At 43.5% G+C, this 141070-nt stretch overlaps 9 protein-coding genes and 1 long non-coding RNA gene across 18 annotated transcripts in view; 3 read left to right on the top strand and 7 right to left on the bottom strand.

Moving 5' to 3' along the window:
• The window catches only part of LOC308407343 (IQ motif and SEC7 domain-containing protein 1-like), a gene marked incomplete at its 3' end in the record, with an annotated part of 75262 nt that extends 59145 nt beyond the window's left edge, over positions 1 to 16117 (top strand). The window contains exons 13-17 of the mRNA XM_080898908.1: positions 1252 to 1351; positions 8305 to 8466; positions 9879 to 10106; positions 13968 to 14017; positions 14873 to 16117. Coding sequence (XP_080755034.1) covers positions 1252 to 1351; positions 8305 to 8466; positions 9879 to 10106; positions 13968 to 14017; positions 14873 to 16117 — 1785 coding nt within the window. The remainder of the gene's footprint in view (positions 1 to 1251; positions 1352 to 8304; positions 8467 to 9878; positions 10107 to 13967; positions 14018 to 14872) is intronic.
• Positions 11127 to 13347, bottom strand: LOC308407222. Its single transcript, XR_013973640.1, has 3 exons — positions 13170 to 13347; positions 12625 to 12717; positions 11127 to 12327 (listed from the first exon to the last, which is right to left on the bottom strand). It is a non-coding gene; the product is annotated as an uncharacterized lncRNA (long non-coding RNA).
• A 7871-nt stretch (positions 16118 to 23988) lies between the features above and the next one.
• On the top strand, positions 23989 to 30470 carry LOC308407221 (ER membrane protein complex subunit 3). Of its 2 annotated transcripts, none has more exons than XM_080898758.1 (9): positions 23989 to 24049; positions 24791 to 24988; positions 25707 to 25764; positions 26112 to 26205; positions 27351 to 27455; positions 27624 to 27705; positions 28033 to 28112; positions 28184 to 28266; positions 29708 to 30470. In XM_080898758.1, the coding sequence occupies exons 2-9, from the start codon at positions 24834 to 24836 to the stop codon at positions 29831 to 29833; spliced, it is 783 nt and encodes a 260-aa protein (XP_080754884.1). In that variant the 5' UTR covers positions 23989 to 24049; positions 24791 to 24833; the 3' UTR covers positions 29834 to 30470. The 2 variants fall into 2 exon arrangements, with proteins under 2 accessions (XP_080754884.1, XP_080754885.1); XM_080898759.1 differs by lacking the exon at positions 23989 to 24049 and adding an exon at positions 24102 to 24376.
• Positions 30471 to 31146: 676 nt separating this feature from the next.
• usp11 (ubiquitin specific peptidase 11) lies at positions 31147 to 47770 on the bottom strand. Of its 2 annotated transcripts, XM_080898752.1 has the most exons (21): positions 47511 to 47770; positions 44265 to 44374; positions 44056 to 44186; positions 42934 to 43051; positions 41787 to 41932; positions 41527 to 41588; positions 40945 to 41044; positions 39207 to 39380; positions 38250 to 38408; positions 37882 to 38106; positions 37665 to 37748; positions 37294 to 37388; positions 37013 to 37216; positions 36606 to 36706; positions 35889 to 36383; positions 35429 to 35499; positions 34923 to 35035; positions 33900 to 34049; positions 33714 to 33829; positions 33545 to 33633; positions 31147 to 33390 (listed from the first exon to the last, which is right to left on the bottom strand). In XM_080898752.1, exons 1-21 carry the CDS (start codon positions 47618 to 47620, stop codon positions 33208 to 33210), a joined length of 3036 nt encoding a protein of 1011 aa, XP_080754878.1. In that variant the 5' UTR covers positions 47621 to 47770; the 3' UTR covers positions 31147 to 33207. The 2 variants fall into 2 exon arrangements, with proteins under 2 accessions (XP_080754878.1, XP_080754879.1); XM_080898753.1 differs by lacking the exons at positions 42934 to 43051; positions 44056 to 44186; positions 44265 to 44374; positions 47511 to 47770 and adding an exon at positions 42541 to 42923.
• A 3129-nt stretch (positions 47771 to 50899) lies between these two features.
• rfc2 (replication factor C (activator 1) 2) lies at positions 50900 to 59151 on the top strand. 3 transcript variants are annotated; one of them, XM_080898757.1, is made up of 7 exons: positions 50901 to 51183; positions 53000 to 53105; positions 53178 to 53279; positions 54389 to 54647; positions 54730 to 54990; positions 56148 to 56212; positions 58723 to 59151. In XM_080898757.1, the coding sequence occupies exons 1-6, from the start codon at positions 50952 to 50954 to the stop codon at positions 56208 to 56210; spliced, it is 1023 nt and encodes a 340-aa protein (XP_080754883.1). In that variant the 5' UTR covers positions 50901 to 50951; the 3' UTR covers positions 56211 to 56212; positions 58723 to 59151. The 3 variants fall into 3 exon arrangements, with proteins under 3 accessions (XP_080754882.1, XP_080754883.1, XP_080754881.1); XM_080898756.1 differs by lacking the exons at positions 56148 to 56212; positions 58723 to 59151 and adding an exon at positions 57141 to 58708 and having other exon boundaries at positions 50900 to 51183; XM_080898755.1 differs by lacking the exon at positions 56148 to 56212 and having other exon boundaries at positions 50905 to 51183.
• Positions 59152 to 60168: 1017 nt separating this feature from the next.
• LOC308407219 (protein NDRG3-like) lies at positions 60169 to 80712 on the bottom strand. Its single transcript, XM_080898754.1, has 16 exons — positions 80566 to 80712; positions 74104 to 74175; positions 73864 to 73896; positions 70897 to 71002; positions 70622 to 70742; positions 67888 to 67950; positions 67735 to 67795; positions 67536 to 67622; positions 66666 to 66722; positions 66477 to 66580; positions 65708 to 65773; positions 65572 to 65623; positions 65444 to 65491; positions 63621 to 63656; positions 63372 to 63423; positions 60169 to 61471 (listed from the first exon to the last, which is right to left on the bottom strand). Exons 2-16 carry the CDS (start codon positions 74161 to 74163, stop codon positions 61311 to 61313), a joined length of 1107 nt encoding a protein of 368 aa, XP_080754880.1. The 5' UTR covers positions 74164 to 74175; positions 80566 to 80712; the 3' UTR covers positions 60169 to 61310.
• A 6835-nt stretch (positions 80713 to 87547) lies between these two features.
• On the bottom strand, positions 87548 to 108860 carry LOC308407303 (PHD finger protein 20-like). 2 transcript variants are annotated; one of them, XM_080898873.1, is made up of 18 exons: positions 108784 to 108860; positions 107527 to 107606; positions 106401 to 106572; positions 101082 to 101166; positions 99945 to 100018; positions 99598 to 99838; positions 99383 to 99472; positions 98435 to 98494; positions 96844 to 97030; positions 96668 to 96759; positions 96451 to 96573; positions 95175 to 95261; positions 94953 to 95095; positions 94586 to 94685; positions 93976 to 94171; positions 93670 to 93886; positions 91808 to 92063; positions 87548 to 91215 (listed from the first exon to the last, which is right to left on the bottom strand). In XM_080898873.1, the coding sequence occupies exons 2-18, from the start codon at positions 107604 to 107606 to the stop codon at positions 91079 to 91081; spliced, it is 2340 nt and encodes a 779-aa protein (XP_080754999.1). In that variant the 5' UTR covers positions 108784 to 108860; the 3' UTR covers positions 87548 to 91078. The 2 variants fall into 2 exon arrangements, with proteins under 2 accessions (XP_080754999.1, XP_080754998.1); XM_080898872.1 differs by having other exon boundaries at positions 87549 to 91215; positions 96451 to 96576; positions 108784 to 108859.
• An 878-nt stretch (positions 108861 to 109738) lies between these two features.
• Positions 109739 to 115755, bottom strand: LOC308406906 (polymeric immunoglobulin receptor-like). Of its 3 annotated transcripts, none has more exons than XM_080898205.1 (8): positions 115230 to 115755; positions 114385 to 114456; positions 113558 to 113893; positions 112587 to 112901; positions 111928 to 112020; positions 111529 to 111624; positions 110951 to 110991; positions 109739 to 110647 (listed from the first exon to the last, which is right to left on the bottom strand). In XM_080898205.1, the coding sequence occupies exons 1-8, from the start codon at positions 115267 to 115269 to the stop codon at positions 110528 to 110530; spliced, it is 1113 nt and encodes a 370-aa protein (XP_080754331.1). In that variant the 5' UTR covers positions 115270 to 115755; the 3' UTR covers positions 109739 to 110527. The 3 variants fall into 3 exon arrangements, with proteins under 3 accessions (XP_080754331.1, XP_080754332.1, XP_080754333.1); XM_080898206.1 differs by having other exon boundaries at positions 111928 to 112017; XM_080898207.1 differs by lacking the exon at positions 114385 to 114456 and having other exon boundaries at positions 115230 to 115438.
• Positions 115756 to 120231: 4476 nt separating this feature from the next.
• Positions 120232 to 124694, bottom strand: LOC308407278 (neural cell adhesion molecule L1-like). 2 transcript variants are annotated; one of them, XM_080898842.1, is made up of 5 exons: positions 122875 to 124694; positions 122391 to 122550; positions 121633 to 121760; positions 121060 to 121100; positions 120232 to 120756 (listed from the first exon to the last, which is right to left on the bottom strand). In XM_080898842.1, exons 1-5 carry the CDS (start codon positions 122900 to 122902, stop codon positions 120637 to 120639), a joined length of 477 nt encoding a protein of 158 aa, XP_080754968.1. In that variant the 5' UTR covers positions 122903 to 124694; the 3' UTR covers positions 120232 to 120636. The 2 variants fall into 2 exon arrangements, 1 of the variants encoding a protein (XP_080754968.1); XR_013973651.1 differs by having other exon boundaries at positions 120629 to 120756; positions 120924 to 121100.
• A 139-nt stretch (positions 124695 to 124833) lies between these two features.
• ccdc135 (coiled-coil domain containing 135) lies at positions 124834 to 136146 on the bottom strand. Its single transcript, XM_080898841.1, is given in 18 exon segments — positions 124834 to 125026; positions 125029 to 125083; positions 126007 to 126153; positions 128353 to 128448; positions 128573 to 128683; positions 128795 to 129007; positions 129131 to 129345; positions 130039 to 130167; positions 130514 to 130642; positions 130793 to 130859; positions 132009 to 132143; positions 132223 to 132441; positions 132883 to 133035; positions 133127 to 133321; positions 134201 to 134326; positions 134442 to 134580; positions 135053 to 135134; positions 136080 to 136146. Coding segments are annotated over 17 exon segments (2223 nt in total). The 5' UTR covers positions 135088 to 135134; positions 136080 to 136146; the 3' UTR covers positions 124834 to 124967.
• Between the last annotated feature and the right edge of the window lie 4924 nt (positions 136147 to 141070).

Here is a 141070-nt window from a genome sequence, read left to right as displayed (position 1 = left end):
GCTGCTTGATTTTTGCTGTTATGTTTTTAGGCAGTGCTGCTAAGATTTAGTAGCTGAAGCAAAATCAGTAAGAAGTCCAGGGCCCTTTCTCAATTCTCAAGTACGCGAGTCCGGACTTGCCGAGAACGCGAGCACGGACAATTGGAAGACCAGCGTACTTGATGATGTCACAGGTCCGGAGTTTTTACTGCCGTCCCCTCTTAATTTAACTGTGAGTAATATGTTATGAAGCTGAACTTTAATCACAGCCCGATTTAATCGTGACTTATATATCATGTTTAACCTCAGCAGTGAAATCTCTATTAATAAAAATAGTGTACATGTATGTCTTAATAAAAACAAGCAGGTGAGGTGTTAGAACGCTTTTATTTTTATTGTAGTGGACACTCAATACAATAGACAGCTGCTGGGGTTTGTTTAACCTGAGTAGCGAAAAGACCGCGGGGGGGGGGGGGTTGGAAACAATGTGCCGGGAGTCCGCTGTTCTCGCCGGCTCTAGTGATCCTCGACCTCGCTGTCTGCTATGGAGCTGGCGGGTCACGGATGTCTCCGAAAACATCGGAGTGCGTTTGGAAATATATGATATCTTGATAAATCGAGCAGATATTTGAAGTTTACACGCTTGAAAATAACTTAAAAGTTTATTTTGTGACCCAGAAAGAGTAATATTTAAACGTTTTTAGCCCCGCTCGTCCGCCATTGCCGCGTTTGAGTTTTGGACGAAATGCATTCTGGGATATTTAGCTGTACTAAGTCCACACAAGTCACCACCGATGCATGCTCGATAAAACGGGCGGAGAACACATCCGGGACTTTTTTGCGTTCTCGGCTTGATGCGTACTTCGAATTGGAACAGTACTTGGTCTCCGACTGATGCCGTATCACGAGTACACGAGAACACAAGTACGCACATTGAGACAGGCCCCATGTTTATCAGCTGGGAGAGCTTGGTTTAGATTTCGACCTTTGACCTTCGTTTTTCTCCACTCGCTGATTCGTTTAGTCTTCACTCGCTGGTTATGGTTTGAACTCTCTGAGGGAAGACAGTGTTTTGTGTCTGCAGTCACCAGGAGCTTCCCACGGAGAGATTTTAATTATATTCTCTTTTCACTTGTTTCTTTTTTAAACTTTTTTACAGATGCACATCTGCTTGTTTTCGACACAGTACCTGTCGGTGTTTTGGTGTTTGTGTGTATTTTCACGCAGGACTTCTTTACCTTCTTTTCCCTTATTTTAATTCCTCCTCCTCAGGTGACAAAGATCTTCCAAAAGAAGAAGACCTCTGTGACGTACAGCTTCAGACAATCGTTTCCTCTGGTCGACATGCAGGTCCACACTTTCCAAAACACCTGTAAGTACTGCTCTCTGCTGCCTCCTCTCATCCATCTTCCTCCGCCTCTCTCGTTTTAGTCTCTATGTCTCCTTTTCTTTTTTGTACTTGCTTGACTCTATTTTTACCCAGCAGTCAGCAGGCGCACTGAAAACAGTCACACATGCATGAAACACATGGTGCTGTAAATATATGAATACCCTGATTGCTGCACACGTGTTGTCTGTATGGATTTGCCAGCTCACTTCTCAGGGCTTTGCTCGATTTAAGGATATTTCCAAGCATATTTTTGACATCCCACTGAAAAAGATGCTGCTGTTGTCGAGCTACTCAAATACTTTGTTCTTTATGAGAAACTCTGAATCTGAACATGCTGAATCTCTGTAGAATTACAACGGTTTAATTTACAAGTCCTGCAACTTCCTGCTAATTTTGTGGCAGCTTTTCACATAATTGCAGGTCTCTTTCCAAGAACGTCCTATGTAATTTGGTATCGCTGATTGCAGGGGAAATGGAGAAAGTGTTAGTTGCTTCAGTAAGCAAATACCTCCTAGTTAACTTCATGTTTTAAGAAATAAAAATAAAAGTTATGAATATGGGAACTGAAAACGTTAAAAAATGTGGAAAGTCTAAACTAATGTGCCTCCATTTCCTTATATTGGAGGTATCAGCTACAGTAAAATACCAGCTGAGTTCAAAATGAAGCTTTCTTGATTTCTTTGATCATAATGTCAGACTCTCCGTCCATGCTAACGGACGAGGCTACACGGCTGCAGGTTGTCATTGTGTTATCGCTGTACTCATGGCAGAATGTAAAGGAGGTTCACAGAGGTTTAACAGATGCAGAGTTAGTACTCAAGGGCTGTACAGCTGCTGTGTGTACAGTCTGAGGGGACGGAAAGCTGCAGCGTAGCTACGTGTAGCGATCTGGTAACAGCATATCCACAAGGAGGGTTTAAGGAGACGAGACGTCACCCTGCGAGGTGCCTGTGTCACTCAGCATGTCTGCGATGCTTCAAATAAAAACCGTCCCAAATGTCGGAGTCATGGGAATTCATCAGGATCCGTCTTTAACATTATCACAATACATCTGGTGTCTGTTGGGGCATTTCACAAGTGTTGAACCAACCAGCCACAAATGCCGTCTTTAGGTTACATCTCTCTCATCCTTTGGACTTGTGAAGGTGAGTTTTTGCAGTTTGGTGCCATAAAACATCCAGACACAGCCGTCAGGTGGGTAATACATATTATACATGTCAGCGAGTCGAAAAAGGGGAAACATTAAATACATTAACTTACCTGAAAGTTAATAATGGCTTAGATATGGCAGTCAAAACACAAAAGAACATGTTCTTATTTCTTATGCATTCAGTGGGTTAATAATTAAAACTGCAGCTCCTTTGTAAAAGCTTGACCAACATTTACACGACAGGCTGTGTTTTTCACGTCACGTGCCTTCGTTTGGTACGAGCAGGACACTTTCTCTTGGATTTCATATAAAAAACAAAAATTGGAGGTTCTGTCCTAGTTGGAAATATTCTCAACAATCTGTTAATAATCACTTGGCAAAAGATTATTTTACTTCCTTTTCCAATTACAGCCGTTTCTTTAAAAGACAGACACCGTCAGTCAGCACAGCACCAACAACACAAGCCGTGTTTGAAAGGAACGGTGGAAGCACATCACAGGATTTCCTAAATATACGTCTGTCAACCTGAAAACGAGGCTGCTTGACAACGTTTCTCAAAACATTTTTCAATAACAACGTTAACACAGTCCTATAGAGTTATGTTTGTTTGTGTGTGTGGGCGTGTGTGGTTTCCAAGCCTCTGCTTCTTCAGCAGAGATGAATTGGCTCTCAGCTCCACGCAGCAGATTGGAGTTGGAGGTGTTTCAAATCTGCCTGAGCGCCTGTTAACAGGATCTCTCACTCAGAGAGAGAGTTCGGCTCTGAAATTACATACCCACCCCTTTCTCTCAAAGAGCCTGTATGTATAAATATGTACGTGAAACGATGCAGAACCTCCCACAAAATCTCAGCTGACACAAAACTAAAGTCTCATTTGAAGCCATTAAATGGATCTTAACAGCTAAGTGATGTAGAAGCACCTAGAAGTGCCTACACCACCACCACTGCTGGGTGCAGTTAAAAGGGCACAAATCCACACCGTGTCTCACGCGCGTGCACTGGGGTTTCCTGATGTCCTCAGATTATGGAATCAACCATGTGTCTCACACTTTTTGAACATTTTGAATCCCCAGTGCTAGCATTTTGCTACCTGCCGTGTTGTTTATTTATTTATTTATTGTTGGAGCCGGCAGTTTTCATCTTTGAATTAAAAGTGTGCAAACAGTAAACGAGCTAATAGGTGACACTGTAAGCCGTATTATTTGTAAGAAAACTACATTAAACTATTTTCCAGAGGAGACCAACTGCACGAAGATGGACGGAAAGGTTCATGACAGTGAGGAAGTCTGTCAGTGTAAGCTGCTGCACCCATAACTCCAGTAACCAGATATCCGAGTTATAAAAAGTAACCCACCTCACAGCTTTTTGTGTCAGGCTTTAAATGTCTTTCTTTCTTTCTTTGTATAAGGTTGGATATTTTACAGTGTTTGGATGTATTCAGCCCCAGAGGTGTCCAGCTGCACACCGAGCATCCTTTGGTGACTCTCTCTGTCGTACAGGCTGCTACAGTATTGGTCTGAGGGACAGTAGTCCTGTTTTACAGAGAACACTGTAACATAAATCACAGCCATAACAGCTAAACCACTGTGGTCAGTCTCTTATTTCTGCTTTCAGTCAGTAGTTATGATTAGACAGTAAAAAACACTCGATTTGGTCAAGAAAAGATTGTTTGGATTAAAATGTGCCACTTTACGACATTAACCCTGTTTGACAGAGGTGGCCAAAATAAACACTCATATAAAAGTGCAGGTACTTGTCCTGACAAATATTCTGATGAAGGTTGAAGTACTGATTCAACTTTTTTACTGAACTACATGAGAAAAAGTACAGATGCTGAACTGTAATCAGAGTACAAAAGGAAAAGAGTAAAGTACTCTTCAAAGGGCATCTAACCAACTGATTTCAGCAACATCCAAACAGATATTACACAGACTCTCGTGGCTTTTATTCCACTCTGTTTTGTCCCGTTTTCCTCCATCACCCCCAACTGTCACAGATGGCTGCCAAAGGTTTCTTCCTGTCAAAAGGGAGTTTTTCCTTTCTATTGTCATCAAGTGCTTGCTCATCTGATTGCTGGGGTTTTCTCTGTGCTAATGTTGGGTCTTTACATACAATATGAAGCACCTTGAGGCGTCTATTTGTTTTGATTAGGGTAAGCATCAAAGCAGCTGTGGTGTCACTGACCATGAACACCACAGCTGCTCTGCACCAGTCCCACAGAGTGCATTACTAAACATTACCACAGTACCACCAACCGGTATAGTTAACCTGCCTAGCAATTTCATGCAACATCTAAATAAACAAAATATTAGTGTACTTTAATTTCATACCCCAGCATCACATTTGCTCAAAGACGCTAAAATAAATGAGGTCCATAACATGTAAGCTTTAACTATCCAGTCTGTCAAATGTCACTGAGCAGTCCTTCCTCCGCAGCATTAGAAGATAACTCATGCTAATGCATACCGATTGGTCCATTAAGGATTTACAAAAGGAGACGGCTGTTGTACCTTGTTAAAAATAAAAAATCTAACGAGACAGTGGGAGTGTCTGTGAAACCACAGCAGAAACATTTGTGTATAAGAAGCAGCTGCTGGTGGTGGTTGAAGGTGATGCTCTGAGGAGGCTGTATGCCTCACATCATGGAGGCTTTACCGTGGCTGTTGCCATGATGTCATCAGAAGAAAAAAAAGATTACCCCCCCCAAAATGCCATTGTGTATCCCACAGCTCCACAGAGCTTCATTCGCTCTCGGGAGCATTCCTGATATAATAGAAATCCTCCTGTGTTGCTTGGGTAAAATCAGACTGCGCCTCTGCACAGCTCACGATTATGCAATCTCCTGTCATTCCTGACACAAGTGTGCATGTTTTCCAAGACTCTACTTCTTCAGAGATGAATTGGCTCTCAGTTGCATGCAGCAGATTGGAGCTGTTGGCGTTTCAGATCTGCCTGAGCACCTGTTAACAGGAAGCCTCGCTCAGAGAGAGAGTTCAGCTCCCAAATTCAGAAAGAGGTTGTTTATTATGTAGCAGAGCCGCCCACAAACTCGTGGCTTACCTAACAGGGACATTACATACCTGTAGGGAGCCATAAGATTATCTCTGAGACTGTGCCGGCACACATGGATGAAGCCTGCTCCACACACTCACATTAACTCTGAAACAACCTCTGCAGAGTTACAGGTTTAGCCGCATTCTCAATGCTCGGCTTTCTCATCTCTTCTGCTCTCACCTGGCAGTGGTGTGGGTCTTTGCAGTGTGTTTCTTGTGGCAGACCACTGTGATGTGTCCGGCAGTGCTACTAATCATGGCACAAACAGCCATTTGTATGGTTCACAGAGGTAAAGGAGCTCTTTACACAGACAAATATTTGTGATCATGTGAGACATTTGCTTTCAAACCTGTGGTCAGCATTATGTTAGAGTCTATTTGAATCTTTTCCTTAACTTAACCAACTGTTCCATACCAGAGATGTGAAGAATAGAGTTCCAGGGTTTTCATTTTCTTTAGCTTCTGTTTTTATTTCGTTTTAATTCAGTTTAGGTTTCAGAGTGAAAGGTTCTTTAACAACAACAAGCTATCAGTTTAAAGCCGTACTAGACAAGAAGAATATCCAGGGGGAGTAATCAAACCAAAGCTGTAAGAAAGCTGATGATTCTTGGTTTGCTCTCACATCATATTTCCAGCCATAAAGCAGGACTGGACAGTCTCATGAGCTGCTGTGATGAACATTAAGGTAACTGATTCACAGCCATGACAGTCTCAATAAACACATGATATAAAGATTTCCTATTTTTATTTCTCAGCATCATCATGGCTAAAACTAAACTTTGGCAGCCTTCTGAAAAAGAAAGAAGACTGTTGGCTGTAGGTTTCGTGAGACAGAGATGATAATATTTTGAGCTGTCTTCTGTTCCTTACGCTGTATTTGACTGGATTGCATCACATTACATTGTGTCACGTATATGTCGGTTGTTCCAGTGTCGCCTCAGAGCTCGTTCACTTGGTGCTTTTTGTTGCTGACAGTTCTGGTTCTCCAGTTGGAGCTAAATGGGTCTTGGGCGCTGATGACTGAGACCAGGACAGATTGTCCCATGTGATTCATCAGCACAGTCATGCATCAGCCGCGTGGGTGCGTGTGTTTGTGTGTGCGCACGTCGCGTGGGAGGCAGGTAGGAAGGTTTGTGTGTGCGTGTACACAAATCTTATTTTCTCAATCAGATTAATGCCGCCCGTGAGGAGGGGTGAGGCTCAGAGATCAGCACACTGTTTTCTGATGAAATTGAAATAACACAGATTGCTCCAAATACCAATTCATTATTTTCAAAGTACAGGCTGTTAAATTACTTCAGTTTCATTACTGAACAAAGGGTCTGTACAACTGTCAATCCAAGCAGATAAAACAATACAACATAAAACGCGCTTTAATGCATACAGTTGCTGCACATCTGCAAGCCACTTTGGAACCCACCTCCACCCCAGCTCCTCCTTTTAATGCATGTCTGCCTCCGGCTTTCCATCCATACACGTTGAGGCGTACATTACATCTGTTTGATTTGCAGAGCTTGGAGATGTGAGGAAGGATTTGAGGGAAGGAAATCAGTGCAAAACGAGCCCTTTAAAAAAATTGAATGGATCCATCCTTCTGGATGTCCCTTAGATTAGACTCCCACTATGAACTCCTCTTTCAGGGAGCGTTACTGTGCTCTTCATCAGAGTTATATTCCTATTCTCAGCTCTGCAGGGAAACCTTATTTATGTTATACTGCAGCCACTGAGTTCTGTTCACAGCAGGCCATGTAACCTGCCTCTCCACTGTGTCTCCAAAAAATATCCACATCCAAAAAAACAAGAAAAGACACTCTGCTCCCCCTGAAGCACGCAGGCGTGCAGCAGCGTCTTTCTTGCCTCCACGATCATCACTTCAGATTTGAGTTGCAGGTATTTTCTTTTTCATTTGAATCACTCTCTCTTTTACATATTTTGACCATTTATCAACACCAGAAAAAAAATATCACAAAAAAACGTGACAAAGAGGCAGTCTGAACCCCAAACAGGTTACTGACAGTTTATTAGACACGGCAAGGAAGCTGACAAAGAGCCTGTGAGGAGCTGGGCTGGTGTTAGCTTAGCAGAGAAAATACCAAGGAGCTAGAAATGGAGGGTGGAAAACTGGGAGTTAGGCTTGGATTTGTAAGTGAGAGCCTGAGACTGAGACCAAAGCTGGGGCTCGGGTTAGAATGAAGCAGGGAAGAGCATCGAAAGGACAAAGCAGGTCTGGAAACTGGAGGTGGGTGAACCAAAAGAAGTGCAGACAAAGGGAAACATGAGCGATTAAACAGAATTCTCAGGAGCAGAGATAACAACAGACGGCCGAACCAGGACTGACTGCTGATGCAGAGATGACATTGTGCTGGTGAGCTGGGCTGAAACAGCTGCAGCTGGTGGCACTCCGTCCCAGCTCCAGGGTACGCACCACCAATCATGTAATCAAACATAAAGGAGGAGAGCGAAAATAGAGGGCGTGGCAAAATGTCCTCTTTAAATACTTTGAGACCATTTGAGCTACACTAGCATGACGCAAATCTAACCGGATGTTGCTGACAGGTGCGCCAAATGCTAACAATCATCTAGTGGCTGGTGTTTGCAAAATTTGGGGGTCCTTTTACTTTTTAGGAAACTATTATAGTTCAAGTTAATCAACAATCATCTTTCTAACCCCCAACCCTCCAGAGATCAGAGGACTAATGAGGTTGAATGTCTTTGTGTTGTGTTTCACTCAGATTATCCTCACGGTATCCGGCTGACGTCCGCGAACCCCGGAGGAGAGAGGAAGGTTCTGATCGTCTTCAACGCTCCGAGCCAGCAGGACCGGGCACGCTTCACCTCTGACCTCCGAGAGAGCATCGCAGAGGTCCAGGAAATGGAGAAGTACAGGGTGGAGTGTAAGTGTTCCTGTCACAGCAGTGGGAGGCTCAGTGGGACCTTAAATGAAGGATAATTACACAAAGCAGTACTGAAACCAGCAGTGGACACAAAGGTTGTGGTGGACGTGGTTGTAGCTGTTAATGGTGATCGTTACAGGGACAGAACCAGATACTTTACTCTGAGCGTGTCTGCTGCACAGGTACAAATAACTATTTAATTAAAGTCGCTTCATTGGACAATTCTTTTTTTTTTTTTTTTTAAATAACCATTTTTCTGCACCTCGTCTGGGCTCTGCTCACAGGCTTTAGACAAACCTTGGCCAATCACAGGTGTTTTCATACACAGCGGAGGAGTTCCAGTAGAGCTTTGAGTCTGGAGAGCGGGGTTTCACATGAGCTGATTTGGAGTATGCACTGTGGGCGGGGCTTAGGACAGGGTGTGCCGTTGGAGGAAGACTATTTTCAGAATCTGTTTTCTCATTTCTTTTCTCTTCTGGATTTGTGCTCACTGCAGCTAATAATACATCAATTGTTATACCATTAGAGTTCAGGCCGGTTGCCAGCAGTCACGGTACATGAAGAACTTCCCACACACAGACTTCACTTTGGCAGGCTGCTCACATATATTAACAGCCAAACAATTATATCTGTCAACTCATCTTAGCATTTTAGCATCCATATGTCTGCGAGTACAACACCTCCCAGTATCAGCGTGGACCGTCCTTGGGGTTTCTGAAGTTCTTTTGCTGCTGGTTTCAGCAACCAAGGAATGAGTTGCTCCCCCAGGATGAGAAAGAGCTCAAGTATCTCAATCTTGTTCACTACTGAGAGAGGAAGGGAGCAGGAAATTGACAAATTGATTGGTGTGGTGTCTGCAGCGATGCTGTACCTGCCTGTTGTGGTGAAGAGGTAGCTGAGCTATCGGTTTACCGATCGATCTACATTCAGACCTTCGTCTGTGGACTCAAGCTGCGGCTAGTGAGCAGAAGAATATGAGTGGTGTACTTCTGGGTTCTTAATTAGAGGCAGTGTGAGGAGCTCGGCTATTTAGGAAAGAGCTGCTCCTTCTACACATCGAATTCCTCCTCCACGCGTCCTAGGTGAGGGGTGTCAGGCATGTCCAGCTGAGAGCACTCTGGTGTCTGACAGGGAGAGCATCTCTGCTTAGGCCTGCCCACACCCCAAGATAAGGGGCAGAAAATAGATGGGTGAAATTTACTGCTGACACTGTGGCTCCAGCCTTATAATTCAGTTATTTATGTGCAAATTCAAATATTTCAGTGTTATAAATGCATTGTTTAGCCTGCATGTGTTGCCTTTCAAGCTTCCACGCCTGACTTCACCAGCAGTAGATTCCAAATCTGCAGTGAACAGCGATCCAGCGAGTTGTCGTTAATGACAGCTTTCCTGATTTTCTTTTTTCCTTTCAGCTGAGCTCGAGAAGCAGAAAGGCGTCATGCGTCCTGGCGTGTTGACAGGGGGAGGACCGGGAGGCATGGGCACTCAAGGAGGCGGGGCAAACAGCGGTGGAGGAACCTTAAAGAGTGAGGTGGTGAACGGTACCCTGGGAAGGCCGAGCCTCGACGACACGTACGCAACAGTGGACGGACTCAAGCGCACGGCACTCAGCTCGTCGCTCAGAGACCTCTCAGAGACAGGTGAGGACAGGTGTACGATGCGAGGCTCACCTTGTTCACATGTTACAGATGCACTCAAAAAAATGAAACGTTGACTTTAATTAAAATTTTGTCAACAGGTTCCACGAAATTGAATTATGTTAGTTTAAAGCAAAAATCTTTAGTTCATCTAATTTAAAAAAAACTACTTAAGATTAACAAGACATATTTAAGACTAACTAAATCAAGTTATGTTGTATGAACATAGATGATATATTTTCAGGTTAGATAGTTTAGTTACTTCAACACATTTCTTATTTGTGGCAGTAAAATGTTAAATTTAAGTTAGATTAATTCAAATATTATATTTTCAGCCACCTTGTGCTTTATTAATTAGTTTTACATAAATCTATTTTGTCAACAGGTTCCACACAAATGAATTAAGTACATCCAACTTATTTTTTAAAATTTCTTTTATTGCCAACACATTCAGTGAGCATTTGTGTAAATCCAGTCCAAAATAAAACACAACAGCTCATTAGGGTTAGTAATTAACAGTATGTAGACAGATGCAACATCAAGACTTTAAATTAAATGTCTGTATCTACCAGAAATAGAAGAAGAAGAAAAAACGCATTGAAGATCACATAACACATTGATAAGATGACACTTGAGTTATGCACATGTGATGCTAGTAAGGTCTGTGAGTGTTTTTTTCTTTTAGTGTCTAAAATGGATAGCAAAGTTGCTATTTGCAATGATTGCTTAGGGTCAGTCCAGTAACACAATGCCAATGAAGTGCTTTCCTTTAACAATGCAAAGTGAAGTGTCCACCTCAACAGCCACAATTAAAAAAAAATTTATGTAACAACAACAACAATAATAATAATAATAATAATAATAATAATAAATAGTCCACTGATATTAGCAATCAAAGAAAATTACATCACCATCCCAAATAAAACTTTAACAAAACATGCCAACATTATGGTCTAACAATAAAACAGCTTGTCAGCGTTCAGTTTTTTTGCAACAGCACAGCAGTAACCATTTAACACTCGCCACTGTCAACATTTATTTTACCAGTGTTTGGGCAAAAAACTTCAGATGTAAACATTTTAACATGGAAACAATTGTTCGTCTTTAAAAGTCCACAAAATATACATTCATCCTGCATTCCCAACTTGGATGATCTGATATCCTCGTGTTGGTGTTGTTCCCAGACCATCATGAAAATGTTGTTCCAGGTTCAACATTGCAAGTGACCAATCACATTGTTGTGACGTTATTCTTTTGCGCGCCAAGCCATTCGTGCATTTATGAAATTCCAATTTTGCAAGGACAATATCAATTCTGCTTACTGTTTATTAAAGGGTTAGGGTCAGGGTCAGTTGATCGGCGGACAGAGGCGGTTTCACGCAGCTTAAGTACAGTTTTTTGTTTTACGCCGGTTTTTCCCGAAGTCGCAAAAGTATGACGTCACAACATTCTGATTGGTCACTTGCAATGTTGATCCTGGAACAACATTTAGTATGATGATCTGGGAACAACACCAACACGAGGATATCAGATCAACCTCCTAACTTACCCTTATTTTTAGTATGTATTGCAATTACCTTTACAATGCACACAATGTAACACAAACTGAATATGAACATATTTCCACCTCATAACAATATGCCTTGAACGCTAATATACACACCACCCTTCAACATTTCTGGTGCAGTATCATCTCTCAATTAAATCCTTTAAATCTCAATACTTTTGATTGTCTCTTACTAGCCCCCCCACAACAGTAAAATCTCTCAAATTGTAGTAGTTTACAAACTTTTCAAAATGTTCTAAATTTCTCTTAAATGTAATTTTCCCGTTATCTGTCATTTACAAATTACCATTTTATTCCCATTCAGCTTCCGAAAAACTTCTGTCCATCTGACAGAACATTCATCATCCAAATTAAAGGTTGGCTTATTCATTCAGTGTATTCTTGAGCAACTGTACCTTGGTCAAGAGTCTGCTGACATACAGATGAAGGAAGAGCTTCTGAAGTACTTCAAAGAAAGCTTTCAGTCTTGAGGTTAACTGAGATTCAGTGCATATATCCCACCCATTAAGAGTGCACATGCAGAGGCCAGGTCTTCCAGGTCATGCAGGACACACTAGATGGTTATACCCACATCGGCTGGAGGAGTGCTGGCATCAGCTCTTTCGATGGTAAAGATAGCAAGGGTAATTTGTTCCAGCTCCCTCTGAACAGCTGTAGCTTAGACACAAAAACATAGAAAAATGGCATCCAGTTTTAAAAAAAGAAAGAAAAAGGGCCAAAGCTACCCTTTAATGACGTAAACACAATATTAGGAACATGCACCCCAGTGCGCCACTATTTCAGACTACAGATTCAACGATAAATAGAAATAGTTTGGGTATACAAGAAGATTTCCCAAAACATTTAAACAGGTTCCATGCAAATTACAACAACAACAACATTACAACATGCAACAACATTAGTTATTCAAAATTTGGTTTAATACAGATAAAAAACTAAACTAAAATTACCAACCAATTATTCTTTGAAGAGGATGCTTGGGTCTTCATTCAGGTAAAAAGGTAGTGCCCTGAGGACACACTCCCTCCCCTTTTCAATGGTTTCCTTCTGTAGAGAGTGGCAGAGATACAGGAAGAGAAAACAGATATACTTTAGGATGACACAAACTCACATTATACGCAAAATGAATGACATATCCACTGCACAGATAGACATGTACACAAGACCAACTAATCATCACATGGACATGAATAGTTAACCTGTTGGGCAGGGTTTCCACCACATTATATATGTCCATAATGGAGGTAAAGACAAACTAATACATCATCTTTTTTGCATTCAAAACATAACATAAAAACATTCACTTCTGGTTTAACCTAAATCAAGGGATCAGATTTTACATATGTTTAGGTAATTTAAATTTTCCAACGTTTTGAGTACCAAACTTTGTCTTGCTTAATATAAATGTAAGTGCACTGTGCAGCTACCATACACTAGCTGTTTAAATTTGAAAATGATCTTATTAGCCATAATATTTTGCTACCAACAGAATAACGCACCTGTGTGGCTGGGGCCAAAGTTTGTCTAATTTTCTTCCCTGCAACGCCTCCTTTTTTCTTGAAGACTTTTATGAGCTGGTCAGTGTATTGGTCAAGTTGTGTAAAAAGCCTTGGAACATGTGCAGCAGTAGTAATCCTCACATATTCTGCTTCCACCTGAAAATATGTCAACAAACACAACATACTGTACTGTAAATATACATACTATATGTACACATATACAAACTAAAACTAATGTAGTAAGACCTCATTAATATACACTGAACAATCCACCTCATTCATTTTTTTGAGTGTGTGTGTGTGGTTTTCGCTCTGCCTGTTCTGCGACAGAAGTTCTGCAGCTCCAGGTTTTTAGTATGATGTATCGAGTCAGAGCAAACCTGTGCTCTTATGCAACTGATGAAATCTAAAATGGTAAAATGCCTGTAAGATGGAAGTTTGATGTGATGCTGTGGTGCTCTGTCTCCCCCTGCTGGATAACTGTAGGAACTACAGCATGAAAATGCAAAAAGTTACTGTGGAAACTGTGTGGTTTACTGCTGTGATTTAATCAGCCAATACAAGTAATACAGCCTTCTGTTAATTAGCACTGATGCATAAGTATGTAAATATCAGGTTGGTCAGCCTCATTAATAAAAAGTTTGAACAGCAGGAAGAAGGTGTAGGTGATGACCATATAAGGGTATTCCCTTTTCATGACATCATACAGATCAAAGAGTGGAAAAAACTGTGTTTACACTGAGTGAAGAATGCATGTGCAACCACGTTTTAACCTGCCTCGTTCTGATTGGGTGACAGGGAAGCGGGGTCGTAGGAACAGTGTGGGGTCACTGGACAGTACCATCGAAGTAAGTTGGGCGGGACACGACTTCCCAGCATGCTGTCTGTCACACACCCTGCTGATGCATGTTTGTCTGATTCATAACTTGTGTTTGTGAAAATATTTATGCACGTATGACGTGAGCGCTGAAACATGGCTTCAATTGTATTCATGACCCTTTTTCATTTCAGAGTTTAGCCACCGTGTTAGCCTCAAAATAGGACGGGTCAGCCTTTCTCTAAAGTTCTCTTGAGCACTGAGGCCTTTTCTGTGAAATAAGTAAAGCATGAAGTGAAGAATAAAATGTAAAGTAACGTAAGTGTAAAGTTGCTCCTATAAGGCATATTTGAAAATGTTTAAATAATTCAATCACTTGTTGGAATCAGTCCACCTTAGTCAGCTGATTTAAGGATGACTGACAGCTTTGTGAGCCAGAATATCATGGTCAGAGCTTCGAGTTCAGGGAGCTTCCATCCTTGGGATTACAAGACTGAAGAGAAGACGCAAAACTGCTGTTCCTCTATTGGCCACTTGAGGCTCTTTAGACGCTCGTCCCTTTGGATTTTGTTACATCTTAACACTTCAATTATCTGGTGCATGGCTACTTTGATTGGCAGGCCTTCGTGATCTATCTTTCAGTCATCAATAATTACTTTCCTCTGTGGCAGAAAAGCAGGTTACAGACACGTTACCTTCAGGAGCTCAGTGTGTGCATGTCTATCATCTGTTTTTTAACCTCTTCAGTGATTCTTCTGCACGTTTGTCCTAAAATCTGCATGATTCATGTCAAGGTTTTTTTTTCCATCAGAAAGATGAGATGGTCTGTGAGAATCTGAGGTAAATGCTGACCCAGTATGTTAAACTCGTCTTCTTTTCTTCTCAGGGTTCCATTATTAGCAGCCCCCGGCCTCACCAGCAGCGCCCTCTGCCTGATGGAGGTCTTTCCTACAGCCCTATCATGGTTCCTACATCTCCAGCAGCCTACCGGCCACACCGCCCTACTCAGAGCCCCGGTACGGGGGTGGGGGGTGGGCCGGGGCTCTGTCACAACCAGGGAGGGGTCACCACCTCCCCACTCGCGAGCGGGGGAGGGGTTGGGGGCGGCGGAGGGATGCCGGCAGGGGGCGGACCGACTGGCGGAGGCCGACTAGGGAATTTCTTCGGCAGTCGCAGAGGCAAAGTTCCTGGTCCCCTGACGATGACCTCACCCCCTCCACAGGGTCCGCCGAGTCCCCTGATGATATCATCACCCCCCCACTACCCCGCCCCCGCGCCTCCCATCCCCCACCCATCCTCCCCTTCCCCATGCCCCTCCCCATCGCCCAACCTCGGGCAGTCGGACTCGGGAGGAGTTGGAGGGGGAGGCGGTACGGCAGGGGCACAATCCAAGCTCCAAGCGTTGCACGCCCAGTATTGCCACGCCAACAGTGGAGGAGGCGGAGTCAGTGTTACTGGGCACCAGCAGCAGCAGACACCGCCCCCACCTTACCATCACCATCACCGCTACCACATGCAGAGCGTCCCGCAGCACCACGTCCTCTCGCACAGGTTCTCCACACCCCGACGGCAAGGCCCGTCCGGCTGCGCTCCCTCTCATACCCAGCAGCATCAGAGGATGCAACATGTCATCATTCCGCACCCGCGCTACAACATGGCGTCAGGCTTCACCACGCCGCCGCCGCTGTCCCCGCACTCCCCTGTCACCCCCATTACCCCACACGGACTCTTCCACTCGCACCCCGCGGCGGGGAGGCCAGGTGGAGGGGCCAAGCTCCCGCTGACCATCTCGCACTCGCAGCCCCACCCCCACGCTCACACACACTCTCACAACCACGCCGTGCACACACACTCCCCGCTCAGCCCGTCCCCGTCCGCCTCCCCCTCCACCCACTTCATCTTCTCCACCCCGCCACCCCAGACTCCCTCAGCACGCCTCGTCACCCAGACGCCTCCGAAACCATATACCCCCCAGTACCCACCGCTTTCGTCCATCCCGCCTCCCCCGCCGCATTCACCCTTGCCTCCCCCGTCAACCGCCCCGCTCTCCCCGCACCCCCCGGGGGTGGGGGGAGGCCAAGGGGGCGGCCCCAAATCCAAGCCCGTCAGCCGGATCAGCACGGTCGTGTGAGGAGGCAGAAGTCTAGGACAGTGGCGCGTCACCCTGCAGTGAGCCGCCGGGGGGTGGTAGTGAGCAGGAGAGGGAGGAGGAGAGGTGGAGGAGGGGGAGGACAAATGCAGCCGTATGAAAGCGGACGCCTGGTGAGGAGGAGAACGGTGAGAGCGGGGAAGAGGAAACTTCTCAGCCTGTGTTATTTCCACATCCACTTCCCCCGCAGGTAGAAAGACGCACACACACTGACGGATGCTTCTTACAGGGAGCAGATCCTCCCAGAAAAAGCTGCTCGCGGAGCGAAAAGCATCCAGAACGTGAATCATGCCGTTTTCAGTCACGTGAAGATGAAGAAAAAACACCCACATTGTCCTGATGTCTTGGTGAAAACGTCCTCATCTTCCCCCCGTAGTGCCCTTCAGAGGTGAGCTGGGAGGACATATTTGTAGTTCTTCATCGACAGGGGAAGTGTTCGTGCCACATCGTAGGAATTTGTGTGCTGTCGTGGAAAAAAACGGTTCAGGGACCAGACGTGAAGGGAACAGTGCCTGAGAATATATATCCCAAGGATTACGCCTGACATAATGTACAGAGAGCGGAGAACGAAGCGAGTCCGGGTCGCGTTTTCCAAAAAACACAGTCGTCTTACACCACCTTGTTTTCCGCACAAAAGCACTCTTGTTTTGGTTGTTGACATATTTACAAGCCATGAGGCGTTACGGACAAGCAGAGGTGGTTAGCGTTAATATGGTGCAGTTTCTGTGTCTTAGACAGGCATGCATGACCTGTGCAATAGCTAATAAGTGTCAGTGTGACTGTGGTTAAACTTCTATATGCAGGGGGAGGGAGTTGTTGTGATTTAAAGCCCCAATCCAGCATTTATTTGGCCATAAGAAGTGAAGAATACGGAACACTTGACCGTCTAGGTGGACAATAAACTTTCTAAAACCTTTAAATAAGCCATCATAACAAACACTCCAGGTGTCTTTTTACCTTTGCAAAAATAACTAAAAGCCTTTAGCGTCTGTGGATTACAGGGTTTCAGCAGGGACTGCTACGCTGTTGTTTTGGATTGGGACTTTAAAAAAATTCCCAATTATTTCCTCATGTAACGGGGATTTATTTGATCATTTGTGCTAAACCTGTGAATGCTCTCCCTTGTTATTAAGTGTATATGAAAGCATAAGCCTGAATTTGTCACAAATTATAATATACTCAGATAATATAATACTGCAGCTTTCAGCTGTACTTCATGCTCCATGTTGTATGTGACCCTCTACGTTGCCACAGACGGAGATTGGGCCCAAAGCTGCCGGACAGGGAGATGAGAGCTGCGGTACCTAAACGAAGCGATGTAACTGTTCAGGTTAAGTTAAATAAGGTGTAACTCTCTCTCTAACTTATCATCTTAACAGAACTGGGTGGGAAATTAAAGGCTTGAATTTACTTTACGAAACCAACATTTTGACGCAAGACTCGTTTAATAATTCTGATAATCAAGCTTCATCACAACGTACCAAAAGTTTCAAATGTTTCATTTCTGTTGGTTCCTTTTTGTTTTGCTTCACAGCAGAACGTTGATCACTGATGAGGCTTCACTACATTATGTTAAACATCTTCAGATAAAGATCCTTGAAATCAGGATTAGGAGACAGAGCCGTAAAGAAAAGAAATACAAGTGATGGTCTTTAGATGCACAGACAGATATTATTTAGATTATTTCAGGAGAGTACTTTTTTTATTTTAAATTACTGACATCCCCTAAACTCATCGCGTGCAGGTGATCATAAAGTTATTGATTTGAAAAGCTGGCAGCTATGAACAGACTCATGATGTGTGATTGTGTGTTTAACTGCATGAGTGAGTGACTGAAGTCATTTGTCACAACAAACCAAAGACGACAGTTAAACGAAATTCAATAAAACTCGCCAGGTTTCATTTGTAATAAACAAGATTTAGACAATCAGACTGGATTTTTTAAACTATCAGAACTTCCTCTTGTCCCGCTCTCTTTGTTACAACTCTTTAAAGGCACGTTTAAGGGTTAAGACTTTGCTTTAGCTTTGGCACTTAGCAGAAGAGGAGGCTTGGAAGAATGTTTCAGTCACACTAGGGCAAAGACACTGTGGCACCACCACTTGTGACCTTGTTGCCTTTGAAGTGGTTGTTTCAAAGATGGGGGCCAGGTCTCTAGCTGCCATCGTCAGCGCAACTTTGGTGCATCGAGACATCGATAAAAATGCAATATGACGAGTTGGTCTGCTATCGATCTGCTGCCAGTCTGTGACTGAATGAGGCGTTTACATGCAATCTGTTTGTGATCAGTGCAAATCTGCTGCCATCGACAGACACAGAAGTTCACATGAAATCCTTACAGTCGAACCTCATTGATTTGAAACAGAAATTCAGAAATTCCTTCACAAGTAGTGACGTAGTGACGATTTAACTCCAGAATGACGCGGGTGTAGGAGCTTAACCAGAATGCAACCGCCACCAGAGATGCAGAATATGTACACCTATCAGGACAGGCTGACTCGGGCTGATTAACATGTCTCTGTACAAGCCTTCACCAGTCAGTCTGAACCGGACTGCAATTGTTTGGAGACAGGTGGCCTCCCATAAGGAGGTTGCAGTCCCAGTTTTAGTCCAGTGTGACGGAGTCATAGAATTAAATATAGCAACTCAGGTTAGTCTTTACTGAGGTTCAGACAAGTGGGTCAAAGGGTGTTTTTCCAATAAACTTGATACAGCCGGCCTTTGTTTTGTAACCAGACTAGTTGCCCTCTGACTGACTGCCGTCAGAAATAAATTGGATTTAAGGCGCTTCAGCACCTACGCCTGTTTTCATATGTAATGAGTAGAAAACACTGGTAACAAGGAGCAAGCTTTATTCAAATAAATAAGAACCTACTCATCCAGATGATCTCAGATTCACCTCTGCACTTACTTGGGTTCTCAGCAGTAGTTAGAAACTCTCTATTATTTTACTAAGATATAAAACAATTGAGAAAATATGATAAATGGAAAATAAGGGTTAATTTCCCACCCAGTCCAAACTGCGTTAGCGTGTGAAAAACTCGGAGGGTGAATCAACTTTAATCCCATTTGATGTGTGGCAAAATAGAGAATAAGGTGCCTTCAGACATAGTGATGGTACAGTATAAATAATAATGTTCACAAAAGACCTCCATGGAATACAAAGACAGTTCAGCGTCTAAATCAATAATATAATGATTTGTGTCCATTCAAAACAGCAAATCGAAGCCATTTACTGCATTTTTTAAAAGTCTGGCTGAAGGACTGAGCCGCTCGTCGCCTTGTTCATCCAACAAAGACACAAAGGAGCCTGAAACCTGGACCGAATTTCATTCGAAGGACTCGCTAACATCTCACAGGACTGAAGTGCAGAACATGTTTCCGTGTCACACCGAGTGAAATCTTCTTGAACAAACTCATTTTTACACATTTTTGCACTTTGAGTTCAAATCTACCATGCCAGTATTGAAGTGTATTTCCTTTCTTCCTTTAATCAGTCTCACCGGATGTCAGGGCAGGAGGCCCGTGATGGCTGGTAGAAAGTTCTTCCACCGCTTGAACGATTTTACCAGCCATTTGCATTTTTTGACTAGAAATGAAACTTTCAGTGTTGGTTGCTAGTCAGCCTCATATAAATATTTGCCAGAGTTTAACTGGTGGATGATGGGAAATTCCTCTGAATGCAAACATTAACGACATATTTTTAGTCTCCCCGTGATGACGTGAATGCACCAACTGTAGATATTAACTGTACAGTGTGTTCTATTTTCAGTGGGGCCAACAGCATCAATCTGTAACTGAGGTTCAGAATTGTTTGAATTAACAAAACGTGTGCTCTAAAAACCAAAGTTCATCTGGGTTCTTCGGGCTATTCGGGCTTCTTCGTGAGAACAGTAACGCCCTTAGTGTGCGAGGTTTGTGGGAATACAGTCACATATTGGAATCGTTTGACGGCGTTCCTCAGGGAACCATCTTGGGTTCCCTGTTGTTTTCAATCTGAAGAACCCCTTTGACTTTTTAGAGCGTGCTACTGATATTATTATCAATATTGTTGTGTGGCAAGCTTCTACTAACATACTGTACTCCTTGGGCTGTTTTGTATTTTTAGCATTTTTAATTTTGTTATGTGCTTATAATGTGAGATTTTATTTCTTTTCTGATTTGGGCATCTTATGGAAGTATTCAATCCTTTTTAATTTTAATATATTTAAAAAAAACAAACAATAATGATTTTCTGTAACTGACATACAAGTTCTTCTAATATTTTGATTATAGACTGTGATAATTACTTTGACTCAACCCACAGCATGCTCAAGCAAACACACGCCTGCACACTGAATCATCACAAAGCCTCTCTTCACTCTTTTAATGGAAACAAGCAACACCTCTGCTATCAAACAACATTGAAATTAACACTTCATGTTGAGCTGCTAAGAATTTTTGGACCGTAGGGCCATAGCATGCATCTACAATCACCTGCAGAAAGACTTTGTCTCTTTCTAAAGGCCTTACAGTGACCACGTCGACTCCAGACTAAAGCGGCAAACACCACAGAAACATCAAAACAAAGTTCTCGAGGAACACTGGATCAAACCTACCTCGTAAGGGAATACACAGCATTTCACTCAGTCTCAGTGCATGCCCAAGCACATCCTCAGTAAACATCCCATCTTAAAGCTCCATACCCCTCGTTTGCATGTTTATGAACTTCAAACCGTATTTACTTTGTGTTACGGCGCTACCATGTCGAGATTTCTTACCTTCCTACGTCCACTGTTCGGTTTAAGTTTCACTTGCATTGAACTTGACACTTGCTGCAGATAAATCATCCATCACTGGTAACATCTAACAAGGATCTAAGTCAGAGGTGTTAAATGTAAGGCCCAGGGGCCAGACCATTCCCACTGTAATTACATAAAAGAAACAGAGAAATGATTGTAAAGTTCCTGTTTTTTCACTTTCCGCTATAGAAATTTCAGTTGTTTGTTTGGGTTTGTTTTACAACAGGTCCACAGTAAAAAAAAAAAGAAATTTTAAAAAGTATATATATATATTTAATATATATATACACTACAGGCTGATTACTGTCTATTCGCCCCATGGCAGGCATGACTGGAAACAGCCTATAATAGTTACACTGCTGGACTGCTGTGTCAAACTTCACCTGCACGTGTCAGATTAGATTTCTCTCGTGTTTGCTAGATTTTGCCTCCACTGCCTTAAACTGTGTGCTTTCTAAATTCTTTCTAAATTGCCACTTGGTCACCCAAACTGTGAGAACCCCAGATTTAGTCTTTGTGGACCAAAACAGTAACCGGTGACATATAAACGTCCTGGCTTCCTGGCGAGCCGTTGCCCACCATGTGCCAAGTGTCTGTGGGTTAGGGTTAGGCCAAAATCTGCTTCCTCGTGTTTCAAGGCCACTTTTTTTGTTAGTTCTTGGATTGCTTTGCTGCCATCGGAGGCCGTCGGTGCAACGTTTTTGTCAGGTCGCTGTCAATTCTTACACGCAAGAGATAAGAACAAAACTCACTGTGGTTGATTAGTTATCTGCAGCAGGATTCAAGTGTCTGTGAAGACATGAACTTGCAGTCTGGGAGGACACAAATCTGCTTAAACCGCGTCGGGACTCTTGTGAAAGTAATTTACAGTATATCCAGTTTAAGAACATGCAGAAAAAAAGCAGGTATGGTCCTTTAAACGCTTAAATTAGGTCTTTTTCTCCTGCCCGGGTCTGCTCTCCACTATCGGTTTGCATGTGGTATTTATTACAGTATCTGCACTGAATGAAACTGTATTATAACATGAATGTACATAGCAGCCGTTAAATGAAAATAACATTGCGAGTACTCACTTTGCTCAGTTTGTCTGTGGCTGGGTTTACATCGGGAATGGAAGGTCTGATGTTTTTTAAACACCTGGAGAAACAGATCTGGTCTGACTGCAGCAGGCAAACAGGGAACATTTTTCAAGATTCAAAGCACATCAGATCTGCTTCAAGTACAGTTAAAAAATGTTGGATGATTCTGTTCCTGTGTAAAGACAGTCTGTGTTGTGTGCATCTATACAATGGCGTTGGACGGGGGGCGTGTCCAAGCTGCTGGACCGCTTTCTGGAGAGGACATATTTCTTGTTTATAATGTAGAGCAAAGAGAGACTGGAATAGTCCTTGTAAAATTGTACGAGTAAAGTGTCAAATATGTGTCAACAGAGACGACATTATTTTAAAAATTACGTATGGAAAATTTTAGCTGTGTATATAAATATATATTACTTGTACTTTGTTTTTGAAATTGCAGAGAAATGGAAGAAGTGGAACTATTTATTGCTCTAAAGATATAAAAATCTGTTCATGTGGATGGAAACACGTGTCCTCTTTGTTTCACTGATTTCTCATTCAAGTGCTGTTTCAGCGCAGCATTACAGCGGGTGGAAATCACAATCTTCATCAAACTTCATCATAAAACTGTAAATCTGTTGCTGCCTATATACGCAAGAAGTCACATCACATTAAGAGTCCAATCAGAAGCTGGTAAAAATAATAAAATACAGAAATTCCTACATAAATAGTGACGTAGGTGCTGTGGGACGGTGCAGAATAACATAAGTGCTCGCCAGCCTTCTATATCGGAAAATAATGAGAATGAAATTTCCTCATTGTGGGTTGTTTAGTGTCCTGTTTTTTACTCCATAAAAGAAGCATTTTAGCTCCTGCCTCCTTAAGACCAGGTGGTTGATTATACTTTTAATATTTCATAGGAACAGAGAGAAAAAGATGCATTTCAGTTTGTGGCTTTGTCAGTGTTTCTGAGCGTAATTCTTATTTATAGCTTGTAATTCTTCTTATCAAGCCAGTGACAGGAGGATCCAACCTGCGACAGTCTCCCAGGTATGGAGAGAAATTGAAGACACTAAATGTGTGGATCTACATAAGGATCTACCCCCGACATCTGCCTGCATATGGATTTGAAAACTGGTTTCCTCTCATGGTTTTACAGTTCACACATGGACAGTCCAGTTTCTTTTTGTTGTAACAACCTAACCTCCGGTCCACCCAGCATTGTGTGTATTATCATCAATATTCTCATCAGCTTTTAATGTGAAAACATAACAGCTGGTTCTCACACAGAAATTTACCAAAAAACGTGAACTGTGTGAAGCTTTTTTCAAATAACTAAATTACAGAGTCTAAATAATCTTAGCACAAAAAGTGAGGAAATTTGTGTTTGGTCAAACATTAAATCTTATACTATTGGAAAAACTCTTTATTTCCCCTTAAATGGTGACACATTTGTGGCAGAGAAGATGTGTTTTTCATGGGTGCAACCCACAAACTCAACACTGCTGCTCAACCCACACATGCACCTTCCTCACAAATATGGCGCCATTTAAGGGGAAGTAAACAGGTTTTTACATGCGGGAAGCATTGTTACAGCAAAGAAACAATCGACCGATTACAACTTTGTATCAAGCATTATGTACTGCTCAGAGAATTAAAGGAACACTTAAATCACATATCGGCTCTTGATAAATATTCAAGCGTTACAGAAATGCACTGTGTAATTTGTTGAGAACAAAAGGTTTTAACAACGCTTAGTGGAAACATCATAAAATGTTGTGTTCTCTTATTGTATTTATTTATTTTTGAGCAGTTTATATTTTTTATTCTTTCAACAACCTGCAACTTTATCTAAATATCTCAGTCTGGCCCATTTTTCCAGAATGATTCATTTATTTAACATTTTAATGAAAATTTAAAAAAAATGTTTTCAATTTTATGTGATTTATTGAATTAATTTTTTTTTAAAGTGATTTCGAAAATATAAAATAATAATCTTCCGTTTCCGGTAAACCGGAAGTTCTTCTTCTAACTCCTGCGCGTGTGCAGTTTGTTTAACAAAGTTCATAAATGTGGTGAGTTACGGTCATTTCAACATAAATTACAGATTATTTTCACGCAGTGGTGACCTGGTGGACTTATTAAACTCACCTGTGCGGCCGCAGAAGCTGTCACTTTGTACAAACGCTCATTTAAAGCTGAAGATTTAACACGAGTAACCCGCTGAGTTAGCAAGCTAGCACCTTTAGCTGTCTTTGCGTTTAGTTTACACCGGGCTAATGCTAACTGTAGCCGCTGAGCGATGAATGAGCAGAGGTCAGCGGTCAGTAACAGGTTCGTGTAGTTAGCACCTCTTAGCTCCGTTAAAGGAAACAGCAGTTATCGTGACGTTTCAGCTGCCGGTAGGTCAGCGGCGGATTTAATTCACACAATTTAATTTAGGAGTCGGAGCGATTTGTAATCATTGTCCAACAACAAGAAGGATTATTAGTGAAGTGTCGATCACGGAAGCGCGGTGATGTGCAGAAGCTTTCAGCCGCTATATCGTGCTATTGTCGGGGTAAAAATACCCTCTGCTCATTCTCTCCAGGCTCTTATTTTGAAATAAACCAGGAGAGAGCAGCTCAGCATGTGTTCACATGTGTGTCATAGTTCATGCTGATAAAATAAGAACTGTTGAGCCTTCAGATACTATGGAGAGACTTTATTTCTGCATGCTGAGGTTCAGGTTTTCATAATTTAGTAAAATGATTTAACACTGAGCATCACTTCATGTTGTACTTCCTCCTCCAAACTGTCCGGTACACCTTCCTCAGCGCCTCCCTGTCTGTCCTTGGATCGTGGGTTAAATAGAGAGCGATGGCCGGTCCGGAGCTCCTGCTGGACTCCAGCATTCGGATGTGGGTGGTCCTGCCCATCGTGTTCGTCACCTTCTTTGTTGGGGTCATCCGACACTATGTCACCCAGCTGCTCCACAGCGACAAGAAAGTCAACCTGGAGCAGGTCTCTGACAGGTGAGTCTGAGAGCACACACACACACAGAGGTTTGTTTTTTTTCTTTTTTTAGAGAACCAGCAGATTTAGTAATACAATTATATTGCAGTATCAGTCACGTAAGAGTATTATTGCGACTCGCTGAGCATCCTGATCACATATATTGGAATTTTCACCTCTTCTTCTTTTTTTCACCCCTCGGCAGTAAAAGGTTTTGGGGGTTTTGTTGTGTTGTTTTTCACAGAGGTCATGGTGAACCTGTTTCCCTTTTAGCTGGCAAATATAGCCATTACATAAGCTGCAGATCAACAATGTGTCAGGACCCAGACGCAGCTTGACCCGTGCTGCGTTCACTGGTCGAGGGAGTAACAAAGAACAGAGGGAGGGAGGGAGTCCATCGTTACCTTTTACCTCGTTTTTACGCAGTTAAGAAGCTTTGATAGAGCTGCTGTGTTTGGACTCATAAGAAAACTTAAGCTGTGTCTGTTTACAGGATCCTTTATTGTGTATTACGTCCATGTTTACTTATCAGACCAGTCGACAAGAAGAACTTCTAAAAAATGTTTGAAGTTAACACTGTTTGCCTTCAGGTGCTCAGCTCATATCTGACCTGTTATGATCCCTGACTGAGCTCTCCTCGCAGTCATGTTGTGTGTCTGAAGTGAAAGTGGCGAAGTGAAAGTGGCGCCCCGGGCAGCATCGTACCCTAACCGCTCCCATGTTCATGTTTCTGTTCAGCCAGGTGCTCATGCGCAGCCGCATCCTCAGAGAGAACGGAAAGTACATTCCCCGACAGGTGAGAGCCCCTTCGGTTTAAGGTAGAATTTGACCTTTATCCTAAAATATTACATATTAATACATTTACACCCTGTGCTTGAGGGCGTCAAATTTCCCCTCAGTACATCCTCCGTATTCTTTATTCTGTGGGTCCTTATTCCATGCATCATGTGTAAATCGTATTTACTTCTGATGAAGAGCAGCGGATGTTTGTCTGTCTGCAAAGTAACCACAGACTGTTCTGTTAGAAGTTACAGACATTAAAAAAATCATCCTTTAAATAATCAGCTGTGTTTAAATGTCACAGTCTGACTGTGAGTGCATGAAGTGTAAAACTCGCTGAGTGAAGTGTCTCCGCTGGTTTAGTCCTTCGCCATGAGGAAACATTACTTCAACGACGCCGAGACTGGCTTCTTCAAGAAGGCCAAGAGGAAGGTTGTCCCCAAGAACCCCATGACAGGTGTGTTTGAACACATGATCGTCCCTTCATTATAACCAGGTCTGCCTGTGTGAACTAACTGATGATCTGTTGGAGGGTGCAAATGTTTCTCTTTGGTTCTCGTCTTTAACGCGCCTCAGTTCTTTGTCTCGTGGTTTCTAAACAGACGCGAGTCCCTCAGAAATGGTTTAGCTGCTCTGTTCATGTTCAGTCTGTTAAATTCTCACTGTGATACTGCAGCCTGTGAACTCGCAGTGGACATTAAGCTCAGGATCGGGACGTCTGCATAGGGAGAAGCATTAACGAACCTCGTGCTATGGATGGATCACCTCAGACGTCTGTAGTTCGTTTACTTTGCTCTTAATCAGTTGACAAGTTTGTAAACGTGTAGCTTTTTTTCCATGTTTTGTTTTTTCCTTTAACCCAGATAAAAACTCAAACCTGTGAGAGCGTTCGCTCTGATTATTGGTCAGCTGTGTCTCAGACGGGAGCAGCAAAAGCAACAAGAAGAAGGTGCTAGTAGGGCAACATGTCGGGGCAACATGTGGAGGCTAGTTACCTCTACTGACCGATGCACACGTCCCAGAATGCAAAGCATACCTGGCTTTGAGAAGGTGTTTATTTGACTGAGACCACTTCCTCAGCACAGTTGTTTTGGTTCACACCTGAGTGACATCTCCAGTGAATAAAACAGTTTGATTTAAACGGACTGAACCCGCAGTTATTACATCACCGTCATCTGAAGTTCAGTCCGTCTTCTGCGTCTTCTTCCTGCCCTGTGTTTGTCTCCGCCCATCAGACCCTCAGCATGACCTGTGATTGAGGTCGGATTTAAGCTCATCATCCTTCATCTTCCCGTGCTGTGTGTTTAGGTCCATCGAACCACTGCAGGTCATTGTCTGTTAGCTACCTTTGCGGTCTTTGTTTACGTCCGTTTACAACAGATGTGTATTGTTTTAGGCTTCCTTCAGTCACAGTGTGGTTATAATCTTTGGATGGAAATCAGCCTCATAAGTCTCCTTTACGCACACCTGGACGTTAAACTTTATGGAAACACCTGCAGTGAGATGATGAGGGAACACACTCGTCATCTCACTGCAGCTGAAAGAATCTGGATGTTTTTATCCGTCAGTGGAGCCGTGCTCTGAGCCTGTTGTTTGTTGCAGACTCTAGCATGATGGTAGACATGATGAAGGGAAACCTGACCAACGTCCTGCCCATGATTGTGATTGGTGGATGGATCAACTGGGCTTTCTCTGGATTCGTCATTAGTGAGTTTGTCCACATCCTGATGTATGACACACACACAGTTTAGGAATGATCTGTGAGCGCTGTTAGATACCTGACACGTATGCGCATCACTACAATCACATCTGTAAACAAAGCGGCGCCCAGCAGGTCCGACTCGTCTCACTGGTTCCCGATGTTTTTTTTCACAGCTAAGGTGCCGTTCCCGTTAACGCTGAGGTTCAAGCCAATGTTGCAGAGAGGGATCGACCTGCTGTCGCTGGATGCCTCATGGTAAAAACTCAACTTGAACACTGAAACGCACAAGCTGCTCAGCAGACCGTGAATGCAGCACAGCAGAGATCAGAGTGCAAACATTTACCGCTGTAATCCGCAGCGTAGAAACAGTTCAGTTCATTTTTATTCAGTTTCAAAAGCATCAAACACGACATACATCTGTCTTTTATTTACAGTCTGTTGCTTTGGCCCTGATGTGTGAATGAAATGTGATGAAAGTTTATTTGTGAGTTTCATGAAGGAGTATTTTCCTTCCAGCTGAATCTGAGTCATCTTACTTCCTGACATGCAGCTTCTTTAAAGTCACGTGATTTGATGTTGCAGGGTGAGCTCGGCGTCCTGGTACTTCCTGAACGTGTTCGGGCTGAGGAGCATGTACAGCCTGATTCTGGGTCAGGATAATGGTGAGGTTTCACTTTCTCGTAAAGCTCAGCTCTGTTTCCTTTCACGGACTAACGCCGGCGTTCCCTCTCAGCTGCTGACCAGTCCCGGATCATGCAGGACCAGATGACAGGCGCTGCCATGGCGATGCCCCCTGACCCCAACAAGGCCTTCAAGGTGACATTTACACACAACTGCACAAAAATGCTGCTTTGATTGTCTGTTTCCTCTCCAAAGTGAAACATGAATTATGAAAGAATAACAGCGTTTGTTCGTGACCACACTAAACTTTGTGTGTGGGCAAAGCCTTCATCCTCCCAGTAACTCCCATTTAAAGTGAAGCCTGAGGATCAGGCCATGTCCACACTAATACGTTTTCGTTTGAAAACGCATCTTTTTCTCCCCGTTTTGGCCTCCCATCCACACTGAGACGGCGTTTTCGGTCGAGGAAAACGCAGCGTCTTGAAAACGCTCTCCAAAGCGGATACATTTGAAAATGCCTTTTTTCACGGTGCAGTGTGGACAGCGAAAACGGAGCCTTTTCAAAAACGATGACACATTTTAGTCATGTAATGCAGTCATGTGACCAATTAAACTAAGCAGAGGGCATGTTGTTTTGTTTGCTCTCAGTTTTGACAGCCCTATTAAAGATTAATATCAGTCAGCACTAGAGCTGCCACGATTAGTCGACTATCAAAATCGTCGACGACTGATTTAATAGTCGACGCGTCGTTTGAAGCTTTGTAAGATCCTGAGAGACGCAGGAATAAGTAGCAGGATTTAAGAGTGTAATAACGGACTGAAACAGAAGATGGCAGCACTGCATGTACAAGGATGCCAGCTGCCGTTAAACCCCGAAGAAGAAGAAGAAGAAGCAGTGTCCCAGAATTCATAGCGCAGCCCAGCTCAGTTTCCAACAATGGCGGCAGCTAGTTAGTTTTAATATTACTCTTATTATTCTTTCTGGGTCACAAAATAAACGTTTAACATATTTTCAGGCGAGAATGTAGCTGTGTAAACCTCAAATATCGGCTCAGTTTATCAAGACAACACATATTTTCAAAAGCGCTCCGACGTTTTCGGAGACGTCTGTTACCCACTAGCTCGTTAGCTAGCCGGGGGCTAGGCTCACTAGAGCCGTGAGAACACCGGACTCCCCGCAAATCGTTTTCAAACCCACCGCAATCTTTCCTACTCAGGTTAAACATGATATATGAGTCACTTAGATAACTTACAAATGTTATTGTTTGGCTTTTTTTAGTATTTTATTTGTTCCTGAGTAAATCGGTTTGTCTGAGATTAAAGTTATAGTTTTTACACAGCTGAATAAACGTCAAGCAGACAGCTGATTATCATAAGTGTGAGATGCTCCAGAATTTACTCCGGTGTCCTGTTATATTTTAGATAGCAAGGAGTTTATTAAACTTCACCGAAACAATCTGCAGATTTCATTAAACTTTAATAAACTATCATCTTGTCTTTATTTTTTTAAAAAAAAAAACGTAAAATGCTGCAAAAATGTTACTACAGTAAAAATATAAAGATAAGCTCTGTTGAGACAAAGTGATCGTCACTGTGGAGTTAAATGCTGCGACTCGTGTCCCTGTTGTTGATTCAGAGCGAGTGGGAGGCGCTGGAGGTCGTGGAACATAAGTGGGCGCTGGAGAACGTGGAGGAGGAGCTGATGTCCAAAGACCTAAACTTTGGGGGCTTCTTCAGCCAGGACAAGTCTGCTGTATTCTAGGACCACGAGGACGCGCTGGAATCCCGGGGGTGTTCCTGAACCGCCCTGCTCTCCCCTCAGTCTGTCCTGAAGGCTCCGGGATAGTTTTCACAGTGCAGGATTTAAACACAGAGAATTATTTTTATGGAGCTGCCTCTGAAATCGCCTCTTTGCTGCCCCGGGCGCTTCGCTCACTCTCAGCTTTTGTACGTTTCCTGGAGTTCGAGCCGGGCTCCGGATCTTCCCTGGGTTGTTGTTAGTTTATATTTGAGAAAAATCTAAAAGAAAAGATTTTATTTGTACTTGAGATTTTACTTTGAAATGATGTTTGTGTCGTGGGTGTTTAAGTTACACATTTTTACATCTAAATTCAGCGATTCAAGTCCAAATCCATTACACAGGAAGTAGTGACTTAGGACACAGATCGGAGCTTTAAAATCCTCCACACCGGCAGGCAGAGCACCTGCTGAGATCTGAAACGTTTCTCCGGAGCAACGCTGGAAACCGAAGCATCGTTTTTAAAAAAACGGCTGGAACGTTTACAACAGGACGAAGCGGGCGAAGGCTTCATGTCGTCCCGCAGGACGTTTTGGATGTACCTCTGTATGCTGTGGTGTGACGCATGGAGTGAGTGAAATAAAGGTGCCATCACAACTAACCACATTTCTCATCCTTTCATCATTCAGCTCTTCATTCCTGAGTCTGCCGGCCTTTGTTTTTCTGCTTTTACCCGGTAAGCTGAGTCTGTTTCAGTGGTGGTGGGAACACATTCAGTGTGGCTTCACACACGGGTGGAGGAAGGTAAAAGTCTGTCAGTGAAACAAAGCCTGCAAAAAGAACTGCAATTCCCCAAATGTCCACTAGAGGCTCCAGCAGTGAGTCCCTGTGTTAAAGGTTCACATGAAGCAAACATGTTGACAGTTTTTGGTGTCTGGATGTTTTGAGATCAATTTAAATTTTTAGTAAAGCTCAAATTTAGGGGCGTGGCCTATTTGAATGACAGGTGGCTGTATCTGAACGTCTGAGTCGTGCATGTCTTTGTGTTGTTTTAATAATCTGACCAATCATACGGCTGCTCTGCTGTTTACAGAAGTCTGAGCTCCAGATGTGCTGAGTGAACTTCGGGGTTTGGTGTGGTTGTTATGGAGCACTGATGAGCGTGTGTCTGTGCGCCTCGTGCTCCGTGCAGTAAGCTCGCCTTAGCTGATAACTTGGTTCTACTTCTCGTTCAGCTGTGGTCATTTTAAAAACGGATGCGTCTCCTGTACGATGTGTGAGCGCGTCCTCCTCGTCACACACGCAATTAAAGCTAAAATAACGAGACAGAAGCCAAGAGTACAGAAAAACTGGATGTCTGGTAATAATCGTGTTTTATTCATATCAAAAGATTGAAGTACAATAAAATATTCTCATCTGATATTTGACAGGAAGACCAAAGAAAGAAATCACCCCAAGCCTCCCTGCTGCTCCACCCAGGAATGATCATATTAATCTTACATTACTTACAATACAAAAATACTGTACACAGCGCTGGTTTAAAAATCAGTGAGCAGCTCGCTCTGCGCCCGCCTCTGCACGCGCACACCCGTCCTGTGTTTTCAGCCTGAATCAAAGGTTTGCGTATAAATACGAAAAATGTCCCACACCACCGTAGTCATGTGACAGCTGCAATTATTCCATTAAAACAATAAATACCCGAAACAAAACGACCAAAATATACAGAGAAAAATTCATTTCTCATCCCTGACAGCTTTGTTTGATCCTCTGATTACCCACAACCCCCTTCAGCGAGCGACTGAGGCGTGCCTGTTTAGAAAGAAGAAATAAGGAAGTGAAACTGTGCTTTATGGATTAGTATTTAATAGTTTTATCTGTCGTAGGTCGACGTTGAGCTGCAGTTCAGAGCTGGATTTTTAAACGATGTCAGATCAACAAATGTTTGCGCTTCAGGACGAATCGAAACTCGGAGGGAAAAACAAACTTCAGTCCTTTAGTTCAGAGGATGGCGTTTTTACAGGCGCTTACAATAAAAAAAATCACTGCATTAATATCATAAAGTCAGTCTGATCATCGTTAGTTCTGTTAAATCAGATTCAGCATGAACTCGCTGTGAAATCAACAACTTAAGAAAAGACTGGCCTGTTTTAGACTCGGATCAAAGCTGTAATCAGTGCATCTACGAACACTTTACAGCAAATACAAAAGGTCGTCGCAGGTTTGAGCTGCTCGCGAATTAAGGCTTTAACTGAAACCATCTCTGTGCTCGTTTCCTAAACGTGTCTTAGGAAGATGACCTTAAAAACTTTTATTATTTCATTTCTGCCTCAAACATTTGCTACGAGAAACTGGCTTTTCGAACTCGCTCAGCTTGAATAATTGTAAAAACTTTGAATGTGGAAAATGCAACAATGTGAACGTGAACTCGTCTGCACTCAGCGCGGCCTCTTCAGTCAGCTGACGCATGAGTGTCTGCGAGGTTTACCCCAGATAAACGAATGCTGGTGGGCACGTTCGCCGGTGCCCGTCGGCATCGTGTTTGTTGAGGGAAAGAGGGAAAAAACATGAACTGGAATGACCTCAGTGCAGGTGAAAGTGTGCGGTGACCTCTGACCTCTGTTAGTGGTAAATCTCGCAGACGTTGGCATGACCGCAGAAATAAAACAATGTGTGAAAGTGAAACTAATGCTGGTATTTTAAATCGGCCCTCTAACGACCACCAGGGGGCGACTTTCTGTGGCCTCACTAAACGCTGCTCGATGAGTCGCTGTTTAAGCCTCGCTCGTGATTATAATGAGACTGTCTGTCTTTTATATACAGTTTAAGGAAAAGAAAAAGTCAGCTGACTGCAGAACTGCTGCTGATTGGCCAAAGAGTCTCCCGAATGCGCGCTAATCTGGAGTTTGGTCTTCCCAACCTGGACGAGCATCAGACATCCAGAAAAATTCAAATGATTTTAATTAAACAGCTTTTCAAACGTTTGAATGTCAGATTACAAAAACTGAGTCAAGAGGAGATGAACTTATAAATGTGAACAGTCAGAGCTTAAATGCCAGAGTTCAGTTCCTCCCTGAAGCAGGAAGCAGACTGCTTTTCTGTATTCAGGTGTGAGTTTAAGCTCCGCCCTCCAGCAAACGTCACCTTCAGTCTTTGTGCACCAAACTACCTGAGTGTCGAGAGTTCACGGTGAAGGAGGAGGAGCAGAGGAGGAGCTGCGAGCTCCGCCTGCTGATTTGCTTTTTCCTGCTTTTGGAAACTTGGAATGAAGAGACGTCGTTAGAGGAAGTTCAAGTGTCGTCACCATAAAATTAAAAAAATAAATAGACTGAGAATTCTAAAAGAATAAAGACGAAAACCAAAGAAAAGGCTGCTCTGATGGAGAAAACCAAATTACTCAATCATTCTGTTTCCATAGTGATGCTGGAGGCGGCGCCCAGCTCTGCGGCATCCTCGTCGTCTTTGCAGGAAGCAGTGTCACTGGACGTCTGGCTGGAGGAGGTGGGGCCTGTGTTGGGGGCGGGCAGTGTGGGTTTTCTGATCTTGTCCTGTCGCTGGTAGAACAAAACGTAGGCAGCGTTGGTCTGTGGGAGGAGAGACGCAGACAAACATTACGTTGGTGTGATTCAAATAAAGACAACGCGCTGCTGCTTCCAACGATCATTAGTCAGGTGACAAGATCAGAGTGAAATCCGACTGAACAGGTGTGTGCGAGAGCGTGGGGGCGGGGGTACTGACCACGATCTGGTCCTCTGTGGCGTAGGTCACTTTACTGTCGTCAAAGTAATACCACTGACCGTTGTCCTTGTTCTTCGCATAGGTGGTGTCTGCAGAAACACGTGATGGTTAAAGTCATGTAGTCATGCGACAAACAAATCGCTGACCACAACATGAACGACAAACTTACAATGTCCATCTCTGAGTCCTCCGTAGTGATTGGACACGGCGATGAGGTCATAGCGGCTCGGAGGCTCCTCACTGGAGAGAGTCTTCCTCAGGAGGAAGCCGGAAAAGTCGAGGTCTCTGTAACATGAACATGTCAGCTTTCAGTGTGCGACTCCATCAGTGCGTGCGTGCGTGCGTGTGCGCGTACCTGAGGGGGAACTCCACAATGCTGTCAAGCTTCTCTCTGGTGAACTTGGTGTAGGAGAACCTCTTGAGGTGGATGATGAGAACCTCTGGCAGAGACCAGAGATCCAGCTTCTTTGTGGCCAGCTGGTGCTTCTTACACACCGGACAGTACCTGAAGCGCACACACGGAGCAGATGTGAGTATCTGCAGTAAAGCTGTGCAGTGTAAAGGTTTTTAATACAATACAAATTGTATTTGTCACATACGCAGTACAACATATACTGAACATGTAGTGAAATGCTTGTGTCCCAACTGCGGACAGGCTGCAGATGTAGCCGCGACATTCAGGGGTTGTTGTTTTTTTAAGCACGGGGCGTCTAGCCAGGACCCTTTTTCGATACCGGATGGGAATCAAACTTGCGACTCCTGAGTGTTATTTTGCTGCTTTGAATGACAGGTTTTCATCATTCAGTCAAAGAAGCAAAACAACAGCAAACAAAGAATATCTCATCATGCCGGGGACGCCGCTGCTGGGTTAATCAAGCAGGAGGCAGGAGGACGCCGGAGTAATCAGGGAGAACCCCGACTGGATTCAAGCTCAGGACCTGCTGTGAGGCAGCCTTGCTACCCGCTGCACCACCATGCTGCCCAGCATCTCAGTTCATCAGATTTTACATGTTGATGAATGTAAAACCTTGAAGCATGCCCACACTCTTTTTGTTGACTGGACTGAAAGTGTGATCTGACTCCAGGGCTACCACTAGAGGGCACTGGGCGAGGTCGATCACCCAGCACCACAGCAGCTTAAATTAACACCACTGAAATGAAAACGTGGACGGCATCTGCTTTTCAAACTCGGGACAGAAGCTCCACCCTGGATCTGGACGTTACAGACGCAGATGTTTCGTGCTGGTCTTTACCTGAAACAGGTGAAACCTTCAGAGTATTTAGTCTTTTAATCGAGCTTGTCCCCCAGTTTACTTCTCACTGGTTTCTGTGTGGTCAGCTCTCCTCAGACTCTCACTACTGTGTCTGTGTGTGTTACCATGGGTTCTCCTCCTCCAGCGTCTCCACAGTGGTGAACAGCTCGATGCACTGCTGCAGCTGAACAGTCATGTGCTGCTGAGGGACCTCCATGCTGGCATGCTTCACGTACTTCTACACAGGAGGAGGAAAGACAGATTTTAATGTCAGAGGTGCAAGAAGACAAATGAGTGTCAAACGTCTGTCATTCAGGTTTCATCGCAGTCAGAGTCCTTCTGTTTGCACCTGTGTGTTAAATTACGTCCTCAAACCACTCAGCCTGTTAAGATGTTACAGGGATGCTGTTCTTGTACCTTGGATGTTTAGAGCCTCTGTTTAAACCACTGACCAGACACCAGATAATTCAGATCAGTCTCTAAATGAACCAACAGATAAGGTCATGTTGTTTTTGTGACCCACTCAGTGCCACTTGTATTTGAACACATGACCCTCAGTTATTCAGAACACGCCCTGTGAATGTGTTACATACAGGCTGTGCTTTATCGAGGGTTAAATGTTGGCGCTGACCTCAGCCTCGTTCTCGTTGTAGAATCTCTTCTTCATGTCGGGCTCCCAGTCGATGGCCACGTAGGGCTGAGCTGCAGAGACAAAGGAAGCGTGAGCTACGTTGATACGCTGACGACAGGATGTGACATCGTCTGATAACATGGTTATTCTGCTTTCCTGCTGCACTGATCCATGTTAAGCATGGTTCAAGTTTCCAGTAACTACCAATAATCCCCATTAGCCGAAAGCTGTGCTCCGCCCATCTGCTGTTCAAACCTACTGTTTAGCAGAGGCAGCCAATCAGAAGAAAGCTTACTTGAAGGTTGAACTGAGGGGCAGCAAATGGCTCCACTCAGATGTTTTCATTTTATTCTGATTCATTCTCATCTGAGGCTCTTTCATCATCATCATCATCATCATCGCACTGATGAGTGACATCAGTGTGATGTCACAGAGGTTGTGTTTGTGCGTTCACACTCACAGCTGAAGGACACGGCGCTTCCTCCCTCTCCCATCCCCCTCTCGGTCGTCCCGTTGGAGTTGACCGCCTGGATGCTGAACAGACGCTTCCTCCTGACGTGACATGCCCTCCTCTTAGCCGGATGCTGATTGGCTGGCGGGCTGGGAGAGCAAGCCTCCTCCTGCTTGTCTTCTTCATTTTCTTCCTCGGTTGGCTCATGAGGCTGCTCCGCTGGAGGTTTTGAGCTGCGGTCGGCTCCTGCGGGACCGCTCGACTGCTCGCCGGGGTCCATGTCATCGGCGCTGTTGGCGTCTCCGCTGCAGCCGGGCTCCGTCTGGCTCTGGGAGCCGTTACTGTTCTCACCGGGGTCTCCGTGGTCCGGTAAAGGCTGAATGTGGTTCTCCTCAGCCTGTGGCTCTGTTGTGTTGCCGTCTGATTTCCTGTTGGGGGTCGCGTCACCGCAGGAGTAATCTGTCTGGGACGGGCCAGCAGGCTCCACTTCCTCCTGCTCGTCATCTGAGAAAACACAAAAGCAGCAGCTGCAGAGCTCACTCAGCCCAGATAAAACGTGTGAAAAGTGCACGAACGCGTTGTGTCGTTGTGTCGTTGTGTCAGCGTTTTTTATATTTGCTCGAGGAAAAGTTAAAAAAACACTGCAGGAGCCAAACAAATACGTGTATGACAACATGAAACGAAAGGCAGCATCAGACCTCAGAACCAGAAAGTAAAGATTTATACCATCACTGATGCCGTTGGTCTGAGTCTTGTACAGCTCCTCTTCATCATCTTCCTCCTCTTCCTCCAACTCCTCAGACGGATCAGGCAGTCGCACGTAGCGCCTGCACACACAGCGACACCGCCCAGCAAAACTCAGTATATTCAAAAACTGTGTGCGCGTGTGTGTGCGCGTGTGTGTGCGCGTGTGTGTGCGCGCGTGTGTGTGCGCGTGCGTGTGCGCGTGTGTGTGTGTGCGCGTGTGTGTGTGTGCGTGTGTGCGCGTGTGTGTGTGCGCGCGTGTGTGTGTGTGCGTGTGTGCGCGTGTGTGTGTGCGTGTGTGCGCGTGTGTGTGCGTGCGTGTGTGTGTGCGCGCGTGTGCGTGTGTGCGTGCGTGCGTGCGTGTGTGTGTGCGTGTGCGTTCTGCTCACGCCAGTCTCTGCAGGAACAGGTTGTAGAGCGCCTCCTGGCTGCAGCTGCTGCGCGGCACGTTGAGCAGCAGCGGGTGTCCGAATAGCGACGTGCCGTACGAGCCGCCGCCCGAGCCGTAGTCTCTGTAGTGCGAGCGCTCTCTCAGGTAGAGCGCCAGCAGCACCTGCTCCTCAGGCTGCTCCTCCAGCACGCTCAGCTCGTACCTGAACACGGGTTCAGCAGGTGAGTCACAGAAAGGCTTTTGTGTTTGGTCATTAGAGGACTGATTTTTTTTCCTTACACAAAGATGTCGTCTCGGTCGAGAATGGCGCTCAGACTTTCGCCCATGTTGTAGATCTTGTAGAAACGATGATTGAAGACATCAGCGACCACCATCTGGAACACAAAGTCAGGGGGAGGAGCTTTAAGGGACAGTCTGCTTCATACAGGATGAAATGAGGCCCAGTGTAAGATAAAGAAGGATTATTTTGAACTGAGTCGTGCCAAGCTGCCCTGACAGAGTTCACACGTTACAAACTGAAGCCAGAAACATACAAAGGCTGGATTAATGTGCAGCCAGTGAAACCACTTTTGATCTGCACGTGATCACAATCTTCAGTTTAGGTTAAAAGTGTGTTTAACCGAACCGAAACCTTCTGAACACACACTGACCTGAGTGGGCGGCACGCTGGTCATCTCTGACAGAGCTGAGCAGAGGTCGGACACTTTTCCTGCTTTAGGAACCACAACACGATGCTGCAGACACACACACACACACACATCACAGAAGTTAGAATTTTCCTGGATAAGAGGAGAACCAAAGACCAGAAACATTTATTCAGTGTAACTGCAGAGACGTACACGACCACGGTCAGTGATGAGCGGTTACCTGGACAGGTTTGGCGTACGGGTCCAGGGAGACGAAGAACACCTCCATGACACGCTCCTTGCTGACAGGAAGCGGGACGCTCAGGTAGCAGAATGGGTCAAAGGTCACAGAAACCTTGTGGCACTCTGGACAGACCAGCGTGGACTTGAAGAGGCCGTGAAAAGTGTCGACGATCACAGAGTCGTTCCGCCGAAGGTGGTTACGCCACGCCTCCTCCGCCACTTCCTGTCAGATTAAACAGGAGCTGAATTGATCACAGCTAAAACCAATGAAGACGCTTTCAAACATAGAAAATGACTGAAAGGTGAAATTTAAAGACAGGAAGTGAAATGAAGCCCATCACACGCCTTTGCTCTGGCACCGCTCACCTGGTCCTGACGCCCATCGGCGTCCCGCAGCTCGATGTACTCTTTGTTTTTGACTCTGTTCAGGTCTTCGTGCAGCCCGTCCAGCAGGAAGGACAGCAGCTCCTGACTGTCGTGCTGCTGGTAGCCCAGAAACTGAGAAGCAAAGTGGCCCACCTTCGTCTGCACACAAACAGGAAGCAGGGAAACGTACCACTTCAGTCAGACCGAAGCTTCTGCCACACAGACTGAGATTACTCCCTGCCCCCCAGTCTCTCACCTACGCCCAACACCACTGCATGTAAATTTACTACAATTTACTTAAGTAAATAAAAAGAAGTAAATTCAAGAAGTATTTCTACGTTTGTAGCTTTCTGCTCTTCCTTCAGTACATTTGGGATGTTAACGTTTCATTTTTCAAGTTTTAGTTTAGTTGCAGAAACATCAGCCTACTAATATGTGCACACGTCCTTTAGTATATATTTAGATATTTATGTGCTCTGTAAAACACTGAGAGTAGCAGAGAAGTTTTGGGACATGAAAATAAAGCATTTGACTTTCACTTCACTGAACTTATGCATTTACTTTTTGAGTTTTTCTGTTTTGCATTGATAGTTTAGTTTATTTGGGATTTCATGACATTTCCTTCAATTGGGAACAAAATAGAGACAAAAGTTTTCTACTAAATCTCTGATTTCACATTTCCTCCTGTTGCTTGTCCTGCTGTAATAGGTGGGATAATAAAGTCTGTGTTTATATCTGTTTTAGTTTCCTGTGTAAATGTAATCACACTTAAAATGTTCATTTAAAATGTTTTCAGGTCAGTTTGTGTCATTTCTGTCGTGCCGAGTCACAAACTCCGGCTCTTCTGGACGACGCGTCGCAGCCTCAGCTTTAGGGTACGTCAGTGTGTTTGTTTGGCTCGACGGGTGAAACACACCCGAGTGTAACGGGACACCTGTCAGGGTAATGTGCGGCTACCTTGAAGACGCGCGGCACCACAGAGTAATGCCTCCCTGACCACATCTGCTTGATGACGTCGGCGTAGGCCTCGGCGATCTCTCCCTTCATTCCCAGAGGGTTGGTGAAGTTCAGCTCATCCACATAGGAGTTCTGCAGGAAGTACTCCGTCAGGGGCGGGGTGTTACTCAGACACTGCAGAGAGACGAGGACACGAGGAGTTACTACACATCTGTTAGTGATGGGCAGCCAATCAGAACAGAGTTAGCTTAAGGGGGGAGGAGCTGAAACAGTTGCTTAAGCCCGAGGATAAACTGAGGAGTTCGAGGGCCAGAGGAAAACCGTTTGAACCGCGAGTTCTGCAAAGATCCTTTAGTCCGGGGATAAAACTACACAGAGATGGACGACTGTTTGCTTTTATTATTTTACACAAGAACGTTGCTGCTGCCGCCTGGTCAGAGCACGCTGCAGTGATGTCATCTGATTAAAACGTTAAAAAAGTGTTCTCGTGCATGAAGTGATGTTTTCAGTGAATATTAAACCGAAGCTCAGCTCCAAGTGAAATCCAAGGAGCAACACTGACACCACACAGGTGTTAATTATGCACCGAGCAGGTTTCATGACTCGCTGCGAAACAAACTGCTAAAATCCAGTTAGAGAACTTCAACGATGCACAAATGTCCTCGAGTTCTGATGAACCAGGGATTTCCTTCACAAAGCTCGCCGTCAGAGCAACATAATTACAGAGCGAGAGGGATCAGACACAGGGAGGAAGACGCTGCAGCATTTCACCTCTGCCAGGAAATGCAGAAAACCTTTATGTGACTATTTTACAAAACAACCAAAACATACAGTCTGTGCCATATTTAGACAGTTACACATGTCTGGACGAACCCTGCGCTTTATTCTGAGGTTCACACCCTGCACATGTTCAACAGTACCTGAACACTCAGCTGCCAAATGCATCATTTCAGTGTCGAGCAGCTCACACGTGTCGGCGTTCAAGCTGCAGTCAGAGTGACGAGTGAAAGAGAAGCAAACGTCTCTCACTGAAGGCGCCAAAATGAAAACAAGCTTCAGTCTAACAAAAAAGTCTTCTAATCTGGTTCTCTAGTCGAGCGGGACCGTAGCACAAACGACAAACCACAAGTTGGAAGAAGAAGAAAAGCGTCTAATGTCCAATTACAAACTAAACTAGTTCAAATCATTCTATTTATACAGCGTCAAATCACAACAACAGTCGCCTCATTGCACTGTACGGTCGACCCTACAATAACACATACAGAGAAAAACCCAACAGTCATATGACCCCCTATGAGCACTTTGGCGACAGTGGGAAGAAAAACTCCCTTTGAACAGGAAGAAACCTGCAGCCTCTGCCACGACCAACAAGTCACTGCATACTTAATAAAAACAGAACACGTCGGGACGCCGTGTAAAATCACAAAAACACATATTTGGTTACAGCAGAAGATAAAAACAAAAGGTTTGTGAATCACAGCGTCCTGTTTTCATTCATGTTCGACGCAGCAACATCGTCAGCGCTGGGTTTGCATTCATACAAATGGTGCTGATGGTCTGGACTGCACTTCCTGACTGACACTCGCAAGTATCAGGTATTTGTGTCAGTGGTCCCGGCTGGAGTCCAACCCAGGCCCCGCCCTGATGGACGTCACCTGCTCAGCCATGTGACATCTCTCTCTGTCACATGATCCATGTGTCTGGTGTAGCAACCAAAGTAAAAAAGATCAGTTTAAACCTGTAACGCTGAGTTCATGAAGCAGGTGTTGCCCAGGTTGGTGAGGCCACAGACGCCCGGCTGCCCTCTGTACGAGTCCTGCTCCTCCACAGAGTTCCTCCTGCAATCGAGAACAGAGTCAGCCGCAGACTCGCACACGGGAGCATTTACAACACCTGAGCAGCGTTACGGTGACAGAAACGCCTTTTTGCTCTTGAACAGGAAACCAAAACAAAGGGTCAGCTGACCAAATATGTGGGAAAGTCAGCTGAAACATGCTCGGACCAGCTGAATTCATTAAAGCGCACAGCTGTCCTAACATTTCATCATTCAGATCAACAGTCGAGTCAATGAAGGAAGCATTTTAACACTTTTTGTGACATCTAGTGTGTGAGAGAGCGACAGACAAACATCACGATGGTGATGGTATCACGCAACTTCTCCAAACAGGAAGAGGTGAAATCAAAGATGAGGAAATGACAAATAAAAAAAGGAACAAGAAAAAAATTCCTGCAAAAAAACTCAAAGTAAGCAGGTGAAGAAAAGCAGAGACGACGGAACGTGGAGAACGATGACAGCGACGAGAGAGGCGAGTGCGCTTACATGATCTGAGGCCTGGAGCTCGGCCAGGTGCCGTCTGCATTCCTCGTCTCCATGATCACCGTCTGACACACACACACACACACACACACACACACACACACACACACACACACACACACACACACACACACACACACACACACACACACAGGCATGTTCCAGCTTATCTCTGAGGTGGACAGCTTGTTATTTTAGAGTGGTGCTATGAGGAGAATTATTCCACACATGCAGCGACGTTAAGACTGTAGCGTCATGCTCACCATCCCCGAGCTCAAGCAGGCGTCCAGCACGCTCATGTGCACGTTCCTAAGACGCTCGCAGCTGCTGTCCGAACTCTTCATCCACAGGCGGCACTCTGAGCCCGGAGGTACCGAGAAGGCCTGACACATCGCCCTCTGGATCAAGTCTACACACACACACACACACACACACACACACACACACACACACACACACACACACACACACACACACACACACGAAGCACCGTGTTTGAAACAGCTGTTCGCGAACCCTCAGGGGAACATATTCTGCCCCTGACATCAGCTTCCTGTTAACATAAAGACGAACACGTGTTAGCACGACGCTCGTGATGAACCGCCCCCTTCCTGCTCGTGAAACAGAGAGACCACAGCACTGAAACTGATGCGAGAACTCTGCAACGCCGCGGAAGTTAAACTTCCTTTAATTAATGCTGCGACCCAACAAACTGCAGCGCAGCGTGACTTTGTATGTGGTGACGGAGGAATCTGTCCTCAGGTGAAGTTTCATGAGTGAATGTCATCAGGTTTAGTCTTTAAATCTTTCTGAGTTATTCGTTTGTAGAGAGACAACCTTTCACAGGCTTCAGTTTTCCTCAGTAATAAGTAACTAAGCAGTGACCTCTTTATCACTGTATATATGTATTTATCACACAGCTTCACAGCTGCTGCTGTCAAATTTGCTCTAAAACTGAATCTGATTCATAAAAAGAAAATGAGCTCACATGTAAAGCAGGTCCCGCCTTCTCCTTACCTAAACAGGTAACCTCTGAATGAACTGACAGCAGCTCCCCTTCACAGCTAGTTGGTTGAGAACAGGTTGGGTAGCCTGAGCTTTATCGGCTCATTGTTACCAGGCGGTTATTCACTCGTTTCCAAACTCTGTCTGCCGCCTTTGTTTGTGTTTCTGTTGCGTCACGCGGTGTGAAGCCGCTCCTGTGCATGTAATCTGCCACATGCAGTCACCTGGATGACATGGATGCACCGGCAGCTGGCAGGTTTGGACGAGTGTGGTTTAGAAAGTCTGGGAAAGTAACTAAACTACGAAGCATTTTTGTCTTTAAGGAGAGAAAAGGCCGATTAAACGTGAACCTCTCCTCTCGTTAGCATTAACCTCGCCGACACACAAAGCTACAGACGGACTCACGTATGCTGTCGGTTCGGCTGAACTTTGTGGTGACGGCGTTCTCCATGTTGCTGTGGAGGCAGAGGAAGATCTCGATGGGGTAAACCTCCACCTTCAGAGTGCTGGGCAGGTCCACCACCTGACACACACACACACACACAGACACACACAGTTGTCACTACACTAACCTGTCTGAGCCATAACCATTACTAATATTGCTTCCTACCCTTTGATCCAACATTAAACCAATGCTTCACACAAGCGAATGATTTACTTTGCTGGGACTTTCCTCCTGTCACCAGTTGAGGGTCGGCTCACCACAGCGTGGCTGCCAGCAGACTCATTATGGTAAAAGTTCACGGCTCTGCCCATAAAGCTCTCTGCTCGCTGCTGTTCCTCGCCTCCTCGTGCAGCTCTGGCTGCTGCTGCTGCTTCTCATCAGAAACACGAGTCTTCATCGTGAAGTTTTATTTCAGTCAACAGACAAATTTGCCAGATCTGTCACGTAGCGAACAAAGACGGTGATGGCGTGCAGACAAATGTTTGCCTAAGGACGGATCGGGACCATCATGATTTAAAATATCTGAATTTACGTGGAAGTTACATGAAAACGATGCGCAAACTTCACCAGGAAAAGAGAGCATGTCACGAGTCTGTTATCCCGGCCGCTTAATAAAAAAGTCAATGTTTTCATTCGCCCTCTTGTTTCTGTATCATTTCATTTTATTCCACCCGTCATATCAGTGACAAGCTCATACTAGTTTTGCTTAAAAGACTCGTCCTTTCTCACGAGATTACAGGAAAACTCGTTGACAGTCGGAGGACGAGAAACAGAGAGAGTGACGATCACGGTGACGTTCCTGCCCTGCTGCTCCGCCCTCGGGGGTCAGCACTGATCCTCAGTCTGACGGCGGCGCTCAGATGTGAGAAAGAGATGCAAAACAGGGATTCCAGGAAGTGATGTAAACACAGCAGCCAGACTACAAGCAGCGCAGAGCTGTGCGAGGAGACGCCTTGAAGACGAGAGCAGCCAGATTTACATCAGGGGAGGTTTTTCATTGTTATGTGTTTCAAACCTCACCAACAAAAACTCTCCGCTCTCATTCTGGACTCAGGGTACCGCGCGGCGCGTGGTGACGTTACCTTGCGTTCTAGCGGCGGCTGATCGTCCACCATGCCGTACCAAGACAGCAGCTTGTGCCACGCCTCTGCCGGCACCAGCACAAAGTCCTCGTCCTCCACCAGACGATCCTTCAGGTGGTACGAGTCCAGATCTGAAAGCAGGACACGACACTTCGCTCAAGGAAACAAATCATTTTGTGTCTCGCTGAAGCAAACGAAGCGTAACTGACCCTCGAACAGCTCCGCGTTGTCGATCTGACCCGGGAAAGACGTCGAGTTCTGATCTCCAGTCTCCACAAACTCCTTCCATTGGTCAAACCAGCGGCGATCTACCACATACCTACAACACACACACACACACACACACACACACATTATTACACTGCTCTTTGAGGACACATTCATAAAACACTGCTGCCTCCATCATAAACTTTACCGCTAACGAATCAGCCGAACACGAATGAATCGACATCTTACCTGAGATTACTGCCAGGAATGGGAGTAAGAATTACTTAAATAATCAGTTAATACCTGATAAACAAAACAAAGAAACAAAGTGGCTGCTGATCATTTGTTTTCTTCAACCAAAATGTGGAAACCCCCAAAATATCCTGATGAAGGCACCAAAACCTTTGAATGAGTCGTTATTTTCATTATTTTTGCCTAAAAATGAAGTGACAGGATGATGTGTCAGAGACATTATTTCTCTGTCACGGTTTTATTTTAGTGGATTTTCTTTTTAAGAACAGTCCAAACAAAAGCAGCAGGCTGGGAAATCACACTAATGTGAAATCAAGAACAGATTACATAAATCACCGTAAACAGTTCACATTGGTGTGACATCGCTGCTCCTGAGACGCCAGAAGCAGCAAATATCGGATGTTTTGCTAAAATAAATTCATGGTGATCTTAACGTTTGGCATTTCTTCTGCTTTCTTTGTGGCCAGAAGCAAAAGCCGGAGCTTAACGTAGTCATCACTTCATGATCCCACATTTCTAACCTGTTTTCATCAAACCAGAGACTTTCTGTCATATTTGAAGCTGCAGCAGAGACACGACCTGCTCCAAAATTAGATGTGAAACCAAAGCTGCTAAAACCAAAGCAGCAGAGCAGGAAGCGTCACAGTGGCAGGCGTTAATAAATCTGATGGTTTGGATTGGAATGAAAATCCACCGCAGCATCAGTCCTCAGAGGTTAGACTGCAGCGCTCGGCCTCTGTGCTGTTCTGCTTTTAAGGACTCATTATTCTTTTATTCCTGTTTGACAGAAAACCGCTTTGCCTGCCGACGCTTCATAAAAAATGTAGCTGGCACTTTCTTGTATGGATAAATAATTTTCCATCTGTGGCTGATCTCCTGCAGGAGTAAATGTGAGCAGAAGCATCAAACTGTCAGCCTGGATGGCCTCACTGTAAACCTGTGAGCAGCCGCTGGCCTGCTTTGTGATTTATTTGAATATTGAACAGAAAGTAAATCCCGGTGACGTCTGACTCTGCAGCGCCACAAACCTGCAGAGTCACGGTGCTTCTGCTTCTGAGACCCTGAAGTCGGGTTTTTTCAAGTGTGAAGGGATGAGGGGCGTGTTCTAACCAGCGTCTGGATTTTATTGTTTATTTCCTGTCGCATGTCTGATGCAGCCGTTGTCAATCAGCATTTCAGTTAATCAGCAGCTCGCTGCACCCGTAAACACACCGAGTTTCCCTTTAAAGGTACTTTCTGTGATCGCAGCAGAATTCTCACTGACCGTCATCGTCTTTTAAATGTTTTAATAAAACAATATTTCACTGAAAGCTTTTTACAAATGAAATAACTCGAAATAAAAACGTGTTTTCAAAGACTTGCCGGGTTTAATAAAGGCTGCACTCACACAGCGCTGAATCCTTCAGTGTCTGCTGAAGTTTGAAATAACTCTGAAGAGTTATCCATCCATCCAGAAAAGGTGAAAAATAAAAACGCTGTAATAACATTTAACGCTGCTTTTACTCTCTGCTCAGCTAAGTTCACTTGGCTGAAACAAGACGTTTTCATGGTGTGGACTTTGCACGCTTCTCCTGTTTGTGCAGTCAAATCTAATCTCACCGAGCAAACAAGGAAAAAACAAACTGTCGTGGATGTGTGATGATAGCCTACCCAAGTTCTTTTTGATGCCTAAAACGTAGAAATAAAGCTACTTCCAGCTGCTCCTCGTGGGCACCAGAGGGAATTGTGTTTCCTGCTGTGTGCACAAACGGTCTGAACCACTACACTGTGGAGTCGGCCCCTAACAAGGGATCGTCACAGCAGATCATCTGCCTCCTGCCCACCCCATCCCACCTCTGAGCATCCTCCTCTGTCACACCAGCCATCTGTATGTCCTGCTTCACTACATCTATCAATCTTCTCTGAGGTCTTCCCCTTTTCCTCCTGCCTGGAAGCTCTGTCTTCACCATCCTTTGTCCAGTATATCAACTATCCCTCCTCTGCACGTGTCCAAACCATCGCAACCATGCCTCTCTAACTTTGAGCTTGTGTACTCATTTCCACTCCCGCCCATCCTGCTCACTCCTTGTGAAGATCTGAGCACCTTAAGCTCAGCCACCTGTCTTTCAAATCACAATGTCTTCTGTGAACATCACAGTCCACAAAGACTCCTGCCTCGTGTCCTCACCTCACCTGGGTGTTAAAGCTAATTCACTGGAACTTTCTTTCCTTTTAAAAGGGCAAAATATTAACTGTGAGTAAGTGGACAGAGATCGGTATATATGAGACCAGACAGATGAAAACTCAGAGTCCACAAACAGGTTAATAAATTATAGATTGTCACTATTTGACGAACTAATTAGACTATTTTGAAAAGCCGGTCTGATGAAGAGCTGACTGATCAGCTGATTTACAAATATCATTCCTGCTGATAATGTTTCAATCATATTTTTCTATTTCACTTTCAGTCGTGACAGAGTGTTAAATCTTTCCTTCTTCACTGGAAAATGAAACTGAAAATATTTACTGGCGGCCCTGCTCTGCATTCCAACACCTAAATGAGCAGGAGGTCGCCCAGAGGAGAATAAACTGGGACTGAAACCGGCTCGGCTTCGGTGATAAATAAAAACACGATCCGGGGGATACGAGGCGACCCTGAACGCCTCACCGGAGACAGCTGGTCGACAGGCTAACGTTAACAGCGCATGCTAGGTCAGAGCAACGTCTGCCTGCTTAGCATAAGCTAACACGGCTAACACGTAGCATTGAGCCGTTAAACCGTCCCAGAAAAACTCCAGCAACCACACCAAAGCTGCTCCACCCCACAGTTAAAGCGGTTAATCACCGTTTAGCAGCGTTACCCGTGTGGAGATAATCGTTAGCCCTGTCACCGTATTTATCTGTGTGTGTGTGTGTGTGTGTGTGTGTGTGTGTGTGTGTGTGTGTGTGTGTGTGTGTGTGTGTGTGTGTGTGTGTGTGTGTGTGTGTGTGGAGCGGAGAGGCGGTCGGACTCTCACCAGCTCTCCCCAGCGCGGAGCTCGCACTCCCGTAGAAGAGACTCGATCTCACGTCGCTGGGTCTCCAGGCCCGGGGACTCCGCGGCGGAGCAGCGGCTGTTGGCCGTCATGACGCCGATCAATCACTCATAAATGTCAGAGGTGTCGGAAATGTTAAAGAGAGCCAGGAAATGAGAAGCAGAAGTCCGCCGCCGCATTGATCTGCCGATAAACGGGGAAGCTCGCAGCCCTCTGTTTGCGGAAGTAGGAAACGGCTCAGACCCGGACGATGACGAATTCCGGCAGGAGACGCGCGAACTACCCCGGAGTCACCAGCAGGGGAAGCAAAACACCAAAACTAATATATTAAATTAAAATAAAATATTAAATAAAACAAACAGACTACGTTTAGATAAGTAAGAAAAGATTAAAAAAAAAGAAAAATATATATTTTTTATAAAAATTTATATGGAGAGAATCATAAACAAATAGCAGCAAACGTAAATAATTCATTTAAATAAATTTATTTTTTTAAGTTAATAAAACTAAAATTGAACACAGCAAAAAATTAAGAAAATTATTTCAATGAGAAGATCGATTTAATTTGTCCCGTTCTGTGTTGTATCTTGGCTGTGAGCGGCAGTTCTCTGGGATAAAATGTGTTGTTGAGGCCAGAGGTCAGAGCCAGTGTTGGGACTAACGCGTTATTAAGTAACGCGTTACAGTAACTACGTTATTATTGTGGTAACGAGCACGGTAACTAGTTATTATGCCAAAACCGGGAACGCGTTACTCGTTACTGGGATTTAGATAGGCTCGTTATTCGTTACTTCGTGTGGTGGCTATCGCGGAGCTTCCACAGATTCAGTAACATTAGCAAGTGGTGGAGGCCAGCAGGTGGATGAAGGAAAGGGGACGCAGAAGGAAAAGAGACCCGAGGCGGCCGCCGGTCCGAGTGTGAACTGAACTTCAGGTAAGAAGTTATGACCTGCAGTCTCTCTGGGTCAGATATAAACCAAGTTTAGGTGGAGTTTATTTTCGTTATGCTGACTTTTTCTGTACTGCGTGCTAGCTAGCATGACGGAGTTTCTATACAGCTGGGTGGTGCTATGAAGTTAATGATGTTGAACTTTATTTTGTTCATAAGTTATTAGAGTTGCCAACCGTCCCGTCTGGTATTCAGAGGAAATATTACGGTTTCTTATTGAGGTGAAAAGGAACAGTTTGTCCCGTAATTCAGCTACAAAAAGGCACAAAGCTGGAGTTATTCTGTGTCTTTGCTGCACAGCTGCCTCTTCTTCTTTCATTCTCCCCCCTCCCTCTCCCGTTTCTACTTCAATCATGAAAACTGATCAGTGATCAGCTGATCATCTTTTCTCTCTTGTTTGTTTATCGCCCACTTTGCGCCGAAAGAGGAAACCAGCGGATGTCGCGCTAAACAACAGCAGCACGTTTAAGCTTGATCAGCTGTTGTTAGAATTTATTTAATATTAATTTCTAGTATCAGCTGATGTTTGATGGAGCCACAGCTGTAAAGCTGCTGGTCATGATATGGTTTGGTTATGTGGTGAGAGGGAAACATGAAGATGAAACCAGGAGATGTCCTTACTGAATCATCAGAGCTGAACAGGTGATGGAGAAACAGGTTTACCTTTTAGGTGACATGAATGAGTTGAAGGGAAGTTATGAACTGTTTCTGAGAGACAAATAACACCAGGATCCTTTTCTAAGTAGCTGACAGCTGGTAACTGTGAAGGGGCGGGTCTAGCAAAGTGTTGCCAGGGGGCAGGTAGGGCATTAACAGGGAGAGGGGGGCACAAAGAAATACTTTTCTTTCTTATTCTCATTTAAAATGTCTCGCTTTTAAAAAATAATTATCTGAGTCTTGCAACAAACGATTGATAGATTGATGCATATATACCATCAGAACAGTGCACATCACTGTCACAACAGTGTTTATTATCATTCAAAGGCTTTATGATTTTTCCTATAATGGTGGGCCGGTCTCTAGTCAAAATGCCCGGGCCAATTTTCTGTCCCAGTCCAGCCCTGTATGCAGCTCATCTGCAGTCTGGTGTTACCCACATCTTCCTATTCAGAAGGCAGAATTTCCGAGTTCTGAGTACAATCGAAAGCACCACGACTGCAGTTTTTGTGTTGGATGTAAAAGGTGCACATGACGCTGTGACGTAGGCTAGAATCATGGCAGCAGTCAATGACGGTCCAGGCGTGGGATTTCTCTCGTGGAAACGTGCACATTATCTTTTCCTTTCTATTGGTAGGTGGCACAGTGTACTGTGGCAAGTAAGCAAGCTAGAAGACTGGCAAAGTTATGGAAGCAACACATTAACAAGAGAATTCTGAGTAAAACCAAAGTTACTTTCCCTAGTAACTAGTTACTTTGAAAGTAACGAGTAACTTGAAGTAACTGAGTTACTTTTGAGAGAAGTAACTAGTAATGTAACTAAGTTACTATTTTAAAGTAACTTACCCAACACTGGTCAGAGCTGATAGGAAGGCAGCAAGTCATACAACCAGTTACGACCGAGGCATGTAAAAGAACATCTCTGAATACACAACACCTTGAAGCAGATGAGTTACAGCAGCAGAAGACCAATACTGTCAGCTAATAACACGAAACTGAGACTGAAAAATGTTACGTGCTCTGAGCCTTGATTTGTTTTTCAGACGGTTGGCTCAGGATTTGGGATAAACAACGTGGATCCAGCCTTGTGTCAACAGTTCAGACTTCTGCTGGTGGTATAATGGTGGTGGTATTGGTGTAATTTTCCTGGAACACGTTTGGCCCATTAGAACCAACTTAAACTGCAGTGTACCTAATAATTGATACTGAGCATGAGTGTGCCTGTGTGTAAGGATACAACCCATTTCAAAACTACGTGCAGCCACTGAAAACAACGTGTAAATAATCTTCATGTAAAATAGCAAGAAAACGGTGAGAAATGTGCATTACTGATGTATTTTTGTTTAAACAGAAGGAAAAAAACTTCAAGCATGACAAGAAGGTCCTAAAATGTCAATAACAAAGGAGCAGGAATGAGTAAATGTTTAGTTAAAGCTACTAAAATGATTATTTAAGTTGTGAACAGTATGTTTCTGTTCTGAAATAATCGACTAATCGTTGCATTTTTAAAGTAAATCATTCATATTGGATTTTGAAAAGACCCCCCCCAAAAAATAAAAAAAATAAAAAAATAAAAATACGATTACATGTAGTTGAAAGAGTAAATAAATTCGTTTTCACGTGAAACGTTTTTTTTTTTTTTTTATTAACATCTCGCGTTTATACTGTTGTGAATGTGAAACATCGCGAGGTTTTCCTTGGCCAATCACGACCTTCGCCCATAAACACTCAGCCAATGAGGAGTTTGTTTGCTGTGGCGCTGTTGTCAGGGAGGGAAACCTCCGTTCGCGGGCTGTCAGGGAGCAGAAACAGACATCATGGATGTGGAGATGGAGACTGAGTGTAAGCAGAAACCCACAGAAAGCGGACAAAAGGCGGACACGGAGGCCGGAGAGTCCTCGTCTAAAGGCTCCGGGAGCGCTTACGAGCTACCGTGGGTGGAGAAATACCGGCCGCTGAAGCTGAACGAGATTGTGGGAAACGAGGAGACGGTGAGCAGGCTGGAGGTCTTCGCCAGAGAGGGAAACGTCCCCAACATAATCATCGCAGGTCAGTGAGGACTTTTACACGGTTAGGACTTCTCATGCACAGGGTTGGAAGGGTTACGTGCTCCCCAGGCTGCCGCTAGGTTAGAGATTAATTTACAGGAAGCCTGTATGGAGGAGAAGAAACAGTACAGCTACTTCGAGGAAGAACTAAGTTACCAAAAAGTTTGATTACCTGCTGAGAAACTCCTAAATGACTTTTGTACCTGCAGGGGGGGGGGGGGGAAGCACATTTTCAGAGTTGAGAAGCACAACTTCTTTATGGTGGACATTTGACCATCATTTTACCAAAATGTAATGCAACATTACAGATCTCTGACACATGGTGTTATGTTCCTCATCGGTTTACTTTAAAGACCAAGATCACGCTTTCTTTGACTGAGCTCAGTCACACACAACTTAAAAAACTAGATCCCAAATACAGCTGTGCATCCAGTCATCAGAGGTATGACTATCAGGGTCATTCAGGGTTTTCATTTCTTTGACCTTTTCTTTTTCCAAGATGAAATGATTGTACAGCATACATCTTTAATAAACGTAAAAATTAAAAATATATATGCATTCATTGGATTTATGAATGTTCAGAGCCCGGTGTAGTTCTAACAAGGACAACTGTAAATTCACAAGTTGGAGAGTTGTCTTTTAGTAATTTGTAAACAACTGCAGTTTCGAGGTTGTAAGGTTGGAGATGTGTCTGGAGGAAAACCTAAACTTTTCCCCTCAGGTGCAAGGAAATTTGTTAGGATGTTCTGGAACAACTCAGGACCCGTCGTGGCACAACACTGCCATGAGCTGGAAACTGCTGGACCACCAGTGTCACAGTCCACAGTGAAGCCAGTTTTGCATCTCCGTGAACTAAGACGACCAAGGAAGAAGCCCATAATCCAAAATCAACACCTTCAAGCTCACCTGAAATTTGCAGCTGCCCAGATGAACAAGCCAAATGCCTTCTGGAGAAGCGTTTCATGGTCAGAGGAGACAAAGATTGAGCTGTTTGGACTCGATGAAAGGAGGTATATTTGTAGGAGTTAATATGATGCTTGAAAACCCAAGAACACTGCACCAACTGTCAAGCCGTTAGTAATGGCAGCATCCTGCTCTGGGACTGTTTTGCTGCCAGTGGTACTGGTACATTCCACAAAGGATGAAGGAGGATGACAATCTCCCAATTAGTCAGCTTGATCTCAAATCAAATCAATTAGATGGTTGAAACTAAGACACAGTTGTGCGTTTCAACAGGACAGTGATCCCAAACACACATCAAAAGTAGTTTTGGATAACATTAAGGAATAGTCTTTCCAAAAGTCTGATCGCAACTCTGAGAATTTTGAACTACACTTAAAAGTTGGTTGTGGGGCCGCCAGTGTAGCTCACAGTGATGAGCAGGTGACCATATGCCGTATGGCTGAGGACGGCTGGCCCAGGTTCGAATCCGAACCCTTTGCTGCCTGTCTTCCCCTCTCTCTCCTTCTGCTTTCCTGTCACTCTTCTGTGCAACAGGCTAATAAAGCCTGTATCAGGAAACTCACCAATTCACCACAGCGGTCACATATCCAGTCAGTTATAACAGAAGCTAGTTGATGGCAACTAAAAGGATCAGGTCAAAGTGCAGCTTGCTAAGGGACATTTAACCAAATATTAGTCTGGGAATATTTCTACATATGAACCCGTGTGGATTAGAAAAAATAAAATTAAAAAAAACCCCCAAGAATTGTGTTCTCACGCTTTAAAGTCATTAAAGATGTGTGCTGCATAATCACCACCTACCACCAGGCAGATAATTGGGAAACACTGGCTGAGTCATGCATGTTGTTATTCAGGTCCTCCCGGCACTGGAAAGACCACCAGCATCTTGTGTTTGGCCCGCGCTCTGCTGGGAACCTCGATGAAGGACGCCGTGCTGGAGCTGAACGCCTCCAACGACAGGTGAGGCGCCGCTCAGGACGACCTCTGGTTGTTTGGTGGACTGGGAGTTGACTGTAAGCTTTTTATCTGCAGGGGCATCGACGTGGTGAGGAACAAGATCAAGATGTTTGCTCAGCAGAAGGTCACACTGCCCAAAGGACGGCACAAGATCATCATTCTGGACGAAGCCGACAGGTAAGCAAGCCGTGCAGTGACTTTTTAAAAACAAGGAAATTCCAATACTTCGGCTAAAACTTCAAGGTAACATGAAGTACGAGGGCGCTGCCAGCAGAAAGATCTGCTGGCAGCGCCCTCGTCGGTCATGTTCACACTGAGCTTTTGTCTCTTGGTCCCCGTCTTTGTGAAAGCTCCAGAAAACATGCTTTGCTCCCACGAAAGCCACAGAACGAGTCAAGCTTCAGTAGCACTGCATTGCACACAACGGCGAAAGTCAACTGTTCTCTAAAAAAGCACAAAAAAACCAACAAATCTCTCAGCCGAGGTCCTTCGGTCGTAAAGTCCGTTTGTGCAGAGTGAAAAAGACAAGCAAGTAAAACTTTACTGACATCACACACTTCATCAGAGGTAGAGTAGATTGCAGTCAACTGAGTTCTTTTCTCATCCCTCCAAGTCTAGGGTGTGCTCCTGGCTACGGTGGCTGCTGTAGGACAAATCGGTTTTAGTCCGCCGAGATATCAAAAACATTAAATCGATATCGTCCCATAACGGTGGGGACCGGCTCCTTCTGTGTCATAATATACATTTTGCACAAACAACATTTTAACATATTTGAATAATATCAACACTAATAATTGAATGATAAATAAAAAACATAAAAAAATTTAGGCTTTTTTACATTTTATCAGAGTGAACTTAATATAAGCTGTGAATGAAAATAAAAAGTTTACATCAGTCATGGTGTAACTGATGCGTAGATGCAGCCGGACAACCTGCTCAGTTGCACCTGCCCTCCATCACATGTGACTCGGCAGCAGCTGTTTGACAGTAAAGAATAGAATAGAATTGAATAGAATAGCCCTTTATTGTCATTGTACATGTACAAAAAAATGATGGGTGCTCCACGCTGTGCAGTAATAAACAACAAATAGGAGAAAAACATAAGTAGTGCAAAGGACTTGATGCGAGTATAGAGTCTGTGTGTGTGAGTGGCCTGAGTGACGTGGGTTACCTCAGGCCGTGGGTGGGCAGGTGGGGGTGTAGGCGAAGCTGTTTGACAGTAAAATAGTCAGTCTGGCGTGAACGCTGATTTGAGAGCAGTTTCTGTGACGTTTCCATCCTCCCAGCATGACAGACGGAGCTCAGCAGGCACTGAGGAGGATCATGGAGATCTACTCGAAGACGACGCGCTTCGCTCTCGCCTGCAACGCCTCCGATAAGATCATCGAGCCGATCCAGTCCCGCTGCGCCGTGCTGCGCTACTCCAAACTGACCGACGGCCAGATCCTCGTCCGGCTGCAGGAAGTGGTGGAGAAAGAGCGCCTCTCAGTGTCCGACGATGGACTGGAAGCCATCATCTTCACTGCGCAGGGAGACATGAGACAGGTGAGGGGCGGAGCTTAGTCAGGCGCTCATCCCAGAGGTTGAACATGGATTTTCTGAACTTGTTTTGGCCTTTTCTCTCCAGGCGCTGAACAACCTGCAGTCCACTCACTCCGGCTTTGGCTACATCAACAGCGAGAACGTGTTTAAGGTGTGCGACGAGCCCCACCCCCTGATGGTGAAAAGCATGCTGGGACACTGCGTGGACGGGAACATCGACGAGGCCTACAAAGTCGTGGAGCAGCTGTGGGCGCTGGGCTACTCTCCAGTGGACATCATCGGGAACATCTTCAGGGTCTGTAAGACCTACCAGATGGCCGAGTACCTGAAGCTGGAGTTCATCAAGGTGAGTTCATCAACGGCGCCGAAAAAAAATCAGCTGATCGTGACAACTTGTAAACCTCTGGTGGTCCCAGCACATGGCAGCTGCTCTGTGAAGGCAGATTTTTATATCAGCATCAGCAGTTTATAAAAATAAATAAAGCCCTTCACTCGTACGCCGCCATTAGTGTTTTCAGAAGTGAGTTCGTAGGCAGGCGTCGTTATCTGGACTCATTTACCAAACATCGGGGAAGAGCAGGTAAGCAGTCAGTGTAGAACTACACTTATACATCACCACAGTAATTCAAGGACATTCCCGTCACAGCATGATGCACTTTTGAGATTAAATATATAAACCGAATTCAAATATAGTGTTTGTACAAGATATGAGTTGAGAGTGTAGTTGTTCTGTTTTAGTATCAGGGCGTGTCCAAATTCATGGGCTGCGTCCTCCTGAGGCCGCATTCGTAGACCGATTACGTCACAGCGACGCGCCGAAGGCTGTCCAAATTCGTCGACTCCTCCGAATGCAGCCGACGAATGCGTCCTCCTTTTCCCCGAATTTGAAGGATGGGTTGGGTGTGTCCTTCGTGGCCCACCATATCCCAGAATTCATAGCGCGGCCCAGCCAATTCCAGTTTTCAACAATGGCGGCCGCTACTAAAATTAAAATTACTCTTATTATTCTTTCTGGGTCACAAAATAAACTTTTAACATATTTTCAGGCGAGAAAGTAGCTGTGTAAACATCAAATATCTGCTCGGTTTATCAAGATATCGCATATTTGCAAAAGTGCTTCGATGTTTTCGGAGTCGTCTGTTACCCACCAGCTCGATTGCTAGTCGGGAGCTCGAGGGTCACTGAAGTCGTCGAGAACGGCACAACTCCGGCACATCATGTTCAGATCATCGCTGTCTTTCGCTACTCAGGTTAAACGTGATATATAAGTCACTTAGACAACCTACAAATGTTACTGTTTGGCTTTTTCAGTGTTTTATTCGTGAGTAAATCTGTTTGGCTGAGATTAAAGTTAGTTTTCACACAGCTGAATAACGTCAACCAGAAAACTGATTAAACAGAAGTGTGAGACATCGGGGGGCGAGCAGGTAGAACTACATTTATACACCACATTCTTGACCGAGACAGTCAAGAATTTACGCCAGTGTCCTGTTATATTTTTAGATAGCAAGGAGCAGACGGCAGAGTTCATTAAACTCCACTGAGTCAGCGGTGACACAAATCTGAAGGCGAGACCGTCCCATTTCACATCTGTTTATTTCCGGCCTACCCGACCTTCTGAGGACCCGGCCCACGTAGACAGAGAAGGCCAGGTCCTCAGGAGGATGCAGCCCATGAATTTGGACACAACCTCAGATGTTAATGCTAACAGAAAAGTGTCTGATTGTGCTGCGAACAGGAAAAAAAGAAGTAAACATTTGTTAGTGATCAGGCAAACACAAATTCCTCAGACGCTCCTGCTCTCCCAGCAGAGAATCGTCCAGGAGTGATGACAGTCTTTTTCTGGAGAATTGATTGGTCAGTAGACGATAATTTCATACCTGTTGGTCTGCAGTATAAGTTGCCATGGCGATTTACCCCATTAGGAAGTGAACCACCTTCGGAGTACAGAAACCCGAGAGTTAACCCTAATGTTACTTGGATACGGTGAAATCCTGCCGCGTGGAACAGATGCTGCTGCTGACCCTGAGCGCGTCCTTCTGTGGCCGCTTCCTCTTTTGGTGTAACTTCTGACTCAGCTTTCACTTAAACGCTCACGTTAAATCACTGAAATCTTTTACAGTTGAGTTCCTTTATTTCATCACGTTCATCGTGGAGCGTCAGCAGGTTGCTCAGGACTCTGCGAGTTACTCGCGTGTCAGTTACTAATTCACTGCACCAGCTCCTTGTTAACTTCAGAGTGGAACTCCAGATTCTGGAAGGTCCTGCACAGATGAGGATCAGCATACATCTGAGAACTTTTACATGCAAACGTGCCCAGCGGGTCTATGAGATCATGTGATCAGGGTCTGAGCCCTTTGCTCAGAATAGTAGCAGAGGTCAGATTTATTAGTGTGCATCTGACGGTGAGGTCATGTTTTTCTGTTTACCCACGCTCACTCAGAGGAAACGCCTCACTCATTGCTTTTTCTTCCTCCTCTGACGTTTGTGTTTCAGGTTCTTGAGGCTTCTGCTTATTTCTTATTTTTAAGCACTGTAGGCAATGAACTGAAACCAACTTTCAACCAAAGGTTTCTTCCGCAACAGAACAGGAAGTAAAGTCTCACGCTGCTGTACAAAGATCCCTGTTAGAGCACCAGATGTGACTGAATTTCCCTCCTGAGTCACCTGACGGGGAAATCCCCTGCTGACTGGATGGATGGAGGAGTCACCCGCGGGGGACTGTCAGCACTGTTCACACACTCTGGAGGTTTTCTGTTAACTAGGGGACGGGACTCAGAGCTGCTTCTCTTTGCAAGGCTGACTTGTAATATGCAAATCTTTGTCAGACTGTGACTGTGAGCGGCACCCAGGCATAAGTCAGCGGCTGCTAAGCCACGCCCATGCAGGATGTGATTACTCAGTGCTCCGGTAGAGCAGTTGAACGCCTGTTTACTCTCACTGGGCTCACGTACCGCTGTTTGTTTTCTAAATTTAAATTACTGTCAACTGTGCTGGTTCGAGCAGCTGTCATCTGCTTTCCTTTTCAGCTTCCTGTCACGCAGAGAAACAGGAAGGACGATGCTGCTGTCTGCTGGGTTGCTGCCTTGGGCGGACGGTGGCCACTTGCGTACATCTGAGCGCTCAGGAAATATGAATAATAACTGAGGAGCAGTTCTACTGATGGCTACTGATTTAAGGAAAGCTTAAACAAAGTGCTGAACACCATTGATGGACTGCTCTGGTAGCACCACAGGACAGGCTGACAGACGCCCTCCCCGCTGCTGTTACAGATCTGGATGTTTTAGGTTTTCGTAGTGGGAATTTTCCTGAACTTTCTGAGCTCAGGCACCCAAACACTGATTTTTACCTGGATCGTGTTCCTGAGGGCAAATGTCAGAGCTGAGATATCCAGACTTTCCTCTCCACAGCCACCTCCTTCCCCGGAAACTCATTCCAGCTTCCATGATTTATTTATGTTGTCCTGTTCTGAGGTGAGGACGGGAACAGATCGAGGAGTGAAACGGCTTCACCATGACCGACCGTCTGCATCCATCAGTCCCACTCATCAGCTCGTCTCTAGGCAGAAACCCGTGAGCACTTTATGGCGTCGTTTCGGTCGAGCACTGCAGCAGCTTCAAGCTGCTGCTCAGTCTGAGCTGGAGGAGCTCAAGTGTTGAAATCTGCTTTGTAGAAATCCCTGTTTACTTTTTATTCTAAATAATTTCTTGAAGCAAGTCTTGGCTTCAGAGCTCACGGATCTTTGTACATTTTAATTTCACTGGGATACTCTTGGTGTACTTTCAGGCTACTTTGAGTTGCTTTTATATTTTTTGTGGGAAACATCTGAAGTTATTAAAATAGAAACCAACTTTACCAGGTCAGATGTGTGACTGAAGTAAAAACTGTTGGTAATCTGAGTATTGTGACTGATTCTTCCGTTACTATACTCAAAGGTAACTTCATTTAAACTCTGTCTCATTTCTGACCGTCTGAGTCGAGCAGGCGTGCAGTTTCACGCTTCCTAAAGGTTTCAGCTGTTCCTTTAACAACGACTCTACACGCAGATTCGTCCCATCTCAATGTTTCTCTGTTGCAGGAGATCGGCTACACCCACATGCGGATAGCTGAAGGCGTGAACTCCCTGCTGCAGATGGCTGGTCTGCTCGCACGGCTCTGCAGCAAGACGGCGCCCGCCGCTGCCAGCTAAACCCCAGCGACCCGCCGAGCGCGTCAAAGCTGCCCGCTCAGTATCAGACTTGTTCACTGCTGACAGAGTCAAGACTGTAACAGCACATCACGCATTCCTGCAAAATAATGTAAAGAAACTTAAAGCTGCATCATTGGATTAGATGTTCATCGGTCAGATTTTGTCTTCTGCTGCTTTCTGGGGTTTTTTTTAGCTGTGAAAAAAGTTTTAAATTCAAACCTCAAAAGCTGTTAAAAATATTTGTTGCTGACCAGCAGAAGTGTTCTGTATGCTTTGAGATCTTTGAGAAAATAAAGGTGAGACTGTTGTGAAGGTAAACATGAGATATCACTGATACTTATTTGAACCTGTAGGGTCTACCTTACAATATAAAGCACCTTGAGGTGACTGTTGTGATTTGGTGCTGTTAAATAAAACGTGATTGAACCACAGAGGACATAGAAAGCCCACAAAAGACCCCTACTTGAATCAGAATCTCTCTCGCTGTGGGACTATTCTGGACCACGTCCCACTATGGACGTGCCACTCAGCTTCATTGAACAGCTGATTTATTTCCAGTAGAATCTGAATGTGAGTATTTTTAGCCACTAAAGAAAAGCTGAGACGCTCGGCCTCGACCGTGTCTCTGGATAACGAGTTTTATTTCATTACAAACCGTGTTTACATCGTGGAACATCCAGTGAATCAAACTTCTCTGTAACAGAACCGCTACCAAAGCTTCAGTAGAAATTTCCAAAGTAATAATACACAAATGAGTGTAATAAATACAACAAGGACAGAACCACAGTCAGAATATAGAGAAGAAAGGAAGTGAACAGTTTATGGGTCGACCCTGCTGTCCCCGCCAAACCTGAATGTTTCATAAGAGTCGACATGAAAAGCTGCTGACAAACACTGGCGTTCGTTTCCTGCTGAATCGTCCAGCAGGGGGCAGCAACACCATGACCAAGGTCACCCTTTGGCCTCGGCTGTATTTTCCATCACGTTCCAAGAAAATGTTCCTTGAAAGCTGCAGGACATTTCCAAGAAAGCCAAACAGCCTGCTGTCAACTGTAGGAGAAAAGCAGCTTCTCAGTGGGTGAAAAAACCCTGGTTCATTCTGTTTCTTTTACACATCAGCTGTTTGTTTCCAGTAGAAACGCCTTCTGCCAAGTGTGACACTTTTATTATGCAGTGAGAAAACTGACAGCAGCTCCCATCTCATGTCTACAACATCTACGTACTGCAGAGATCTCAGCCAATGCTGAAACAAGGCTGAGCTGTACTATCACGTAATACCACTTTGATCCACAGCCGTGAATCAGCGTTAACATCTGTACAGTAGTGTTTCTTTCACAGTCATCACAGCTTTCTGGTAAAACATCGCCACCTTGTGGTGAAAGTTTTCATTAACATTTTTTCCCAAAAAACAATTCCTACAAATAACCAGAATCCAAGAAATGCTCCAAGATTTCTGCAGCAACTACGACCACCTCCAGCGCCCCCTGCTGCCAGCTTCAGCCTAGAGAATCCTCATCTGAGGTTTGGTTTGTTTCAGATGGAGAGCAGCAGGTTTACAGCTGAACAACATCTCATTACTCACTACACTGACACCACGGCACAGTTTGCATGCCAACACTCTACAAGGAGCATGCTGTGGACGGGCCGAATGAACCGAGCTTCAGAGACGGGAAAGAGAGGAGACTGTGGAGGTAACAGGCAGACTTCAGGATGTTTCGCTAAATTATCTGGAAAAAAATCTCTAAGTTGTTTTTACACTTGAAGCTCAGGCAAAACAAATTGTACGGCCACAGAAAATCCCGTTTAAACATCAGCAAAACAGCATCGGACGAAACCAGCTCAAAGTTCAGTCCCACTGACCTTCATGTTTTAATGTGTTTACTGAGCTGTACGAGGACCCGGCTTCATGGTGCACGCTCACAAACACCGAGGGAACCATTTAGGGAACCGCAGCTCGCGATGCCGTTTTTTGTCGTTAAACCAGGTCAAACTCGCGTCACAGATCTTCTGTCAGTGCGATTACAAAAATACATCTGGGTCGGAAGCACATCCACTTTGTAATGGGCACCAAAGAAGGGTTCATTTAAGAAACGAGCTTCATATCAACCAACACCACCAGCAAAGATAAACAAAATATTGATTATATAAGAGTAATGACTAAAAGAAGAAATCAGGAGTGAGAAAGGAGCAGTGAAGGAACACAACAGCTGTGTATACATACAAACCGACTGACCTGTGTGCAGTAACGCCTACAGAGCGCAGGAAAAAGGAGCCAACATGGCGGCAGCTAACACCGAAATGTTTATGACATCATTCAACGAACCCTAAACTCACAGGGAACAAATTTAGAGAACAGGCAGCTGGAAGTGAAGCTTTTGAGGGCTTTCTATTTTCAGGAAAAACATTTACAACTAAAAGAAAGGAAGGATCTGATTGGACGAGAGAACTGCAGGTACACAGAGGAAACGGGAACAGTCCTATGCAGTCATTTCAACGGTGTGTACTGCAGTGTTGTCAGGCTCGGCGCAGTTGGCGCCCTCGTTGGTGGTGCTGCGGCTCCGGACGCCGTCTGTGGAGCCCACGCTGGAGGCCGAGTGAGTCCTGGAGCGAACCAGCCGGGTCATCCCCGCCGTGGGCACTGAGGGGGCGACACAGATGAAAACGCGTTAGTGACAGAGTAACAGAGGGCGGAGCCAGCGAATGTATGAGCGGAGGCTGATTTGAATCGTCCGCGGTGAGCCGAGCCGCTGGATTCAAATCTGATGACAGTCTGTTCACACTGAAGCTTTGTCCTGTCATGCGTGACGCTCACTTTACACACAGACGAAGAGAAGCCGCTGTAACACTCAGGCCTTCTGCACAACAGGAAGTCCACGTGTTCTGCTTTCACCCCACTGCTCTCATTGTCCGGACGGATGACTACTTTTCAGGAGGACACGACTCGAAGCTAATGGTCCAGTGTGTGGGCTCCCTCTGCACGCTCCCTCATCTAAACACAAGCCCCGCGAATGGTTCAGGTGCAGACTATCACCTGCAACACATCCTGACCAACTCTCCAGCCCTCTGTTCATGTGAGAAAACTCACTTCGACTTAAGCGAACACAGATCCATCTGACTGAGTCATGATTGTCCTGCTCTGTCTCTTCTCTGAGTGTCCCGGTGTTATGATTAAACTGTGTTAAAAGTGACACTTTCAGAGGTACTTCGTTTTGTGCAGCATGTTTCTGAAGTGCTGAGGTTTGTACAGCAGTGGAAACAAAGCAGAAGAGTTCACAGGAATTGTTGGATTCCTGCGGTGGGACAGGTGTGTTCTCGGCCTCATAGCTTTCTCATGTCACAGTGTTTTCAGCCTTTCAGACACGAGCAGCAGCTCAGAGTCGAGCCCGAGAGCCGACAGTGTGAACAGAGAGATGTGCTGGCATGCAGCGCAGCCTGCTGGTCGCTCACTGCAAAGAAAGAAAAACGTCAGCGTGATCAGCTGATCGACAGCATGCACACACATATGAGGGGGAGGACGATGGAGAGGACGAGAGGGGTTCAGATTCTGGTTGGAATCCTGATACCTGATTGGCTGCTGATGTGGTGTAAAGCAACATGAGGGACTGGAGGAAAAGAACAACAGAGAGAAACAGGAACAGAGAGGAAGGAGGGCAGGGTGAGAAACCAACATGCTGTAGTTTAATATCACACACACACACACACACACACACACACACACACACACACACACACACACACACACACACGTATCAGGTGTGTGTGTTTACAACAAATCCTAAGGCAGGTCATGCTGTGCAAACTGTTACTTACACAGAAAATCTAGTGAAGCTGAGCTACAGACGGACAAACAGACAAAGACACGAGTGTGAGGGCACCACACGCTGCGTTAGTCCTGCAGGAGGAAATGTCTACAAACGTAACGCACAACCACTGTGGGCGTGTGCAGCTAGCCAAGACCTGTAAACGTGCTGCCATCAAATTGATGGTGAAGAGGAATGTGGTGCTGCTACGGCTGCCAGCAGACTGCTGAGGTCGCCCGTAGTTTGTCTGCAAACACTCGCTCACTGCTCTCTAAGTAGTAATGAAAGTGAAAAACACAAACTGGAAACGGCTCACTTTCAAAGTAAAAGTTGTGCTCCAGCAAAACAGCTAATATGTTTCAATGTGTACCTTTACTTTAAAAGCAAGCATTCTGCATTACTGGTGATGTCACTTTTTCCTGAACTGCGTGTCTGAACTGCTTTACAGACGCGTCGGCGTCTTCCATATAAACTACAGGCGACTGTGGCCATGTGACCAAAGTGATCACAAAGAGATTTTTGGTACAGCACCGTCGTTGTGACCAGTTTCACCCGGCGACAGCCAGCAACTGCAGGAACCACTGGCCAGCTGCTCGTAGAATTCATATGTTTTTACACTGAATACAGTGCACAACTCTCGGGTAATGTGCAAACCATAAACCAAAGCTGAGATCATACTTAACAAACTGTTAGATGCTTTTCATTCAGTATTAAGGGGAGTCATGAAATGGTACTCACTGTAACCCATCCCCTGCACAAAGTACTTGAAGGCCTCGGCTAGTTTTCCAGGCTGGTGAAAAACAAAACACAAATTTCCTCAATTTGACACAATTACTAACAACTACAAACATTAAAGTTGTATTAAGTTTCAAAACTTCAAATATGAAGGACAAATCCTGGTCCTAATCTTTATTACAACAGGATTATTTTCTTATTATTACAACATGGTGGAGGAGAAGGAACAAGCAGGGAGTTGCTGAGGCTCACCTGAACCACCTGAGGAAGTCCTCCACAGTCTGCCATCTAGTGGAGACACAAAAAAACATCATGGGGATAAAACAGCGACCCTTTAAACCAGGGGTCTCAAACTCCAGTCCTCGAGGGCCGCTGTCCTGAAACCTTTCCATGTGTCCCTGTTGCAACACACCTGAATACAATTAGTAGCTCATTAGCAAGAGTATAGAACTTGACTGCATGCTGAGGTGGCAACCCCTAACATTCATTCACTCATGAGCTGCTGTAACATGAATCAAATGACTGAATTGCCTCCTCAGCATGCAGTCAAGTTCTATACTCTTGCTAATGACATACTAATTGTAGTCAGGTGTGTTGCAACAGGGACACATGGAAAGGTTTCAGGACAGCGGCCCTCGAGGACTGGAGTTTGAGACCCCTGCTTTAAACGCTACGATGACCAAAACTAACAAGCGCATTAAAGTCTAGGTTTGTAAGGCTACGTTCACACTGCAGGTCTTAATGCTCAATTCCGATTTTTTGATCAAATCCGATTTTTTTGTCTGCTCGTTCACACTACAAATAAAATGCGACAGCAAACGCGCTCTAGTGTGAACTCTCAAAGCGGCCGCATGCGCAAAAGAAGACGTCACACACAACGCGCTCTGTTTAGACCCAGAGCAAACAGTATGTTTGACTGATGGCCCTTAATATAAAGACTTTGGACTTCATGTTTCCCAATTTTTGCTTTAAGTTATTTTGTTATTTACATAATAATGTAAATAACCTAATAATGATCCTTATTGCTGTTTTAGAGGAGCGGTGCTTCAAAGGATAGCTGCAGATTTCTGTCAGAATCTGCAGGTTATGCAGTACAAATAAAATGTTCACGTTTCTCCAACGTTGTCTTCCCAGCACTTTCACCAGATGGCCAGGAAGCGTTCACGATGTCTTCTCGGGCGCTTCTCTGGCGCTGATAATTAGCATCTGTCTTGTGTCAGTGACGTAAAAGACGGATTTAATGCGACTTGACCGTTCACACAGCAGTCGCTTTCTAAAACATCGGATATGTATCGGATTCAGGACCACATACGAAAGTGACCCAGATCGGATTTGAAAATATCGGATTTGTGCCGTTCACACTGTCATAGTATGATCGGATATGGGTCGCATAGGGTCAAAAAAATCGGATTTGATGCGCTTTCGCCTGCAGTGTGAACGCAGCCTTAGACATACAGAGACTCTTTTAAACAGTCTGAACAAGTCTGAGAAATATTTATTAAGCAGATTAATTTTTGGATATTCAGATCACATTTCAATAATCCCTCATCAGTGGTGGTAGAGTATGATGGGAAGAAAGATTAAATTAACCCCCATGAAAATCCCACTTTCACGATAAATTCATAGAAACAAAGACAAACAATTAAAAGTTAAATTCTAAACTCAGAAAGTCAAACCGTGTCATCCGCCCACCCAGCGGGGTGAGCGGATGACCTTTTAGCCTTTTACAGCTGAAGGACAAAAATTAAAAATCCAGATCTGTGGAGGGTGGGAGTTTTAAAGGGTGCAGGGTATTTATTATGATATATGAGACTCTATTAGAAACATAAATACTGTGCAGCCTAACATAACAGTACTGATATGGTTAGCTGTGCAGTTCAGACCATCCAAGATGTTTGTGTTTCAGCTGCAGTGAGTGAAATTCGGGTGTTTTTATGGGTCCCTTACTTGGTATGTGTACGCTGATACATGTGTTGCATCCACATAGTTTACGACTGCAGCTAATCCAACTAACTAGCCCCCCCACCCCAGGTGACATCAGGTTTCATAAATAAAATGATGAGTAGAGACGGTACCTTGAGCAATGTGGTCTTGGTGGGATTCATTCTGGAGTTACACTCCACCTGCAGAGCGCACAGACAGTGTTCACTAGAATGTGACATCATTTACTGGCTGTTGTCATGGAAACAGGGCAGCCACTCACCACGACATCAACGGCAGGCGACGAGTCCCCGACGACCAGCAGAGTGGGACACCTGAGAAACGAGCACGCCGAATAACGGAACGAGTCACATGACCGTCAGACATGTTGAACGAGGTGAAAGAAGACGAAGACATACCTGACGGTGGTGGCTGTGTTCTCATTCAGACCAGAGACAGGACGCTCCATCTGCAGCTCGGCGCGACTAACACACACACACACACACACACACACACACACACACACACACACACACACACACACACACACACACACACACACACACACACACACACAGTAAGGCAGTGAAGTGGACACAGTGAGCTGCAGCATCAGTGAGTCTGGGATTTTCTTTCTTTGTAAGGAGCTCGGATCAGATCGAAGCAACGATAAAACCAATGAAAATCTGAAGCTTTCTGAAGGGTCCTTCAGCCTGTTAGCACTCTGCACTGAAACTTGATGTGAATAATGATTTGCTCACACCTGTGATGTGAGGATGTCTGTTCTGCCACCTGAGCTGTCAAAACACATGTGTCTTCTTCCTAAAGATCAGCACAGCTCTTATTTCCAGCTCCCGTCCGCTGTCACTGATGATGATTACAGGGGCTTGAAAGCAAAGCTGTCAGTGTGCGCTCTGCAGCCTGCTCTCTGTTAAACACTGTTTCTCAGATAATTACGGAGCATTTTGTTGCCCTGAAAGATGAAATTAGTCCAAACAACCTCAGTGTTTGGGTCAGGGTGCTTCTGAAAAATGAAGCATCACTTTAGCTTCAGATCGAGCTCTGAAGCAGGAAACATCCAGGTTTCCACCACATAAACCGACAGCTGTGGAGGACGATTTGAGGCGAGGATTAATCGCATTTATAAATTGCATTTATTCATCACATCCACAGTGTTCAGTGTCCTACCTGCTGTAGCTGTTGTAGAACATGGCCAGGTTGTCCTGTGGTATATCCTGAGAGATGTGGAGTCGATACGTCTGGATTATTTCCTTGTTCTCTGTTAACTCGTCCTAAACACACACACACAGGTTTCAGTGGTGGTTAACCACAGCTTAGAGTCATACAGAACGAGCCTGCAGTGCCTGCTGTCCTCACAGTGCTGAAGTGATGCCCCATGATGATGTCCACCAGGTTGCTTGTCCAGCCGCTCAGCTGCAGGAGACAAAAGACGAACAGACAAACTGATTCTTGGTGTTCGGCTGACAGTTTAAATGATGCTGTCTCTGTTCACACGCAGTGACTAACTGTAAGGACAGTTGAACTCTGGAGCTTGCAGACAGACCTGAGCTCGTTCAGAGCTCGCCTGCAGATGTGTCTTTCTGCTCCGTATTCTCACTCACTCGACCCGCTCTCTGCGGTTTAGACGAGGATGCTGCCTGAGCACAGCTGAACCTCTCACTGTGCATCCATCGAATAATTACCGCTCGGACATCACACAGACTTTTTGTGGCAAAAAAACCCAAAAACACCTTAATAATAATTTTCTCAAAACTGAGCATGGTGACAGTTTTCTGTGCATCCTCTTGGTAAATATTATATGGCACGTGCCACTTTAGCTGCTTCAGCCTGCTTTCAGTTGCTGCTGGCTCTGCAAGCCACTCTGCAAGCCACTTCCACTGCAGCTTCTCAATTTCATGCTTTGCATCCTCTCACTTTTTTCTGTGTGGGTCTTAGTACTGCACTCTCTTCCTTTTGGCTTTACATGCATGCACATGGAAAAGTGGTGGTGAGAACATTTCTTTCAAACCATTACCGATAAGAAAGTATCTGAAGTTGACTTTTAGTTCAATACAATTAACAAACTTCCTCTTTGTTTACTTTCTTCTTTTTCAAAAGATGCAAACTTAAAAAAAACAAATCATACGTATTCATTTTATCCTGGCTCCACATTTCTCCATCTGCAGATGTTTAAGGACAGCTGGAGTCGGTATCCAGAGTTTGTGTGTGTGTGCGTGCGTGTGTTACCTTGGAGGCAGCCCAGTCGATCCAACCCTTGGCACACGGGTCAACGTTAATCAGAACTAAACCCTCCACCAAACTGGGCTCATTCAGCTGAAACACGACAACAACCGTCATCAGTTACATCATCTTCATCATCATCATCATCAAGACTGAAAACCAGCGACCCTCCTGTCCCTCCTGTCCCGTCCTCTTTGCTACTTACTGCCAGTTTGGTGAGGACGTATGCTCCGGCTCCAACGCCGATACCAATCACGCTCTTTATGCTGATGATGTCACACAGATACACATTAGGGTATGCTGTCTGTCTGAAAATTACCCATCATGCACTTGACTGAACAGAAGACGGCAGACTTACTGAAGCTGGGTCATGACAGATGGCAGCATCTCAGCCAGCTCATCCATGCTGGGATACTGGTACCTACACACACAGTCATGTTTACATCACTTCAGAGGACATCACACCCACTTGGGGACGGAGTAACTCACATCTGACACACAGATGTGTGTCAGATAGTGTGTCAGTGTCAGATAGTCTTCGTTTGTGTAGAACAGAACTTTTGAGAGACGGGGAACCTCGGGGAGAAGCTTGTAAAGAAGACAGCACTGCCACTGACTTCTATAAATAACTGACGCCTGGAGAATAGTTGAGTGGGTTATTATTTTGTCAAGACAGAGACCATCGTAGGCGGTCTGTGTGTCATTTTACTTCCAAAAGATGGAAGGTTGTCTTCAGGTTGTTTTGTTGCTTTAATTAATTTATTATCAGCAACAATATAAAATTATGCACAAAAGGAATTACTAATGTAAAAAAAACAACTTGGTTTTGTTTATATATGTTTATATATAAACAAAACTCCAAAACACATTTCTAGCTTTAACTGAACTTCAAAACAGAGCTACTAGATCACTTAAATTACACAACTGAAAGCATGTGTGTATTGTTTGTGTATTTATACACAAGCACTCATATTTATTCAAATAATTTTAAAAAAGTTCATTTACCTGTTACTACCACACAACAAATCTGGTCGTTGGTACTTCTTGGCTTGTGTAGCCACCAGGTAACAAAAGCTCAACACTGCCCCCTAGCATCCTGGAGCACTTCTGTTGTGTTTTGTACGTGTTTTGTATGTAGGGGCCACCGTAAATATACTTTTATTTATTCGAATAAATCATATAATACAAAAACCAACTATTTACATTTTAACTTTTAACTATTTAAATTTTCAGCTTTTTCCTTTTAAACAAATTTAAAGTGAAACAACACAAAACACTGCAAACACAACACAATTAAATATAAATTAAAATATGAAAACAAAAAGAAGATGCACATTCTCTGTCATATGGACCTGCATGAATAAACTTTCTGAATCCTTTATCATCCACAGCTGTAAATAGTTGTGGATGATTACTATACCTTTCTAATGTGACGTTGTTGTCCCTGGCTCTCTCTCTCTCCCTCCCGCTCTGTTCCTGTGCTACTGAGTGTAACTACCGCCCCTCCCCCCTCTGCCCAGCGCAAAGCACAAGGCTCACGTGCTGAGTGAAGCGGAAAAAAGTGAGAGAGAGAGAGAGGAAAAAAACAAACCACGGCTCCCAATAAGGAGCCGGCTTGCGTCGTTCACTTTGAAGATCTGGCTCCAAGAGCAGTGTCGTTCGCGACCGACACATCACTAACCAACATTTTAAGCGCTGTTAGAAAATCATCTTTCTTTGTTAGATTTAGTCTGCTGCTGTTTACTTTGTAGGTCATTATTTGTTGTCACTACTACTATACCAGTTTGGATGAATTATTATAAATTATTTTCAACATTTTCTTTGTGTAATGTAAACCCACTACATAATATAAAGTCATTTTTATTGCCTGAAAACAAGAGAAAACAAAGTTCTTGCTGAAATAAAGAACTGGCATTCATCACAGGCCACATTAACCCTTCCACACAGTCAGTCCTGCAGCACTTTGTTCTACAGCTTTTCCCCATCATGCACACACTGATGGATGCATCAGGAACGTGGCTCAGCATCCTGCCCCATCCAAACCTGCTTTAACTGCAACCAGTGGACAGTTAAAGCAGTGCAGCGATCATAATATCCAGTGCTGTGAAAATCATTCTTATCAGATGTAATCGTATTCATAACAACAAACTGCTTCTGCTGTCACAGTGTACAGCCGCTGTGGGTGGATTGTCCGAGCTGTGTTTCCACACACCAGCAGAAGCTGCTACTGCACAGCTGAAGGTGGGAACAATCACCGTCTGACACCGTCTGTCTCTCTGCTTTATTATTTACAAATCTGAGTGGAAAATTAGAAGATTGTGAAGAAGCATAATCTACACAATAGCTCTGCATAGATTTAGGGTCCAGTGTTAACGTGACACTTACTAATGTAACCGACCACTGTAACTGTGTGTAAAGGAAGAGTGTTCTTCCTAAGCTGGTGCAGGTTTCTCTGACAGCTCCTGTTTCTGCTAACAAGTCAAAATGCTGCAAATATCAGGACACTTCAGGTTAAATACGGGTTTTTAAAAAAAGCAGCAAGCATTCCTGAAGTATGTTGTTGCAACATTATAACTGTTTTTATTAAATATAGTCTTTTTCTATTCTTTGCAGAATCTATTTTTGCATAAAGTCTTTGAGGTTTAGACTAAGATTTGAACTCCAGAAGGTTTTATTGCACAGTAACGACATAAAACTTCAACTTAACTTAATATCTCTGATATTCTGGATTCAAACAAATCTGATGCATTTTCTGATTTCAAAATAAAAATCAAGTCAATGACTAACGTCAGCTCTGACACTAAACAGAGTCCTCACAATCCTCCGAGGTAGTTTTCTTGATTTAAAAACACAGCCTCACAGAAACACAGCAGCTGTTCAATGGGGACAGTTTTGTGTTAACAGCAGATCAGCCACAAGAAAACACTGGTGAGTGTTACACCATGGAAAACGGCACCTGTGTGTGTGTGTTAATACCCAACAGAGCATGCTGAGTGTGTGTGTGTGTGTGTGTGTGTGTGTGTGTGTGTGTGTGTGTGTGTGTGTGTGTGTGTGTGTGTGTGTGTGTGTGTGTGTGTGTGTGTGTGTTTTACCCTGTAGGGAATATAGGAGCGTTCTCCTGCTGTCCCGGAGCATCAACATGCAAAACTGAGAAGTGCTGCGTCACTTCCTGCATGTCTTCAAAGTTAAAGAGGCTGTTGAAACATGACTTATCTACACACACACACACACACACACACACACACACACACACACACACACACACACACACACACACACACACACACACACACAAAGAAAACAATGTGTTGTGTTTTTGTTGTCACATAATTCGTTGCTTCATTAACCGTGTCCGTGTTTTACTCACGGTTGAGTCCGATGTCGTGGTAGGTGAGGATCGTGGGCCGGTTGCCTTTAGCGGCCCCCCTCATGGTGACGTGCAGCACGCCGTGGGCCGTCTCCACATCGTGCTCCTGAGCAGCATCGCGAACAACACACAAACCCCGCCCTGTCAGCACCGACAACAAACATGCACTGCAGCACGGAAGGGGGGGGGGGGGGGGCTCTAATATCTGGAGTCATTTTAAAACAGTAAACAAGTGTCAGCAGCTCTGAACAGATCATTCATGTTCATGTGATCAGGAACCACGCCACACGAACGCGTGGCGACTCTCAGCCTGTCACAGGCTGTGTAGGAAATCATCCACATTCATCTGGTAACAGATGGAAACACAGGCAGGCGCACAGACCTGTGAATGGATTCATGGGTGCTGTAATCTCATTACTGACTCATGGAACCACCTGACAGATCCCATTAATGGATCTCAAGTTCATACTTACTCACATGCACACACAGTTTTACATGTTTGGATCTGCGGCACAGTGTTACAGCTGTTCCTGACTTTGGGGAAACAGTGTATCTTAAAAGAATAAGAAAACACATTATGAAGCCTCTATACTGAACTGAACTCAAAAATTAGTTTTCACAGTTTTCCAATGCAACGGCTGAGTCTCTGCTTTGACAGCACGCTTTATTCAAGTGGACCTCACACGGTTCTGAGGTCCACTTCGGCGACCTCTGAACCGTCTGAGGCAGGAAGTGAATTCCCTGCAATCAGAATTAGTGGTCTCAATGCTGTTACTCATGCAGTACCATCAGAGCAGTGACAGTGAGCCCAAACACGCAGCCACAGTCATGAAGAACAGTCCTCAGACACGATAGCGCTGTACATAGACGGACGTGTTGTAAGTAACATTTTAACGGATTAATATCACAGCATGGAAAAGCAGCCAACTCCTCTCCAGCTAACTCGAGGCAACTAAAAGCAGAGAGCAAGCTACGAAGCAAACTGGCTCAGCAGCTGTAAGGTATCAGCTGGTGAAGCATGACTCCAGAGGAGCTAATGAGCAGCTGACTCACCACCCCAACTTCTAAAGAACAGAAGATCTGGTGCAGATCCAGAGAGTCAGACATCCTGACAGAGGACAGGAGGAAGAGAAAAGGTTTCAGAAAGATGGAGGTCAGCCGTGCTGACGTCCTTCAGCCTTCTGCTGAGTGAACACAGAGACGGGAAGCGGGGGTGGTATGATTGGATCAAGAGACATAATCCATGTGGTCATTGGCCGAGAAGTGGAAGGTCTTAAAGTCTAAACAGTCGAACCTGCCCTCTCTCTATCTGCAGTCCCCTTCAGCTTCAGGTACTTTATTTCTACCTGCAGGAGGTTTGATGAGAGCTCCCTCCACTCATACAAACCACACAGACGACACAGGCATACTGCAGGTGCAGCTGCCAGCTCAACAGGTGGATTTAACACCATTACCCAGAAATCAGTGGATTTATCCACCTGGCTGTTTTTAAGAAAAGCTCAGATCACTAGAAAAGAAGCAGACTCACAGCTGCACACTCTGAGTGAACCACCTGAGACGTTTGTGGAACTTTTTAATTAAACTTCATCTCCTGCTCTTGAAACTGACTAATTTAAAAGTCTGCTGAGAATTTACTGTCCTGATTAATCTTCAGTCCTCTAACAGAACACACAGACACCTGAGCCTGGACCTGTGGACCGTGCTGTTGTGCTGATTTGGGAAGTTCTAGGATTTTTTTCTCCAGATGTTGTGGAGCGCTATCTAGCAGGTATCTGTGTGATGCAGCTGTCCAGTTTATGGGTGCAGGCTGATATCCGAGCTAGCTAGAATTAGCTAATAACTTAGCACTGTGCCCACTTGACTAATTCTGATCTACAGCAAAAATACCCAGTCTGTAACCAGTGGGTGATATGAAATACACTGAATGTCATCTACTGTATTATTGGCGTTTTTATTTTTGTTTTAAATTGTGAGGAAAATGTCGATTTCCCTGACACGAACACAGCTGGGGAACAAACAGTCCGAGCAGCAGCTCACTGCTCTACATTTACCCCGTCGCTGATGCAGACTGACCTGCTGTGACGTTAATATGACAGGTCCAGAGGATCGATCCATGTGCAGTCCTGCTGACTTCAGCCTCACAGTTCTCCTCAAATATGACAGACTGGGACACTTTCCATCCATACAGTTAAACTCTGCTTGTTTGTCTTTTTTTGGACCAGCCTTTGTTTTTATTACAAGGCAGGAAGAATGCATAGTGTATTATCACATCAGCTGACATCATGCATGTCATCTCAGGATCGGTCCAAGCAGGTTTAGAAGACCCTAAACTCACACTGAGGTTGGACCAGAGGGCCACAGCTAAATCAGCTGAGAGAGTCCAAAAACTGAACAGCCCCTTTCACAGTCAAACCTTCAGATTAAAACACAAGAACTAGATCAAAGTGAGGGGGAAATAAACACTCCAAAATGAAGAAAACCTCCAGTTCTGGACAGTTAGAGTGCTGAAATAGCCCAAACACATACCACAGCTGGGTGCTGATACAAAAACAGGCTGCTCTGTAAATGCTTCCACCCCCTCTGCTTCCACGCATGTAAAGGTGAACAACAGTTCAATAAAACATGTGCCTCCATCAGCACTGCTTCTAATAATAGCTAATATTGAACGTGACTGATCAGTGTGGACTTGTTTCCTCCTAAATCGATTCTGCTCAACAACACACAGCCTGTAATTACACAAGGATGAAGTATCTCTGAGGTTTTATCCACTTCTCTCACACAGAGTCACTTTCATTCTCAGCTACAGGTTATCAAATAAACTTGTACTGTTCACTCTAAGAATTTTAAAGAAGACCCTGCTGGGGTCATTACTAAGAACTCTCACGGTTGGTGGCCGTGTTATATCTCAGAAACAGTTAAATGTTGTCCATGAATACAATATGAACAGAATTTCTGCTGATGACTCACCTGACAATCGAAATCCTGGAGATTCCTCCCATTCTGAAGAGACAGAGACAAAATTGTCACTTTTTATGTCAATCGCAGTTTCCAGGAACTGAACACAAAGACGACTGTACCTCTGTATTTTATAATTCATTTGACAGAAAATCATTTTCCTCAGAAGTAGCTTAATAAAAGTTTACAGTTTACTTCATCCAACTCCTGGACTCCAGGTCTGAGGGCACCCTGTAAGCCCCGCCCCCTCACCTGTCCTGTCAGCAGTGGTTTGATCTCAGTGAGCTGGACATCATGTAGCTCCTCCATCATAGGACAATCCACCTGTTAAAGCACACAAACAGGAAGAGGAACAGTTTGTTTTACTTGCAGTTGTCGAGACTTCTAATAAATACATATATAAATAAAAACAACGTTCCTGTTTGTTTTTGGGGGGGGGGGTCAGAAGCATAAGAGGAAGCAAAAGTAAGTAAATAAAAAACAGCTGACACTGTTTCACATCCACAACAATTTAACTTTTAAACAAACAAACATTAAGAACAAACTGTGTAGGAAGTAAAACTTGACTCATTTTACTACAGTTTATTAGCCTTTAAAACAACGAGTTCACCAAAACTAAGCCTTCTGATTCCTGTGCTGCAGGAAGGAAACCACACAGCCTCAGACCTGAAGCTGCTGGGCGTATGTGGCACATCAAGATGCTAATGTTTAATCCAATTTTATCCATGCATGTGTCTTAAAGCCCCTCAGGCCTGAACATGGCAGCTCTGTAGTTTACCTGTAACCCTTCAGGCCAACTTTACCAGCACAAAAACGTGAAACTTTCATATCCAGCTTTGAAAGTAGACTCAAAGAAACAGCCCGCTGTGCCAAAGCCTTGACCCCTTTGTTCTTTGTCGGCAGCTTCTCTTTACACTGACTGGAGACGTACCCAGTTTCTCAACTAGCTTGGAAATTCTCTTCAGCATCAACTTTCATTTTTGCTGCACTTTCTGTTGGCTGCGCCCGTCTCTTTAGTTTGCCCTGCGTGGACTGCAGCACTACAGCTACAACTCCACTAAGAAACTTCGGACACGCATGTTTTTAAGATAAAGATTTGCTAAGAGCTGAATTTGGTTTCAGTTGGTACATGTGAGCTAAATGAGCACATAAAATGTTAGAACAGACTCACAAAGAATTTAAAGAGTTTCAAAGTTTTAATTCAATGGATTTTATAAATGAGTGCTGGCATTAAAGTTTATGATCCAGCAGCTGTGAAGATCTCACAGGTGTGACTGTCACAAGTATTTAACGATGACAGTTTTCTTCCTGAAGGTTTCCTTTAATACAGACAATTTCATTTTTGTGAATGTGTTTCCATGACGTGTGTGAGTGTGGAACAGATATGTTTCATCATGTAATAAAACAGTTGTGAGAACATTGTTTTCTTCTTTTTTGATGTCTTATTCATGACACAATTATCTAATTTATTTTCAAATTAACTTGGTTAATTTCAATGGAATTAAAAATAACATTTTCATGACTATTTTAAAAACAATATTATAAATGAAATACCTAATACCATGATGCATGAGAGTGGAGGTGGAGCTCTATCAGTGGAAGAAACACTTCCTCACCCATCTAAGTGAGCTCCTCAGTCCCAGCCAACAGCAGTACAGTTGTCCACTAACCAACAATGGGCCGTGAGCTCATACAAACTAATATAGCGTACACGGTTATGTACCAAAATCAACACTGCAAATTAGGGCTGGGCCATATTATACCGTTCACGGTAATACCGGTACAATGTTAGGCAACGATAAGAAAATAAAATATCGCGATAGAATATGGGTAAAACTTGCATGTGCAGTGCCTTTGTCTTCATACGCACGTGGCCGAAAAGCATGGCGGCGACGGAGAATGAGGGACAGCGGATCGTTGAGTGAAACCGATGAACCAGAATTGTTTGTAAAAATGCTGCAACTTCAGTGATGTGGAACTGGTTTGGTGTTTGTCCGTCAGATACACAAGAAAGCACTTTTTTTTGTAGAACATGCAAGCGGCCGTCGTTATTGCCGTATTTGTCGGACTAAGGCGCTCGTAAATCTGGGAGTAATCTGGGTCCAAAACGCCGTCCACTTCAGGTCCCAAAGTCAAATGATCACTGCAGCATCACTGAGCGTTAAAAACTGTCTAAATTCTTTCATCTTTAATAAAAGGATCAGCATTGCTGCTTTGCCAGCCAGGTGTAACTATGAAGTTTAGCATCCAGGCATCCATCAAAACAAAATTTATTACATTTAACGGAGTTAGAAGTTAGCAGGAAACTAGCGGAAGTTAGCTCGCTAGTTTCGCTATTTACCTAAGCATGATATAGCATGTTCTGACTGAGAGATTTCTGAAAAAATTCAAACGTACAGCTCTGCTCCTCTCTCTGACTTCCAACATAAATGAAGACAGAAAACTAAACAGCAGTGACGTTTGTAGGGTTACTGAAGTTGGACTAGCTGGTATATAATGTGCTGTAAATGGACCAAACTTCAGTCAGGAGAACAACTGAGATAATCCATCCACAATACAAGGTTAGTCATTAATATACTGCAACAACATGGGAATAGAGCAGCTGTGATAGAATACAGCATTAATGAATCAATGGTACAGAAGTGGAGGAAGCAAGAAGAATGAGTTGAGTAAAGTTTGATTTATCTGACTGCTTTGTTTTGCTTAATGTGTCTTATAATCCCGAGCACCTTATAGTCCGAAAAATACATATTTGACTTTTTTATTTGGCACACTGCACTTAATGTAGCAAAGCACCTCTTTTTAACTTTAGTGGATACTATACATGGTGAACTCAGGATATGCCAGCCCATTTCTACTGGAAATGCCTTGCTTTTCAGCAAGGAATTTGCATTTGCACTGTTACATTTTTATATAGCTTTAATGCACATAAAAAACAGCTGCTTGTTTAAATGAAAATAAATGGATGGGGTTTTTTGCGCTAGTAAAGTCGTGGACTTGTATCTTGTCTCGCATAAATTATATCGTCAGTTATATCGTTTCAAATATATATCGTGATAAATATTTTTGGCCATATCGCCCTGCTCTACCGTAAATCACATATTGGGTAAACCAAACAACCAATTTAGAGGAGAGCAGAACACAGAAATCATCAGGCTGGGACTCGTCAGTCAATTTAACACCTGCAAGCCAGTGTGCAGGTGTTAAACCAACACAGAGGAACGTTGGTTTAAACAGAGAATCAAGGATGACGCTTACGTGAAAAGGAAAAAGAAACATCTCTGAAATGAGGAGGAGGTCTTAGAGTACATCTTTCACCATCTTAGCAATGTAGGATTGCATATTAACAATCCTACATTGCTAGTAAATAATGCTAGTTCCAGTAACCACACAACTGCACCGTTTGTTGGGGAAACCTGCAGTCGGCTCAGAGTGCAGAGGTCACCCGGACAAGCGACGAAACACCCCTCCCACCCAAAATCACACATCCAGATGAATGGAATCGACTTTCACTAATACCAGAAAATGTCATGGTGTGAATTAATTTGATTTCCATTGGACCGACATTCTATCCTTCCATCCATCCGTGGATGGATGAACCTAGTCTCTGTGCCTCTGTCACAGTCTACCTGTGGGACAATTCACCCTGTGTAATCCAACTGTGTGACTCTAATGGAAACAGTGATCTCTGGCTGGAAGTAAGCCATCCTCCTGTGTGTGTGTGTGTGTGTGTGTGTGTGTGTGTGTGTGTGTGTGTGTGTGTGTGTGTGTGTGTGTGTGTGTGTGTGTGTGTGTGTGTGTGTGTGGGCAGACAGCTTGGGTAACAGTGTTTCAGCAGAGTGGTTTGGATGGATGTTGAGCTTCCTGTGGGCACTTTGGCTCCAACCCAAACACACAATCGGCGTGCGAGTCAGATGGAGCTCAAACTGAAAACAAAACGAGCTCAATCCCAAACCCAAACATGAACGGTACAGAAATTAAACTGATCTTTTTTACAATTAGATTTTACTCTTATTATGCGGCACTGAGGTGAAACAGATTTATGCGTCTTCTAAAAGAAAATGTCTTCTCAGGACCGGGGATCAGAGACCAGGGAGGATGACTGTTTCTATGCAGTAGTTGAGGCTCCTTTTGAACATTTGCAGCAACCTGATATGAGACACGCGGCGAATCCAAAAACTACACCTCAACTTAGACATGCTGCAGTTTTTATTTTAACTACCATTCTGAGGAAAAATATAGACATTACCTATTATATCAAAGTTATATCAAAGTCCAACAAGAGCTTGAATTCAGTGCAAAATTAAAATTCAAAATTAGTGTAAAAATCCATCTGATTTCAACATGATTTATTTCAAATGTGGCTCATCACAGCACGCTTTTAGAGCTCATCTGGCTGAGAATGATGGGCCTAGCATATAAAAGCCACTATGTGATGAGCTGGGAGTGAGAATCTGGGTTTGTGTCCACCCCAGGCTCTTTGCTGCATCCACAGTCTGCAACAAAACCGATGACCTGATTGTCCAGGCCCAATAAAGCTGACTGGCCAGCCATTGGTCTGTTCCTGCCACTGATGCTGTTTCCAATCAGCAAACAGACTGGTACAACCCTGACTAAACAACAGTTTTTCTTTCCTGATGGTATCTCAGTGTTGTATTAAGGCAGCGTGTGAGGCAACTGAAACACAGAGGCTGTTATTAGTGGTGTGGTAAACACAAGTGAAGGTGTCTGTGGTGACGGTTTCATTCATGTGTCTAAAAATGGAGTGCAGACTTTAAAATGTGTTTCGCAGCACACCTGTGACTAAAACAGCAGCACAGATGGTGCTGTGGTAGTTTATGGTGAGCTGATGCCTCTTCTCTCACAGCAAGTGGCAACGAGGCGGAGCCACGACGGAGGCGGCGAGCCCAGGTGGAGTGAAAGAAAAGGACTCAAAGCAACAGCAGCACCACTCGTCACTGTGATTAAAAGCTCAGTGGGGGAAAAGCCATTAAGAGTCCTTTAATAAACCGTGTGATCAACTGAAATATGAAGAAGTGACTTTTCGAGCCGCTCCTGTCTACCACAGGTTTGTTTAACACAGAAACAAAGAACAGGTTAAATAAGTTTATGCTAAACTTTGCTATCCTCTCAGTTTCTAGCAGCGATGCCTGCAGCATGAGAGCGAGGCTGAGCATTGCCGCTCCTACATTAAAGCTCAAGGTACCAGCAGTACAGTAAAAATTTGTGTTTCATTTATTCGCAGCTTCAGTTTTTATTTCTCTTATTATTATTTTTTACATGTTTCTGTGATATAGTGACTGTAGAGGCTTATATCAGCTTCTGGAGATTCATCCCTGCCTCCCAGTCTGTGGGCTTCTGCTTGTCCACCTGCTTTTTAAGGACTGACCAACGAAATAGGTTCTAAAAGACCAATTCAAAATTCCCGATGACCCAAGAGATATATGGTGATCTTATTATTATATTATTACTATTATTAGACTGTGAAACTGATAAGAAAGCTGTGCTGTGAGCCTAACACAGGAGTCCTTAAAGTCATCATATATTTGCTCTTTTAGTGCCTTTGTGTGCGTTTCTGTAGCTCTTCATCTACAGATTCATACATGGTCTCATCCTACACCATAGGTGTCAAACTCTGGCCCACGGGCCAGATTTGGCCCGCAGCCTAATTACATTTGGCCCGCGAAGCCATACCAAATTATTATTAGAGCTGGCCTGCTGGTATTATACAGCTAATATATATATCGTTTAGTATTAAGCTTTGCTTGTTCCATAATCAGTTTTTCAGCAAAACTTGTTTGAGTCCAAAAGAAAAGATTTATTCTTAAATCTGGAGGAAGATTTTTTTCCTCCATAAATATTAATGTTAGCCCGCGACCTTGTTCCAGTTTTGAATTTTGGCCCACTGTGTATTTGAGTTTGACACCCCTGTCCTACACATTAATATTTATCGGTGATTCTTGCAGGGTTTATGAAAATGCTGTTGAAACACATTTAATGGCCATAAATCTCAGGAACCCGCACAGACATTTGTTATGTCAGATAACACAGACCCTCTGCCTTAACTGTATATAGAACAGCCCCATTTAAGCCAGGAACCTCAATAAAGAAATCAATAAAATTGATTGATTATGCCCAGACTATAAACAAATGGAATGAACTGCAGCTTTATATCAGAAGGGGCTGAAAACGAGCTGATAAAATCAAAGGTAAATGATCAGGACGTGCGGCACTAGCAAAAGTGAGGAGACTGACATCATGAGCGGATTTATTTAATCCCAGCTCTATAAACAAGCCTCATCACGACGTTCTTGTAAACGCCTCAAACAGCTACGCACCTGCCGACATCCATCCGACTAATTAACGTGTAACAACAATAGATGCGAGGCTGGGCTGAACGGGATGTACCGAGGCTGTCCGCCCACACGCCCACACACACAGTGGCAGGAGTTATACTGTGGAGGATCTTTAACGTTTAACGTTAATGAGCGCGGATGCTAAGCCGCAGACCGACCGTTGCTACGTTACCGACACACACCTGTTACCAAACACACCGCCGCCATGTAAGCTAGTTCTCCGAGCTAATAACCTCCACCACTAACTAGTAAGAGTTAACACTGAAACTAACCCGCTCATTTACCCGTTAACTGGTTAATTATCCTGAAGAGCAGTCATTAGTTCGTGCCGAGCCGAGTCGGACCAGACGCTACTCACCGTGTATTGTTAACGCCGGAATCTGCTCAGGTTACCGGTTTAATCCAGCAGCCTGTGACCGTTTCAACGTCAAAGACAGCCGTTAAGATCGACGTGGTCGCGAGGATCCTCTCTCACTGACTGAGCTCGCAACCAGCAGCACGCGGACAGTCCGGGGCGGAGCTACGTCAGCGTAAACAACAGGTCACGAGATCAGCCGCCATATTCTCAACAGGTGTCAAAATTTTCCACGAGCACCAGAAGCTTTGTTTCTGATATATATATATATATATATATATATATATATATATATATATATATATATATATATATATATATATATATATATATATATATATATATATATATATATATATATATATATATATATATATATATATATATATATATATATATATATATATATATATATATATATATATAGCGTATAGCAGCTGGATAGCGTAGTGGTTAGACTACACGCCTTTGGAACAGAGGATCGCAAGTTCGATTCCTGCCTGGGGCGTCTGTATCCAGTAAGGGTCCTAAGGCTAGACCCCCTATGCTAAGCAAGCCTACCGCAGACATGAGCGAGACAGATAAATATGAAGGCATGCCGGCTCGGACGTCGCCCGGATCAACAAGGTCCGCGTCAGGTGTTGAGGAACCAGGGCACCCTGACGAAAAGTGGGCTACTGGAACAAGAAGGCATCGGTGGGCAAGAGACGAAAACAGGGCGTTGTTGGAATGCTACTATGCAAGTAACCCCGGCGGAAGGGGCTACATGAATAGGATGAGGGACCTATGGATTCTTCGATACCCAACATCCACAATGACGGCGAAACAACTAGTAGCTCAGTGTTCCAACATTCGAAAGAAGGGACTGCTCTCACAGCTAGAGATTGACGAGGTACAACACAAATGCTACGGCAAGGAGGAGTCAGGACGCCAGGTCAGGGGGGAGATATCATCACCCCCACCCGAGATTGGGTACATAGCCCCAAGTGCGATAGGAGAAGGATCGTTGAGTGCGAGAGGAACTGACCTGAAAAATAGGATCATGGCCAAGCTTGAAACCTGGATCCCGCGTAGCCGGTTACCAAGATTACGTGAAGTTCCCTCAGAAGGTCTGCTAGATGATGTTAATGCAGCACTACGGACAATACCTACAACCACTATTACCGACACTAACAAGCTGATCTACAATACGGCATCAGTGAGATGCTTGGCTACAAGTTGAACAGCGACAAGGGGCAGTACCCTCCATGGAGAAGGAGGCTAGAGGGCAAGATCAAAGTAGCACGGAGGGAGGTTAGCCAACTAACGGAGTTGCAGAAAGGTGCGACAAATAAGGTGCCTAAGAAATACAGCAAGCTGTCCATACCTGAGGCCTTGGAAACTGCCAAGCAAAGACTCACAGCCTTGGCCAGCCGCTTGAGGAGGTACACCAGAGAGATAGAAGGCAGGAGAATAAACCAGCTGTTCTCCACAGAACCAGCAAAGGTGTACTCTCAGTGGCAAGGGAACAATAAGAGAACAGCACCACCAAGGCTGGAGACGGAGCAATACTGGAAGAGCATATGGGAGAAGGATGCAACCCATAACGGCAATGCTCAGTGGCTAGAGGATCTGAGGGCTGACCACAGCGACCTCCCTGAACAGGGTCCAGTAACCATCACAGTGGCAGATATCCAAGAAAGGGTCTCCAGTATGAAGAGTTGGACAGCACCAGGGCCCGACATGGTTCACGCCTACTGGCTGAAGAAGCTGACTGCACTCCACGAGCGTCTGGCAGCACAAATGAACCAGCTGCTAGTTAACGAGAGACACCCGGAATGGCTAACTGAAGGCCGGACGGTCCTGATCCCCAAGAAGGGACCGGTCCCCTCCAACTACCGACCAATAACCTGCCTCAGTACTACATGGAAGCTCCTGTCAGGCATCATATCGGCTAAGATGAACAGGCACATGGGTCAATACATGAGCGGGACACAGAAAGGAATTGGCAAGAATACCAGAGGCGTAAAACACCAGCTACTGGTAGACAGAACAATCAGCCGAGACTGCAAGACCAGACTGACCAACCTGTGCACTGCCTGGATTGATTACAAGAAGGCCTATGACTCAATGCCCCACAGCTGGATACTGGAATGCCTAGAATTGTACAAGATCAATGGGACCCTAAGTGCCTTCATCAGGAACTCAATGGGGATGTGGCGTACAACACTAGAGGCCAACTCCAAGCCCATAGCACAAGTCACCATCAAGTGCGGGATCTACCAAGGAGATGCTCTGTCCCCACTGCTGTTCTGCATAGGCCTGAACCCCCTCAGTGAGATCATTAACAAGACTGGCTACGGATACCGACTACGGAACGGAGCAGTTGTCAGCCACCTCCTGTACATGGATGACATCAAGCTGTATGCCAAGAGTGAACGAGACATCGATTCACTGATCCACACTACCAGGCTATACAGCAATGACATTGGAATGTCGTTCGGACTGGAGAAGTGTAGTCGGATGGTAACAAAGAGAGGGAAGGTAGTCAGAACTGAGGGGATTGAACTACCAGAAGGCAACATTGCAGACATAGAGGACAGTTACAAGTACCTGGGGATCCCGCAGGCAAATGGGAACCATGAAGAGGCCGCTAGAAAGGCTGCAACCACCAAGTACCTGCAGAGGGTCAGGCAAGTCCTGAGGAGTCAGCTGAATGGTAAGAACAAGATCCGGGCCATCAACACATACGCCCTGCCCGTGATCAGGTACCCTGCTGGGGTAATAAGCTGGCCAAAGGAGGAGATAGAAGCCACTGACATAAAGACAAGAAAGCTCCTGACCATGCATGGAGGGTTTCACCCCAAGTCCAGCACCCTGAGGCTGTACGCTAAGCGGAAGGAAGGGGGCCGGGGACTGGTGAGTGTCAGCACCACAGTCCAGGATGAGACAACGAACATCCAAGAATACATTGGGAAGATGGCCCCAACTGACCGAGTGCTCAGTGAATACCTCAGGCAGCAGAAACCCAAGAAAGAGGAGGGAGACGAGGAACCATCATGGAAGGACAGGCCCCTGCACGGTATGTACCACCGGCAGATAGAGGAGGTGGCTGATATCCAGAAATCCTACCAGTGGCTGGACAAAGCTGGACTGAAAGACAGCACAGAGGCACTAATCATGGCAGCACAAGAACAAGCTCTGAGCACAAGATCCATAGAGGCTGGGGTCTATCACACCAGGCAAGACCCCAGGTGCAGGCTGTGTAAAGATGCCCCAGAGACTATCCAGCACATAACAGCAGGGTGCAAGATGCTAGCAGGCAAGGCATACATGGAACGCCATAACCAAGTGGCCGGCATAGTGTACAGGAACATCTGTGCCGAGTATAACCTAGAAGTCCCGAGGTCAAAATGGGAGATGCCCCCAAGGGTGGTGGAGAATGACCGAGCTAAGATCCTGTGGGACTTCCAGATACAGACGGACAAAATGGTGGTGGCTAACCAACCGGACATAGTGGTGGTAGACAAACAGAAGAAGACGGCCGTAGTGATCGATGTAGCGGTTCCCAATGACAGCAATATCAGGAAGAAGGAACACGAGAAGCTGGAGAAATACCAAGGGCTCAGAGAAGAGCTCGAGAGGATGTGGAGGGTGAAGGTAACGGTGGTCCCCGTGGTAATCGGAGCACTAGGTGCGGTGACTCCCAAGCTAGGCGAGTGGCTCCAGCAGATCCCGGGAACAACATCGGAGATCTCTGTCCAGAAGAGCGCAGTCCTGGGAACAGCTAAGATACTGCGCAGGACCCTCAAGCTCCCAGGCCTCTGGTAGAGGACCCGAGCTTGAAGGATAAACCGCCCGCAGGGGCGTGCTGGGTGTTTTTTTATATATATATATATATATATATATATATATATATATATATATATATATATATTTATTTTTTTTTTTTTACTGCTAAACTTTATTTGTAGTTTTTAATTTGATTAAATTAGCAAATTAGCCAGAGGTCCCTTTACTACGGTTCGGAGCCGCGGACCTTCAGTAACAGTAATAAATCACACGGCAATAGTACATTCATGTAGTTGTAAAAGCATGGTAATATATTAAGTAATCCAAAGTATTCAGAATACGTTACTCTCGTTTAGTAACGTAACGGAATACGTTACAAAATACATTTTGGGGCATGTAGTCTGTAATCTGTAGTGGAATACATTTTAAAAGTAACCTTCCCAACACTGAGTCATGTTGCATGATTTAATTTGATCTGAGCTTTAGCTGTGGCCTCGCATTTGACTCCAGAGTACTTTGGTATAGAAAACAGTTCATGGTCAATAACTGCAAGGTGCCCAAATCACCAACCCTCAGCCTCCGTGCATACAGTTGGTGTGAGGTGTTTGTACTGATGTGTTTGCTTTACTCCAAGTGTTGTTCTGACCAACCCTCAGCCTCCGTGCATACAGTTGGTGTGAGGTGTTTGTACTGATGTGTTTGCTTTACTCCAAGTGTTGTTCTGTGCATTATATATGCAAACATCTGCATTTAGCTCTCATCTGTCTGAAGGACATTGTTCCAGAAGTCTTGTGGTTTGTTAAGATGCAGTAAATCTAAGCTGTGCTGCCATGTTCTTTTTAGAGAGACGAGACTTTCTTCTGCAAATCTGCTCAATAAACTGTACTTGTTTAACATTCAGTCTTTCAATGGTCCTGTCCTGATCTTAAACATTTAAATGCGGCCTGGGATCTTTTACATTTCTCTGAGCATTGTATAGTCTGACCTTGAGGGGAATTTGCTGGAACATCGACCACTTTAAAGATTGTGGCACTGTGTTCACACACCTGAATGCTCTTGTACAGCACCTCTCTATCACAGAGGTGCTCCCAAATCCTGATAATCGGTTAATCAAACCAACTGACCTGCTTAACTTTTATGGGAGCAGTAAGGGACTACTACATTTTGTACACACCTCTTGAGGAGTAAACAATGACACAGTGTAATATATCACGTGTTGTTCGTTTAAGGTTGGATTTACCTCATTTCAAGTCCTGAAATAGACACAATGCTTTTTATTATGTCCTGATATATTAAATGTTGTTACTCAAAGAGTGTACTTTCTGTTTCATGACTGTATGTAGAGACATTGGTTTGTTCTTCCTCTTACTGTAAATGTGTTAAAAAAGAATGAAATATTTAATAAACCTTAATAACACACCTGCAATGACTTTATGTTATATTACGATATATTTATGCCACACTATATTAACAAAAGTATTCGCTTGTCTGCCTTCACATATATGTGAACTTGAGTGACATCCCAATTTTAATGCATAGGGTCAAATATAATGTCGGACCACCCTTTGCAGCTATAGCAGCTTCAACTCTTCTAAGAAGGCTTTGTGCAGGTTTATTAGAGTTTTTGAACATTCTTCCACAAGCGCAGTTCCACACCAAACTCACTCATCCATGCCTTTGTGGACCTTGCTTTGTGCACAGTCCTGTTGGAACAGGAAATAATAATCAGTCTGAGACAAAACACAGGATTACATTTTATCTCTCTACCAACTTTGAGTTGGTAGTTTCTTCATTAATGTAGGAGTAATGGAGAGTTAACCAGTGAGGAAGCCAGATGGGATGTTCGGTTTTCTGGCAAGAAGAGAAACAAAATCCTGGCATTTAGTTTCAAACTGAAAAAACAAAAGAATGGTTTCTTTTTGTGCATGTTGTAAAAACAGATGAAATGAAACCAAATTAAAGTCCAAATTATTTCAGCAGCAGCTGAAAATCGTCCAGCACAATGAGATTAAGCTCAAATATTGGTCACCATGCAGAAACAAATGGATCAAAGACCTTAGTTCCTCTGAGCAGCTTTATCCACCAGGACTGTGTTTTTACATTTATATTCTGATCAGCTGATCTGTCTTACAGGCTGTTGTCCTGGGTTTTTTGGAAATTGTGTGGAGATTACAGGCCTGTTTATCAGACTAATGATGCAATCCTTACTGTCCCAGCTCGTCTATAAAATCCTGGAAATACCATTTTTATGTTGCTGCTCAGTGGACTGTAGTGTGTAACACAGTCTGTGCCAACAGGAAATGTCCCGGTGGTCTGCGGACGCACAGTGAGACCATCTGGCTGACTGGACCTGAACACAACACTTTCTGTGTCACTGCACACACACTGACACATCTATCAAAGGACAGGTGTCTCAAAACTGTTGCTGTCCTGAATATTTTCACCATTTTTTCTCTCATTGTTAACATGAACACGAGTTAAGTGAAGATCATGGGATGGAAAGAACCATAAAATGTCATCCCGTCCCTTAATGATGAAATCCTGGTCAAATCTAGTAAACTAACTGCTGAAGATTGCAGGCCATTTATATCCCTTCTTCACTCGTAGGTATCAATGACGCTGGTTTGCTCTTGAGATCAGAGCATGACGGCACCACCGCATACTTCAACAGTGAAGAGCGGCAGATGATGGACGTCAGAGGTTTAAACATGAGTTTTCTCTTCTCTGCTGAGGACTAATCTGTGACCTAAAGTCTGGATCAGCATAATCTGTAGATGCTGTTTGAGAGACGATCACACATTTAACAGTTTCCATCTTTTCATTTCTGTATGTTAATGGGTTTTTTTCCATTCACTCACATTTTTTGTTTAATTTTCCAACCTTTTTATTCTTTATCATTATTACATTTTTGATTTCGCCTGGGAAAACCTCTCATTCAGATTAAAGCCTCTGATTTTAGGTTTAAACACAAAGAAAAACCCATCAGTGTCTCAGCGGGACAACAAAAACTGCATGAAACAAACAGGAATATGCTTTGGGTTAGGGAGTAACTCGTGCTCTGTGTGTTACCTTGTAAACATCTCGGGGTCAGTTATATTACATTTGAAATGATAAATATTTGCCAGTTTTATGGATAATTTTCATCTCATATTTGAAGACTGGATTTTAGATTATATTTGAAGCATAATCTCAGCTCTTCAGTAAGTATCAATCTTTTCTAATCCGTTCAATTCCAGTTAAAATAAAAAAGCTCTCCAAGCTGTTCTGTTTGTGTGATCTGTATAATTCCTTCGCCCAGCGTGACTCATTAATGCTGGGATACATGTGGCCTAAAAAGTCGTCTCAGTAATGCAAATTATATCTTTAAATAGCTGAAAAGCATCCAGATGTGCTCATTTGTTGAACTAAAAAGTTGATCATAGTAAATAAATCTTTAAAAATAACTCAAACCACAAACAGGAGTAATGAACACGTGGGCACGTATTCAATCTGGAAAGCACTGCGGTCTTTAAATCCAGACACTTGAATGTGATACAACCACACCGACTGGGATTTTATACCTTTATTCAAAGCTACAACTCCTCAGAAAAACACATTTCCTCGTGCTTTAAACAAGAGTATGAATATAAAAATGAAAACTTGGGACTGTATATGAAAGAAAGACGTAAATGCCTTAAACCTGCTTTCTGATGACCAGCAGAGGGCGGCGAGTGTGGCTGTGAAAAGCTGTCTGATTGGATGAAATGTCTATGAGACGCTTCCTGATATTGCCAATCTCAGGAAGCGCTGTTCTGGTGACTTTATGTTATGTGTCCATCTTTTATATACAGTTCATGTGGTCTGAGTCAGACGCCCCTGCGGGCTGCGATACGTAACACAGCATCTTTAGCCGGCGTGGTAATAAAACTTTAAAAAACTGAAGAGAAGCAACAGGTTGGATTAAAGACACATCAGCGTTAAGCAGGTAAGTTTTTCAGAGTGTAACGAGACGCTGAAGGAAAAACTGAAAATAACATGAAATGAACTGTTTTCCTGGAAAGTTCCACTTTCAAGCCATTCTATCAAAATAAAATCTACAGCTATATACAGTTAGCTTCTTGTTCAAGAATATAAAACTTCATTCAGACATATGTACATTTTAAAGCTGCTGGGGTTTCTTAATCTAACAGTAGGCTGTTTGCTTTAATGGCAGACTGCACCAACAACAGCACCTGCAGTTTTCTCCATCTGATTCTGTGCAGGACAGTCTGGTTCAGAACTCATACATATAAAACTTATTATGAGCCAGCTGTTAAAAAAATAAAAAGCCGGGGACATACTCTGCTTTTCCTTATTTCTGGGGCCAGCAGTGGAAGTTCATGTTTAACATGAAGAACAATTTGCTGTGAGCCCACATATCAGGCAGCTTTTTTTCTATCCCTGGATCTGTATGATGTCACAGAAAGAGGATATTACTAATATGGTCATCTCAGGCACATAAGCCCCACCCACCTACTGTCCAAATCTTCTATTTAAGAGGAGCAACCAATTAGGAAAGAGTAGCCTTAAAGGCAGACGAGCTGAAACAGTTTCAAACAGAGCAGATAAATTATTAACTGTGAATTAAGCAAAGCTAACACTGAAGAGTCCAGAATAAAAAATGTATCATGCTGTTCACAACCCAAGATACTGTCTATTTGAACAAACAAATAAATGCAGAAAAGCAGATAAACGAGGACAGGAGGAGGGGAAGAAAACTGTTCCCTCAATGAGGCTTTTAACAGAGAAACACCAACAGGACGCCAAAGCTGACACTGTAATGACAGTCTGCCACCACAACCTCATCTGGGTGACCTCTCACAGCTCGAGCCAGCAGTGAATCATACCACGAATGGATGAATTCCTCCTGCAAAATGATTCCCAGAATTTCCCCGAATAACTTTCTAACAGAACTGAATGTGATCAGCTCTGCAGTTAGCTGTTTACATCCATTTAAACATGCGTGTTTTTAAACCCTGTTTTTCCACTGAAGACACTGAAAGTCTGGAAGCATTTCGTTTGTTGGACACTTGTAGTGAAAACAGCGCTCAGCAGAGGTGACCGGAAAGAGGTGAGAAACGACAGATTAGTACAAAGAGCTACTGTTTCTGTGCTCTTTATAAGTGGTTCACACCATTTGGTGTCGAGTTTTTGTGCTTTTAAAAGATATACTGTTTGATTCTGAATGAGTGAAAAATGCAGGAGCAGAATTTTTAGTTGTCTGAAACGGTTAAACTGACCGCATCAACTTCAAATTAGCAACTGAAACAGCTCGTGAAAGGAAAACCTCAGTATCTGTTAACCTGCGGCTGATTTTTCCATCTTCCTTCTGCCCGTCTGCTGGTGGCAGTGGGCTAAGTAGGTATTCCAGGCGTGGACTCCCTCTGCAATTTTCATGACCGGGCTCCTTTAGACGTGGAGGTGCAGCGACTACTCTGAGCTCCCTCGGGGACGCCACAGCCCCTCGTCCGCTCTACGGCTGAGCCCACACGTTCTTTCAGCTGCATGTATCTGTGACATCATTCCTTCAGTCAAAGACCAGGAACAAACCATGGCCCGTGGGACAGATCAAGGCCATTGCTCACCACTGAGTCCCCAGTAGGCTTTGCCTGGTTGTTGCTGCAGTCTGCACAGTGATGACCTCCTGCATCTTTGTTGACTGGTTCAGAGCTTTACGTACATGAAAACTGAACCATATTCAAGATTTGTATAACACCAGCCTAAACATGCCTCACTGTTCACAGTGTGGTACAAAGCCCGCTGCTCCATTCTGGGTTTAAATTATTACAGAAGACAAAAAAGCTTGGAATCAGTCCAATGCTGAGCAAAAACGCTGAAACCTGAAACTGCTGCAGAGTCCCACAGATGCTCACGAGTCGTCATAATCAGTCGTGGCTTTACACAAACGTGTAAACGTCTCTTCATGCTGGAAGTGACAAATAAACTAAAGGTGTTTGGCCTCACACTGGGCATAATGATTATTGATCAATGATTAATTAACCTGTGGTGCTGCCCCACCCCAGCGGTGATGACATCAGTCATCAGGAACCACACAACAATGAAGCAGTGACTTTCAAAATAAAAGTAAGGGGTATGTCCTGCAGTAAATTAGTCAGATTAAATATGTGTGGGTAGGAAAATAAGCTGCTTGAAGGGTATCCTTCCTGAGGAACACTGAAGCCGTTTTGTTGTTGCTCCACATCGCACTGATTCCTAACATTAAAAAAAAAAGGCAGTTAGTGGTCACCAACCCTTAAGAACCTCCTGGTCTCACCAGACTGTAAAACCCTCCAAGAGTCTTTCAAACAAACAATTATTAGTACTGGCAATATTAGTACAATTAGAAAATATACGATATCCAAATCCTTTGTGTGCGTTGTTACACTTCGATGCTGGCTGGCAGAAAAACAACGAGCTGATGGCAGACGACGCGTCCGTTCAGCCTCCACAGAGACAAACATCATCCCGTCCCGATGAGACGGATGACAGCTGATCAATGACCTAACTCGTCCTCGCCTGGTGCTCACACGGGCTCTCAAGTCCGGCTGGAGGCGTTTCAGGAACAGTCACGTTGTATTAAAAAAACAAAAAAAACAAAACACCATCTTGTTGCAGAGCACCTTTTCTCCACCACAGGGGGGCGCTGTCCTGTAACTGCAGGGAAACAAACCACAGTCAACTCAGAGTTTCACGCTCTTTGTCTCGTCAGAGTTCAGAGGGAGGGCGGTCAGCGGCAGACCGACAGGCGCCTCACGGTGCACAGGTCACACAGCAGCCGTTTGATTCGCTGTTTGAGCTGCGGGAGGCGGGACAGAGGGTCAGGAGGCTCGAGCTCGCCGGAGTGGTCCAACCAGGACTCTAGAACTGAAGACAGAGAAGAGCGAGTTTTACGACCAGCAGCGAGCACATGTGGACACAAACTAACACCGAGGTGTAACTTAGGAGCACAGCACGACTCTGACGCCTCATCACGTCCAACCCAGCGTTGCTGTATCACGCTCAGGCACGCGCTGCTGTCAGTCACACAAGATACATGATGTACAGCAGTGAAGCGAGACCTCTCTAATCCCAATTAAATTAAAGGCCAAACATGCAATGAAGATGCGATAGATACTTTTTCACAATAATGTCAGGTCTAAATAATCAATACGGTGAAAGTGGAGCAGCAGGCAGGAACACGGCGATCAGGATGCATGAGCTTCACGACCCCTCCAAGTGAAGCGACGCAAAAACCGAACCTTCTCTCTTCTTCCTCCCACGCCTCAGTAATTATTCTCCTCCAGCTAGAATGGCTCTAACTCGCGGTGGATAATTACTTACTTGCTTCTTTCTCTAAATATTTCTCTCTGCTTTCGTAACCAGACGAAGCCACCGTGACTATTTTAATAACACTGAATGATGATTAATGTGGAGTGTTGTGTGCAACTCTGTCTTTTACATTCAACGTGTGCGTTACCGTCCAGCTCTCTCTCGATCACGTCCATCCTGGCGCTGATCTGCTGGTGCAGGGACTCGATGTGCTCCAGCAGGTTCAGCTGACACTCGGCCACCGACGCCGCGCGAGGCTCCGCTGCGCACGTCCGAGTGTGCGCCTGCTCGCCGCCGCCTGCGTGATTCTCTGTTTTTATGTTGTGCACATCTGTGAGTGCGGTGGCGTCTCTGTCTGCGGCGGTGTGAGCTGCGCTCCTGTTGACATCTTCAGGTTTTATTTCCTACACGGAGAGAATGACAGATGCTTTTAACAAACAGCAGCCAGAGACACACGAAGACTAATTCGTTTTTCAGTGAATTTGACAAACTTGGAGAGCAGGTTTGAATAACGACACTCTGCCAATGATGCTTGAAAATTCCCTTTTCTGGAGAAAATGCGGCCTCCCCCTCGCCCCCACAGAACCCCAGGTCCTTGTTTCTGTTACATCACAGTGTTAAACCTCTTGCAGCTACAATACAAGCCGTGATGCTCAGAGTTGGTTAAACAGATAATGAAGCTGGCTTTGGATTCTGAGTCCTGCAGTTTCTGCTGTATTTAAAAAGTTCAAAGAGATCAGCTGATTCTGAAGGGTCAGGTGGACATTTTTCAGTTTTTATCGATTTTCATCTAATAGCTGAACTGAAATTAGAATATTATTAGATTACATCTCCAGTTTATATTTCAGTAACTTTACAATTTAATATGAAATTTAGGTTTTACAAGTCATGGCCTGCTTATTCTGTAATAAATAAATAATTATTTTCTTTTTTACAGGTGATCTCCTTAAGATTTAGATAAAAATTCAAAGACAGTTTACGGCCACAGCCTCTACTGCAGGAAAAAGACACCGGTGGCAACAGAGTCATGAGCCAATCACAGGAGGAGCGTACAATCCCTCCACAGGCTCACCTGTCGAAACCTTTTATTTCCGTGACCCTCTCTGGATGTAAGAATCTCTCTTACATCTCACATCTTGTCTTCTGGTCCACTTAAGTAAATTCACTGTGATCTGCTCGTTTCACTTATTGATTCTCCATCAATCGTTTATTTTTAGCTCCATTTCGTTGCTACTAATGATGTATTCTTTCTATTCTACAAGAATTCTACAACAGTTAAGAGAAATAAAACAATTCAGGATCAGAAACTGGTCTGAAAAACGACAAAGTCCCCATGAAATCAAACAGATGACAGGTTTTCATGATCTACCCGACGAGCCTTACGTTTGTAAAATCTCTGGCTGTGTGATTGTGCAGAGGAAGCCTGTTACAGCTTTTCTGTTGGTGTATCTTCACAGAGTATCCTCTGCAGCTCTCGCTCCCCCCCCCTCACACTCAGTAAAAGGTAAAAATAGTTCCACATTCACCAGAATGAGCTTCTAACTGGTCTTCACTGGTCTCATAGCAACAGCAGGAGCTTAGCGCTGCGAGCGTGAGGCGCTGCTTCTGCTCAAGGTCTCAGTGAGCCAGGCTTTGTTTTTTTTACTACACCTAAACCCCCCAACAGCTGAAGATTCACGCGTCTCAAATTCACAGCAGAGAAGAGCTTTGAGGAGACAGAAAAAGAGATTCATCGTCTTTGCTCAAAATAATCAGCTCTGATTTTATGATGTTCAGCCTTAATGCAGGAGTGAAATCCGAGCTTAGAGTTTATTGCTCATGTACGACTCATTCGGTCGTCCGTTTCCCCCCCATCAGTGTGAACAGCACAAATAAATGAAAATGTTTTGTGTCCTGTTACCTCGGGCAGTGGAGCGAGTTGGTGAGCACTTGTGAACGAGTGTTTCGGCTTTCTGAGTAGGAAACGTGTGAACAGTTAAAAGGCTACACGAGTGTCTGCTGAGTCTCTACCTTCTCCTCGCCACTGCGCTCTTGCTTCACCGTCACCATCGGCCTCTCTTTCTCCTGCTCCTCTCCTTTTTCCCATGATGCTCCAGGCTTCTGATAGCAGTGCTCGCTGCTGACGTAGCAGACGGGCGGCTCTCCTCTCGGGCTGGACGTCAGTCTGTGCCTCTCCTCCTGCTTCCACGGTGACCTCCACAGCTGCTGGTCGGGGTGGGACGGCGAGCTGCGGGGAAAGACGGCCACAGTCAGACCGAGCTAACGTCTCTGCGGGCTCGAACAGATGAGCCGAGCCGCCGGAGCGATCGCACTCACCGCAGCAGGCTGATTTTGAGTTGCAGGGCGCTGAGGACCTGGCTGATGCCGTACGTGTGCGCCAGCAGGTGGCTGGTGTGTGAGATCTTGGAGGCGTTGACCTCCGAGTAGTTCTCCTTCACACACGACAGGCCAAACATGTGACCGGATTTCAACAAGTCGGGCTCAGACCGGAAACGCTGAGCACACCGCCAACCTGGACCAATGAGGATTACAGATGAAAACAAGATGAGAGGAGAAGCACGAGCACCACACAGGAACCCACAGAGAGCCAGCAGGTCTCTGAAAACGGCTTCAGCCTGAGCTGTGGAGCTCGTGTCGTCGAAGCCTCACACACTCACTGAGGTACAAACACACATAAGTCACATGTCCTTCTCCAACCAGTCAGAAAAGGTTACAATACAAACACACACTTTGACTTTCACCTAAACACAGAGAGCTATCCTACGACCACTCGACAAGGGGTCGAGGAACTTTTCCAGGCCTTTGCTGTAACATATAAAATGCAAGCTTTGAGTTTTATATTACACCAACTATCAAATAATCCACCTTTACCTGCTTTCTTTCACAGGCTCGGCACAGCAGTAAGTGCTCACAGTGTGAATCCTACCTGCGGTCTGTCTGCAGTAGTAGCAGATGTAGTTGTGTGGGACGTTGTCCTCGTATAAACCCATACAGGTCCCGTGCTGCCAGCACAGACACGACTCGCACTACAGACACACACAGAGAAAACACTGGGATCACTTCACAGCAGCATCACGAAACAATCCTGTGTTTCTGAGCATTCCTGACACAAAGGCCTTCAGTGACAAAAGAAGTCCTAATATAGACAAAATTTTCACATTGAACAGAACCTGATGGACATGAATGATGTAAAATATTTCCCATGATTCATTTCTCTCCTTTCAGACTTGTTTGTCAGTTCTGTGGATTCGTTTTAAAAGCAGCTACAGACAAATCATTCCTGTGTGTCTCACCTGGATCATGAAGTCATTCTCCTCGTCCACCTCGCACACACACCTCACCACCTCACACTCCTCCGTCTCCGTGCCAACAGGCCAGGAGGGCGTGTCTTCTCCACTCTCTGCTGTCAGCGTTGACCAATCGCTGCCATCGTCGGCTAAAAGTACAGAAACTCAGTTTTTGAATTTTTACATCGCATCAGTGTTTGTGATATTAGTGTGTGTGTGTTTTCCCACCTTGCATGTGTGTGTTGTGATGTTCAGTTGAGAGCTTGAGAGTGATCGGAGGTCTGTCTGAGCTCTCATCGTCGCTGCTGCAGAAACCTGATGAGAAGAAGAGAGAAGCAACAAAATGATTGGACGCTCGGTGCTCGCATGGACGCTGTCAACCTTGTTCTGGTGCTCAGTAACTCACAGTAATGACAACAACTAATGAGAAGCAGCTGAAAAAGAGGAGTTTTAAATCACAAACAGGTCGTGAAGGTGCTTTAGCTTCGTCTGCAGCGTTTCCAACAAAACATAAATGTTTTTACTTTCCCGTTACACTCCTGTTTGTGAGCAGCCAAAACGCCCTCAACAGCAAATCTGAGCCAAACACGCTGCAGTTCATTTTCTGCAGTGTTACTAATGCGCAGGTTCACACTTCTGTCAGATAAATTTGAGGATGCAATAAGTGCAATAACAGATAAAATGTGAGTTGAAGATAAATAATAAATACAATTTTATTTATGTAGCACCTTTCTAGACAGAATCACAACGTGCTGCACATAAGATAACAAATAATAAAAATGTAAAACAGACAATATAAAACAGGCAGAAATTTAACTAAAAACTGTTTTAAAAGGTGAGTTTTGAGTTGTTTTTTTAAAAACAACGACCGAGTCCACAGTCTTAATGTCTGAGGGAGAGAGTCCACAGTGGCTAAAAGCTCTGTGACCCTTAGTTCTCATCTTAGTCTGTTTTATAGTCCTGATCAGATGACCTCAGGGACCTGCTGGGGACATCGGGCTGTAGCGGATCGGAGATGTAAGCTGGTGCCAGTCCATGCAAGGCTCTAAATGTCAAGACCAGGATCTTAAAATATACTGAAAGTCAACAGGAAGCCAGTGTAGCTGAAATGGATGGAGACTGGATGATCTCCCCGTGTTTGGGGGGTCCTGTCTTCCTCAAAGTCCAAGGACATGCAGTTAGTGGGGTTAGGTTAATTGGTGATGCTAAACTGGGCACAGGTGTGAATGTGAGTCTGAATAGTTGTTTGTCTCTGTCAGCCCTGCGACACACTGGTGACCTATGCAGGGTGTACCCTGCCTCTCGCCCTGTGGAAGCTGGGACAACCTGACCTCCCCCATGACTCTGACTTAGATAAGTGAAAGAAAATGGATGGTAAAATATGACACTTCTACAGCGAACTTCAAACTGTTAGATGAGAGCAGACCTCTGATTTTAGGCTCCAAATATCTTACAAACCTGTTAATCTCAGTTTAAGAAGGTCAACAGACACAATGAGTCTCACCCGTCTGACTTTTCTTCTTCTTCTTCTTCTTTTTCTTCTTCTTCAGTTTGATTCGCAGGAAGTTCTTCCTCTCCTTCTTATCCAGTCCTCCCGTTTTCTCCTTCCCCCCATCCTTCTTGGCTTCTACTAACAGGCACACATGAGAGAAATGACACCAACGCTGCTGGTTGGCCTGGTTTTCTGCTCCTATGTGCTGATGTTGTGCTCTGCTCTGTACCTGTTCCCATGATGCCATGTTCTCCGCTGGTTGAGTTCTCACTCCTCCTGTCTGACACCAAGTCGCCACCCTCTGAAAAAGATCGCTTCCTCCTAAAAAACCCCAAAATAGCTCCAGTCAGCGTTAAACTCACCGCCCTCTGCTCACCGTATCTAATCCGTGGGACATAAAGCGACCTCACGGCCTCCTCCGCGCTGCTTTGCTCCTCCAGCTGCTGGTCGGTGTGGTAGTACTTGATGTGGTAGTGCAGCAGGCTCGCCTTCCTGAATGACTTAGTGCACCCGGGAGCAGGGCACTTGAAGGGGTTGTGGTCCAGCTCAATGGAGAGGATGGGTGGAGGCTGGTTCTTTATCACCCTGTACACTGAGAGGAGAGGACACACCGAGTGTTTCTAACTGCTGTGGGACTGGATTAGGAAACCTCAGCACTTTCATGCTTAGAAAGAAGAAGGGAGCAGCTGCACACTGATAATATGCCTTTGTATTGTAACCCCAAGCACGAAGAGAGGACAGGAAGCTACATTAAATGTCTGCTCAGAAGCACAATTTGTCAATTTAAGACGGCATCTAAAATTCCTCTGGAGCTGAAGAAAAACCACAGTTCCACAAAAGTTTGGATGCTGTGCAATGATTTGCAAATCTTATGAATTTTATTCACAATAAAGCAGAAAACAAGTTAAATATTTCAACTGAGACATTTTACCATTTCATTAAATGCTTCAGACAACAAAACGCTGGAGAAGTGAGTGACAGTAAGAAAGGACCAGCTGGAGGAACGTGTTGCACCTCATCTGGTTAATTAGCAGCAGGTCGGTATAAAGAGAGGCAGACGTTCTCAGAACTAAAGAGGTTCAGCAATCTGCAAAGAACTGTCTACAAACTGAACAATTTCACAATAATGTTTCTCAATGTGAGATTGTGAAGACTTTAAATGTCTCATCATCTACAATAAAATAAAATCATAAATTATTATTATAGATTATTTGGAGAAGTATCTGCGTGCGGATGGAGGCTGAAATTCAGCATCGATGCTCGTGATCTTCAGGCCCTCAGGCAGCAGGTTAAAGATCATGCAAACACGTCGCCACATCTAAACACGGTCAGAAACAACGTCGTCTTCTCTGAACCAAAACTCACAGAAAACTGTTCCGATGTCAGACAAATGTTTTAATGACTTTTGGAAAAAGAGAAGGGAGACCCTGTGGCTCAATATCAGCGCTCAGTTTAAAAGCCTGCATCTCTGACTTCTACATCTTCTTCATGTTTCAGCACAACAATGCTAAAATCACATAAAGCATCGATTCCAACAGCACGGCTGAAAACATTTGGAGCATGGTGACACCAAAGAAGAGCCAGGACTGCTGAGCAGCTTTAACCTAAAAATGGGACAAGATTCCTCTTCCAAGAGTCCAGCTGCTGGTCTCCTTGGCTCGGAGATGTTTAAGACACAGAGGAAACATCACCCTGTACATGTTCTCTTGAGAGGCGTCGCTTCCATCAAATTTTCTCAATTAAAACATTTGATATCCTTTCATGTTCAATCTGTTCCCGCCCCATTACAAGTGTGGATTGAGCAGCCGACAGTCTTTATCTGTCCTACTTTTTTCATTAGACAAAAAAAACAACTTTTAAACTCTAAACTTTTGTCCCCAAAGTTTGATTCTGTTCATCTGGTCGTAGCAGTCCTGGGATTTACTTACCTGGATGATTGAGCATGCATCGAGACGTTCTAACCTTTTGTGTTTATGTGGAGGACTGAGGGACTTACATGGTTCTCTGCTGAACTTGTGTGTGGTGGGAAGGTGAGCCTGACGCTCCAGCAGGACATCTGAAACAAAGATTAAATAAAACAAACAGGTCAAGTACGTTACAGAAGCATAACCACTTACTGATCCAAATAAGAGAAGCACCTGCGAACAAAGTTAAACTGTGTTTCATCTGTTAAGAACTGGATTTTCTCACATTCACCGTGGTTTTATCCTTGGGTTGGCTTGAACGTTCTTACTGGTCAAAATTAAGATTTTACTTTATTATATGCTCACATACACTAGCACTATGTACTCAAAGTACACCTGTATAATATTCTACAGCACATTAGTCACGTTCAATGTGTGACACAAAATAATTAATATTTAAGTCAAAATTAACATTTTATCTTCACTTTGGAGTAGAGGTTGTCTTTAAGCTGGACAGAAATAGTGATTTGACTGGTATGAAAAACATGTCACAGTTTTGTCCATCTCACCCAGGTCTAATAAGAACTATGTCTGCTGTCCTCCTGAGTGAGACAGTCCCCACAGACATCGTCTTAAAGCTAAGAGAACCATGTAAAATGTGCACATGTTCTGTGGAGTTCTCATGTTTGGACCAATACACGCATGTCTAAAGTCCTCCTCTGTCGACTTCAGGCACCATCAGTGAGTCTGCTGCTGTAGGATTTGCTGGTGCAGAGCCGCCGGTGTCGTCTGTTGATATTCTGGATGAGACTTGCAGCCCCCTGCCCCAGTTGTGGCTTTTCTAATGCAGACATATTTAGAAAAGCTTATAAAAGCCTAAGTTGTTGTTAGATTGTAGCTGAAGGTTTTCAGGTTTCATTTCGGCAAACAGGACCTCACTTTTTCGTGCATACTCAACCCGGACTACAAGTGGAAACCAGAAACCCTTTATGTATTCTCCATATTCCTGTGCAGATATCTGTTTACAGAGATAAGTGTACCTCTGTCTATGTGGGCAGGGTTAAGTGCTGCTGCTGCTGGGGGGGTGGAGTTAGCTGTGATTGGCTGATTCTGAGTTCCACTGCTTCTGCCTGGAAGAGAGACAGACCATTGTTAACCATTTTAATTTGCTCCTGCTGACGAGCTGCAGAGCCTCCAAACATCTGGACAGATCTACAGTGTGCGGGCGCTTGGGGTCAGAGGTCATCTTACTTACTGTCATCTGTTTTCTTCTTGGCAGGTGGATTTGAGGATGAAGGTTCTGCCTTCCTCTTCCTGTCCTCCTCCCTCTCCAAAGCTGCATCGGTCTCTTCTGTTGTCACCTTCTCATCTGCCTCCTCTTCCTCCTTTTTCTCCTCCTCCTCTTCTTCTTCCTGTCCTTCTCCTCCTTCCTCCTCCTCACTCTCACCCTCCTCCCATCCCTCGCTTCCCACAGCACTTTTCTCAGATCTGGATTTCTAAGAACGACAAACAAACAAAAACAAACACATTAAGGATCAAAGACGTTGTGATTGTGTGAAACACTGAGTAGACGAGGACCAATTAGAGAGAAGCATTTCTTACTTCCTGGAAAGGTTTGACTTTGGTGGGCTTCACAGTCCGAACCACGCCATCATAGAATCGCACTGTGTAGGAGTCTGACACAGGAAAACACAAACACCAGGTTTAGATCAATCATGTTCCAAAAACAGCCGATTCGCTTCAGTAACAACAGGAACGCAGCACAAACAACCCAAAGACGGACAGCGGGAGTCAAACAGCATGAAGGGAGGACATAAAAGACGCCCATCCATTCACTGAGCTTATCTGGGTCAGAGCCGACCGAACCACTTCAACCGGCACCTTTTGATGCAAAGGAGCACGGCTGTGCTCTGAGCTCTGTCTGAAGGGAGAGCCCAATTTTTGCCACTTGAATGCACAATCTTATTTTCTGGTAACTACCCACAGCTCGGGGTCACATATGAGAGAGGGAATGTAGATCAACCAGTAAATTGACAGCTTCGCCTTCAAGCTCAGCTCCCTCTTCACAACAGACCGGACCCAGCTGCACCAGCCCTTCTGTCAATCTCCTGCTTCAATCTCCACCTAAGTGCCTCCAACAAAGCCCAGAGATACCTCACCTCTCCCACCTCAGGCAGCAACTCGACTCCAAACCAGAGTTTTTAGTATGAATAAATCAGGATTTATTTGACTTTTCTTTAATGAAACGCTTTTAACAGTCCAATGTATCAGCTTCAACTGTAAAAATAATGTAAGCAGCATTATATCATTAATATCATTGAATCAGGAAAGGCACTCAGGATTAGCTGACTTGTATTGTAGAGTAACTTAGTGTAATTAATGAACCCACACACAATCCGACCTCCATACTAGTCAAGTTACTGGAACAAGAAGCACAGAGGGGTGGGCTGAAATTTTGGGCCTCTCACCTCATTTTTTCCCAGTATTATTAAGACCTCCTCACTTCTTAAGTGCAATCTGAATCGTTACGATATAAACTATGAAAGAAAACATATGCATGGGTCCATTGAATAGCCAAAAGTTAGTGAGGGGTGCAGATGGTAGGTGCTTAGTGATTTATCAGACAACCTTGTGATAAACAGCTGCACTGACCTTTTTCCCCCCCAAAATCAGTAAATCAACCAGCAGTAGAATACAGTAGAAAAACAGCAGAGGTAAAAGGTCACAGCTGAACCTCACCGTCCTTGTTGACACGGAGGATTTTGGCCGGGTAGAAACGACAGTCGGTCCAACAGGCCAGAACCTTTGAGCCTGAAACAAACGTCTGAGTCGCAGAGAAAACATCTGTTAGCTTACGCAGTCAACATTCTCCTAGCTTCAACTTATTATTGTCATAATCGTTCTAGTCTTCTTGACCAACATTATTAAAACACACTAGGGCTGCCACAAACAATTATTTTGATAGTCGACTAGTCAGATCATCATCCATTGGCTGTAAAACGTACAGCTTATTGCACCAGGATGCATCTGCTCTTATATAACTATCATTAGCTTACAGCTTTAAGTGTTTAAGGTCTGTGCTAACTAAAGACAAGATGATAGTTTATTAAACTTTTAATGAATTTTGCAGATTGTCTCGATGGAGTTTAATAAACTCAGCCGTCTGCTCCTTGCCATCTAAAATATAACAGGTAGTGAAGGGAGTCTGGTGTTTTACGCCGGCTCTAGTGAGCCTAGAACCCTCCAGCTATCGAGTGGGTGGGTAGCAGACGTCTCCGAAAACGTCGGGGCACTTTTACAAATTTGTGATGTCTTGATAAACCGAGCAGACATTTGAAGTTTGCACAGCTACATTCTCGCCGAAAAATGTGTTAAAAGTTTACTTTGTGACCCAGAAAGAGTAATATTAAAACTAAGTAGCTGCCGCCATTGTTGGAAACTGGAATTGGCTGGGTCGCGCTATGAATTCTGGGATCATTTGGGCCACGAAGGATACATCCGACTCATCCTTCAAATTCGGGGAAAAGGAGGACGCATTTGGAGAAATCTTCGAATTTGGAAAGCCTTCGTCGCGTCGCTGTAACGTAATCAAATGCGGCCTCCTAACGATGCAGCCCGTAAATCTGGACACAGCGGCTGTGTCCCAATTCAGAGACCGCACGCTTGAAGTATGCATTTTGAGTGCGATTACATCACCTCCACGCAACGACGGCTGTCCCAATTCGAAGTGTTTTTTTTTAAAATTTGTACAAATTAACAATTACAGCGCATATCTTACAAATCAAAAAAATATGTACAAGTAAGGGTGGTTAAGAACAAAGCAGCCATCGAACAAAGAACAGTATAGGTCAGAAATAACATAAAGTACATTAAATGACCTTCCATATAAAGTAAAAAAAAGAATTAAAAAACAAAAACAAAGAAAACAAAACAAAAACAAACGTACGCACACACACACAGTCCAGCTACATCAGTTGAAAAGCAGCATCAAAAATTCAAGCTTTATTTAAGTTATGCTTGTCTAATGAAGCCTTCAATAGGAGGACTTCATTTTTAAAGCCAGCAAAAATCAGAGTAATTTTCAAGAAGCGACATTTATGAATGAAAAATTTTGCAACTATAAATAAGTTGTTAATCCCAAATTCTATTTTCTTATTTTCTGTTTGTAGGCCAAATCTAATTACTTGAAAGGTTAGAGAAGGGCAGTCAATATTTTTAGAGGTTAACCAGGACTGAAAATCATTCCAAAAACATCTGGAGCTTTCACATGAATAAAAAAGGTGCTCTGTAGTCTCAATATCAGTGTAGCAAAAAGTGCATGCGCTCGTATCTATATTGAATTTCTTGTGAAGATAGTCCTTGGACGGGTATATGGCATTTAAGATTTTAAAGTGATTTTCTTTTGCTTTTGGTGGAATTGGAAAAGAAAGATACTCAGTCAAAAACCTCGAATTATAATCTTTAAACAAATATTTAATTTTTAATTGAGAAGGAAAAAGTTGTTTGGTTAGAATCGTCCTTAAAAATTTATTATTGCATGTCTTTCCTTTAAATTGACGATCATCAATAATTAAGGACGGTTCACGAATTATAGAGGAAGAACAGGTTAAACTGGCTTTAGCCATCTGAATCATTGCAGGGGGAATGGCTTTCACAACTTTAGTGAATTTACTTTGAGTACATGATAAGCCATAATTATCTATGAATTTATTATACGATAATAAATTGCTGTCATTGTCTAAAAGGTGTAAAACGGTCCAAATTCCATGATCCATCCAATCCTTATAAAAGATGGATTTTCTTTTTATCAATACACATCTGTTGTTCCAAATCGAGTTTGTATGTGGAGAAAAATTATGCTTGTAAATCATTTTCCAGTACTGGAGAACCTGTTTATGAAAATTGGATAATTTAATTGGTAATTTGGAAATTTCAAAGTCACACTTTAAGAGAAATTCAATGCCACCAAGCTTCTCGAAAATTACTTTGGGGAAATAAAACCAAATACTGTTTGAGTTATTTATGAAAGACTGCAACCATTTGAGTTTGATGGAACCATCATTGCTTCAAAATCAGTCGCATTCAAACCTCCTTCTTCAAATGACTTCACTACATCATTCTTCCTAACATAATGTTGCTTGTTTCTCCAAATGTAATTAAAGTTAATTTGATTTATATTGTTGATTAGTCTATTGGAAACATAAGCATTGTGATGGATAAATCAGTGGAGAGATACCTTCTGTTTTAGTAAGATGGAGAGGTGTCTTTGTAACCAGCTGATTAGGCTCTTTTTAGATTTCTGGGTAATATGCTCAAAATTTAGATTTTCTCTATTATTTGCATTCTTTGAGATTATAATGCCTAAATATTTAATTTCAGTTTTAATAGCTATGTTAAGAGCGATACTGGGTTTACAATCATGAATAGTTAATAATTCGCATTTTCTAATATTCAGGTACAAACCAGAGGCCTTTGAAAATAGTGAAATTTCATTTAGTGCGAGAGAAACCTGTGACATGTTCTTTAAAAACAGTGTAGTATCATCTGCTAATTGACTTGTGATCAATGGGGCTCCCATCAAATTCAGTGGTTGAATATTTGGATTGCGTTTCATGAAAGTAGCTAAACGTTCCGTTACAATAATGAAAAGTAACGGAGAAGCTGGACACCCCTGACTCCTCAACTGATGTTAAATCGTTTAGACGTTCCAAAAGGTAAAGAAATAGAACTATTGAAGTCAGAGTATAATAAAGAAATTAAATCTATGAATTTTTTACCAAAATACTGTGAAGCTTTTAAAATGAAAGGATGTTCGACCGTATCAAATGCTTTATAAAAGTCTAAAAAAAAGAATCACACCATCATCTTCAATTAAGTGATTATAATCCAGTAGATCTAAAACCAATCTAATATTATTGTGGAACGATTTTTAAGCAACCCAGATTGTGTTTCACTAATAATCTGATCTAAGCCGTCCTTTAATCTGTTTGCAAGAACATGAGCAAGAATTTTATAATCTGTATTCAATAGAGTAATTGGTTGTAGATTATCGATTAATCTTTTATCTTTCCCATATGGAAAAGATATATATAAATCTTATAAAGTTTGTATCTGTCTTGTGTGAAACTTGTATGAAAAGCATACAAGAGTGAAAACAGATATAAGATCCCTTGAAAAATTATATAATGAAACTTGTATGTTTTGGATACTTACTAAAACAATATATGAAAGTAATGAGAAAGTGGCCACTTTCATGAGTAATCACACATAAGTTTTTACTATTTATTTTCCATATGGGTTACCAGGTTTGGGAATAAGGGAGATAAGACCCTGTTTTATTGTCGTTGCTAATGTTTCATTACTAATGATTTCCCTAATAGTTTTGAAGAAAAATTCTTTTATTTCTTTCCAGAAGAATATATAAAAGATGGCAGTCAAGCCATCCTGACCGGGAGCTTTGTCCATTTTCAGTTTGTTTAAGGCTTGATCTCAGTCATCCAGTGATATATCAGAATCACACATTTCTCTGAATGCAGAATCGATTTTTGGAATATAAGTTTAATCAAAAAAGGTAAAGGAATCAGTAATTAAATATTTAGATGAGTATAAATTTGAATAAAATTTATGTATTTCTTCTGCTATAGTCTTATGATTTGTGCATTCTTCCCCATTTACACTTAATGTATTAATAGATTTCTTCTCTTGCCTCCGTTTCTCCAGATTGTAGAAATATGAAGTACTTTTTTCACCTTCTTCTATCCATTTTGCATAGAAGAAAAAAAATAAGCATGCAAACTTGCACTAAAAAATCTGCGAAACAGTGAGGTGAAAGGTGAACCGTGTTATAGCGAGGGACCGCTGTAATTTTGAAGGTAAGTCACAACATACCTTCGTAAATACTAATGTATAGAAACCGTTACCAGCAATCATTCATTTTTTGTGTGGCTTTTTTCACGGTTTGTTAACATGCTGTGCAGGTGTGTACTTGACTAGCTGATATCAACATAACGGGGAAACATCTGGTTTGACTATTCTTCACCTGTAGTTTGAATGCTGAACATTTGCCTGTTTAGATCATGAGACCAGTCACTATACAGAGATGTGCTTCTGAGTGTGGACGAGGTGTCTTCTGCTGCAGTGATGCAGTTCTGCTTGTGTTGAGTGATGTAAACAACTGATCGATCTAAACGCTTTAAACGTCAAAATTGATCATTTTTTTATGACACAGCAGCGGTGAGTGTTCCCGCCTCTGCTCTTTGTAACTTAACGCGATCTTTCCGTTTTCGAGTTTTGGACATGATTTTGGAGGATATCTTCGCAGTAGCGATTGACCGCAAAGTAAAGCTACCGGAAATGTACAACCCCACATCCGGTCTCAAACCAGGAAGTTAGCATTTTCTCGTGCACAGGGTCTATTGGGACACAGCCAGCTATGATACTGGAGACTGCTTCTTCTTCTTCTTCTTCGGGGTTTAACGGCAGCTGGCATCTTTGTACATGCAGTGCTGCCACCTTCTGTTTCAGTCCGCTATTACACTCTTAAATCCTAATATTTATTCCTGCGTCTTTCTGGATCTTACAAAGCTTCAAACGACGCGTCGACTATTAAATTTGTCATCGAAATTTTTGATAGTCGACATAATCGTGACTAGTCGACTAATCGTGGCAGCCCTAAAACACACACCCAGTTTCTGCTGCTCTGTCCACAGCAGCTGCTTCACTGTCAGTCTGTAATATGAGCCTAACCTCCTCAAATGTATTTAAAATGACAGCCTCATCGTCTGTCCACGTCCTGACTGATGGTGGGGTAAATGATAACAGAAATATATTGTGGATACGATGAACCAAGTTGTAGTACAGGCTTCTGATATTTTCACATTTACTTCAAATGCAGAGTATCTAGGATTTATATGCAGGAATTAAATATATTATTTCAGTTCATGCATCTTAGAAAAATAAAATCTTATTCAGTATCAGCATCCCTGCCATGACACTGATACCGATGTTTTAAAAACTATTTAAAAAGAAACATCTGTGTACGTCTAACATGTTCTATACCGGCTGTGATCGCGTTGGATTCAGGCCCTGCCTCCTCAGGCTGACTCGCTCCTTCGGCCGCAGGTACGGTGAGTTCCACTGAAACCACTCGTCATGGCGACGGCTCCACTGCAGATAGTGGATCAGGACCCGCTCTTTGTCATAATCAATCTTCTCAATGGTGGCCGTGTACCTAAAAGAAGGACAAACTTTTAGTACACCATTAAATTTGAAGTATGTTCTCCCAAAAATCTTTATCATTTCCACATTCAAAATTAGCTTTTGTTTAGCTACAAATTCGAGGATATTTACGCACCACAGGAAAGGTTGGGCTTTTTGAATTCACACATGAGCACAGCTGGTTGCATATCTTTAAGGCAATGAGTCAGTGTTACTTCATTTAATATAAGTCTGTTCCTTTTGCTTTTTTTGTTGTTATTTGGTGGATTAAAAATCATAAAAAAGTTAAATACTTTATTAAAATCCTGGAAAAAAAATCACCACCAGTATCTGAAAGTTTCCTGTATGTTGGCTGAACTGCTGTGGGAACTTAAATGAATCATCCACTCATCGGATTTCCACAGATCAGACTCATAACAAAGGGACTATTAAGAAGTCGCTAACCCACACTTTACTTTAAAAGCTTGAATGAGTGGTACATCATAACAGCAGAAGCTCAGTAAAACAAACAATTAATTTTTGGTATTTTGAGTGTGTTAGTGCAAAGAGGGTGGACATGAGTGTCGGGGTGATTAGTGACAGAAGGAGAGCAGCAATAGTGAAAGGGAAGGTTTAAAAGATTGTAGTGAGGCCCATTGTGATGTTTGGTTGTACAGGAGGCAGAGCTGAAGATGTTCAGATGTTGACTAGGAGTGAGCAGGATGAACAGCATTAGAAATTAGTGCATCAGAGGGAGGGCTCAGAGTCAGGGAGGAAAGGCTGAGGTGGTTATGATGTGTGTAGGAGAGTGAGAGTGGATATCTTGGGCAAAGGCTGTTGAATATGGAGCTGGTGGTTGGAGTAACAGAGGAGGATGCAGGGACACAGTGAGATGGAGGCAGATCATCTGCTGTGGCGACCCCTAAGGGAAAGAATAAGTGTGTGTGTGTGTGTGTGTGTGGAAGGTGGTGGGGAGGAGTCTTCTGACCAGTTCTTGTGGTGGTCTCGAGCTTCTAGTTTGGCTCCGACTTCAAATGTGATGCCTGATCGGTCCGGAGGTGTCTTCATCTGGTACAAAAACACAGGAAGTGTTGATGTGAGCATTTTCTGTCATTTTACTGTGGAGAGTTTATTTGACAGTTCAATATTTTTAAGCCATTTTCTTTTGTTTTGATGGAGCACAGCGGTTATCCTCAATGTTGGATATAAATATTCTATTTGCTATGTTTCATTATTTGTGGAACAACAAGTGTAAATGGACAAGGTGAATAAAAACTCAAAGGCGGTCCATTCTAATAACTTAAAAACAGAGTATAGGTTGAACTAAGCAAATTCCTAAATAAACTCAAACTCTAGATATGCCAAAGATTTATTTTCTTTACAGTTTCCCCCATATTGTATTTATTATCTTAACAAATAAATGTTTGAATTTTCTTTTTTCTTCTATTTTTGCAAACTATTGTTGTAAGTTAAAAAAATAAATAAGCAACAACACACAAAGGTCAAAGGTCGCGAACGCTACTGTACGTCACGTTGCGTGATGACGGCATACATATGATGACGTTGCGCCCGTCTCTGATAACCGTTGCAGCCCAACTTTTTTTAGTGTAGTTATTATCAGCTTTCCACGGGTGCAGTCTGAATTTCGACTGAACAAATGTGCGAATGTTAAACTCGAACAGTTTGTAATGAATGAAACAGACATTTTTTGACTTTCCGCTTGATATTCCTTAGCTTTCTTAGTAGAAGAAGATAATTGGTCTTGAAGACTCCTAAGGACGCCTACTCTAAATTTTATTGGCTGTCTCGGTCGTCAGTCGCTCTAAATGTCCCTCCCCTGTCTAGCTTAACAGATATTTGACAGCGGCTAAGATGCTAATGCTATCAATGTTAGCTCTAAATATTAGCACAGATTGACACCGGACGAAGCGGAAAGTGCTTTAAAAGAACACTTCAGTAAAAGACACCAGCGTAAGAGAAGATACAGTCGCATGTTTAAAGCTGTCCTCTGAGCTGGTGCAGTTCAGCGGAGTTGGATCGCCTCTCCATTGACTGTGAATACAGAAGCTAACACAGCTAACAGTTCGCTGCTGCTGAAGCAGCTTAGGCTGACAAGTCTCACTGACCGCTGCGAGCAGCCGCAGGCCTCCTGTCGGCCAGCGGAATATTTAATAAAATGTCTCTGCACTTTAATTACAAACATGAGCGTGGAATATGTAAACGAGAAACATAAAAGCTTGTTTACCTCTGACGTTACTTGTTCTCTGCACTCCTCATACTGTGATGACTATAGAGCGCATGCGCGAAGGGGGCCGAGTTTCTGGCAGGGATGGGACGCTTGAAAAGCGTTTCTTCGCTGTGTCGAGCCTCCGACGCGATGTTTCAAAATACTGCACCGAACACAGAGATCACATGACCACGAATAAACGAGGCTTTGGTGCCCCAGTTCCGACAAGTTGTGTACCTGCTGCTTCCGGGCACTGCGAGGCGTCAGGATTCACATTTTTTTTAATGAGCCAGAGTCATTTGTAATTACTGAATTAATGTTTTTGTATTTATGACACGCGCATGTGTAACAGAAAACAAGGCCCCCTCTCTCTTTATTATTTTCTTTGTGGTTAATGGAGACCGACATTATCTAATTACTTAAACACGGGAATCCACAGAGAAAGAGACGTCGGCGCTCTGTAAACTCATTAAAGTATCTCAGTAAAAAACCTCCTTTCTGCTTTCAAGGAGAAATAAAACAGACAGAAATGTTCGACTCTGACTCCGTCTGTGCTCTAATTTTATTTTTTCTTCTTTCAACAGAAAATGTTATTTGCAGGATTGAGTGACGTCATGCTCGCTCTAACTCCCATAAAGAATTTATCTATAGTGTAAAAGAAATGTTAGAAAAACACATGAATACAGGTGACCCACTTCTTAACGATTTTCACGACATGCGTTTTTTACTTTTATCTTAAGTCTCACTGACGCTTCTGCTGCGAGTATCTCATAAACAGCATCTCCAAGATGTGGCGATAGTAAAATTGTCCAGCAGGTGTCACCGTGGAGATGTTTTCAGATCGTCTCGAAGCCTGAATATAATTCCAGCACACATGCGTGGCGTGTTTCGTGTTTCATGAAGCCTCGCTTTGCACATCACGGCCATTAACCAGCACACAGTGAGGTTTGGAGAAGAAGAGACGTGGCTTCAGTTACAAGTTCTGCCTGTTTATTAAAAGAAATCAATTAATTACAAAAGAAAATAGGATATGTTATGTTCAATAACACTTAATGGCATTCATAAAGAAAACCGAGCTAAGCCTGAAGTTGTTTAATTGCATATCATAAGTATTACTGTGTCAACGACAGGGCAAAGTAAACAGCAGCAAAAATCTTATTGAAAATCATATCAGACTGTGAACTTCTGGGACTAAATGCACTTTTCACACACAGAAACATGCACTAGCAATGAACCTGAGATAAAACCTGCAAGTTAGGACAGTAACTTGGACATAACCTGCAGAGTAGATCAAAACCACAGCTAAGCAGAGCATAAGAGACAGCCGATGAATACATGGGAGCACAGTGCAGTGAGCACTGAAGTAAATGGATGTGACAAGCATGCAAAAATGAGCTGATCTGGCATGTTCTCATTAGTCTTGTTGCAAATTAAAATGATAAAAAAAAATGCAGTTCACTAATGTTCACTTGAGGCTCCAGTGAGTCAACCATAGACTTGATGTCCAACTTTACACCGGAAATAAACACGTTTTACAAGGGTGACAGACAGAGACCAAGACGTTTTTGTCTTTCTATCTGCAATTTCCTCCTTTATAACAAACATTCAGGGAGTTGTTTATTTTTAAAACTTAACCTATTAAGTTGTATTAAGGCTTAAAATGTGCACATTTATGGGTGTAGTTGCTGTGAATTTCCAGGGTCTGTAAAAAGACTGAAGTCTTCAAGTACAAAAACAAACCCAGGTGTGAATCCAGAGAGTCTCATGTGTGGTGTGTGAGTGTAGAGTAGGTCTGGTCCTGGTCCCTGCCGGCTGGATCGAGGCTCTGGTAGGTCGAGTCTTCACGTGTAGAACCTGGAGTACAGTTCTCGTAGTGGACGTCCTGAAACAGAGACAAACTGTCTTCTTCACATAAAAAGAAGAGACTCTGACTTGGTTAAATCATTTGTGCTGGTAAATATTTCCACGTTGCCTCGTTGAACCTCTCAGACAACAGTGTCTCTGTTTGTTGTTGGAGTCTCCGTCTGGGCGGCCATTTTTGTCACCTACCTGTTTGAATTCACCTTCTTGGACTGTAATTTCTGGAACAGTCTACAAACTGAACCATCACACTGTGACTGCTTTATTTCTTTGTTACAGTAGCAGTCTGTCAACAGTGAGAGGAACCAAAGAGAAAGAAAGTCACCTCCATGTTTGTGCCCTCTGAGTTTCCTCTGGTCCTCAACCCTGTGGAACAAACAAAGGATGTTCCTCTGTTAGAGGGACCAATCATTCAAAGTGCACGTGAGGCTGAAGATCACTGCTGCCCCTCCTGTTCTTTCATCCTGCTTAGTTGGACTTTATTAGGCTTCATTTTAGACTTTGCCTTCAGAATCAAAGACTCACATTTGCTCGAGTCTCCTCCTGTGTACTGAAGAAGTGATCCACAATAATTATACTATTTTACAGTTTTCATGGGTCGTGTAGTCAGAATATTTTTCCTGTTTTTACTTCACACGTCCGAAGCAGAGAACATCTGGATCTGATCCTGCTGACAGTGTCCAGAGTTCATGTGTGACACAGTTTAGGATTCAGTTACTTCCAGTGTTTAACATCATCTCTACAAGTCACTCCACTCTCCTCTTAGAGCCCAAAGTGGACAAGCAGGATGAAAAATTTTGATGTTTGACTGCAGCTGTTTGAACAGACTTCAAGTGAAGTGAAAAAAGAGTTTTTGGTTAGAAACGAGACGTTCTGTGTGTTTCTGTGTCTCTGTTGTCTTACCTCTGCTGCTCTTCCTCTTGATGCAGATTATTAGAACAGTCAGTGATGAGAGGATGATGATGAGAGCCAGAGTCAGACCCACAACCAGCAGCACATCTGCAGCAGATTGAGAAGAACAACAAGCTGAAGACATGCGCACAGTATATAGAGCTGTACAGTAAGAACTCATCACCTACAGACTGAAATAATATGAAATAGAGTTAGTGTTATTTTAGCATTTTACAGCTTCTAAAGAACATATTCACTTCAGATTGTTTGCTAATGTCACTTGTCAAACTAAATGAAAAGCATATAACAGGACACATTAAGGAGTAATTATGATAATAATTAAACCAGTTTTCACTCAGGTTATAAAAAATCTGTCAATGTTTCTACTCTCAGACTCATAGATGGATGTACCTGCAGATGCTGCTCTTTCAGGCTGCTCAGTGCTTCCAGTCAAAGTTAATGAAGGTGTGGAGCTTCCTGTAGTTGTGGCTGATGGTCCAGCTGCTGAACAAGAGCAGAGAGGAAAGTTTGACTTATAAATGTTTGGAGCTGTGAAGAAGAAAAACACAAAGATTCAAAAATCAGCTGAGAAATCAAACGAGCCTTAAATGGATCCACTGACTGAGAAAAAAACAGTTTGGCAAATTTAGTTTTAGATTAAAAAAATGCACTAAAATAGTTTAACAATGAAATAAAATATGAATGTATGTTGAAATATCAGGTTCTTGGAAACAATAAAGACATTTAGGGACATTAATGGTCACCTGTTCATTTCCAGCTCCACACTCTGATTCCTGCTCTCCATCACAGTAACTTTACAAAGTTCACACTTCTAAATAATCTTGTTTCTAAATAATTCTGTTTCTATGTTGAGATAAACTGAGTGCTGAGAGCAGCCTGAGCTGTTGGCTCACAGGGATCACTGTACAGACACTGAGCTCATTATTAGAAACTTTGCTCGTGTTCAACATGAACATCCACCACTGGAACAGCAGATATATGACAGGAAATAAGGAACAGCTGAACAGCTCCACTCTGACAACATTTGATTAATGTCAGTAAAAACTCACCGTCTGTGACAGTGACCTCAAAGTCTCTGAATGACCTGCTGGAAGATCCACTCAGGTAACATCTGTACCGTCCTGAGTCAGACTTGGTCAGCTGTGTGATGCTCACATACAGAACTCCTGAATCATATTCAATTTTGTATCTGCCTCTCTGATCTTTGACATCATTTGTGTCAACAAGAATGTTGTGTCCTCCACACTCTCCTCTGCAGAACAACTTTCTGTCTCCAGGTAGTTTAAAGGAACATCCGACTGTGAGAGAGCTTCCAGTTTCTTTATCAAAGTGTTTCAGCTGATCATCGTTTCCATCCAGCAGTGCTGTTAAAGAGACAAACGATCAATAGTTACTATCAGTGCTGAAGATGATGCAGTCTGATCAGAGTAACTGCAGTTTGATCCACAGTTACACTGGGAGCTGCCCAGTTCAACCAGTCTGACAGAGGAACTGTTGGACTAAGTGAGATTTAAACGGCTTCATCATCAGACTGATTGGATTCATGAAAATCAGCTTTTATGACAAGTATAGACTCTAAACTGTGAACCCTTCATGGTTTTAAGTACATTTAAAGTCTGGATGGACGTTTGTGTTGTGAATGTGATTTTCACACATTCATTGAGGAAGAATCCATTTTGCTGTGAGGGGAACTCTTGGAAAGATCAAACCGACGACACAGAAGCAAAAACTCATCAAAGAAAATCAAAGTTACATCAGAAAATCTTCTTTCATTCATCAGCGTCTGTTTCTGACATCAACATTTCATTCACATCATTATCAGCTGACACACTCACTAATATTCACACACACTCGTGTCCCAGCTGCAGTTCATCTGTTACTTAGAGGAGTCCAAATGTAACCAACAGTTGACAGAAGAACAAACTTCAGCTTCTTTAAACCGTCAGCAGCTGTCAGTGAAACTCAAACTTTGCTTCAGGAACAGAAACTAAACATTTCCACAGCTGAAACAGAAACTCACCTTCAGCAACAACGATCACGAACCGTTCGTATGAAGCTGATGATGAAGATCCACCCAAACCACAGCTGTACTGTCCAGAGTCAGACTCAGTCAGCTTTGAGATGCTCACAGATAAAACATAAATTAATTCTATTTCATATTCAATGCTGTATCTGCCTGTTTGAGCTCTGACATCAGTTGTGTTAATGAGAATGTTTTCTCCTTCACATTCTTCTCTGCAGAACATCTTCCATGTTCCTGGAGAATTAAAGAAGAATCCAGCTTTAAAATCTCCTCCAATGACTTCATAGTGAAGAAACTGAGCATCGGTGACTTCAGGGTTTCCATCCTGCAGAGCTGTTGGAAACATGAACCATCAATAGTTACTGTTTGTACTTCCTGTAAGAAGCTGCAGTCTGATCACAACATTCACACACAGACACACTGAGACTAAAGTCTGAATAACAACAATGATTCATGTCAAATACATTTTATTGTCTAAAGTGGTGGAAAATCTTCTTCCAGTCGACACGACTCAAAATATATCTGAACATGTTTCCTATGCATGAATAAAATGACAATAAAAGATGAAGATGAACAAAACATGTAAATGACTCATAACTCCTCTGTGTGGTACTTGTAGTAATTATGTGTTGAGAGATTGAAGCAACAGCTCAACATGCAAGTTTTTCATGTGTTTCATCCACAGGAAGTGATGTCATCATTTAGTTTAAATGTACTGCTGGTGTCAAAGTTCATGAAGCAACAACAAAAACAGTGATGAAGTTTTTATTTGTTGTAACTTTGTTTTACTGAGGGTGATCGTGGCTCAGGAGTTGGGAGTTCACCTTGTAATCTGAAGGTTGCTGGTTCGAGCCCCGGCTTGGACAGTCTCAGTCGTTGTGTCCTTGGGCAAGACACTTCGTTTTTTTTTGAGGAAGTAACAAATACTTGCAATGAACGACATGTTATTGAGTAATTTATGACTCTATTTTAAAGCTCTGAAGCCAAACTCAGCAGCTGATGTGTGTCAGTTACTTTATGTGAATGATTTCAGTTCATTCCAGCATTTAAACTCTGTGCAGTCGTATTTCTGTTCAGCTCCAACAGGACAAACAGGAAGAATTAGCAAATAACTTTTCACACAACTCTGGGTTTGAAGATGCTGACAGATTTCACTCACGTCTCTCACAGGTTTATATTTGTCTGCAGGAAGTGATGTCATTTTGTCAAATCTATATGCACTGTGGGAGTGAACTGTGAATAGTCACAGTGAAGAAACATGAACATGTAACAGTAAAAGCAACAAAATGTGTTTTTGTCTTTCAAAGAAAAATTCATTGACTTGATCAACAAGTTTGTATTTTCAAATAATAACTGAAAGTATCAGGTGGAGTTTTTACTTTGATATTACAGGTTATTTTGAGGACGTAACAAACACTTGTAAGAAACCATCTTTGAAAGGACGAATCCTAAAGCCAAAGTGAGCAGCAACATGTCCATGAATGTCTCACTGTGATGGTTTCTTCTGTCCATACTGGCCACAAACACATCCATGGAATCATGAATAAAAGCAGTTTGAATGGAAGAAGCGTCCATGAAAGTGACTCATAGCTGACTCTGATCATCATGTTTAACAACAGAAACATGTTGAAGAAGGAGAGTGACAGAAAGAACAAGTGAATGTACTCACAAAGGAAGAAGAAGCAGATCAGAGTGTGACGGACTTTCATGATGAGGCTCTGATGGTTCACTGCTGCCTCTCTTCTTCTTCACTGGAAACCAGGAACTTATGACGCCTCACTTCTCTGACTGAAGGAGTCCCTCCTCCAAACACCACAGCACCTCTACACTCCTCCCCTCTGCATCCGTCTGTGAGTCTGCTGCAGGGCCTCAGGCTTCCTTCTTATATTTATAGTATTATGTGCAAAGTGGAAATACAATGATGACACTTGACTCTGTTAAATTCAGCACAGTGACCAAAACCTCCAACAATGATCATCATTCATCATGAAATCATTTCTCTTTCTGTATCTGAAGAACTTTAGTTTGGGATCATTTAGAAAAACAGTTTGGGTCAAATGTTAGAAAAGAGTCAGACTTTCTTTCTTCTCACAGTTTGTTTAACATGAGTTTCAAATCTTTGAACATTTAAATACATCTATGAACAGAATATGAAAGAACAACAGTTCTGATATTATATCAAACATTTCAATCACCTTGTGGTTCAAAGTGGTATTACATGGCAGCCTCATGTAATACCACTTTGAACCACAAGGTGACGCACGAGTCAGTGTAGCATCCAGTACGTCCTCAGTCCGACATCAGACATCCCAACATTATTCCAGTTAGCTCAATATTCCAGTTCCAGGAATGCAGGAATGTGACTGTCACACTCAGCCAACTGATCCTCCTGAGACCCAGAAAAAACATCTTTTGACAGAGTAAAGTTTAATATTAAACAAATTAAATAAATAAATCAGCTGTAATCTGATATTTGTGACCTACTGGAGACTGAGAGAGAGCAACTTGTGTTTTTGGAAACATTTGAAGTGTTGCTGAATTCCAGTGTAAGGCTGAGGGTTTATCCTCGTCAGTGTTCGCATTATGTTCCACGGTTGATGTACCTGATGTTTGTTCCAGAACCACACCCACTGTTACACACTCTGAATGAGGCAATAAAGGGAATCATCTTCCTAATGCTGCCTGGCTTCATTCTGTTAAAGACTTTATTCTTTCCCCCTGAAAGGAGACCTCACTGTGATGGTTACGTTGATGGACTGTCTAATCTTGAACAATTTGTCTCAACTTATTGAACTGGCCATAATTAGGAGCCAGCAAATTGTGACCAGGTTATCTGAATCATGCTAAAAATACAGATACACTGAAAAGTGTTTAAGTTACGACTGCCTCTAGAAATGAACGCCTCCTGTTGTTTGTGCGCTCGGATTTTCTTTCCCTAAAAGCAGACGGCCTGTTTCCTGTTTGATGTAATCAGAGGACTACCTGCTTGGTGTTTGTAGGCAACTGTCCCAGGTTCATGTTTCATGGTAAAAAAACGTTTCAATGGTATTTCAGTATGATTATAACTGAACTGATTATGACAGGAGACCTACAGTTTAATGTTGTTTAAGCACACATGTTATGAATTTTATAAATCAACAGGATGAAGGAACAAATCAAACTCATTCGAAATATTCTACAAGCTCTCGCATTTCTCAACATTGTTACCTTCAGACTAATGTATGACGATGGAGCTCTTTGTCAGTTTGAGACAAATTTGCCAGACAGGTCCAGCCCACTGTTCTTACTCTGATTTTACAACAACTATTATGGAATCAAAAACCTCAAAGTGCTGACTGACTGCTAAATACATCTGTAAAATCTGTCATATAATTTCTTTTATTTGCATCAGTGTGAAGAGAACTTCTCTGTATGTAATGAGCCTGTCTGCAGCCAGCAGCCGCCTGTGTACTGTGTGCTGAATCACTCCACCCTGTCTTTCTGTAGGCCTGTTTGTGTGGCAGGTCTCATGTACTGGAGGGTTAGTGCAGCTGGATTTCCACCAGTGACACTGACAACATCTGGCTGGTTCCCCTCCCTGAGACACTTTTTGAGTTTTGCTTTGGGTTCTTGAATCAAACAGCACTGTGTGCAGCATTTCTTCACCCACACACTCATTTACTGCTGATTATACTGACTAGACCCACCATGGTTATCACTCTATCCAATGGCTGTTAATAGCAGTTATCACTCCCAAGTATGGCTCAGATTGGCTCTCCTGTTCTGCAGCTTCACCCCAGCACAGTCTATCCTCCAGTTCCTGGGGCTTCTCCTGAACCTGCTCCTTCACCCATCCCTGTTCCCGGGGTGAGAGCGACCGGGGCCCGGCCTGCACCCGCGCCAGTTCCTCAGGTGGGGACAGCTGTAGGGCTGCAGCTATTGATTATTTTAGTAATGGAGTAATTATTTTTAAAATGTGCTGTTCAAATGAAGCTGGCTTGACTTGAATATTAATACTGAGTTGACAGAATCCACGTGTATTGCATAAAGACACATAAAAAGTAAAGACTTTATATCCATGTATCTGATAACAGGAGTTCTAAACTAAAACTCCTCCAGGTGACGGTGTCACGGCAGCTGCCCTGGAGTAAAACACAAACACAAGATTAGAGCCTGATGTCGGGGCGGTGAGGTGATGTCAGGCACTGCTGCCCAGATTAAAGTCTCCAGGTTCAAGGGTCTTGGTCAGCTGGGGTCTTTCTGTGACATTCATGTGCTCTCCCACGGTCCAATGAGACGGTTGTCAGGTTGTGCCCAAAACATATAGGTGTGTATGAGAGAGTGTGGTTTCTGTCCTTTCTGACTTGCGACCTGTGCAGGTGGACCCGCCTCTCTCCCTGTGACAGCTGGGACAGACTCCACCCCTGTGACCCTCAGCTGAATAAGCAGTTAACAAAAATGATCCACAGAAATTCCTCCGTTTGCAGTTCAGTAGGTAACGTGCTCATCACATCCACTGCTTGTGTTGTTGTTGTAAGTTAGGGTAACTGGAACAGCTGTTCTTTCACAGACTGGACCCCACATCAGCTCCCTACTCCATCCTGTAGTACAAACTGGTGTGACACCAAAGTCTGTTCCATACAAATAATCTGATTCAATACAAACACCAACATAGTGCTGACCTAAAGAACACCAAAAGTCACAGGAACGCTGTGGAAATGTGGGATTTGCAGCAGGACTGATGTGGATTACAAAGTGAAGGCAGACTTATGATGTTTCAACCACTGTAATAATAATAGAATAAGAACACCATCCTTGTAGCTGCTGCGTGCTGCGTATGCTAAGGTTTTACAGTGGGGCAAAAAAGTATTTAGTCAGCCACCGATTGTGCAAGTTCCCCCACTTAAAATGATGACAGAGGTCAGTAATTTGCACCAGAGGTACACTTCAACTGTGAGAGACAGAATGTGAACAAAAAAATCCATGAATCCACATGGTAGGATTTGTAAAGAATTTATCTGTAAATCAGGGTGGCAAATAAGTATTTGGTCACCTCAAACAAGGAAAATCTCTGGCTCTCACAGACCTGTAACGTCTTCTGTAAGAAGCTTTTCTGTCCCCCACTCGTTACCTGTATGAATGGCACCTGTTTGAACTCATCATCTGTATAAAAGACACCTGTCCACAGCCTCAAACAGTCAGACTCCAAACTCCGCCATGGCCAAGACCAAAGAGCTTTCGAAGGACACCAGGAAAAGTATTGTAGACCTGCACCAGACTGGGAAGAGTGAATCTACAATAGGCAAGCAGGTTGGTGTGAAGAAATCAACTGTGGGAGCAATCATCAGAAAATGGAAGACATACAAGACCACTGATAATCTCCCTCGATCTGGGGCTCCACGCAAGATCTCATCCCGTGGGGTCAAAATGATCATGAGAACGGTGAGCAAAGATCCCAGAACCACACGGGGGGACCTGGTGAATGACCTGCAGAGAGCTGGGACCAAAGTAACAAAGGTCACCATCAGTAACACACTACAACGGCAGGGAATCAAATCCCGCAGTGCCAGACGTGTTCCGCTGCTGAAGCCAGTGCATGTCCAGGCCCGTCTGAAGTTTGCCAGAGAGCACATGGATGATACAGCAGAGGATTGGGAGAATGTCATGTGGTCAGATGAAACCAAAGTAGAACTTTTTGGTATAAACTCAACTCGTCGTGTTTGGAGGAAGACGAATACTGAGTTGCATCCCAAGAACACCATACCTACTGTGAAGCATGGGGGTGGAAACATCATGCTATGGGGCTGTTTTTCTGCCAAGGGGACAGGACGACTGATCCGTGTTAAGGACAGAATGAATGGGGCCATGTATCGTGAGATTTTGAGCCAAAACCTCCTTCCATCAGTGAGAACTTTGAAGATGAAACGAGGCTGGGTCTTCCAACATGACAATGATCCAAAACACACCGCCCGGGCAACAAAGGAGTGGCTCCGTAAGAAGCATTTGAAAGTCCTGGAGTGGCCTAGCCAGTCTCCAGACCTCAACCCCATAGAAAATCTGTGGCGGGAGTTGAAAGTCCGTGTTGCTCGGCGACAGCCCCAAAACATCACTGCTCTCGAGAAGATCTGCATGGAGGAATGGGCCAAAATACCAGCTACTGTGTGTGCAAACCTGGTAAAGACCTATAGTAAACGTTTGACCTCTGTTATTGCCAACAAAGGTTATGTTACAAAGTATTGAGTTGTATTTTTGTTATTGACCAAATACTTATTTTCCACCCTGATTTACGAATAAATTCTTTACAAATCCTACCATGTGGATTCATGGATTTTTTTTTCACATTCTGTCTCTCACAGTTGAAGTGTACCTCTGGTGCAAATTACTGACCTCTGTCATCATTTTAGGTGGGGGAACTTGCACAATCGGTGGCTGACTAAATACTTTTTTGCCCCACTGTATATGGTTTGCTGTTAGCTCTGTGTGGCTAACCAGCTGATTAACTTCAGTTACGTCTGATGCAGATCCATCAAGTGATTCCAAATGAACATTTAATGCAATGGATTCACTTAAAACACTCAAATAAAATAGAAGAATCCAAAGTTGTCTCTGTTTAGGGTTGAGTAAAATATGAAATCTATAACATTTAATTATTTTTCTTAGTGTACAAAAAACAGACTGATCAGGGAAGGTAATGTTTTTGTTGTTTTTAATAACATGTACATAATATTGGCAGTTTCATGATACTGAGGGGAGCGACTGTTTCTGTCCAGGGTGGGAGGGGTCAGAAGACATTTTTCGTGTCAGTCTCGGGGTCCTGGAGGTGTCGAGGTGTTGGAGAGAAGGAAGACTGCAGACACCTTCTCAGACAAATGGATGACACGCTGCAGCAGAAAGACTTCACAGTGTCCACGGGGCACTCGTGTAGGATGATGGGGGCTGGTGGGGCTGGTTCCTCCTGCAGTTCCAGCAGCTGCAGTTCCTCTAACAGCCACTTGAAGCTGACTCCAAAGTGAGTCAATATTTACAGTTTTCAGGGTTTGTGTTCAAACTTTAAACCTGAGGCACTGAAACAAACCCAGGTGTGAATCCAGAGAGTCTCATGTGTGGTGTGTGAGTGTAGAGTAGGTCTGGTCCTGGTCCCTGCCGGCTGGATCGAGGCTCTGGTAGGTCGAGTCTTCACGTGTAGAACCTGGAGTACAGTTCTCGTAGTGGACGTCCTGAAACAGAGACAAACTGTCTTCTTCACATAAAAAGAAGAGACTCTGACTTGGTTAAATCATTTGTGCTGGTAAATATTTCCACGTTGCCTCGTTGAACCTCTCAGACAACAGTGTCTCTGTTTGTTGTTGGAGTCTCCGTCTGGGCGGCCATTTTTGTCACCTACCTGTTTGAATTCACCTTCTTGGACTGTAATTTCTGGAACAGTCTACAAACTGAACCATCACACTGTGACTGCTTTATTTCTTTGTTACAGTAGCAGTCTGTCAACAGTGAGAGGAACCAAAGAGAAAGAAAGTCACCTCCATGTTTGTGCCCTCTGAGTTTCCTCTGGTCCTCAACCCTGTGGAACAAACAAAGGATGTTCCTCTGTTAGAGGGACCAATCATTCAAAGTGCACGTGAGGCTGGAGGACAACAGTAAAGCAGGGGTAACAGTTATGCTGTGAAACGTTTAAACGTCATCCAGTTGAATAAATAGCGACTGTTGAGTCGTTGTGTAAAAAGCATTGAAAACTGTTCCAGTGTTTCTTTTTTGTATACTGTGGGATGTGGATGCTACCTCCTGCTGAAATCTGCTGAATTAATAAACTGTATTTCATTGCAGCTCTTTTTTTAATTGAACATATGTAACTAATGTGAACATTTGAAAATAATTTTTGTGTCTGTGACACATTGTGAATATGCTGGAAACATAACCTCTGTATTTGCTGTGCTTGCACCATGTGAGGATGAAGACTATCAGAACCAACAGCCCGATGGTGCAGGTGGTTATCAGCCAGTGAGACAATAGAAGGTGAGTCATTAAAAACAATATTAGACTCTGGCTGGTGCTGAGGGTCCACCCCTTTACAAAATATGCAGAAACACACACACCGATGACGGTGATGGAGGCCTGGGCGGTAACCTTGTCCACATCCGTGATGACCTCACAGGAATATTCAGCGGTGTCGTGTAATTGGACGTCCGTTACTCTGAGCGTACCGTTGTCAAAGATCATGTACCTACACACAGACGGAGAAGCACACGTGTACAACCCAAATCCAGAAATGTTGATGTTGACTTTGATGGCAACAACACGGAGAAGTTAGAACAGACGAAAGGGCGAAAGTGGGAGGAACATGTTGCATCTCATTGGGTTAATTGCCAGCAGGTCGGTAACATGGCTCGGTACAAATAAGAGCTTCTTTGAGAGGCAGAGTTTCTCAGGGATTGTGATTATAAAAACGAAGCATCGGCAGAGCTGTGCCGTTTCACAACAGTGACTGTTGGTGACACCTGAAAGTGCCCGGAAACAAAAAATCAGCAATTTCTCTAAGAGTGACTACTGAGGCTAAAAGTAATTGCACAAACTAACAGATTTTGAAGGATTTAGCTGAATACTTGGATGAAAATAATCTGACGTTTGAACCACACTAAATGCTGCTTCCTCTCTGGAGATGCTGTCCTTCACTTTCCTGCAGCTGCCTTCAGTTGCTGCTTGTTTGTGGCTCGCTCTGTCTCACTTGTCTCACTTTTGGATGTGAAGCTCTGTGCAGTCAGTTTTGGCAGAATCTGAGCCGAGTATTTACACAGCAATATGTTCAGAATGTTCTGAGAATGGACAGAAACAGCGAGTGTGTGCTTTTGTTTACTTTTTATCGACACTAGACTCTGATAGTTTCCGGTCGCCTTGCCTCCAGACCACCTGGTAACTGCCCAGCCGAGGATCTACAGCGAAACAACAGTCCAGGAGGACGCTGGTACCTCGGAGGGCGCGAACGTCCTGGGGACCCGTAAGGATCACCGTTCGATCTGAAAGTAACAGAGAAGTTACGACAGAGTGTTTTTAGCATCTGCTTACAAAGTTTTTCTGTAAAGGCTGCAGTGCTGAGTTGTAATTCAAACTGAAGGTTTATTTTTTGTGGACAACTTAAAAAACAAAAAACACAAGCACTGATTTTTTTATTAATCCAGGAGAAGGTTGAGGCCAAACAAGTCAGACTCTGACTCTGAAAGTTCGGCAGCATCATGAATGTCTGACTTTAATCAAATCCACCATGTAGCTGAAGGTTTGTGCCCATTTTCAGTGCTGCAATTTTTACATTCATGACAGAACAAAGAGGTGAGTGTACTCACAGGTCAGAGAGGAGTGACGCACTTTCATGATGAGGCTCTGATGGTTTGCTGCTGCCTCTCTTCTTCTTCACTGGAAAGCAGGAACTCACGTCTCTGAAAGAGTCCCTCCTCCAAATACCACAGCTCCTCCACGCTCCTCGCCTCTACATCCATCTGTGCGTCATGTGTGTGAGCTGCTGCTGAATTTAATTTTGTGTACCACCTTATATGTTACACATATTTACACTCCTGTTGACATTTACTGTTAAAAAGAAGAAAAACTGATTTGGGTCTTTAAAGTTCTTATTTTCTTTAAACCTGTGAAATACATTCTCACAGTGCAATCGGACTTTTATTTGCAAACTGCTGCACTGAAGGAACAGTGACGTTTATTTATCTTAAAGATCCGTCGTTTCTAACTGACACGGCACAGGGATGCTGGTTCTCTCAGCCTTCTTCTTTCAGCTGTTCCCTTTAGAACCTCTGCAGTCCTCCTTCACCACGTCCATGAATCTCCTCTGAGGCCTTCCTCTTCCTCCTGTCAATCGGCTTCATCTTTAACATCCTTTGTCCAATATGTATGTATTTTTTATTTATTTTTCCCTTTATTTTCAGCCATAGTTTGTAACTATTTGTGTGTATTTGTGTTTTTTGGAATGAAATTCTGGTTGAATGTAACCCTCAGCCTCGCCTCCTGACGGTGAGCTGTCCCTCTGATGTACTGCTCACTCACACCGAGGATCTCAACATCTTTGTGCCACCTGTGGAACTGTATATAGTATTATACTGCTAGCAGGCCTCTGTGCAACTGCAGGAGCAAGTAGTTACAAATAAAAAACAGCATTATAGGAAAGAGTGTAGAAGCAGCATTAGAGTCTGGCTGCAAAGGGCAGCACTAACTGCCACTAACACATCTTGATAAGTATAGATAAAAAAAGCTGAACTAGCTAGAGAGCTTAGCGCATCCAGAGACCCCACATGCAGCCACCCACGTGCATAGAAAATGAGGACATGCAGAGAAGGAGAGATGAACTGATGTGTGAGACCATAAAAGGAAAAGATAAGGAGATGTTTTGATAAAAACTGTGTATGAAGGGTACAGGAACACAGAGTACTACATAACAGGAAAAGTAGGCTCTGAACGAGGAACTTTGAAAAAGTATACATGTGACAGATCGAGGGCCTGCCCTTCAGATCTGCGGGAGGCTTCACGCTGTGAACATCTCCTCTTATACATGGGTAAATAAGGAAGTTCTTGAACTGAGACGCCCGTCTCGAGTCGTGTTTCCGCCGGGTCAGAATCCAAGAATCGGGAGCGACGACAGCTGGCGACACAGCGTCTCCAAACCAAACATCACAGCAGGTCTTTAACTTTCACTCTTGCTGCTCTCCTTCTGTCACAAATCCCTCCTGACACTCATCTCCACCCGCTCCACCCCAAGTATTTAAACTCATCCACATTCACTTTCTTGACTCCTTGAATGTTTCCATCTGTCTCCCTCTCTTTCACACACGTATTCCATTTTGCTTCCCTGATTATATTTGCTTCACCTGAATCATGAAATCGCAGGACCCCAGAAACCTTATGATTTGTATTTATTTGTTGATTGATTTCGTAGCAACAACCATAAATATTAGATCTAGAGGCAGTCGTGTACAGAGGACCCTCCTGTATGAAGTCTTACACACGGCCTGAAAAATCTAAATGTCAAAAATAAAAAGATGAAGAAAAACAAAGCAAACAAAAGCAGACACGTGTGTAGTTGTATCATTTGGTTGTGTAACGAATAAACACCAATATTTGTTTTTACTGTTAAAACAAAAAGGCGACAGGTGTGTGCGGCTCAGCTGTCCGTCAGAGAGGAGAGCTTCAGTTCCTGGCAGAGATCCTCCTGAACATCCTTGTGTGTCTCCTCTCCGCTCCGCATATCCCTGAACACACACACACACACACACACACACACACACACACACACACACACACACACACACACACACACACGCACGCACACACACACAATAAGTTTGTGTTTTTAAACGTGAATCTTTGGGTGTGTCTTGGAAAATTGGGCTGAGGTGGGTGTGGGTACATGTGCAGCTGCTGCAGGGCGGCTTTAACTTGGCTTCTTATCTCGTTGCAGTGCTGCTGCTGGTCCCGCTCCCGATGTTTTCTCAGTTCGTCCAATTTCATCTTTAACCCCTCCTGCGTCTTCTCCACCTCTGCTATGTCCTGAACACACATTTTTAACAACCATGTCAGTTTGTTTGAACCCTCGCTGCTTCTGTTGTCACCATTCTGACTTCCAGCCACATATTATTGTTGTACTTTACTAGAAGAGCTTTGTGTGACTCACAGTCCAAACAGTCCTTGTTTATCTTGCACAGCTCTTAGTTTATCTGCCTAAAACAAGCTGTTATAGCCTTTATCTTCCGTTAAAGCAGCATGCCGGGTCACATGTTCAGTTTGGCACATTTTTACCCCAGATTCTGGATCCTGTTACATCAATGGACAGTATGTACTTACAAATCTAACTAAAAGAAAACACTGATGTACATCAAATGACTGTTTTAGTCTGAGATGAGACGTTGTCCAGGGTTTTATCAAAGGAAAGAATTCTGGCACCCATCGAGAAGGTTTTACCGTCCACCAAAGGACAAGAACCTGGACGGATTGTAACAAGTTTCTGCAAAGTGTATTTACCTGAATTTACTTATCAAACATCCAAAAATAAAAATGACTTCTATGAAGCCAGACAACAGAACCATCGATCGTGGCTCAAGAGTTGGGAGTTCGCCTTGTAATCAGAAGGTTGCCGGTTCGTTTGGACAGTCCCGGTCGTTGTGTCCTTGGGCAAGACACTTCACCCGCTGCCTACTGGTGGTGGTCAGAGGGCCCGGTGGCGCCAGTGTCCGGCAGCCTCGCCTCTGTCAGTGCGCCCCAGGGTGGCTGTGGCTACAATGTAGCTGCCATCACCAGTGTGTGAATGTGTGTGTGAATGGGTGGATGACTGGATATGTAAAGCGCTTTGGGGTCCTTAGGGACTAGTAAAGCGCTATATAAATACAGGCCATTTACCATTTTACTATACAGGCCCACCTGTGCAGCAAACAAGACTGGTCACCCAGAGTCACTGTGTGAGGCTTCACTGGTACCTTCATGTATTGTTCTTGAATGATTTTGATTTTCTCCTCTGTTTCGATGTCAAAATTTGGATTCAGGCCTTCCTTCTTCACATCTTGGTCTTTGTCGATCTCCTCAGACAGATACTTCTGCAAAATGTTTTTAAGTTCACCATTTTCCTGAAAAAAAGCACAAATAGTCAAAAGGATTGATGCAACAAGAATCATTTAAAAAAAAGAAAATAAACTGCAACAAACACCTGAGATAAAAAAAATAACAAAGAAGATCAAAACCTATAACAGCAGCAAGAGATTTAGACAATATTACTCCAAATTAAAAGACAGATGTTTAATTCATTTTTTTAAAATGCTGTTTTGATATTAAAGAGGTTCCACAGATAGACAGCGGGCCTCATCCATCATTAAACTCCAGAGCTGAAAAATGAAACCGCCTGAGTATCAAAAGCTGCAGTTCCTCTAATGGCCACTTGAGGCAGACTCAGAAAACAAGTCCGTCCCCAGACTCCACGTTTCTGCCTTTGGTCCTTTTCTCTGGGAGACCATCTCACACTGCTTCAGTAACGATGAGATCCAGGCTCTGGTGAGGCCAGTCCACTACTGATAGTGACCCACTGGGTGATTTCCTCCCCACCTATGTTGTTCCTGCACTGGCCGCGTGTTTGGGTTGATTGCGATGCTAAAAAATAAAACTGTTGCCAATCTATAGCAATATATAGCTCTCTTCACAGCATAAAAACCACAAAGTGCTTCACAGAAATACAAAAAAGCCAATGTTAATAAACGAGTCTTAAGCTGCTTTTTAAAAGAATAAATCCAATCAAGGTAATGATGGCGGGAGAGCATTCCACAGCCTGGGGGCCACCGCTCTAAAAGATCTCAAACACCACTGGCAAAAAAGCAGCTCCATGCCATGACAGAGCCTCCACTGTGTTAGGTGGAGGTCTAGATAGGTGGAGACTGTTGTGCTTCTCTCCGGACCTTCTCTGTACTGAATGACAATGAAGAATCTGCTTTCAGCTTCTCCCTTGTTGCAGGGCCACATCTGACCCTGCCATGTGACTCACCACCAGTGTTGGGAAGGCCTATGCTGTTTTATCTTGTGTTCTTTTTTTAATATAGGGCTGTTTTAATTTTTATGTATTATGTGTTTTATTTATTTTTTATTTATTCTATTGTTTTTAACTTATTTTCTGTACTTTGGTCCTGTGCTGCGTATTTTAAAGTGCTTTATAAATAGAATTGGATGGGAAGTTTGTTTTAAAATGTATTCCACTACAGATTACAGAATACATGCCCCAAAATGTATTTTGTAATGTATTGAATGTAGTATTGGTGTGTGATTTATTACTATTACTGAAGGTTACTCCCCAGGCCAACACCAGCTAGATTTTTAAATCCTAATATAAAATGAGTAACAGTAGCGCTGACATTAGGTAAAGCTGCAGTTTCATTTTATTTTGGTGTATTTATCCGCGACACCTTAAAGGCTCCATGAAAATATTGTCTTACATTAAACTGTCCGTGGCACAAAAAAGGTTGAGGACCGCTGTGACAGAGGACGTGCATCTTCTTTTTGTTTTCATATTGTAATTTATATGTTATTGTGTTGTGGTTTGCAGTATTTTGTGTTGTTTCACTTTAAATTTGTTTAAAAGGAAAAACCTGAAAATTTAAATAGTTAAAAGTTTAAATGTGAATAGTTGTTTTTTGCATTATATAGCTTATTTATTACATTTTATGTGGAGTAAATAAATAAAAGTAAATAAATAAAATAATTTCCCCCAGGGATCAAAAAGTATTCTGATTCTGATATATGTGAACATTTACACATTACACACTGAAGTTCTGAAAGCCAGTCACACAATCTTGTTCAACAGATCATTGTCTATTACACATTAAAAAAAAGTATACCAGGAAGTTCTTAGCCATGAACGTTTATCCAGATTCAAGCCTGAGCACAATCTGGATGTAAACTGATTGTGTTACTTGTACTTAAGAAAAAATCAAACTAACAGATGTGAATCATCTGGAATCTCGAGGGACCTGGTCTTCTTTTAAACAACATTTCTGTGTGTAAATATTTGTAAAAGTCTTTATTTGATATATAATCTACTAAATTTTCAGTGAGTCAAATGTTTAACTTTCTTAAAGTAGTCGAAGATTGTAAAAACAGCTGTTAGATATCCCCTATTGTGAAGGAGGTCGAATGTTGTGTGAAATCCAAATAAAATACAAATGCATTTCACTGGGACATCTTGCTTTGAATTTGATGGCAGCAACACATCTCAAAAATGTGGAAGGGGGGCAACAAAAGTCGGGGAATGTGAGCAGCAGAGAAAGAAACAGCTGGTGTCTCACCTTTTTCTGTTTCCTGCTGTGGACGAGGGCAGCTGCTCGGCTCCACAGCTTCATTTCTTTAGTCTCCTTTTCACGGAGGGTCACAACGTTTCTCATCTGTTCACACATCAATACAGAACATCTTTAACTGAACTTACAGGTACTTTTCCTCATTACCCTGGGAAAACTTTAAGAATGAAGGCGTTGTGGGGACTACTCTTTTAATCCAGGGTGTGGTTACCTCTTTCACCGACCGCATAACATGATGAGTCACCTTCTCTTCAACCTCCATCAGTTCCACCAGCATCTTATGCAGGGTTACGGCTGTAAACGGCTTTGCAGATAGATCCACCTTAAGTATCAGTGGAGTGCATGAACCCAGAGGCAGATTAGAAGCTTTTAGACTGAAAAAATGTAACTGTGATATCTGCTGTATGTATTGTCATGCATTTGCGACGTGTACCTGGAAGGTGGAGATCATGTCAAGAGAGATTTCCTGTGCGTTCCTTTTTTCTGAGCCCAGTGGCTTGATGAAGCTGATCTTTGAAGGGATCAATCGGTCCTCCGTTAAGTGGTAGTTCAACTCAATCAGTTTCTCTGGTATCAGGAACACTCGCTCAGCCACGTCTTCATTGGCTGGTTTGGAGCCGTTTCTATGGAAACGCTCTACCACTTTCTGAATGAGCAATAAACAAAACAAACAAAACACATCCACATAAGCATCCTGTGGCTTTTAAAAACAAAGCAATCTTTACGAAGATTTACGAAGTGATCTGCGTGTTTGTTTCCTGTCATTTACCAGTATGGGCACTTCCTCCATGTGTGAGTTCTCGCTGAGCAGCTGGATATGTTTTTTGAAGTAGACGTGCCGGTAATGGAGGAAGTCGCTCCGGCCTTCGAAGAGCTCGATTAATTCTTTCGGCGACAGCACCCTCCGCACCAGGTCGTCAACGCGAGCACCGCTGAAGTGCATTTCAACCTCAGTGCCCACAGTAAGTGATTTGACCCTCAAAACTGAACGAAAAAGAAACACACCTACTCTCAGCTCACTCGTTCATCACTTCTCTGACATTATCATTTAGAATGAGTCACTATTTTCCTGCTCACTCCAAAGCTGCTGAAGGCTCACACATGGAGCAAGTGACAACGTTCAGTTGCATGTCTGAGCTGCTCGGGAGCTTGCAGCTGACGCCAAAACTCAGTCATAGACTGTGTAAAAGACAGACATCGCCATCATAACATTGCCCACTGGACTACGAAGTCCCGTACTGAGAGCTCGTGATGAACACTGCTGTTTCTGTTTTGGGGGAGGGTATGACCATCAAACTGCATGCTCATTGGCTAACGACAAGTCATTCTGGAATGAGTAATACCCCCGACTTAGACTGATGGTATAACACATGAAGTCTCTCTTTGTCTGTTTGTCTGCAAACTCCACAATCAGACGCTGAGCAGCTAAAAAGGGCCCATCGGCTCTTATCTATATCACAGATTATGACGCCATCGTGTTACCTAGGATGTTCAGCCTGAGCCGAGCTGTAATGTTAGCTGAGTCAAACTTTCTTAAACTGATGATTTCTAGAATAAAACAGCTGCTGGTGTTTGTCAGATGTATTTTAGGTGCCTTCGGCTGCACTGTATTAAGATCTAACATGAAAAATGTTACTACACAGCGCCTCTGAGGACGGCTGCAGAAAGCCAGCTTACACAGCAGGTGACGTTTTCTTCCATGTCTGAAGCGCTCTGTGGTGATCTTATTGATATTGTCCACCTCCTTCTCCTCCAGGAAGTCGCTCCTACCTTGATACCACTCCTTCACCGTGGCGACCTCAGTGCCTTCAATGCACACTCACAGGTTACTCATTACAAACAACACAACCATAAATCATCTCACTAACGAACTAAAAATATAAAAGAAGTTGTCTAATTTATTAAAAATATCAAAAACTACATATTTTACAAATCAACTTAAAAAGATTAGTACACTGAGAAAATCTCAGAAATCTGAGAACGTCTGAGGAGTGCATGAGGAGCGCTGCTGGGAGACGTTCCTGCTGGAGAACTGCACCAAATCGATTGAGAAAGATTTTCCAGAAACTCATGAATTCCCCTTTTTTCCTTGTAAAGAAAAGCACATTCACGTCTACATGAAGACAGAAAAGCGTGTTTCTCTGGCACTCACAGCCTCGGTCTTTGTATTTGATCAGTCGTGTGACAACGCCGTATAACCTTTTGGACGTGGCAAACCTCTCCAGCTGGGCTTGTTTGTAGCGGATCACCTTCTTTCCTCCTGGCCAGCGGTTCTTCAGGGCTGAATAATAAAGAAGAGGCAGTATTTGTGCAGGTTTGACAGCATCAGGTGACGTCTGTTTGGGTTCTAGAGGTTAAATCTTGAACTCCTAAAGCTGAAGTAAAACTGGTGAACAATGTACAAGGTAATGTTCGTACAAACAGAGCCTACCTTCTGTTGAGATGGCAATGTAGCTGACCCAGGATCTCGGCATCTCCAAAACTTTGGGCACGCCCTCCTTCGAGACAAAGAAAGTTCAATTTACATTTATTGTATTCACAGTAAAATCGTGTTTCATTTGCTGGAGCTGGAATTTAAATTTAAATTCACAAAATGACCTGAATCAGTTCGTCTCAGGAAATTAATAGAAATGTACTAAAAAATAAATGAAAAGAAGTGAAATGACAACACAGAGCTGAAAATATCAGCATAACTTTTGCAGCACAGGACGCCAGCGTTTCACTCTGAGAGTCTCGTTTGAGTGTTTAAATTACTAATGTTGAAAGAAGAACTGTTGTTAACAGAGTTGTTGATAGCAGGAAGTAAGTGTGTACTAACTGTTTAAGAGCCTCATCCTTTCATTTGTCATTCAGTCAGAGAGGTCAAATATTTCCTTTAAATTTCCTTTAATGAAGTAAAAATGTACGACTGTCTCGGTCGTACATTGTTGTATTTATTGTTAAATCCCAAATGAGGCATTAGGCTCCACCTCCTCTGTCCTGATTGGGTGATCAGTCATTAGAGCGGTCTGTGGAGCGATTCTGACTGCGTGCCGACTCACTGGGTTCTGCGGGCTCACGCTGCTGTGATTGTCTCTGTGGGCTCCTTTTGTTTTGTGATCCCTCGTTTTCTCACGTTTATGTGCTCGTTAGGTAGATTATCTTTGTATATTTGATTTTCTTTGGAGTTAGGTAAGTTCCTTTTTTTTCTATTAGGGATTTAGAAAATAAAAGTTTGTTATATTATAAATGTCAGTCTGAACCAGAGCTTTAAATTAGGAGGGACTTTATGTGAGTCCCTCTTAGCCCGTAGGCTAGCCAGGAGAATCTATTTACAGCTTCTACAGCAGTATTTTGACTTCTTCTGGGTGGTATATGTGGTATTTTTTGATGATAATAACTGTGGATCAAATATACTGAAATACAGCTGACCCCTGCTCCATGCTTGTTGCTGCCATTTGTGTATCACAGCCTGGAAGCACATTTTAATGCACCTTGTCCCCAAAGAGCCAGAGATTTTCTTGATTTCTGATTTTCCTTTCAGGACATTAGGGCTTATATGTATGAAAGCTAGAAGAGCTCCAGGCCTGCTGAGGAGAACATACAAATTTCAATCAGCTAAGGTTTTTGCTTTCTGACACCCAGAGAAACACACATGCATTCGGTACCTGCACCAGGTTCCCTTTGCCCATCACTTTAGCCTCTTTTCTCTTCAGGACTTCTTGAATCAGTTGCTTTTTGCTTGATGCTCCAAACAAGACTGGCTCCCACGTTTTCAAATCATCCAGGTCAAACATCATGTCCTACACACGCAGAATATTTCATCAAACCTGCTCCGTTCTGCCTCTGCTATTTTGACTCTAACCGTGCACATGGACTCACAGCACAGCCGTTACTGCAGTCCTGCATGTTCACAAAGTAGTTGAGGTTGTTCCACACACTCTCGATGCCCAGGAAGTTGTCACTGTTGGTGGGGTAGCTGATCCCAGTCAGAGGGTCGACGAAGACGTTCTCCTGGACGTCCCGACAGCCCGACAGCACGAGCACCCAGCAGTGCACCCGCAGGCCTCGCAGCGGGTCGGCCAGCTGCCGATCTTTCTCCTGCTCGCACAGAGAATTCATAGTGATGACACAACATACACCATCATTACTGATCTTCAGTCAGAATATTCAGTGAATTTGTATAACACTTCAAACCAGTCTCATAAAAATCCAACAGAAAACACATGAGATACATCGATGAACATGAAAAACACAAAGGAGGAAAAATAGCTACAGTTTAAAAGTCAAATTAAATTATGTAAATGCTTTTATATGATCTTACACTTAATTTTAATTAACAGAAAGTAAAAGACAGACAAGCTTATGTTAAAGGCACCCAGGATGAGCTGCTGTTGCAGGGTAAACACCACCTCGTCTTGTAAACAGACTTTCTTACATAGATCCTGTGCATGTGACTCTTAGCCTATAAATGTCATATCTCATGAGAGCCTTTATTGCAGCATAGATGCAGTCGCTCTTGTAGAGAAAAGATCACTTTACCTCTTGTTGTTTTTGTTTTACAAGCAGCGCAGCTTCAGCCTCCTGCTTCTTCTTCTCTTGCTCGGCCAGAAAACGACTCTTGAGCTGCAGCTGCAGCTTCACTGAGTATTTATCATCCTGGTCCTTCTGTTCTGGGGTCACATCCTGCACAGCCTGCACGCAAACACACAACCAAGAAGTCACTTTCACATCTGGCAGTCAACAATCTGATTGTCGACCACATGTGCACGCTGCACGCACTTACCTTGACCTCGGGGTCCAGCAGGGGGCACTGCTGCATGCTCTGATCGAGCAGACACATCTCTTTGACGGCGTAGCCGCTGACGCAGTAGGCATCGTAGTCTTCGCCGAGCAGCAGGCTGCACAGCAGAGTGGCATACTCAAAACACGTGGCTCTCTGACTCTGCAGCACCGAGGTGGGAGAGGAAAGGACCTTCGGCTGCAATGGGAGACACGCACAATCAGACACACACCGAGAGAAGGTGCACGCGTGTGTGCATTTATTGATGTGAATATGATTAGGTTCTGCAGCCTTGTTTCTTTTGTCATCCACCATCTTGAAAAGCTGAAACATGTTCAGAACAATGACTGTATATAAAAGAAAGACGAGCGTCTGACAAGTGAAGCTGTGGAAAACATCCTGATTCTCTAAAATCTGCACTTGAGTCTCTCAGAGGCATGACAGTCAGGTGAAGATGTCCAGATGCTGCACAGGAGCAGTGGCTGTTAGCACAGGCTGGGTCACTGTACTCCAAATCTGAGTTGCTGTTTCTTTTCTATCAGCTTAAAGCAGTCTGAACTTTCTCCTCTGATCTCATCTACAAGGACCGAGGAAGTCTTGACCATGTGTTTGTCTGACATGGAGCTGAGCAGGTGAGAGGCTGCTGGGTGTAGATGAACTTTCTTTGCCTTCGGGCTGAACTCTCTCTTCACCTAAACACTCCTCATCCCTGCAGATGCTGCACCGATCTGTCTGCTAAATGATCTCTGTTAGAGTACAAACAGAACCAAGTCCAGCTCCAGTTTCAGCTTCTCAGAAACACGTTTCTCTGAGTGTGACATCATCAGTTGCTGGTCATGTGAGGTGTCTGCATACAGACATGACAGGATGACGCGCAGTTAATGTGCAGCTAAACACAAGCAGCCTGTCATATTAGAATTACATTATATGCAATAATTATCTGAATGATGAAAATTACGGTTTCACAAATCAGAAACAGCAGAATAAAAGAAGTCCTCTCTAACATGTGCTTTAACTCTCAACCACAGAATACAAAAAATATTTGGTTTGCTCCTAAAACTCAAACATTTCTCTGACCGGCTCCACGGGCGGATCCAGAGGGACCAACGACAGGAAGTCGGCCACAAAAGAGGCACAGCCCTGCCAGTCGAACAGTTCACAGTGGATGGTCGGCGTTGGACGAAGAGACGTCGACACAAACTTCTGAATATGAGAAGAGACAGACGGCGATGCAGAAAGTATTTAGGGTGTTTGCAGATGTGAAGGTCCGATGGGATCTGTTCTTCAGAGACAAAAAGGTTGAGTGAGATAAACCTACCTTTACTCCACATTCGTTTACAGGACAGAGCAGCAGCGGTTTGCGGTCAGGACACAAGTGCGAGTACTGACGCTGGAAGTTTTCTGCGATGGCTAACAGTCGAATCTCTTCTGGAGAGTTGCTCCTGTAGGACTTGGGCCTGAAGAAGGAGAACAGGTGAAGACGACCTCAAAGCCCCCAGCTTTACCCTACAGTGCTTTACATTGTAGGGTAAAGAGCCTACATTAACCCCTGAACATCTAATGTTTCGTATTTGAGCTTTTGAGACTTCTACATCATTGGTGGGAATTTTTCTCTCAGAAAAATCTTAATAAATTGCAGAATAGATTTCAAACAAAACTAAACCTCTATTTTAAATAAATTAGATTTTTCTGTCAGTTATTTCATGGTTCAGACTTTAAAGGGGTAATCAAGAGAAAAAGAGAAAAGCTAACAATCAGACGACCCTCTGTGAGCAAAGGCTTTGGCGAGAGTGGGAAGGAAAAACTCCCTTTTAACAGGAAGAAACCTCCAGAACTCCCTGACAGTCTTGTCTAGACAACTAGCTCTTTGCTTGTCTTGTATTTTCTTCAGCTGTGTGTGTAGTTTTTGAATGAGTGTAAAGAACTTACAGAAGCTTCTCGGAAGCAGCAACTTGTTGCTCCATCAGGGCTGTGCTCCTCCTGGATTAAGGTTAATTATGTTTATGTGCGCCTGAAGTTTGCACATAAACACACACATGAAAAAAAACATGAGAAAAGCACACCAGCTCCAATGCTGTGGAAGAGTTTACCTCCCCCACTACGCAGCTTAAAACACATCTGCTTAGACAGGCATCTGGGTAACGTTCATGTGTAATATGTTTTATTTGATTTTATACCTTCTTTATATTGTTATACTGCCTGTTTGATATGATTTTACATTCTCACGTGAAGCACTTGTAATAGCATCTTGTCTACTTTTTTTTAAAAACAATTTTGCTAATTAAAATAATTCAATCAAATTCGATCTTGTTGTCAGTATTTTCTTATTGTTTAAAAAAAGAGGCTAAAAAATCTTCTGTAAAAACAAACTTAAACACAACTTTAAAATGCCAGAGTTCTGCTCTGGAAATGAGTAGTGCGTATTGAGCTGGACAACACCTCATTTACTTTTAAAATGTAAGGAAACTTTGAATACAATAAATAGTTTAGTTTCATGGCGGTGTCCCTGCTGTCTCTGGGCATGTTATCATCACGTGGGTAGAAGCATCTGTTTGTGTGGGACCTTCTGGCCACGCTCTGCAGCTTCGGTGCGATTATATAAAATGTTTTCAATTATTTTTAAGAATAAATGGAAGCCAACAGTTCTTGTAGTCCCCCCGTTATTCATTAATTCCACTTTTCTTTATTTAAAATGTCGTTTTGAGTTTTTATCAGCTCTATATTTTTATTTTTCTGTGTGTTTTTCAAAGATTCAAGATTTAAGTTATTTTTTCTTTGAAATAAAATTCACATCTATTTCCGTTTCAGTTCAGTTTTAGTTCCCTGTGGTAACCATGTCTGCAGTCCCACATACAGAAGTAACCTCGTTTAAAACGTGCTTTTTAATTTCCGGTAACTATCAAACTAAAGTGAGAAACAAACAAACTTTTTGAAAATTGGATAAACTTTTTCTCACCCGGGCTCCGCTAACTGTTTTTAGCTACTTCACATCCGTGACACTCACTCCTCACTCGTTGTCGTTGCCTCGTGTCCATGGTAACAGCCACACGTCACGACGTGAAGGTAAGCTGCATTCAATTACCCTCGGAGTTAATAGGCTTAGAACAGAACAAAACTTCAGAAGATTTGAAACAGAGATGCCAAATTTATTCTGTTTCCTGGGCCAGTTTGATCTGAACTCAGTATGATAGTCAAGCCACTCCAAAATCCTCCCTTTAATTATATAAAAGTACACTTCGAAGATGAACATGTGTGCCTACAGATGGGGTGCTTGGCCTGGAAAGTGAAGCTATTGCCCTTTGAACCTGCATTGAAAATGTCAAGAAGACCGAGATCCCTCGTCTCAGCTCCAACCAGAGGTGAAGTAAAAGGCCTAAAACTCAGCTTTTGTGGGTGTAATGTACCACAAAGTGACAGAGTTTAATCTATGTGCTTTGGATGATAGATATTCTTGCTATAATTTAATTTATTATCAAATCTTAAATCTAATCAGAACTAACAAAGGGCCTGTGTATGAGGTAAGTGGAGCAGCCAAAAAGACAGAGAAACAGAAACCTTTTGGATTTTATTATGCTGAAAAACCCCAGAATAAGTCATTTTTGAGAAACCAACTTTTGAACTGTGATTGATAAATACTGAAGTTTACATACTGAGTGAAAAGAGACAACAAGAGAAAGCACATTCTTAGAGAAAGTAATCAGAAATGAAAAGTATATGGAAGGATCAAACGGTGCCTGGTTGGGTGTGAGACCAGTTCCACGTCCTCGTCCCCTGGGGTGGAGTTTTGTCAGCACATCACCTGTTCCTAATTTCCGGGCCATTATCTGGAGGGTTCTTAAACCAGCGCTGCCTGCCACCCTCTGCCATCCTGCTACCGTTGGTGGTAACTCGGACTTCCTTGTGTTCGTTATTCATGCTCCCCTGTTTTTGGATTAACGTTTTTCCATCTCCAGTTGTCTCCAGAGCGATCTCCTGTCGCGCTTATCGGTCTACCTGCAGACAAACGATTTCACACTCACCTGCTGCTCAGCCTGCCCTCCTGACCGTCGTGTCAACTGTGGATATATCTCCCCTCTGGACCCCTTGGAACCTGGATCCATCTCACCTGCATACTCCTCCCCTGGACACTCTCACAGCTACCCCTCCTATGCCAGTCGGCCTGCATCTACAGGTAAGGACATACCATCCACAAGTACTACTGAACTCAACCCACTCACTTGTTTCCCAGTCCAGTGATACTTCTCTCCTCTGTTGCAGAAGTTCCTGCCTGTGCTCTCCTTGTGTTTCACGTGCCCGAACCTTTCTCCATCCTAAACCTACACATACAGTATTTAAGGTTTGACTCTTAGTAGAAAGACTTTGCTTGCAAAATTTTGAACATAGTAATAAATCTGGTCGATTTCTGGCTAACTAGTTAAAAGGAAAAAACAACAGTATGTGCTGTTAAAGACGTGTCTGGGAACACAATATATGACCATGAAACACTAAACAACACTTTTAAGGGATTTTTTAAAATATAAAACTTTATATTCACCACAGATAAATCTAAAAACAAAACTGGCAAGCTTCATGACATAATTCTTCCGAAATTACCCCCCCCCCCCCCCCCCCCCCCCAAAAAAAAAAGACCTTACATCACCTACCACTGCAGCCCTCCAACCTCATTTTAAAAACGTATAGAGGTGAACCAATGGTCAGTTTTGGAACTGCCATTATACGTGGTGTTCTCTGGTTGGTCAGTTGTGAATGGAAAAAATAAAACTTGATTGGGCTGCAGTCCGAAGGCTGCACAGTGAAGATGTAAGCCTGACAGTCGTTTACCTGAAAGTAAAAGCAAGATCTGCTCCTTATGCTATTAAGCCAAAGGTCGACAATGAATTACAGACTTTGTTGAGGGTGGTGTACTGGAATGAGTCAGCCAGAGTGAGTGGGCCACTTCTATAGTACCTGTAATGAAACAAGATGATGCAGTGACAGTCTACGGGGATTTCAAAGTCAATGTACACCCAGTGTTGGAGTTAGAACAATACCCAGTACCGCACATCGATGATTTGTTTGCAAGTTTGGCTGGAGAGAAAGAAATTCATCAAAACTGATCCCAGTCAGGCATACCTGCAAATGTGTGTTGATGAGAACACGAGAACTATTGACACCAGTGACTCACAGGAGCCTCCACAGACACTGTAGACTAGCCCCAGCTATTCTTTTCTGCACCATCAAAAGTCAAAGCAGTGATGGACTCGCCTGCTCCACAAAATGTGAGTCAACTGTGCAAATATCTGGGACTTCTCAAGTATTATGGAAGGTTTATTCAATATCCTCTTCATCAACGTGAGGACAATGACAAGACATGGGAATGGACAGAGCAGTGTTTAAGCATTGAAAGAGACAAAGACTGCATGGTTAGGGACTGATGCTTTAATGCATTTCGATCCTATGCAACTAGCTTGTGATGCGTCGCCATACAGTGCAGGCGTAGTCATATCTCACATTAGGGCATTTCACAATAAAGCTCAAGATCCTGTTGAGATGTTTCAAAATAAACTGAAATGATGATGTTATACATTATTCTCAAACATCAAATTTCAGAATATGCATCAAACAAATTACCTCAAATAAAAGTTACTATAAATGGTGCTTACAGTCACCACGTGGATGAAGGCACAGAGAATACCAGCATGGCCAGTGAAGATGAGCCAGAACCAGCTAGCTCCATCAGAAGGACCAGTCAAAACAAATCGAGGACCTTCATACTAAACGAGGGGCTCCCTCTGTAGCACGGACGTGGTTTGGTTATGAAAAGTCTGACACTGACCATAAAGCTGTACTATGCAAATTATCCCGCAAACTCGTCCCCACCACAGACTCAGACAAACCTCTTCAACCACCTATGCAGGAATCAGGTGAAAGAGTATGGAGAGAGTTTACGGGTGAGAAGCAAAAAAGAGCCGTCAGGTGCTAAAAATAAAGACTCAAACGTTAGAACAGGCCGTGTGATGCTCACAAAGAAAACGGCGGCTGTTACAACTTATGTCTAAAAATGTATCATTTCATGCATTGGTCAAAAACTCGAATCCAGGTACACGACGCCCAGCTGATTCACACAAGACTAGTTGTCCGAGATTCACAGGATTGACACAAATGCACTATTTTGTGATACATATCGTTATCAGGGCGAGAAATGTCTCATATCGGGATATGAGATTTTGGTCATATCGCACAGCCCTGTCTCACACCACGCTAAATGGGGAAGGACCGTGCCATGAATTATTACTGTATATAGAATACACAGACTTGCTTCTCAGGCAGAATGTGGAAGAACAGAATCAGCCCTCCATTCCTCCTACTTTATATAATTTATAAATATATTATTAAAAAAGAAGAAGTTTCTCGGATGAGAGGTGAAACGTCTTCAAGCAACTTAAACAAGTCCAGACGCTTTTCTTTGCAAGCTCCTTTGACTACGATGACCTGGATGACTGAGAACCTTCACAGACATTATTAAAAAATATAGATTTATAATAGAAACCCAAACATTTCACACATAGGTGCATTTATAGACTGTCAGACAGTTGCTGTGAAAGAGTGAGGGATGTGCTGTTCTCCCAGAGTGAATGGAAACGTGAAGGAGAGGAAGGACCACCTGCTTCAGGTCAGTACATTCAAGGCCATTATTAGCAGTTATCACTCCCACGAGTAAAAGGCCTAAAATCCCACCCTTATGGGTGCAATGTAGGGTGACAGTTTAATATGTGCTTTTGCTGATAGTTGTTCCTGCTGTAATTTAATTGATCAAATATGAAATCTAATCAGAGCTAACAAAGTGCCTGTGTGACAAAAGTGGAGCAGACAAAAAGACAGAAACAAAAGTTTTAAATTTTATTATATTTTATTATACATGAACAACCAAAATAAGTCATTTTTGAGTAACTAATTTGAAAATGAAAATGTTGAAATTATGCAAACTGAAGTGAAATATGTTCAATAAATATGATTATGTGATAAAGTAGCTTTTGCTCCAGAGAAAAGGAGAGGGCGGTTAGTTATAGTGAAGTTATAGCTCGAATCAGGTGACTGCACAGCACAGTGGGTGATTGTTAAAAGTGTGTGAAGTCTTCTTTCTCCAACCTGCTGTGGATTACAAATTGAGTTTACTATCTTTGAGGCAATCAGTAGTGTTTTACATTTTTCCAATTTTTGGAAGAGCACAGAGGAGCAGCGGTTTAAGTTCCCTGATGTTGTTGTCTTCAACTTTCATTAACCAGATATATGAACTGACAAGAGACCGTTTTACTCACCGGTGCGACAACAATGGAAAAACAAAGAGCTGCATTGTTGTGAATTTTAGCACTACGGTTAGCATTTACAGGATATTGTTTTTGATGATATTATACAAAGGACCCTGTTTCTGCAATGCCCTTTGTTTTAAAACTTCATCTCCTCTTCTTATAACCCCACGGGCATTTCCTTTGGCCTGCTGGTCTGGAAAATCCAACAGTTCATCTATATGTAAACAAGGCACTTAAACTGGGATAGTGCATTCCTTGAGTGCATTCCTCAGTGTACCTCAAGCTTGCAGCCTGCTAAAGAACACACACAATTGATTATGTGCCTTTAGGTATATATGGTTAAACATTTCCTAATGCAAATAACTACATGCAGTATTCTACCATGTGCAAACTTATATCACTAAAGGATTCTAAATGTTTAGTGTTTAATGGACCTGTATGATAATATTAGACTGAAGATTCTGTAACTTAACAAAGCTCTTTATGTTAACCGTTATTTTCTTTTGCCTTGTCAACTCAAGATTTATGGTGTATACCAGGGGTGCTCAATACTTCGATCGCGATCGACCAGTCGATCGCAAAGGTAGTATTGGTAGATCGCATGGCATTAAAAAAATAGATGCCAGCCTATCATCCATCCCGTCACTTGATTGATACA

This window comes from Rhamphochromis sp. 'chilingali' (genome assembly GCF_963969265.1).
Source record: "Rhamphochromis sp. 'chilingali' genome assembly, chromosome: 12".
Lineage (NCBI taxonomy): Eukaryota > Metazoa > Chordata > Actinopteri > Cichliformes > Cichlidae > Rhamphochromis > Rhamphochromis sp. 'chilingali'.
Note: the sequence above shows the minus strand (reverse complement) of the source record. Positions and strands in the feature narration are given on the sequence as shown.

Excerpts from the sequence above, each read along its gene's own strand:
- LOC308407221 (XM_080898758.1), top strand. The coding sequence starts at position 24,834 with ATGGCCGGTCCGGAGCTCCTGCTGGACTCCAGCATTCGGATGTGGGTG. Across the intron at positions 27,456-27,623 it reads TTTCTCTGGATTCGTCATTA|CTAAGGTGCCGTTCCCGTTA; the intron begins GTGAGTTTGTCC and ends TTTTTTTCACAG. Across the intron at positions 28,267-29,707 it reads ACCCCAACAAGGCCTTCAAG|AGCGAGTGGGAGGCGCTGGA; the intron begins GTGACATTTACA and ends TTGTTGATTCAG.
- usp11 (XM_080898752.1), bottom strand. The coding sequence starts at position 47,620 with ATGACGGCCAACAGCCGCTGCTCCGCCGCGGAGTCCCCGGGCCTGGAG. Across the intron at positions 43,052-44,055 it reads AGCCGCCGCTAGAACGCAAG|GTGGTGGACCTGCCCAGCAC; the intron begins GTAACGTCACCA and ends TGTGTGTGTCAG. Across the intron at positions 37,217-37,293 it reads GACCGAGACGACATCTTTGT|GTACGAGCTGAGCGTGCTGG; the intron begins GTAAGGAAAAAA and ends ACCCGTGTTCAG.
- rfc2 (XM_080898755.1), top strand. The coding sequence starts at position 50,952 with ATGGATGTGGAGATGGAGACTGAGTGTAAGCAGAAACCCACAGAAAGC. Across the intron at positions 53,280-54,388 it reads ATTCTGGACGAAGCCGACAG|CATGACAGACGGAGCTCAGC; the intron begins GTAAGCAAGCCG and ends CCATCCTCCCAG. Across the intron at positions 54,648-54,729 it reads CGCAGGGAGACATGAGACAG|GCGCTGAACAACCTGCAGTC; the intron begins GTGAGGGGCGGA and ends TTTTCTCTCCAG.
- LOC308407219 (XM_080898754.1), bottom strand. The coding sequence starts at position 74,163 with ATGATGGAGGAGCTACATGATGTCCAGCTCACTGAGATCAAACCACTG. Across the intron at positions 67,623-67,734 it reads ACGTCCTCACCAAACTGGCA|CTGAATGAGCCCAGTTTGGT; the intron begins GTAAGTAGCAAA and ends GTCGTGTTTCAG. Across the intron at positions 66,581-66,665 it reads TGGGGCATCACTTCAGCACT|GACGAGTTAACAGAGAACAA; the intron begins GTGAGGACAGCA and ends GTGTGTGTTTAG.
- LOC308407303 (XM_080898872.1), bottom strand. The coding sequence starts at position 107,606 with ATGAAGACACCTCCGGACCGATCAGGCATCACATTTGAAGTCGGAGCC. Across the intron at positions 94,686-94,952 it reads AGAATGACTTCATGATCCAG|TGCGAGTCGTGTCTGTGCTG; the intron begins GTGAGACACACA and ends GTGTGTCTGTAG. Across the intron at positions 94,172-94,585 it reads CTACTGCAGACAGACCGCAG|GTTGGCGGTGTGCTCAGCGT; the intron begins GTAGGATTCACA and ends TCATTGGTCCAG.
- LOC308406906 (XM_080898205.1), bottom strand. The coding sequence starts at position 115,269 with ATGAAAGTCCGTCACACTCTGATCTGCTTCTTCTTCCTTT. Across the intron at positions 112,902-113,557 it reads CGTGATCGTTGTTGCTGAAG|CACTGCTGGATGGAAACGAT; the intron begins GTGAGTTTCTGT and ends TCTCTTTAACAG. Across the intron at positions 110,648-110,950 it reads CAGAGGGCACAAACATGGAG|GACGTCCACTACGAGAACTG; the intron begins GTGACTTTCTTT and ends TCTCTGTTTCAG.
- LOC308407278 (XM_080898842.1), bottom strand. The coding sequence starts at position 122,902 with ATGAAAGTGCGTCACTCCTCTCTGACCT. Across the intron at positions 122,551-122,874 it reads GCGTCACTCCTCTCTGACCT|ATCGAACGGTGATCCTTACG; the intron begins GTGAGTACACTC and ends TGTTACTTTCAG. Across the intron at positions 121,761-122,390 it reads GAGTCTAGTGTCGATAAAAA|GTACATGATCTTTGACAACG; the intron begins GTAAACAAAAGC and ends GTCTGTGTGTAG.